Source organism: Ornithorhynchus anatinus, chromosome 15, assembly GCF_004115215.2.
Source record: "Ornithorhynchus anatinus isolate Pmale09 chromosome 15, mOrnAna1.pri.v4, whole genome shotgun sequence".
NCBI classification, from domain to species: Eukaryota; Metazoa; Chordata; class Mammalia; order Monotremata; family Ornithorhynchidae; genus Ornithorhynchus; species Ornithorhynchus anatinus.
The window spans coordinates 22,567,899-22,712,077 of NC_041742.1; positions in this window are offsets into that span (position 1 = coordinate 22,567,899).

A 144,179-nucleotide genomic window follows, 5' to 3' on the forward strand; every position below is an offset into this window, starting at 1 on the left:
ACAACTACTGTATCTTCATGATATACAGTGGCAGTTACCATAGCAACAGAAAAATCTAGGCCTACCTATTGTGGCTATAAAAAATGATACCATGATACATCAGGCTTGCCTTTGAAGCAACCATCTTTTTCAAAGGTTTGAAAATATGCCATGTTGTACACCAGTAGTATGACTGATGTTTGGGTAGTTGCTCAGCACAAGCCTAAACTTTAGACGATACCTTGACATTTAGCAGCTAATTCAGCTCCACTTCCCAAACAATAACTCCCTCACAAATAAAGCAGAAACAGAAAAATGAAGTGCAGAATGAACAAAGGTCTCCTGCTCTTGAGAGACACGCAATCTATCTGAATGAAAAGAATGGGGGGAAAAGTTCAACCAATTAAGATATTTAAAGAGGAGAAATCTCAACTGATTCAGGACTTTCAGAACAGAAGCTTACAGTCTGGAGAAAAGGGCAGAGGCAAATTTTCGATCATTCCAATAAATACAAATCACTTTTCTTCACAAACACAGCTGGTCATGGTGTGGGGTTAAAATAGGAGAGTGAGATGAGGAATCTGCTGGATAAGAATAAACAGAAATCTGCTTGTCCAGATTAACTGGGAGTGAGATTAGTGGAAGTCATCGTGAACTTGGACAATTTGATTACACTATCTCAGACACACACACACCCCTAATTTTTTTCCCCTTTATGCCGATAAAGTGGGAATCTTGATTCAGGTACTCAACCATTCAGAGAACTGAAGTTCAGACCATCACCTTCCTACTTCTCCAATGCTCAGAGAAGTGGACTTTTTCCAAGCTTTGAGTAGCCCCATAATTGGAGGTAGGTGTGAAAGGGGAAGATTTGGGAGACAAGTGGGAGAATGGGAAGATGACATTTCTGTGACATCCAATTCCCTGGTTTAGGGTTCGATGGGGTACATCCTTGCTCTGTTTCACCCAGATTTTGCCTCAGAAGGAGACGTAAAGCTCCAGTGCCAAATACCACCTCCAGTGCCAAATACCACTCTGATTTAGTAGGGGCCCTAAGCCCTTTACAGCTTGGGCACTTCTGCAACCCTGGTGCTACTAGGGACTCGGTTGGCCTTGCAGGGCTCACAATGAGCTGTGGGTGGTCTTGGGATCATATGCTGCCAGGGCTGGTCACCCCCTTTTTGGGAATTCTTTGTGCTTGTGCCGGGAATACCCTTTGCAGCTGCCCGCGACTCTGACTGGCTCGTCGTACTGGGGCAGGTGGAAAGCCCAAGGAATTTATTTCCTCAGGAAATTGAGCTGACAGAGTATCTAGAGGCCCAAGAAAGATTTGAATCTGTTCAAATGGGATGGGATGGGAAATGCTCCAAGAGTAACCAGAGGGAAAGTGAGAGATAATAATAATGATGATGCTATTTGTTAAGCGCTTACAATGTGCCAAGCACTGTTCTAAGCGATGGGGGAGATACAAGGCTATCGGGTGTTCCCAGGTGGGGCTCACAGTCTTAATTCCCATTTTACAGATGAGGTAACCGAGGAAAAGAGAAGTTAAGTGACTCGCCCAAAGTCACAGAGCTGACAAATGGTGGAGCCGGGATTAATAATCATAATAATAATGCTGATATTTGTTAAGCACTTACTATGTGCAGAGCACTGTTCTAAGCGCTGAGGTAGATATAGGGCAATCAAGTTGTCCCACGTGAGGCTCACAGTTAATCCCCATTTTACAGATGAGGGAATTTAGGCCCAGAGAAGTTAAGTGACCCACGACCTCTGACTCCCAAGCCCGGGCTCTTTCCAGAGAGATGTACTCTACAGAGATTTTCATGGAAGGTAGAGAATGGTACAATTTCAATCTTCTCCTAATAATTATAATGGTATTTGCTAAGTGCTTACTATGTGTCAAACACTGTTCTAAATGTTGGGGTATATACAAGCTTATCAGGTTGGCCACAGTCCCTGTCCCAGATGGGGCTCAAAGTCTTAATCCCCATTTTACAGATGAGGTAAGTGTGGCACAGAGAAATTAAGCGATTTACCCAAGGTCACACAGCAGGCAAGCGGCAGAGCCGGGATTAAGAACCCAGGTCCTTCTGACTCCCAGGTCCATGCTCTATCCACTAGGCCACACTGCTTCTACTAAAGGAGTCACAGGTTTGACTCAATATTGGATTTTTTAGGATCATAAAACACAGATAAAATAATCTAACATCTGGGATGATTTATGTAGATTTGTCCTCTCAAGATCCTTCCCAGCCCCCAAGATTGTAGAATAATCGGAACATGTGTTTAGAGTTGCTGTGGGATTCAAGGAGAGATTCAAAACATTACCCAGTGCTTAGAACCTTGGGCAAGTCACCTCACTTCTTATGGGAAGCAGCGTGGCCCAGTGGAAAGAGCCCGGACTTGGGAGTCAGAGTTCATGCGTTCAAATCCCGGCTCTGCCACTTGTCAGCTGTGTGACTGTGGGCAATTCACTTAACTTCTCTGTGCCTCAGTTCCCTCATCTGTAAAATGGGGATCAACTGTGAGTCTTACGTGGGACAACCTGATTACCTTGTATCTACCCCAGCACTTAGAACAGTGCTCTGCACATAGTAAGCGCTTAACAAATACCAACATTATTATTATTACTCTATAATGACAATGGAGAGAAAGTTAGCTCTAATCAAGCTATGAGTCTTGCTAAATACATGACAGTTTCTGATAAAATGGTGTAGGTGAACAATATTTAGCTTTAGAACAGCAGCGAGAGTGTACCTTACTTGCGCTCCAGGAATGATCTTCTTCAGTTATACATCCAACGGTCTAATACAGTGCACTATACCCACTGGGCAGGCATTAAATATCATTACTACTACAACCTCTAAATACTGCAATATAGTAGACATAACAACTGAGTAAACCAAATAACCCTTGGTTCTCCCACCTTTTGGGTAAGCAGGGTAGTTGAGATCACTGAACTTTTTCATATACTGTAGCAAAAATCATTTCAACTACTAGTTTCAACCTTCTCTGTCACCAAACCTAACATCGCCTCCATGAGGTCTTTCCAAAGTAACCCTACTGGAGTCACTCCTGTGTCCCCTTAACAACTACATACTTCTGTTTGTTATTCTTTTCAATGCATTCTTATGTTTCTTTTAGGTACTCGGTGCTTTCTGCCACTTTACTAGAGTACAATTTTTTAGGTTTTTTTCTGATTTACCCCAATTTCTTAACCACCGCCCCTCCAGTCTGGTCATGTTTTAAAAATTAGACTTAAAAACTCTCAAAATAAGAAACCCCCATCTTCTCAAGTTTTTCTTAACACTTTCATTGCCCAAATTAATGTAAGTCAATTTCCAAATCCATCATAATTCTGCATCTATTAATGGAAGTTGCTTTAATGCACTTATGTGCACTAATCCTCCAGTGTCACCAAAAGAATTGAAATGTGCTTTAGAATGTGATAGTTGGACAGATCTGGTAATTAAAATATGACATAATTTTTCACCCCGAGAGATTTCTATTCTTCCCACTTTTTACTATGTACGGGCTGTGCTACTTATCACCATCTTTCCTGGTCCAATGATCACCTCAAAACCAAGGCTCGGATGCTACTCAGTTTGGTTATGACCTTGGAGTCCAAAGCCTTAAGTAAGGAAGTTTGACTCCTCACTGCTGAAAACACTAACGGGTAGTTTTGAAGTCGATCAAAAATCATTATCAAAGCCCAGAAAGGAGGAATAGTTCCACAGAAATGCTTGCCATTAAAATCCTGTATACATGAAAATAGAAACAAAATAAAACACCTAAATGTGGAAATTTCTAAGCTAAGAGAGCCCATATATCGAAAGGAATGAGAACTGTCCTAACCTTTATCTGCTCCTCTTATATAAAATAGGGTTTCAAAACCTGATCTCCCTCCAACTTAGAATCTGAGGCCCATGTGGGACAGGGACAGTGTCCAACTGGATTAATTTATATCTACCTTAGTGTTTGGTGTAGTGTTTGACATGTAGAGAGCACTTAAATATCCACAATTATTCTTATTCTTATTATCGTCACATATGGAGTGGGGGCGACTTACAGACATCCTTTATTCTTATTTTTCAAACTGCTAGTAGTCTTGTATGCATTGCAGAGTCACTGTTTTACTGGTCTAAGGTTTTTCATGTAGCTCCTGGAGCCCTGGCTGCTGCTTACCTTGAAGGGGATGCTAATGAGTACTGACCCAGATGGGCTCAAGGCAAGTGGTTCAAAAGATCTGAAAAGCCCAGAACAAAGGAAAATAGAGACGCCCCATCCTAATCCATTTTAATGATCTGTGTTCATTTGGGCACTAGAGTCCCCAAGATACCACCTACGGCATTTTTAGAGTCCCCAGTGGTGCCTTCTCCTTTTAGACAACTGTGAGAACAGATGTGTCTAGTTTCGGTCCTGTGCTGATACCTACCACAAGTTTATTGAATAATCAGAAAACCTGATGCTATTAAAGATATGTCCCTAGCCTACCCTCTCACTAAGTTATTTTGGTTTTGTAACTCTACAATACAGAACATGATTCAAAGTTGGATGGATTTGCTTCCTTGGGAGAACACTGAGGACTTTCTTATTCTATCTTAAGAGTACGAAACAGAGATTTTTCGCTTACCCGCTCACTGTTGTTTAATCATCAGCATTTCTAAAGCCCTTATCATGAACTAGGTTATGGTGTTTCTGGATATAACACTTCTTGTTCGATTTGCATGTTGCTTCTAAAGGGCATATATCCAGGATAATATGCCTAATTAGATTTTAATCTTTGCCCTCAGCAGCCTTTTTCCAAATAATGGACATGTTTAGTCCGAAACAGTGCAGTTGCTTCTAGGTTAAAAGCACCAAACCTTTTCTTTAAATAGGGATTAAACGCCTGTACTTCCTCCCCTTTAGGTGTAAGCGCCCCTGGAGGGCTAGAGAGTGCCTGGTTGGACCATAAACTATACTTCAGGGAACGTCATAAATCAGATCTGGTCCCATAAATTAGGGTCTGTTAGAATGGACTTGGGGGAAACTTGGGGGCAACAGAGGTGAAATTTGGATTTTGTGAATTTCAACTCAACATCCACAAGTGTAATGAGCACTGACAGAAATTACAAATGAAGTACAAGACGAGGTCCCTGAGTTTGAACCACTTAAACACTTATGGCAGATCTTACTCTTTCACTCCTGGATCAAACGTTTTTGATAGAAAAATTTATTTTTAATTAGGCGGCCTGGGGAGGAAAAAAGCTTTGATCATAGGGTAAATTCAAATCAACGGGCTGAAAACCCACTTTCTGCTGAATTTCTCTAATAATTCCAGTACTTTCAAAGATGGAATCAATTTAAAAGTTTGCCAACTGCCCACCGGGTACGATCACAGGCCAAATTAACATGACCAAAGCAGGGCCGGATATTCGGTTCAGTCCTAGGACGTGTCTTGACTATGTGATTTTACTAGGATATTGGTTGGTAATTAGGAGATACTCATCCAACAATATGAGCCTGTTTGGACACACAATGCCACAGTTTCAGAAGAAGTGGCTTATGCATCTGTGCAACGAACCAGAACAGAAGAGTACCGCAAGGAAACTTTTCCTTAAAATGGGGCTTTACAGGATAATAACCTTGCATATGTACACCACTTATGTACATATCTGTAATTTATTTTTATGTCTATCTCCCCCTCTAGACTGCAAGGTCCTTGTGGGCGAGGAACCTGTCTACCAATTCTGTTGTATTGTAGTCTCCCAAGCATTTAGTACAGTGCTCAACATACAGTAAGTGCTCAATAAATACCACTGATTGTGAATGGGAGGACTGGGTGAGTCGACAAGGTTCAGCATTACTTTCTAACTAAATACCCATTTCAAAGAATGTCTTATTATATTTCATTTTTATCAATTTGATGAATATACATGCATTATCATCAACTGATATTGCGACTGATAGTGGACTGTGAGACGTGTGTGACCCGCCTAACTTGTATCTGCCCCAGTGCTTAGAACAGTGCTTGATACCAAGTGCTATCCTAATAACATAAGTACTATTACAATGAATCCACCTTAATCTCTCATTCACATACACAAGAGAAGCTGATTAGCAATCAAAGGAGAGCTCATTATTTTTCTCTTGAGTAAAGCAGTCTTCAGAGTTTCTAAAAAAAAAAAAGAGAGAGAGAGAGAGAGATTCTCCTTCTCTCCTCTAGCCCCGGCCACGGACATTGCTTGGTATGGATTAGACGGGAGCTGAAAGGTGTCAGTGGGTGTGGACAGTTTCTGATGGTAAGCCTCTTGTGGGTAGAGATTACATCTACCAATTCTGTTGTATTGCACTTTCCCAAGTGTTTAGCACAGTTCTCTGCATACAGTAAGCATTCAGTAGATTCTAGAGTTGATTGATGGCTGGAATTTCCTATCTCTGCCATGTGATGGTTCCATACTTCTACCACCACCACCTGCAACCCTCTTCTGTCTCCTGCTTCAGGAATTCATGCCTCTCTTGATGCATGTGCTCCCTGGATAGCATGTCTGGCATAAATGATGGCGGCACCCATGCACACATTATAATAATAACAATGTTGATATTTGGTAAGCGCTTACTATGTGCAGAGCACTGTTCTAAGCGCTGGGGTAGATACAGGGTCATCAGGTTGTCCCACGTGAGGCTCACAGTTAATCCCCATTTTACAGATGAGGTAACTCAGGCACAGAGAAGTTAACTGACTTGCCCACAGTCACACAGCTGACGAGTGGCAGAGCCGGGAGTCGAACCCATGACCTCTGACTCTGAAGCCCAGGCTCTTTCCACTGCGCCACGCTGTCATTCCTCCTGGAGTCCACTGCCACCAATGTCTCAATCAATAGCATTTATTGTGCATTTACTGTGTGCAGAGCACTATACTAAATGCTTAGCACTATCCTCAGGGTCCCACTGCTTAAGGAGAGCTCCCTTCAAAATCATAATGGTAAGGTCCCCTTATCACCCTCTCCCTGTCCTCAGAGAGACCTGGGCAAATTTCCAAAATGGTTGGGTTTTTCTTTTAATTTTACACTGCTGATTAATAATAATAATGTTGGTATTTGTTAAGCACTTATTATGTGCAGAGCACTGTTCTAAGCGCTGGGGTAGATACAGGGTAATCCGGTTGTCCCATGTGAGGCTCACAGTCTTCATCTCCATTTGACAGATGAGGGAAGTGAGGACCAGAGAAGTGAAGTGACTTGCCCACAGTTACACAGCTGACAGGTGGCGGAGCGGAGATTCGAACCCATGACCTCTGACTCCCATGCCTGGGCTCTTTCCACTGAGCCACACTGCTTCATGCTTTGAATAATGGAATAATGCCAACTATTTATTTAAAACATTCTTAAGGAGAAATATTTCACTTATTTTACTACCTTTAGCCTGGAATGGAAACTTTGGGGTGAAATTTCCATGTAGGAAATTCCTTTGTGGACCTTACGGAAAATCTAAGCAGTAAGTATAACATATGGGAAACCCACTGATCAGACATTGTATAAGAAACTCTGGGAAACTGAATATTGCAATCTGACACCAAATTATAAGGGTAATCTTCCAATGTTCAACGGAGAGGCCCGTGTATATATTAGTATGATGTGTCTGAGACAGGCAAGGCATCAAGCCAAAATATCCGTCAGACCTCAGTCTAGTCTAGTCCCAGAGTATAATAATTATGGTACTTGTGAAGCATTTACTATTGATTGAACTGAGCACTGGAGTAGATACAAAACAATCAGGTCAGACTTGGTCCCTGTCCCATTGAGGCCTCAAGGAATGAAACTACCAGTTTTCGTTACCAGTTTTATTTATTATTAATTTTGAGGAAGGCTCTGCTGTACACGCCCACACACAAATATATCCTTATATGGATGTGTTTCTGCACATGCATTCTTCCCTTTTGCAGTAACAATACTCTAATCTTGGTAAAAAGTAACTGGTTATCAGGCAGATGAGGCTTTAAACATTTAATGCATATTGGATTTACAATATGTTCTTCTATTCCCATTCATAAGCAGGTAATAAAACAATGTACAGAGTTGTCAAGGACTTTTTTCACAAAAGCATCATCCTGGAGAGAAATCCTTAACTACACCTACATTCTAACAACCTTAGGGAAATCCTGAGTAATTATTCTAACCACCTAATTCTCACAGTGCACATAGAGAGTAGTTGGTGTTTTACCTAATCCCAGCTGCAGGTAAATATGCAAAATGTCATTATCTAAAGTGCTACCTCTGTCAACTTGAGTGTCACTCGGGCTTGCAGAGACAACAAAGGGAATGCTCACAATTTTACCTAAACATGCTGGCCCTGTACTTTAGTGCTTGTTTCTGCAGCTAAGAATCACAGGCAGTCGTAGAATAATATTTATTAAACATCTGCTATGTGCAGAGCTCTATACAAAGTGCTGGAAAAGAGTTTAAGGGGGGAAATGGCCAGACTGTGCTTTGAGGGATTCACAGTCTACAAATATAGGTGATTAGGTGAAGAGGGGAGACATAGCTCTGGAGCAATCAAACAAAAATTACAACAGCATAATGGCCAAGGACAAATGCAAACACACACACACATATTCAGGATGTATATTTAACAATTCACCAGTCAATTTACTGAGCACTTACTGTGTGCAGAGCAAGAGACTTGCTTCCTTGGATTTCCCATTCCTACTCGCTACCCTGGTTTCCAGTAGGACCGAGCAAAGGCATTGTTCATGACATACCAGCTTTTCGAACTGGGACTCCAGGCCTCTCATCATCTCAGGTATAAAAGACCTGACTTCTGAGCAAGGCTGAAAAAACTTAGGTTTCCGAGGCGGGCTGAAAAGCACAAGATCAGGTCTAATCTGCAAGTTCTTTGAAGCTGGTCTTTCACTCCCAGACCAACCCCACTCCCATCCCACATTCAAAATGAAAAAATGTTCCCCGTATCCTCAACTTTTCCATGATCAGATTCCTCCCCACTTTCTGGACACAAAGTTTCAGTTTTGTTTCAATTTCATTCTCAAAGAAGACTCCACCATCCCTGGAAAACCAGAGCTTTTTCTTCTAAATAAACCTGGTGTTTTCCTTTTTGATTTAACACTTGCTGCCTTCCTACCACCTTCAGCTCAAGACAGTTCTACTTTCCTCTTCTGGACCCAAAACACTAAATTTTACCTATCAAAGTCCTTGATAAGTCTATAGGAGCAGAGAGGATTTTTTTTTTTTAGCATGTATTTAAGTGCTTACTATGTGCCGGGCACTGTAATGTTGGGGTAGGTCCTGGGGTAGGTGTTGGGGTTGGACACGATCCATAACCCACATGGGGCTCACAGTCTCAATCTCCATTCTTCAGATGAGGTAACTGAGGCACAGACAAATTAAGCGACTTGTTCGAGGTCACACAGCAGACAAATGGCAGAACTGAGACACAGTGAAGATCCTAATAGTAATAGTTCTAGTATTAATTAAGGACTCACTGTGTGCACAGCACTGTTTGAAGAGAGCTTTGTGGATCCTGCAGGATGCCCACTGAATATTCAGATGGTCAGTAGTTTAAATTTGAAAAGACCTTCAGTAAAAGCCAAAGGAAGGACCTTAGAGCCATTAAAGGATTTTTCTGTATCTGAAGGAGGAAGCTGGTGCGTGTTCAATGAGAGAATAGGTTACTGTTTCAGTGAATTATGTTTACCTGAGGAAAAATGTTTGTGTAAAACTGGAGAGAGATAACAGAAAGAATTTATTTGACTCCTAAGATTATAAATAACGCATGGGCCTGAACTTGAATATAGTATAAAGCACCAAAATTTTCATTTATCATGTCCCTTTCCTTCCTTGGCCATTTGAATGGGCCTTTGGAAACTGACTTCTTTCCAGTTAAAGTGGTTTACCTGAAAGTGTACTGAGTAGTTCTGAGGAAAGACATCAAAAATTGGAGACTCTGTGACTCCCTCTTTTTTATTTTTTGTGATCACTTTCAACCCCAGAGGAAGATTAAAAGGCTTACTAAATAGAATTTCATCTCTAAATATCTGAAAATGGAACTGTGTCACCATTTTCTGCATCCACTCAATAGGTGGAACAAATCCACTTCAAAGGAGATTCTGCTACTTGCGTTAAGGAGGAGCAAAGTAGGAGGGAAACCTGGAGCCTGATATCATCATCTGTGGTATTTTATTACGGTGCTTATTATGTGTAGAACACTGAACTAAGTATCTGGGAGAGTACAATTCAAAGCTATGAACGAATTACTGCCTCTCCTTCTCCAGTCCTCTGCCATGGTCTCAGTTACCCCCTCAACTTTCAGCCTCAAAATGGAGACTGACAAGGTCATACCTCTGCCGAGACCAAGGGGCTTCATGGCCCAGTCAGAGCTCAGGTCTGCTTGGAAAGACAATTCCCTACTGACTTACTTTGCGACAAAAGGATTTGTTCTTCAACAAAGGAGTATTCTCAAGACTTTCAAAAGGTACTAAGGTAATGTAGGGTTTTTTTTGATATTTGTCACTAGGTGCCAGGCACCTTTCTAAGTGCTGGGGTAGATACAGGGTGAATAGGTTGGACTCAGTCCCTGTCCTACATGGGGCTCTCAGTCTTAATCCCCTTTCTGTAGATGAGGTAACTGTGACTCGAGAAGTTAAGTGACTTGCCCAAGGTTACACAGCAGAGTAGTGGTGGAGTCGGGATTAGAACCCAAGTCCTTCTGAATATCAGGCCTGTGTTCTATCCCCTAGGCAACGTTGCTGTTTGGGGAGTATAATGCACTAAATGCTAAATACTGGAATCCTTAAACCTTTCTCCGCATTACCCGCATTTCCCCATCAGATCTTGCCCTGTCCTGCTCAAAGTGGATAAACAAGAGTATGCTGTTCTTGGATACACTTTCTTATCTCTCCAGTATTGACCAAATCTATTATAGGTCACAGTTCAATTACTGAAGATTGAACATAAATTAACTAGGCTCTTCTAGGGAGATAGAAACTGAAGGACCATTTATAGCTTAGTTAATTGATCTAGATCTTTAAACTGTAGGACCTCACTATATCATTTTATGAGCCTGAAGGCTCACATTTTTCCTTTTCATAAAGGGATACGGCAATGCTTGGTAACTCTCGGACATTCTGTTCTTCCACATCTCTCAGAAGCACTCTTTATGGTCAACAATATGCTTCAGGACGCATGCAATCTGCTTCATGATTCACTCTCGGCTACTTCACTTCGGCAGTGAATGTTTGTTCTTTGCTAGTTAAAAATAGCTTCTCTTTCTGACAGCATATTGCTAAACAATCCCTCTCTCAATGAACAGCTCAGGTCCCTCTAATATGCCTCTCTCCAGGGTGGCCTTTTCAGAAGCGGCCCGCAGGGGTTCATCGACACTGTAGCAGAAGGTTGAGGCATTGAATAGGGCATCGAATCAGTATGGCCCGGTGCCTGGTAACCTTGCCAACGCGTTCCGGGTAAGGGGCTGCCCAGGTGAAAGAATGCAGTGACAACATTCAACACTAGGTAAGGTCCCTGAGGGCAGGCATCATGCGTCCTACTTCTGATGTATGTCATTCTCTCCTAAAGAGCCTAGTTTGGTGTAAATAATAATAATTATAGTATTTGATAAATGCTTACTATGTACTAAAGCACTGGGGTGGATACAGACAAATTGGGTTGATCTCAGCCCTGTCCCAAGTGGGGCTCACGGTCTTAATCCCCATTTTACAGATGAGGTAACTGAGGCCCAAAGAAGTGAAGTGACTTACCCAAGGTCACCCAGCAGACAAGTGGCTGAATTGGGATTAGAACCCACGACCTTCTGACTCCCAGACCCGTGCTCTATCTGCTAGGCCATGTGCTTGTGTGCCCTCAGCAGGCACACAAGAGATGACACAGAATGAATGAACAACCTGAGTATTATACAGGGTGGCACCAAACCATGGTTGTCTTCAGACTAATTGCCAGTCTATAAAGTTTAGGGATTCTTAGAAGCCATTCAAAATCACCAGCCAGCCTCCCTGGTGCTTGGTTCCAGAGCAGAGTCGTCAATGGTATTTGGGGATAATGTCGACAATACAGCGTTGACGGCATTGACATTACAGACAGAGAGTTAGGACGTATAGATGGAAACAAACTGATTATTTCATAGGAAATAATGGAAGGTGCAAATAATGAAACCAGCCCCAGGTTTGTCCCGGAGTTGAACTCGGATTATTATCAGGCACCAAAGCAGTGAGGCGATGGTGGAGCCCAGTGGCCTGAATGAAGGGTAGAGGCCCAGAATAAGAACAGCTCGCTAGGGTCAGCGAGGTACTGGTCTAGCTTGGCAACAGGTGAAGCAGACAGAGGTTGAGGCGGATGGACAACGAAAGAGGATTCTCAACATGCTGGTGGGGACTAGGAATAGGTAACTAGGATTTAGCAGACGGGTTAGACTTGAGAAAACCTCAATCATCTGCCCTCCAAAGTAATACTTTTATATGGCTCCACGGAGAATTGCCAGAAGGCGGGAAGTCTGCCATATGTTGGGTGTGTTCCATGATGGCTGGGTGCCTTTTGTGTACATATTATACAGAACCACTGCGTAGCCAGCAAGTTAAATTCCCACCCTACTCCCTCTGTTTTTGAAAAGGTGTTGTTAAGTGCTTACTATAAGCCTGACCCTGGACTGAGTGCTGGGGTAGAGACAAGCAAACCGGGTTGGGCAAAGTTTATGACCCACAAGGGGTTCACAGTCTTAATTCCCATTTTACAGATGAGGTAACCGAGGCACTGAGAAGTGAAGTGATTTGCCCAAGGTCACACAGCAAATGAGTGGTGTAGCAGGGATTAGAACCCAAGTCCTTTAGCCCCTCTGCTGGGTACGGGGAAAACTTGGGAGGAGATTCTACTGCCATCCCCTACCCACTCTCACCTCCTCCGAAAACCTCAAGCCTTCTGGGGCCTTGCACAGCCTGTGTTGCAAGGGAGCCACATGGCAGAGAAGAACTAGAACCACCCACGCAGGACAAGATTTGTTCCTTTTCAAAGGCACCTGGGGTAGATTTCGAATTGTGGCAGCAGGAACGGGCACAGGTTCTAAGATTCAGAGCCTGGCACATAGCGGTAGATTTGTTTTTAAGAACAGACATTCAGAGTAGTAAAAGCAGTTGATGGGGCAACTGAGGATGGGACAGGAGGAGGAGAGCACTGATGAGTAAAGAAAAAGCTGGATTCACTGAGTGATAGAATGAACACCACGGGTCTTTTCTATGATAGCAAATAAGATTCACCCATTAGGTGCAGAGACTAGGCGTCATACCCCAGAAAATTATGAGACGTTACTTGTTCCCTTTCATTTTATCCTTTGTCAGGGAACATATTTATCGATATTGCACTCTCTGAAGCACTTACCAGAGGTGCTGTGCACAGAGTAAGTGCTCAATAATAATAATAATGTTGGTATTTGTTAAGCGCTTACTATGTGCAGAGTACTGTTCTAAGCGCTGGGGTAGACACGAGGGTAATCAGGTTGTCCCACGTGAGGCTCACAGTTAATCCCCATTTTACAGATGAGGTAACTGAAGCACAGAGAAGTTAAGTGACTTGCCCACAATCACATAGCTGACAAGTGGCAGAGCCGGGAGTCGAACCCATGACCTCTGACTCCAAAGCCCAGGCTCTTTCCACTGACTGATTGATTAATTTCCCTCATTTCGTTGAAAAATATCTGGTACCTAGCTTCTGATGAAAAATTACTGTGAATTCTTCCCCACAACGATTTTTCAGGTGATTGGTAGGTAAATGCTAAGATAAACAGCTCAGCCTGAATTTGAAATCATTTAGATCTTGAGTATTCTAATTCACTTAGGACAGGATTCCCAATACAATAAAACCAAGACAGAAGAACTCAATGAACAGCAGTGCTATCAGGAAACTCAAAGTGAGATATCTGCTTGTTAATTAATCTTTCTCTAGCAGCTAAAGAAGTGTTCTCAGTGCCTCAAGAACAGTTAAATAACAATGAGAAGTTATACTATTTTTCAAAGACAAATTCCTCCCTAGCAATATCAGAGACATAGTTTTGTTCATATCCTAAAACATCACACCCCTTTTCACTTCTTTTCACAATCAAAGCCCCTTTCACGTATATTAGAATATGTTCCATTTCCAAAGTTACCTAGAAGGACACAGATCACTTTAGATATATTTGCAATCGAGGAGTGAGCGTCAAACTAGAGCCTCTGATTCTTTTCAAAAAGTTAAACATACAAGAAACATTCATTCAATCATATTTATTGAGGGCTTAATGTGTGCACAGCACTGTGCTAAGTGCTTGGAAAATGCAATTCGGCAACAGATAGAGACAATCTCTACCCAACAACGAGCTAGAAACAACTAAATATTGACTTGAGTGTCCTGTTGTGTGCCTACTGATAGTTGGAGGCAATGTGGAGAATTTCAGTGATCACAGAAATCAGTAACAATTGGGGTCCCTTGAAAAAAGGTCTTTTCAGACAGGTAGCAACAAATTAACCAGTGTGTTTTTGGGCCCAGAATAAAAATTAATTGAGAAAAATGCTGTTGCACTTTTATGCTTCATTAACCTAAAAGGGCATGACATAAGGCAAGTCTGACAGGCTACTTAACAAGCCTGTGTGAAATGAACGCAAAAGCCACAAGACAAATAGAAGGTAATTATCTCTCTTAACTAGTTTCCCGTTAACCATTTAAATTCAATTTCCTCTAAGGAAGGTGAGTCATTCTCCAGTGTGGTTTACCAGCACAATACTCTGTAATCACCTTTGTCACAGAACACCCCTTTTACCTGATTGGGCAAAGTTGAAACCAATCGTGGGCTGACATGTGGCACCATAAAGAGCCACCCATGTCATTAACAAACTTAAGAGGCTAAATAAAGGAGTGGAGAAACAGTGCCAGAGAGGCAGGGCATCGAAATAACCACATTTCTTTAGAGGCAGAAATAAAATTCCCACCGTCATCCACTATGAATTTTAAAAGCTCAATAAAGACCATATTGTAGAGAGGAAAGCACTTTTTCGGGGGATTGTTTAGGGACGTGATATTCATGCAGAATCGTACGGAAATAGGACTGGTGCATGCTGTCATAGCACACGATAAGAACATTTGCGCAAACCACAAGCAGCCTTTCATATCACATACTTTTGTCTTCAAAAGGCCTACATAAAATGGCATCACAGGCTTAATAGTCAAACCTCCAATAACGATGCTGTACGAACTTCCCACATACACTGCCTGAGTACACAGACACATGACAATGACAGGCAGTGTGGCCTAATGGATAGAGCGCAGGCCTTAGGTGTCAGGAAGAACCTGGGTTCTAATCTGCTGTTAACCATGGGGAAATCACTTCCCTTCTCTGTGCCTCAGTTACCTTATCTGACAAATGCGGATTAAGACTCTGAGCCCCTACGTGGGAAGGGGACTGCGTTCCAACACCAATTACCTTTGTTTCTAATCCACTGCTTAGTACAGTGCTTGGCACATAGTAAGTGCTTAACAAATACCAAATTATTATTACCAGTTGTTTCTGCTGTGAATATCTAAATGTAAAATGAAGAGGGAAAGTTATTCTGAGTCCCCTCCTCCTTTTTCCTAATTGGGGGTGTGCAATGCTCTCTGACATTTACAAGAGAAATGGTTTTGAGGAATTCAAAAAAGTGATTTCTTTTCCAGAAAATGTTGACATCTGTTTTGGCAGTTAGCCTGAGCTAGGGAGCAGCATCTGCGTATTAGAAAGTTTGCACTGATCTGAAGACTGTAGGATCTTTGCTGCAATGAAGGTGAAGTTCATCTGAATTTTTTATTCTCCTCATTTTCACAGAAAAGAGGGAGGAGTAAAAGAAAAAGTAAACTACATATGAACCCATTCTTCATCTCTCCAGTCAGTTAAAAGCAAATGTCACGAGAGAAATAAAATCTGAAGGGTTGGTAATTATGGTGGAGTCTTTGAAGTCCTAGGGCATTTCTCCAGGGTTCCATATGTTGAAGAATAGTCTGTGCAGATGTCTAAGCATCAAGTATTTGCTCTGCTTTCAGATGACTTGAAGGAATGCATTTGGGGCTTAGTCGGTTTTCATGGTTTTGACAGTGATGGTGACTTCTGCAAAAGTTGGAGGTAAGGCAACTCTTTTTTCAAGATCTTGTTTGTTATTTGGACTCTCATTTCCAATTTTCTAAAATAAATAGAAAATCGAAAACAAAAAGACCACAGACCAATTTGATCTCTTAGGGAATTACTGTTTGACGGTCACACACGATGATTGGGATTTTTAAAGTCCATCACACTGCCTCACTTTTCGTATTTCCAAGGAGCCCGAAGGTTATAGAAACACACAGTAGAACAATAACATCGCCCAACCTTGGATGCTAATTTCCAGGTTTTTAGGCTGATTCTCTAATGGCTGAGAGTAATGACAAAAAAGGCAAACTATGCATTGAAACCTTCTGGAACACTTTTAAAAAATCACACCCAATAGACACTCTGAGCCATGAATAATGAAAATGATGATTTCATCGAATGTATAGCAGAAAACACGATTTGCAAAGTGAATTTTTCCACTGAACGTCATCTCTTTTCAGAGAATGAATGGTTTAAAATATTGCTAATGGGAAATATTCAAACGGGTTCATTCCTATTTTAGACCAGAATGTTAGAAATCCTCACACACTCAATTCTTTCAAAAAACAGCTGATGCATAATTTAAAACGAGCCAAAAAAAAAAATATCAGCAATGGTCGGATGTGTTAAATCAAAAAGCTTGTCAGGGGTTTCTGCCCACCCGCATTTTAATGAACTTAAGTTTAAAGACAGACTTACAACGCTTTTGTAAAGTCAACTACACTATTACTCATGAGCTGCTTAAAGACAACATCATTTCTGAGAACAGGCCTCTTTCCCAACCCCGATATAACATCTTGCAAGAAGTGGAAACTTGGCTGGAAATAATAATAAGAACAATACAATCATAACAATAATATTTGCTAAGTGCCTACCACAGGCCAAGCACTGGTAGATGCAAAATAATCAGGTTGGACACAGTCCCTGTCCCACATAGGGCTCACAGTCTAATGGAGAGAGAAAAAATGTTAAATCCCCATTTTACAGATGAGGGAACTGAGACCCAGAAAATTGGAGTGACTTGCTCATGGTCACATAGCAGGAAAGTGGCAGAGACCGGATAAGGACCCAGGTCCTCTAATTTCCAGGCCCTTATTCTTTCCACTAGTTCCCGCTGCTTCCCATATGGCTTGCTGCATACGTACACTTATATTCAACATCTGCCTGGGCATTTAATTAAAGGCAGTGTGGCTTAGGTGAAAGCGGATGGGGCTAGTTGTCAGGAGACTTTGCTTCTAATCCCAGCTCTGCCAATGACCTTGGACAAGTCAACAGCTCAGGGCTTCGGTTTCACCTTCTACAAGATAAGTCACCTGCTCTCCCTACATCAAATCGGGACAGGGTCTATCTGATCTGACCAATATATCTTCCGCAGAACTTCATGCCTAAGTCGGTTCTCCATAAATACTGTGGCAGTAATAATAATTAAGCATTTTGTCCTTTTGCATCACCCTCCAGAATTTCTCTCTCTGCAAAGGTTGCACCATTCATCTGTCATAGACTAAGCCACTCTCCTTAGACCCTTAGAAACTAAGCCTTTAGTCTTATATGGGAGGAAACGGACTAAATTACGCTCTCCCCATCTTCAAAGCCCTTCTAAATCACGTCTCCTTCAGCAATCCCCACGCTTTACATATCCCATAGCCCGTGAGAACTGCTTCGCCACCTTAGTGTGTCACCTTAGTATTTACAACCTAACGTGGCTCTTACTCTATTATTGCACTCTTCTAAGTGCTTAATACAACACTCCACATACAGTAGACATTCAATAAACACTGCTGAATGATTCTACAGTCTTAAAATGCGCAGAGATAATGAACTCCGATTTATGGCGGTGGAAGATGTTGGCTAGTTATATGGTAGAAGCAGCTTGGTCTATTGGAAAAACACAGGCTAGGACCTGGTTCTAATCGGACTCCACCGCTTGCCTGCCGTGTGAACTTGGGCAACCTATTTAACTTCTCTGTGTCTCAGTTCCTCATCCATCTAATGGGGACTAGATACCTGTTTTTCCTTCCATTAGGCGGTGAGCCCCATGTGGGACTGGGGTCCAACTCGATTTGCTTGTATCCACCCCAGTGCTTAGTATTTGTGAATGGCATAGAGTAAGCACTTAACAAACAACAGTTTTAAAAAATTCAAGTAGCTCAATTGCTAGGAAATCTATGGGGTTTTTTTTTTTGGATTAAAAAAAATTAGAGGAGAAAAGAGGAATGCTTACAAATACAAACACAGAAGTTTATAAAGGAACAGGCAGTTCTTGACTCAAGACATCTTGAGTTAAAGAGGATGGCACTTACGGTATTTATGAATTTAAATCTTGTTTCAGTTTACAACTCACGGTTTCACTTTACAATACCAGCCGCCTCCCATAAGTTGCTCCTACGTCCAGGAGAGCGCCAGTGGGAGGAAGTCTTACAGAAAAATGGGCAAATATTTTCCAAAGCTGTGATTTGGAGGGTAGGAAGAAGGGCATGGAATAGTAGAAGTCAGGGAGATAGAGAGGTGAAGGGATATCTCATCATGAGGGTGGGGCCCTCTAGGGAGGGGTCGAGGGTCTATCTGCTCCGAGGAAGGATGGACGAAGGGGACAGTGTAAATTATTATTTATGTGCATGCTATAATTTTGACTTCAAATCAGGTTAATTTTATATACATAATTGAATTTTCATGTAACCCCACAAAGGACATAATACGACCATATATTGGCAATGTGAGATCAACTAATTCTCGTTCTTTGTTCACCTACTTTCCTTTTCATTTAACTTTATCTACATTTCTACTTTGTTTCAATGAAGGTTCCTGCTGGGTGGTCCAAAGAAAGAACGCTCTCTAGGAATCAAGATGCTAATCCTGGTTTTACCGTCAGCTGATGAATGTGGGCAAAGACCTCACGTGAATCTTGTAATGCTCTGCACTCCTCTTTGTCTACTTGCTTTTTGCACTTCCTGTCTCAGCAGGAACCTGAGGGTCCACATCAGTTACAATTTCCGATTCAGATGGTTAGGAACGGTTAGGGATCTCCTGTTCTCGATACCCACTCTGACAATACAATTATTCAGGAAGGAGTTCTGCAGGTAGCAAATTCCTCTTGCCTGTCCCCTACAGGCAGAGAAGCAGCGTGGCTCAGTGAAAAGAGCACAGGCTTGGGAGTCCGAGGTCATGGGTTCGAATCCCAGCTCTGCCATCTGTCAGCTGTGTGACTGTGGGCCAGTCACTTAACTTCTCGGTGCCTCAGTTACCTCATCTGTAAAATGGGGATTAAGACTGTGTTTTCCACGTGGCATAACCTGATTCCCCTGTGTCTACCTCAGTGCTTAGAACAGTGCTTGGCACATAGTAAGCGCTTAACAAATACCAACATTATTAACATTATTATTATTATTTCACCTCCTGACCTCATTACTCCTACTGCTGCTATCAAGAGTGCAGGCAATGGAAGGAAAAAGAAGCAAAACTCACTGCCAACAATTTCATGTTCGAATTTCTGTTTAATCTGTTAACACTACCACTCTGAATATTTGGACCTACTAGATTATTTAGAATCAACTTAGAATAATAAAAAAAAAACACTGGAATTTGTCTATGTTTCTACTGTACTACAACTAAAGATTTTCTACTGTGGTCTGCAAAAGTTCAAATAATTACTTCAACTGTTGGCAATTACATTTTCTAAATATACAGCTTCTCCAGCACCTGGGGATTTAAATAAAGATTAAAAATGACCTGCAGGCTCATCATCATCATCACATTTGTGCAAAGGAGCATGACTTCTGGTAATTCATGAATTCCTGTTTCTCCTATTCCTTAAAATAATCAGGATTTGACAGCGTGGAATTGCTTAAAAGACAGCCCAAATATATAATGCTTGATATAACTCTGAATTTATCAAGAAAAGGGGGACTATCTGAATAAGGTTAGAGTGAGAAAGTGAGGCCTCTTCATCATCATCTAAAATATTTACAGAATGCTCCTGATGCACAAAACTCTGTCGTAGGCATTTGAGGATTTCTAAGAAAGGTAGTCTCGGCTCAAAATGAGTTCCCAGTTCAAGAGGTAGAGAGGAGAGAGAAGAACAAATAACAATTAAATAAAATGTATCAACACTAAATAAGGGTCTCCAGATGGATTATTCCAAGTGGCACAATGCATTAAGCAGAACGGTGAACAAAGTAATGAGTGGGCCCAGACACTCAAAGAAGTGGGCATGCCCACATACAAACCAGCCTTCCAGCCACCTAGGGCCCTGGTGGGTATTTATCCTAGCACAGTTTCTCAGATGGACAGGAGTCCACCAATTCCAGACACAAATTTCCTCTGCGGATAAATCCTTGGGTGTCTATTGAGAAGCAGCGTGGCTCAGTGGAAAGAGCACGGGCTTTGGAGTCAGAGGTCATGGGTTCAAATCCCGGCTCGGCCATTTGTCAGCTGTGTGACTTTGGGCAAGTCACTTAACTTCTCGGTGCCTCAGTTACCTCATCTGTAAAATGGGGATTAAGACTGTGAGCCCCACGTGGGACAACCTGATTCCCTTGTGTCTACCCCAGCGCTTAGAACAGTGCTCGGCATATAGTAAGTGCTTAACAAATACCAACATTATTTCCCCTACGGCTGGAATTCAACTCTTGTCCTGTGCTCTTCAACAACCTTCCCAGAAAATATGCTGAACGTTTTCAGACCGCACAACCCAACTGAATACTTGAGAATTAAGAAAAAGGGAGAGGTAGAACTAGGAATGGACAGCAGCAGGTTTTATAAGAATTCTCAGTTTCATGAAGAAGGCTAGGACTGAAATTACTGTCAAGCCTCCTCCCCCGATAAGAGAGTTATGTTGTTGAAGAACAAGAGTGGATTACTCAGCGTTGTATTTTGCTGCAAGTGAATAAGAGCCTGCTGCAAGTGAACATTTTTGAACAAGAGCTCATTTTGGGAAGAAAACAAAATCGCTTGTAAGCTCCCTTTAGTCTGGTTTGAGAAAAAGCACATCCCTCCAAGTTATTGTTTCACAACGTGCAGTTCTTTATTATCCTAGACGCCTACACGGGATATTTTTAAACCTTGAAAGTTACATCTAGCACCAGGAAAAAGGGATTCACATTTGCTTTCCCAGGCCTCTTTCAAAGGAGCTTGAGTGCAAAGCAGACCTGCCAGGTAATCCTCTGGAGTCGGGCTATTTCTCCACCCTTAGGGGTGACTTTGCACCAAAGTGGTCGAACTACTGTGGCTTGACAGTTTCGAAGGGTCTGTTCATTTTGTTTCATGTCATAATTTGTTCAGCCCATTTGTCCAGGGACAAACAGCCAGATGGTTAATTCCCTTTTTAAAAAAACTACGCGGAACAAAAAACCCCCTAAAAAACAAAACAAAACAAAAATCCCATAGCCCTGAAAAGGGAGCGGGGGAGACGCCATGGAAGCTGTGCTTCTCACACAGCAGGCTGAGTCGCTGGGCAAGAGTTGGGATTGTTGACCTAGTGAATGTGTCCAAAGATCCCTTTCAGCAACACAAAACTTGCAGTTGCTCCATTAGCATATCAGAGGTGAAACCCTGGTGGGAAATGTTGCCGGCAACAAAGGACGTGAAAGGACGTGACTCGGTGGCATTGTCTGATTGGAGCTCATGGACGCAGAAAAAATGATAATTGGCCAGGAGCTACCCAGTGACAGACAGATGTTGACATTTTTTCTTGGGTGACCAACGTCCTTAATGCCCCCCCGCCCCACTGCTGCCTCCACCCTCAAGTCTGTCCACCCCAGCTCTATAAGAGAGTTCCCTTGAGTATAAAATGACTTTTCAGAGTGAGATTTGAAATTAAGATGTGAAGACTAAAAGCCTCGCTCCTTATACAAATAGTGGTTTCAGATTTCACTTGAAACATGGGTTTAAACATAGAAATTTTGAACCTTAAAACTGAGTTCAGTATTAAGAAATTTGAATATCAGGGTCCTGAATTTTACACATTTGGACTTGTTCAGTGCTTATTTGCAATACAATGAACACTTCCATTATGTCTTCCAGGGAGTCAACGAGTTTTATAAACAAAATAATACTCAATAGTGGAAACTGCTCTGCATTATTTGTGTACTATCTCAGGACATAGTATTTCTGTGGGGCCAATATTTTTGGTATCATAACCTATTGGCAAACAAATTCAAAATCTCCTAATGCATATTCACCCATTCTTAGGGTTAAAGAATCTAGTAAAACATGTGCATTTGAAACACCAAACACAGTTTTGATAGTGGGAAAGAGTAAGAGAGGAATTAGAATTTTCCAACCCGTAGAACCTTTAAAAAAAGGTATTAATCTGGTATCAAAATAGGGATGAAACTTCATAAAATCAGCTTGCTAAACATAGACCCCCAATGATCAATTTCAGCTGAAGTTGAATGTTGTAACTGGATTTCTTTATACCATATAGATTTTTAAAATATACTGTCAATCGACTCCTACATGTAATCAAAATTGCTTAACAGCAAGATAATTTATCTGTATTTTTGTATTTAAAAGAATATAGCTATATGCATGTATTTACCCGAAAAGGCTCCAAAGAATTTAGATTATATGTGATTGTACATTGGACACCAAAAAGTGAGTGATAATGTTTTTCATTTGATGATTCTGCTTCTTTAGAGCCCCAAAAGCAATTTACCTGTTTACCTACCGAAGAAAATGCACCAGCCTCAGATAAATCAGGGCATAGTTGAATTTGGAGGATGAAAAGTTCTCTAGGATAGCGATTTCTGATCCTACAAATCGGAAAAAAAGGTAAAGGCAACTTGCCACTCACTCTGTCCGTTTTGGCGGGGCCCAGGATTAGCAGTATCCAAGCCACTTCAGGGTCTCTGTCACTGTCAATTTCATCTGTCACCAAATTCCAACGTTGTCAGTTCTGCATCCCGGGGGTACAAAGGATGCATGCCATCCACCTAGGTAAACAGAATTCAAAACTGAAAAGGCCAACTAATATCCCTGCCAGGAGTCTAAACGTCCCCAGCCTGTTTGAGTATGGGTCTTACGGATTCAAGGAACAGGTTATGGATGGTGAGACTGTATCCATGTGAGCAGTATGCAGATGTAACCAAAAAGATCTATACCATCAATTCTCCAAAAGCACAGGGGGTTGTATCCTTGAAAAACACTGTGTTGGGCAGCTGGCCCTGTAGTACACAAACTTAGACCAACTCTATATGCACACGCAAAATTGTTTCGTCCAATATCGAAACGCATTCTATTCAGACCAATTGCATGTTGCCGGAAGAACATTCCCTGATTCCCTAACCGTGATGGCTCCAGAGTGCAGAGCGATACCATGTGCTAAGGGAAAACTGGTGGTACCTGATTGACCCACGATGCCCATAAAGATTGTCCTCGACTGCACGACTGCATTTATCACCTGCAGTGCCAGGAGCTCTTTCACGTCTCTGTCTTGCAACTGGGATCTCCCCAAAGTCTCTGCTTTGAAAAAAGCCCCCCTTCCTGATCTTCCTGCTCCTACTGACTCTGAGGAGCCCTCAGTTGTGTCACATAATTGTATGTTCCTTCAGTCCTCCTACCTTATAGGAGCAGCTACTCAGGTAACCTGGGGGTTGTCCATTCTCTTCATGGATGCTGTGAAACCGTGTTGCTGTGAGGGTCAGTTAGATGCTGGCATAGTACTATGATTCGGAGCCTCCAGTAACCGCTCCAAATGAGTCTGCCCAAAGATCCTGAAACACAAAAGAGAGAGTGCTCTAAAAGCATTCAAATCAGGCGCTCCTATTTATAATCAAGTCAAAACTGATGTTTTGTAATTTGGTGTAAATGGGAAATGTGACGCTGATGAAAAGAGGCCTTCCCCCGCCACACACGCCATTGGGATTCCTGTCAGCCCCTGCTTCCCTAGCTAGCCAGGGTGGTGAGGAAGCAGTGGCAGCATGAGACACTGTCCAACTGTCCACTTTCCAAGCGCTTAGGACAGGGTCCTGCACATAGTAAGCGCTCAATAAATACGATATGAACTTTCAGAACGTGGAGAAAGTTGTGGCTGCTGCCGTGACTGTGACCGCAGCTGAGACTGTTGAACTTTCAGCTGTGAAGAGCCCGAAAGTCTGTTCTTCTAGCCCCAGTGCCTTTGCCGTCTTGTATTTATTATTGTCCGTATCCTGCATGGTGTTCCGAGTTTTTATTGTTTCATTCTTCCTTATGTGCCGAGTGCCTGTCACCTCTCCCATCCCTTATTCTCAGACGGGGTGAGCCCTCTGAGGGTCAGGAAGCGTGTCTAATTTTCACTTGTGCATTTTTTCCCCGTGCTTAGTACCGTGCTCTGTATGCAGTAAGGACGTAATAAATATCATTTCTACTACACTGATGAAAATGCTCTGGAAATTGGGGTGATGGCAGTATCCACCTAGATCTCAGAGTTTGAAAGGAGGTAGACACATCAATGGTGCATTGGCCTTTGTTGGGCCTGTAGCCTGGCGATAAACCACCAGTGTTCTGGGTTAGGTCTAACCCACCGGCAGATTTTCCTCTAGCTTTGACATCTTCAAGTTTGGGGTCTCAAATACATGAAGTCAGAACTAAAGAAGTGAATAGAGCACGGGCCTGGGAGTCAGAAGGTCATGGGTTCTAATCCCGGCTCTGCCACTTGTCTGCTGCATGACCATGGGCAAGGCACTTCACTTCTCTGGGCCTCGGTTACCTCACTATAAAATGGGGATTAAGACTTTGAGCCCCACATGGGACAACCTTACAACCTTGTATCTACCCCAGCACTTAGAACAGTGCCTGGCACACAGCATGCGCTTAACAAATATCATAATTATTATTACCAGTATTATTATTAACGAGAGTACTGTGTACTGACAATCTCAAGGTCAACTTGAGAAGGAGAGTGGAATCCCCCAGAAATGAGACTGCCCAAAGATCCTGCAAATATGAGAGAGCTTTAAAAGCATACACATTAGGACTTTCTGGCCAACTATACTTGGTAATCAAGTCATGACCTATGCATAAAGGCATTACTATAGCATCAGAAAAACTGAGCTCAGCCACCTATATTCGTAGAGTTCCACTTGATAGGTAATTGTAGACAGATTCAAATCCTCACACATTAAAATCTGCAGGCGGAACTGCCTAGGACATCACTGAAAGAATTATACAAGTATAATTTAGACAGCAGACATGATTGGCAAAAGAACACTTCTTCAATTTTCAATCACCTAGCCCAAACCAAGATTCTTGGAAAATAAGTTCAGGAGAAAACTAAGGATAGCTTAGCAAGAAGTGGCTTAGATGGTAAATGCCTGTGAACTACCCCTTTGAGAATGTAAATAAGAACCAGAAGCAGGAATTATGCTGTAGGGATTGCAAGGGGCCCCTGGTGGGGTTTAGGTAGCACAAAAACAATTATACAGGTTGACTGCAGAAGTCCTTTGGACAAATTCAGATTTGCCCACTCTTCTATGTAGAAGACTGATGTGTTTACTCATAGACTTGTCAAGCTTCTTCAGGCGAAGTACAGAAGCATAAGGATATGATACATGCTGGTAGTCACGAAGCTAATTCATATCACTGACCTTATAATTCAAAGATGACACAACGAACATCATTACCTCGTGTGCCTGACTAAAGATGCCTGACACGTATGAGCAGAAAAGAAGACTTAGGGAAAGCACGGAGGCAAGAATGATCTGTCTAGACATGCTTCTACTGTGTACATCCGGGGCTATGGGCCCTGGAAAATTTTATTCATAGACTGTAATAAAGTAGATGGAATTATAGGCAGCATGTCCACTAAGAAGTATAGGGCAAAATTATCAAGTGTGCAAACCTTTTCACCTTGAGCTCTCAAGTCCATCCACTCTCTTCAGCAATTGGACTGTACTCTCATCTAGGGTCAGCTAGAGACAACACACCTCGTATCCTTTATCTCAAGGCAACCACTACAACTTTCCTCTGATACTTCCGTAGCTATCTATTTGACATATTTCTCTCTTTTTCCTCCTTGACTTTTCTTTCCTTTCCCCCACTTTCTCGCCTTGCCTTCTTTCTCCCTCACTGACTCTCTTTACCGCTAACCACACTGGGAATGACCACAATATCTATCTTTGACAAGGGCCAGGGCCCCGGCTCCTAGGCAGACAGCATGCCATAGTGGAATGAGCATGGGCCTGGGAGTCAGAAGGTTATGGATTCTGATCCTCGCTCCATCACTTGTCTGCTGTGTGACTTTGGGCAAGTCACTTCATTTCTCTGTGCCTCTATTACCTCATCTGTAAAACGAGGACTGAGACTGTCAGCCCTACGTGAGACAGGGACTGTGTCCAACCTGATTTGCTGGTATCCAACCCAGTACTTAGTACAGTGCCTGGCATCTAGTAAGTGCTTAACAAATGTCACAATTATTATTATTACAACTACACTAGCATTGTTTTACTCAGATGAGGACTCGCTGCTGTTCCACAATGGGTAGAGAGTTTAGGAAATACTGACACCCAGCACTTTTTAGCTACCCTAAGACCTCTGGAAGAATACTTAGAAAATCCCATCTTTCCACTCTACCAACCCAGTACTGCCTTCCAATTACAGAGTGGCAAAGCAACATCTGGAGTTTATGCTTGCAACTCAAGTTAAACTAATGCCATTTATTTAGGAGATGAAAAAGGTAACTTCCTCATTCACACAAAGCAAATGTTCTGTCATTATTCAAAGGATTTGGCATTTGGGTGCTCTTTTCCCAAAGCACTGGAGACCAAACATATTCTTCCACTATAATGAGTTTCCCAGTTTATCCATCTCCTCATCACATCTTTGCCAATCAGTGAATCATTATGGAGCACTGTACTAAAGTAGCAGAATTTAGTGATAGCCATGAAAACCCTAAGTTATGCAGAGGGAAGCTCAGGGGCTGGTTGAGTCAAGCTTCAGTCATCTTCAAATGTATACTGAAACCTACAGGCAGAGAACTTAAAAATTCGGTAGAAAATGTCTTGTGTACGTAACCATAATTCATTTTAATATCTGTCTCCCCCTCTATACTTTAAGCTCCTTTGTGGGCAGGGAATGTGTCTGTCAACCCTACTGAACTGTATGTTTCCAAGACTAACTACACACAATAACACAGTACACACACAGCCCACAGTAAGAGCTCAAATACCACTGATCGACTGATGTCTTCTGTATGCAGTTCCAATGCCATATTTTATGGGACTTTCTGTCTGCCTGACTGAAAGATATGCCGTGGTCCTTGAATCCTACGCCTTCCCCAAGTGATCCGAAAAGCTCTTCTCACTTTAAAAAGGGGGAAGAGGCAAGGTACCTTAGTGTTCATCTCGATGTAGAATATTTTAAGCATGAAACTGGCTTTGGAAAAATACTGTTGAGAAGATTCTAAAAGAAGAGCACCATCTTTTGCGAGCTGAGTGATAAACAGAAAGCTGATTTGACTTAAGATGTGCAGATATGGCTTTTCAAGTCTCTCCTGATATGGTGCAGTGTTCATGTAAAATGCCTTCTAAGCATGATGATAACATTGCTGTTAGGCTTCCAAAATACCCAGTGACTACATTCCCATTCTTCAAAGCATACTCTGCCAGGAAACAAAATTCTAGACAGAGCTCAATTTCTAGGAAAAAGAAAGCAAAGAACAAGTAAAAAATGGTATCTAGACTTCTAGGACTGGGTTACTAGAGTCCCTTGAGAATCAACTGCTAAAAGAAATATTTTCATTCTGCTCCCAATGCCGCCTCTCAAACTTCTGAAAGAATAAACAAAGAGCCGAACTTGTGACCTTAAAACTTTTCAGCATCAGGAAAAGGGGAGAACAGGCACTGCAGCTTTGAAGGAATTGGAAACACTGATTTGAGGGGACCAAGAATATTGAAATGGCTGGGAAAATGCACAGTGGAGAATGACGGAAATGCTGTGAGTAGAGTGTGTTTGAAACAGGCGCTGGCTGAAGGGCCAGAAACCTCTAAAGGAAATGGGGCTGTCCATCTGAATGAGTGGAACAGGTTTGGCCACACAGTTTTCATTGGTGTTTGATCCCTTTCAGCCGCTCTTATGAAGATGTATCCACTGAAATGGACCGTTCATCTGACACTGTATCAGAAAATGGCTTGGAAGATAGGAGGATATGCTTAGAATTTGACGGTGACAGGATGACCGGCTAAGACTTGGCCACCAAATTCAAGATTTGAATAGCTCTTGGGCCAAAAAAATTGTCCTGCAGTAGGCTCCAAAGCCACTCGAGGTTTTTAGTCGGCAAGGATCACAACCACATGAGGAAACAAGCTGACAAACCCAGGAATTAGACTGTACACTTGCTAAAAGCAGGGAAGAGATGTTGGGTTTCTTGATGTCTCTATTGTATTCTCCAAAATGCTTAGTACAGTGTAAAGCACTAAGTTGAATCCCAATAAATACCGTGGTTTTCTTACGGTACTTTTTAAGCACTTGCTATATGTCAAGCACTGTTCTAAATGTCTGGATAGATGTAAGTTAATCACTGACTGATTCACTGACCGAAACAATTATCTTGTTCATTCTCTGAGATCAAAAAGTGGGGTTTGAGGCCCAAATGAGCCTGCTTCATTGTCTCCACATCCCCAATTTACTAATTGCTTAGGCCTTAACTTTACTGTATGAAAATCTGGGTCCTCAAAATTGGAAAAGCAAGAGGGAGAAGGAAACCACTTCAGGGTTAAAGAGGGAAGGAGCCAAGAAGGAAATTCCAGCCGCTGGGAATCCTTGAGCGGAGGGGATGCACAGTGGAAAAACGACGGCAGCGAAGCACACATGTGCTCTAAGTGTCACATTGCTGAGGTCTGGGAAGAAAATTCAAATAAGATTTTTTTCCCCAGAGAAATGATGAAAGATCCTCCAAATGCAAAGCTCTTTGGTTTTTTCCAGATTATGCCTCGCCTCTTCTGAGAACAGATTCAGAAGCTGGGCTGAGCAACAGCTTCTGTATCCTCCCCTAAAGAAAGCAATCTCCCCCGTCCCCCCACCCGCCCCCCCAGCCCCCAACCACCGCCCAGCCCCGTTTGGCTTCTCCTCCCTGGTGAAAAGAGATCTACAGTGTTGCACATGTGCTCGTCATTAGAATCTCTTTGTTCCCTTTGGAAATTCCTCAAGGATTTGAACTGAAACTTTAATAGGCTTTTCCTCATCCCTGGCCCCACTTCTAGAGGAGTCTTCTTGGAAGCCACGAGGCTGTCAAGATATTTTATCATTAGTTTGGGTTTGCTAAGTCGTTGGGAAATTAAAAGAAAACGGTTTGGTCTTTTATCCATCCCAACTCCTCAACCATAAGCATGTGTGGGGGGAGGAACTCCTATTAAAGAACAGAGCCTTTGGTTTACAAGTCTATTACTCCCAGCTTGCATCTGTCTGTGTGGTTACAGAGAATGAGGGGGGCATCCAGCAGACAGAAATGTGCTTGTCTTTCCATAGTACCCAAGTGTGAAATCCTCTGGCATTCCAGCACAACGTAGATCGGTGACTGTACACGGGATAATTCACAGACTTGATCAAATCAGAGTACACCCAATAAAGGCAGTCAGATTATTTTGTCCTCTGGGGATTGAAAAGGGATTTTTCTTTCATTTTTTACTTTCTCTGGTACTAGCTGAAAATCGAGGGCTCCAGAAAACCCCGGAAGACAGGTTGCCAGCGTTATTTATGAAGGTCCATGCCCATTACATGATGCTACTTGGCATCCGCACCCATTAAATTCATAGCTGCATCCACAAGGAAGTTGAACTCAACTGTGAGGGAGAGTAAATTAATGCTGTGCCTCTTTGCTTAATGTGCTACAGTTACTGTTCCTTACTGTTCTAACAGCTGTGGGTTTTTTCTCACCAGATGGTAAAGCTGGTTTTCTTCATTCTTTGTATTTTCTCAGTTGCAGCCACAGCTTCACTGGTCATTGGCTCTTGGGGATCACTTGACTTTAAGCCTTCTCCCCTTTTCTATCTCTTGCTCCCTACAAGCTCTCAACAAAGTTTTGCCAAGGCATGAGGCACAGGAGTAGATTGAATCCCTTCTCGCTTGCTCACTTCCTCAAGAGTTTTGGAAAATGACTTTTGCTGGGTCAAGGATTAAACAACTTTGGGAGCCAAACGTGAGAAAGCTCACGTCTTCATGGAAAGCCACTTAAGATGACTCAGTCTTGTCAGCAAGCAGAAGAATTTTCTCATATACTCCCCAAGAATCAGAGCTCAAACTTGCTAAAATATTATCCTCAAAAGGCTCAGCATCCTTAGCGAGGATGCCAAAGAGAGGGGTGAGAAAGGAAAAGCCCCCTTGATTTTCTATCTCATTCCTTTCTACTCCACCAAACGCAAGCATGGTTTTCTGTGAAGGGAAGGAATTTCACCAGAATCAATAGATGTGGCTTCTACAGGTCATCTGTACCTGTGTGTTCCTTGAGAGTGTTTGCGTTTACCTGCGGAGTACTTTCCCTCTTCTTTCCTAGCCACGGCGGGCCAACCAGAGCCCTACGTCACAGCTGGAAAAGGCTCGGAAGTTCCTGTTTGCACTCAGTTTGCTCTCATTGACTGCCCACATCTACTCTTCCTCTTCTCGTTAGCTCAAAAGCTGTCTTCTTTTCTCTAGAAGACAAGAAAGATTTGGTTAGGCTTAATCTGTATAAAATAATAATAATTATGGTATTTGTTAAGTGCTTACTATGTGCAAAGTACTGTTCTAAGCGCTGGGGCTCATACAAGGTAATCAGGTTGTCCCACGTGGGCCTCACAGTCTTCATCCCCGTTTGACAGATGAGGTAACTGAGGCACAGAGAAGTAAAGTGACTTGTCCTAAGTCACACAGCTGATTAGTGGTGGAGCGGGGATTAGAACTCGTGACCTCTGTTTCCCCAGCCCATGCTCTTTCCACTGAGCCACGCTGCTTCTCGATATATCAAGGAAATGTTTGTGTCCAGGCTTCAGATGGCTTCTGAGGCCTTTTTCCTGAAACATTTAAATTTGATGTATGCATAGATGGATAGAAAGAGAAGGGGAAGAGGAGAAAGAGAGAATGAGAATTCCCACCAAAGATGATGCCACTGGCAGGGAGATTTATCCGTGTGCATGACTGTAGCTGACAAAACCAATGGGTGATTGACAATCACTTCTACAGAGTTTGCTCCTTGCCGCACTGGTGCACTTTTACTCATAATGCTTGAAGCTGTTTTCTTTTCCTCTTCTTGACATCACAATCTTCCTAAAGCCTCAGTTCTAAGGCATCTATCCCATTTCTGATTGCTACGGTTGAACTGTCTTTTATAGATGTCTTTCAACTGATAACTGCTATTTATTTCTTTGGGTCCTCAGAGCATTCTTTTGATGACTGTGTGATGTTGCTTGAATGCTAATGACTTGAATGCTCTAAAAGCTAATTGTAGCTTATCCTTTTTTTTCTTCTGCTGTATTTGTTAAGCGCTTACTGTGTGCCAGGCAAAATACCGAGCGCTGGGGTAGATACAAACTAATCAGGATGGACGCAGTCCAAGTCCCACGTGGGGCTCACGGTCTTAATCCCCTTTTTATAGATGAGGTAACGGAGGCACAGAGAAGTTAAGTGACTTGTTCAACCACACAGATAAGTGGAGGAGCCAGGATTAGAACCCAGGTCCTGTGGCTCCAGGCCTGTGCTATTTCCACTAGGCCACACTATTTCTCATGTTATGGGTTAACGTGAAATAGATTTCTGAAAAAGAAACAAGTGATTTAACCCACGGACCAAAGCTCATCCACAACAAAATGGCTCTAAACTCCGTCCTATAGATCATATTAGAGAAGCAGCGGGGCTCAGTGGAGAGAGCACGGGCTTCGGAGCCCGAGGTCATGGGTTCGGATCCCTGCTCCGCCACTTGTCAGCTGTGTGACTGTGGGCAAGTCACTTAACTTCTCTGTGCCTCAGTTACCCCATCTGTAAAATGGGGATTAACACTGAGCCTCACGTGGGACAACCTGATTACCCTGTACCTAGCCCAGCGCTTAGAACAGTGCTCCGCACATAGTAAGCGCTTAACAAATACCAACGTTATCATATTAATTGCCATTTATGATTTTACTAAAATCTTCTGACCTTGAAAAAAATTAACAGACTTAGGAAAGAACTCCACATACAATAGCTCAATAAATTTGGAGCGAATAAAGTATTAGGTTCCACTTCGAATGCAAAGTATTTAATAATATCCTACAGAAATATTTTCCTTGGCTCACATTTTCCTCCACCCAAAACATGCCAGGGTTTTCGTTCCACCACGGAGTTGATTAATGCCAGCAAGACATACATTTGGCCAAGTCCCACCCTCGGCGTCGGCCAAACAGAGGTTCTCCGTGGCATATAATCACACGGCAGTCATTGACCCGGTCAGAAAATGGGGGGTTGCTCTTCAACTAATTTTAGGGGTAATTTTGCAGCTGTGAGGATGACAAGCCTTTCACAAGAATCTTCAGGTAACCATCTTTAGTCAAGGGGGATCAAAGTCCTGCTGACTTCCCATCTCCCTCACCAAAACGCTAGAAGTGAACTGGCCCTACTTTGTTATCTCCACAGTAGAATAATGGTATTAATAAAAGAGTTCCTTGGATTGGAATAGCGTCATAGTGTTCAAAAGGCACACTCTGGGAGGGTAAAATTATAACACTATAGTGATACTGTCAGGAGATGCAGAACTTAAACGATACACCTACCGAGTCGCCAAAGAGTATTCTACGGTAATATATCTAGAGGGAATTAATGAAACGGTAAACGAGCCCTAAGGAAGAACCAGGTGATCTGCTCTTACCGATACGGCCCACTCATTGGGACAAAATTTAAAACTGAACCGGCAACTGCCTGCATGCCATCGTCACCACCGGTGGTATTTACGAGGCATCAACCGAGGGTAAAGCACTGGACTAAGTAGATGGAAGAAAATGATTGACTAATGGTAGGAGGAGATGGGAGAGCAAGGATACAGAGGGAGGGTGGCGATCCAGGTCACCCGCCTGGCCCACAAACCCTCTGGTTAGGCCTCTGCCATCACTCCATATGCTCACCTCCTCTTACCTTACCTCACTGATTTCCTACTACGACCCAGCCCACGTACTTTGCTCCTCTGACACCGACCTACTCACTGTATTATGATCACGTCTGTCTCACCACTGACCTCTAGACTGTAACCTCACTGTGGGCAGGGAATGTGTCTGTTTATTGCTACACTGCACTCTCCCAGGTGCTTGGTATAGTGCTCTCCACACAGTAAGTGCTCAATAAATAGAGTTGAGTGACTGATGAGCCCTTGGCTCCATCCTCCCTCTGGTCTGGAATTCCCCTCTTCATCTGGCAATCTACCACTCTCCCCATCTTCAAAGCCATCCTAAAAAAATCACATCTTCTCCAAGAGACCTTCATTTATTAACGCTTCAATTCTCCTTCCACTCTGCATCACCTATGTATTTAGCTCTGTACCTCTAGACTATAAACTCATTGGGCAGTACCTGTCTACCAATTCTGTTGTATTGTACTCTCCCAAGTGTTTAGTACAGTGGACAAAGTAAGCACTCGATAAACATCATTCACTGGTTGACTGCCCTTCACGCACCTTGATACGCACCCCAGGCCCAAAGCACTTATATAAATATTTTATACTCTACCATTCCTCTATCTGTCACTTATTTTGATGTCAGTCCCCCTCTAGTCTGTAATCTCTTTGTAGCAGAGATTGTTCCACTAGCTATACTGTCTTGTAACAAATAATAATGATCATTTACGTGCTTACTCTGTACACTGTTCTAAGCACTGGGTAGATACAAGATAATCAAGATGTCTCACGTGGGGTCATAGTCTTAATCCCATTTTACAGATGAGCTAATGAGGCCCAGAGAAGTGAAGTGACTTGCCCAAAGTCACACAGCTGACAAGTGCGGAGTCAGATTAAATCCATGACCTCTGACTCCCAAGCCGGCTCTTTCCACTCTTTATACTCTGCCAAGAACCTAGTACAGTGCTCTCACATAATAAGCGTTCTCGTAAATATCACTGATTGAGTGATCTCTCTAAGGGTCCATATTATGCCATCATTCACCCTACCCTTTCCCCCTTCACTCAGCGCTGAGGAGCGACACTAGAGAAGCAGCTGGATCAATGAAAGAGCCCGGCTTAGGATCAGAATCATGTGTTCGAATCCCGCTCTGCCACTCGTCAGTTGTGTACTGTGGCAATCACTTAACTTCTCTGTACCTCATCTCAAAATGGGGATTAACTGTGAGCCTCACGTGGACACCCTGATGGCCCTGTATCTACCCAGCGCTTGAACAGTCTCTGCACATAGTAAGTGCTTAAACAAATACCAACATTATTATTATTATCACAGAGTTAGTAGACATGTTCCCGCCCACAAGGAGCTTAAAGTCTAAAGGGAAGACAGCATTAATATAAATTACAGATTGCATACAAAATGCCGTGGGACTGAAAGGGGGGAATAAATGTCCAAACAGTGCTCTCAGGTGGTATTGCAGTCCCCGGAAGTAGGACACCTGCATGTGTGAGAGGGACGCAGAGGCCACTACCAACTTGGCCTGTGGCTTACACCTTCTCCTGCCCTTCCTAGTACTGGAAGATCAGAGACCACTGCTCATATCCACCCTAAAGCAATGCTAGATTCTCTCTTTTGCCAAAGATCTCACAGAAACAGCAGGGATCACACCGTTTATATCCTGTGAAGTAGGAAATCCTAACTAGTAAGTCCGTTTTACACCTCAGGTCCAATTGAGGAAAGGCCAGGCTGACCTTGGTCACGGTTGCTTGGCAATGCTTGACCCTCTTCAAGGCTTGCACCTTGGCGGACTCCCACCATTTGTGCTTGGCAGAAGGCCATGCGTGGAGAGAGGGAATGGGAGACATGTGCAGGTCTGGCAGCTGACTCCAGCAGCCCCGCTAGCAGCTGCCAGAGACAGAGAGGAGAGAGATGCTGGGCAGAAGCAACAGAGCCTCCTTCACTTCAACCTTCCTTCCATTCTGCATGGCTCCTAAAGCCTCCACCTTGCAGGAAACATTTCAAGGCCTAAGAGAGGTGTCAGGCTGCAGTTCTCAGCGTCCCCCCCAATATACATTAAGCCCCGGGAACGGCTCGTTCTATAATATATGTTCTGCTCTACACCTTGCTCGCTGAGGGCTAATTGAAAAGTTAGAATAAGCTTAGAGGACCAACTGCTAAAAACTGTGACTTTTCAATTAGGAGATAGATGGTGTGAGAGCTAGAAATGACTGTTTTGTTGGAAAACCTTTCCACAATTTGTAGCTGTCATCTTTTCAGAAAGCAAGTTTACCCAAAATGCAAATGTCAGGTTTGTCTCCCCCAAAACCATTCATTTGCATTTTAAATAGGCCAGTGAGGGATATTTATCCACAGTGTTTGGATCAACATTCTAGACAATATGGGTTTTGAAAACAGTCTTGGGATGTCCAAGGACTTTTGGAACTCTAAGTTCACCCTCAACACTCACCACAGGCAAAAAAACTCTAATAAAAAGTTCTGGGTTCAGTTTGAAATCCAAACTACATATTTTGACCAGGTTCTATGCAAAATTGAAAGCGTTTCAAAGGCAAGTTGGTTTGGTTTTCATATTTTTTGAATATATAAATGGAGGAAACTATTATGTCCTAGCCTGTTGAATTCAACTGGGAATGGCAACTTCTTGGACAGTGGAAATACGCACAGTTGGGTTAGGAGGGCAGTGGCCCAACAAGGAGGCGGCATAAGAAGAAATGATTCCCGAGGACATGGACACCCCATGAGCACCATGGCCACGGGAGAGGGAAGAAGAGGAAGAAGTAACTGAGTGGGAAATCAGCTGGCTACCGACTGGGGGCCGGGAAATGCCCTCCTTTATCCATCCAGGGCAGGCGATTTGAGCCACTCAGAGGAAAATCCCATGTGAGACCCCTGAAGAAGAAGGGTCTCCTTCAAGCTGCTGGTATTAGTAAACCATTCCTTGAGTGCTCAAAGGTGTCTATCATGTAAGGAAGTAGCTCAGCAACCAAGGAAACAGGTTCAAGACATTTCAGTCTAAAATCTGAAGAGTTTTAACAAGTGGTTTTTAAAAATAGGTTTTTTTTAGCATTGAAAATGTCTGGACACCAATGCATTGCTTTTCTATGCCAAGATTTCAATATTAGTCACAAGAAGGTAAGAACCCTGTTTAGATGAACTAACTGTATAAATATGGCGTTGTGACATTTTCCAGGATCTCTCTCTCTCACATATACACTCACACACACACACTCACATGCACAGCCACACTCCTGCTTGCTCCTAGACACAGATTTTCAGTCAGACACCGAAGAAATGGGAAGGGAGAGGAACCTGCACAATATTAACTGCTGGAAAATGTGTGACAGCGAAGTATATCATTAAGGAGAATCTAAGGTCACTTCGACATTGTTTAAAAGCAAATGCTTGTTGCTAAGGGGAGAGGCGATGTCTCTTGGAAGGGTTATGAAAGGCTCTCCCTGAATTCCTGCAGTACTCTCTAGTCATCAGAGAATCGCCAAACTGGTTTTCTGTGCTCGCCTCGGGTAAGGGATGTGATGAACGCTCATGTGAAGGCCTGGTAGGTGGATGAACATTTGAATGGACACAGCTGCACAGAATCAGGATCCCTTCAGACCCGGATTTTTTGAGACAAGTTCATTAGTATTAATTGAGCGCTTACTATGTGCAGAGCACTGTACTGAGCGCTTGGAATGGACAAATCGGTAACAGATAGAGAGACCCCTTCAATAATCACACTATATACCCACATCGATGCAGGACAGCCAAATTCTGGCTCCTTTGCCATTTCTAGCGCTATTTGCACTCTTTGGACCAAAAAGAGGTTTTGAAACAAATGTCTCCACAATTTTGCCGCACGCTGTAACCCTGTCTTTCGTTGCCTCCATTCTGGTCCCAATGCGTCCTTGCTTGTTCTATCCGGTACCCCAGTGGACACTAACCAGGGTGGCCTAGTAGAAAGACAACACAGGTCTGGAGTCAGAGGACTTCGGTTCTAACCAAAACTCTGCCACTTGATGTTGCGGACCCTGAGCAAGTCCCTTAAATTCTCTGTGCCTCAGTTTCCTCATCTGTAAAATGGGATCAAATAATGGCTTGCTGTCCCCCTGAGACTGGGGACTAATAATAGTAATTATGGTATTTGTTAAGCACTTACTATATGCCAAGCACTGTAGTAAACACGGGGTGGTCTAATCAGATTGACAGTCCCTGTCCCAGTTGGGGCTCACAGTCTCAATCCTCATTTACAGATGAGGTAACTGAGGCCCAGAGAAGTGAAGTGACTTGCCCAAGGTCACACAGCAGGCAAGTGTGGGATAGGGGACTAGAACCTAGCCTGTGAGCCATTGTTGGGTAGGGGTTGTCTCTATTTGTTGCCGAATTGACTTTCCAAGCGCATATTCCAGAGCTCTGAACACAGTAAGCGCTCAGAAATACAATTGAATGAATGAATGAATGAACCTATGACCTTCTGACTCCCGGGACTGTGCTCTATCCACTAGGCCATGCTGTTTCTCCTAGCATGGATTGTGTCTGACCTTATTATTTTGTATCTACCCCAGTGCTTGGCACATAGTAAGAGCTTAAATACCACAATTATTATTATCATCATCAGTAGGGATGAAAGCCTATGAGTGACACCGCATAAAAAACTAGACTATAACCAATTCCTTCATGCAGGTTCCCACCCCTTGAAGTCTTTGTGACTGAACCGAGGTTCATTTGTCATTTATGACAGGAGACTCCATCCATCATGGAGCATTTAACAAAGACTTGGGTTATTAGCACATGCTGTATTGAGATGGATGCCTTGGCCTTCAGAACTTAGCACAGTGAATGGAGCCAAGCAGAGGCACATGAATAGGAGCTTTGAAAGGAAATACTGCCACGTTGGCAAAAGGTGGGGAAGGCATTATTTCAAATAAACTATTTCCAGGATTCAAAGGAAAAAGCATCAGGAATTCAAACCGGAACTTTCGCTAGGGCAGCAATGCCAATCTGGTGAGAGAGAAATTCATAAGGAACCTCAGACAGAACTCCGGAGGAGAAATAAAGTTCTTGAGGGCATCCGATACTAGTAATGATGATGGTATTTGTTAAGCGCTTACCTTGAGCCAAGCCCTGTTCTAAGCGCTGGGGGAGATACAAGTTTACCAGGTTGTCCCAGTTGGGGCTCACAGTCTTAATCCCTATTTTACATATGAGGCAACTTAGGCACAGAGAAGTTAAGTGACTTGCCCAAGGTCACACAGCAGACAAGCGGCGGAGCCAGCGCTTAGAACAGTGCTTGGCACATAGTAAGCGCTTAACAAATACCAACATTATTACATTATTAGTACCCACGACCTCTGACTCCCAAGCCAGCGCGCTTTCCACTGAGCCACGCTGATTCTCACTATACCTTGTTGTCTTCAATCTGTAATTGATTTATTATATCTGCTATTTATTTATTTAACGTCTGCTACCCCTTCTAGACTGGCAGATTGCTGTGGGCAATAATAACGTTGGTATTTGTTAAGCGCTTACTATGTGCAGAGCACTGTTCTAAGCACTGGGTAGATACAGGGTAATCAGGGTGTCCCACGTGAGGCTCACAATCTTCATCCCATTTTACAGATGAGGGAACTGAGGCACTGAGAAGTTAAGTGACTGGCCCACAGTCACCCAGCTGACAAGCGGCAGAGCTGGGATTCGAACTCATGACCTCTGACTCCCACCCGGGCTCTTTCCACTGAGCCATGCTGCTTCCCTGTCTTCCAACTCTGCTGTATTCCCAAAGTATTTAGTACAGCGCTCTCATATAGTCAATGCTCAATAAATACTACTCAAGAGGTGAGGTACAGGACAGTTGCTAGGCTACAATTAGCACTGGGGCTAAGATTAGGCTGATGCTTGTGATTTGATTGTGGAAGGTTGATTCTGGTACCTCTTATTGAGGAGAAAGAAAGTGCTAGTGAAATGTATGGTTTAGAATGGGTTCTGTTGAAGGCAAGTACGGCGATGCTCATGTTGAGTAATACAAAGCTTTAGTACAGTGCTATGCACACGGTGAGCACTCAATAAATACAAATGAATGAAAAAGAACGCCAGATACAAATATTCATTTTCATACCGAGTTCATACGGCTTAAAATTATAAAACAAAAAGGATGACCGGTGCCATCTCCCACATCATATTTACACAGAGCTTGGGACATGGCTCAGAGGAACTACAGAAAGATTTTGGGGGCCCCTCAAGACAAGCACAAACCTGGAACAGAGAAGACACAATGCACCTAAGGACAACTGCCGCTTGGTCTGACCTGGTGATTATGAGCTTGGGCCGGGCCTACCCAATGGGGAATCTCCATCCAAGGTGAAGCAGAGATTTGAGGCAGGGGTAAAAACCATGACATTTATTACACAGTTCCATGTGCCACGGGCCGGACTAGCTACAAGATAATCAGATCAGACATGGTCCCTGTCCGTCACGTGGCTCACAGCTGAAGAGAGAGCAGAGCTGGCATCTTGTCCCCATTATAGAGTGTGACATAGGTTCAGAGCGGCTAAGTGCTTGACGAAAGCCTCACAGCAAACAAGATGGGGAGCCAAGACTACAACCTGACTTCCAGACCCATGATCTTTCAGCTATGATTTGCTTTTGCCTGATGCTCCAAAAAGCAGAGGGAAATGTGCAAATTATTCAGGTTTGAAGGATTTGGACGCCTGTCTAAATCTCTTTATTATGTGGCAATTAAGAACTGGCCTGGAAATCAATGGATTGGACACCATTTCTTTGACCATAAACTCGCAGAAGAACAATAAATGGCCCTTTCCTTAAGTCGCTCATGTGAAATATAACAAATATTTTGCTCAGTTACGGCCTCCTGGGAAAGAGCTTCACAATAGGAGGGGGGAAAAGGGGGAAGAGAGGTGCCCCACCCTCAACTCAAGGACATGAAGCTAATGGGGACACAAAGAGGGATGGGAGGCGAAGATCCAGAGACAAAAGAGTAGAGACCAGAATACAATCTGAATGGGAGGGTCCTTCCCTCCCTGTGCATCTCCAAGAGGGATTTCATTCATTCATTCAATCACATTTATTGAGCATCTACTGTGTGCAGAGCACTGTACTAAGAACTTGGCAGAGTACAGTATCACAATAAATAGCACACAGTGAGCTGACAGTCTAGAGGGGGAGACAGACATTAATATAAATAAACCACAGATTGTACATAAGTGCTGTGGGGCTGGGAGAGAGGGATGAAAGAAGGGAGCAAGTCAGGGTGACAGAGAAGGGAGTAGGAGAAGTGGAAAGGAGGGCTTAGTCAGGAAAGACCTCTATGAGGGTAGTGAGGAGAAAATCAGGGTCTGCTAACTGCTTCGAGATCTAGAAATTATATATGAACAACATTGTTACCAAATACTTATTGCTCTTTTAATTTAAATGCATACCGGTCATTTTTTTGGTCACCAACATGGAGACTTCAGTTCTGGATAGACACTGTTAGGTGAACAAGGCTCCCTCCCCATCATTTAGAGAGAAATATACGTTTTTGGAGGCCAAGTCCAGCAATATGCACATGGGGGTACTTTATAAACGCACTTCGAAAATAAAATTCTATCATCTACGAGCTCTACGGCATTCTCTTTAGTTATCATTCCCATATGTTTTTCTTCCCTAACAAGTGTGGTATGTTGGGTTTTCAGTACACTGCCTGAATTTATCTTCTTTAAGAGGGGAAAAAAAATTCATGAGATAAAAGGGTTAAGATGTTTTCTGCAGCCAGTTTAAGTTTCTCGCTCGGACGTAAAACCAAACCTAGTCACCTGTGGAATTATTCATGGATTATCTGATTCTGATTCTACCGTGCCTACTTTTCGAATAAAACACAGCAATAGAACTCCCATATTTATGTACCCATCTGACCTTCCCTTCTCGATTAGGGAAGGTATGGGTGCCCAGAGGGTCTTTCCCGATCCTCAGTGAGGCTTGCTTCACCTGCATTTATGGTAAGTTTTAGCTAGATAATGAGGACCTTAGATGGCAAGGTCTTAAAGAATAGCTCCTAACCGCGAGGCTTCATGTCCAATTTCCAAAGCATCAAGAGAGAACAGAGATCCAGTACTGCATTATCTATGAATGGTTGCCCCAGAGGGAGAAAATTGGAGGGTGAAGCCTCTGGATTTGCATCTGCTACTCCCTCTTGCATCATCTCCTAAATGTTCTCCGGAAAGTTAAGGCCGATCATAATTAAAACTAAATGTAGTCTCACAGATAGAGCAGTCTAGATTTTCCAGCTTTGTAGATCAATGGATAGAATCTCTTACTGTGCGCAGAGCAGTGTACTAAGTTTAATGGACTCTCCCAAGCAATTTGTAGACATGATCCTTGTCCTCAAGGAGCTTGCAAGCTCAAGAGAGTAAAATGTAAGCATCTTGTAAAATTCCTCTGACCCTCAAATTGTCTAATCTTCAGGCTTGTATTAATAATGGGACACAAGTACAAATCTACTAACACTCAGCATTTTTTCACCAGTTTCACATGTTGTGAAAAAGTTGCCAGACAGAAACCAAAGTATTAGCTGTGTCCATGTGGTTAATTCTTTCACAGTCAACTCACAGTGTAAGAGGTGGTCTCCTGCACACATTAAAGAGATCCTGTCCTGTCGCTGGGTTATATGTTATGCTTTCTTGGAAGGGAGAACACCAGGGCTTCTGAATTAAATTATCCCGGCTCCCTTGTAGACCTGAAAATCCACAAGAACCTAAGGTAATTCAAGGTCATTTTTCATCCTTTGAGTTTCTCAGAAAGAATTGCACATCATCATTAAATATTCCTCTTTCTGGATCTGTAATAGTTCTGCCCAGATTTAATTCATGGCCCAGAGTAAAATGCCCCATTCTGCTACCTTAATAGAGTACTATGATCTTCACAGATGCACAGCTGACAGAGATGACGCAGAAGGCAAAGGCAACATTTCAAAAACTAATAGGTATCAGTTGGCAGCCGCACTGCTTCGAAAGAGAGATGATAATCAACGACCATAAGAGCGGCCCAGTCTCCATCAGAGAATTAGGCATATTCAGTCATTACCACGAACGCGCTCTGCTCAGAGCCAAATGGCAGATGAGACCCTTTAGCAGATCCAAGCTGAGGAAGCTCGGATAATGTGAGGTCGGCTCAAGCGTCAAAAGTAGGAGCGCACCCGGCACTCCAATGAAAGGCGTCACTTCAGTGGGTATCAGTGGAGACAGCTGGGAAGCCACCTTGGCTGATGGAACCTACTAGCGTCCAGATGTCAGGGAGAGGGAGAGCCAGGCTCTAGCGAACCACTGTGACTCCATGGAAACCAACTGGCTCGCTCCCATGCACAAACAACCCCTCCAAGTGGAGGTTAGAGCAAAGGGAACCGATCATCTGAACCAGAGGGTCTGAGTTATAACGGACTCCATCTGGGGTTGCCAAAGATTGTGTTTCCACCAGCATCCAACAGTTTCACTCCCATCAGCACTATTCAATTATTTCCCCCAAAGAGGACCCCAGTATATTTCCTAGCTGTCTACCTTAACATGTACTTGTTCAAATTAGTACTTGTTCAAATTAGGTTTTGCACTGGGTGCTATTCACTGAATCAAGTTCAGCACTGCTAGAGTGGAAATAGAGATGACCAAAAGACAATTTTGAATCATCTGAGGGACCAAGAATTCAGTAAAGTCTGTCAAAAAGAGCCATAATAGCATCGTGAAGCTTCTTATCAAACTGAATTTTTTTCTTTTGATTCAAGACAACACACTATCATTTCTTGTACCTTCTTGCTCTGGGGAACACAGACACACATAAAACTCTTCTGAAAGTCACTACAGTCAAACTGTCACTTCCTAGAGGGTGCAGGACCCAAGATTGGCTCACTTTTGGGCTGCCAGTTCTATAATTCCATATCCCAGAAACACTTGGAGACAAAGAAAGGTGGGGAGGGGGGTGAATTTAGACCTCAGTATCAGTATTCATGATGCAGAGGAGGGGTCCTAAACCCTGAATCTGTTTTACAACAGCAGCGGGGGAAAGAGAGCTTAATGGAGACAGCCCAGAACCCGGAGTCAGGAGACCTGCCCTCTAATCCCACCTTGGCCATTTGCCTGGGCTAGTCACTTAACTTCTCTGGTCCTCAGTTTCCTCATCTGTAAAATGGGGATTCAATACCTGCTCTATGCCTTCAGGTTGTGAATCTTGTCTGGGGATGGGGACTGTTTCTGATCTATTTGTACTGTATCTAAGAGCTTAGCATAGTGCTTGGCAATATTGAGCGCTTAATAAATTTTATTATCATCATTATTACCAAGAAGCTGGTAATATCAGCCATACCACAGCAGGGAGACTGAGGATGGTGCGAACAAAACCTCCCAAATAAGTGTAAATTGGGTGCAGTACCAGAATAGTTATTTAACCTCAAATTAAAGAAAGCAAGATAGGGATCTATACCGCCGGTCCAGGTAATTCCAGATCAGGTCTAATCGAATCCCTTTACAAACAAAGACAGGGCTGAAACTAGAGTGAGACGCTCTCTTGTTAGGTCAATGTAGAACACGCTTTAAAGGATGTGACAGGCCAGCGCTTGCCAAATAACTGAAAGGAGAGAGATTCGTTTCTTGGCTCAAGGCCAGCAGTAGTGCTTATTTAAATGGCAGCCAGGAACTCAGTAAATCAGGTATAATGCAGTCCCATCAGTGTTAGGTTCCGTTGAAGAAATTACTGTGCTTAACTACAAGTAAAAAAAAGGCGACATTAAAATGTTATGGAACTGCTCTTTTATGATGAAAATCACTCTCACGAATTTCCAATCAAGGCAGGATTCTTTAATTTTGCTGAATCTAATAGTGAAATGTAATGTTCAACCAGCAATTTCTCCTGAACACAAGGAACTGAAAATACGGATACCAAAAATTTCCTGGTGTAAGCAAAGAGTCTTTAACTTATTTCCCATGAGAATTGGTTTTCTTATCACTTCATTTGGTTATCAACAAGACAACTTTAATCCTCCAAAGAATAAAGGAAAGAACATAAAACAGTGTAACAAATGTGCACTAATCTATTTGGTACTTAAGACATCAAGACGTCATTCGGTTTCAAAACTTTATCAACAAGAAATCGTCATCGATGGAGAAACTTTTACAAGCAGTCAATCTTAGAGAGCTCAAAGGGATCCTGAAAGATCATCTGGTCCAGTGATCTGCCTCCAGGCAAGTGAATTAAATTAGATACTCCAGGGCAGTGGGGTCTATTCAGTCAGAAACTCCACAATCTAAGCTTTTCAGCAGAAGTGGCCCACCTTTCCTGCCAATTCTTCCAATCCATCCTCCTGCCATTTCAAAATGCTCACCTAGATGAGGTTACTTGCGGCCTCGTTCGCTAGGCAGAGAGAACACCCAGCTCTTCAAGGAGAGAGACAATGTTTACTATTTTTACTGTATGTTCCCAAGTGCCGAGGACAGCTCTCTGCACAGAGACTCTCAATAAATATTTCTGGTTAACTTGAGGAATCCAAACAACATGAAAGGGGCCCTATTCAGATATGCCTGGAATTATGTGAGGAGCACTGCATTTCGTGACCCTGAGTACAATGCAGGGGCGAAGAAAATTGGCACATTATTTTCTCTCATTCAAACTCTATTGGCTCTTTTTTTAATGGTATTTGTTAAGCACTTACTATGTGCCAAGCACTGTCCGAAGCTCTAGAATAGATACAAGTTCATCAGGTTGGACACAGTCCGTGTTCCTTATGGGGCTCACAGTCTTAATCGTCATTGTACAGATGAGATAACTGAGGCACAGAGAAGTTAAAGAGACTTTCCCAAGGTCGCTCAGCAGGCACAAGGGGCAGAGCTGGGATTAGAACCCAGGTCCTTCTGACTCCCGGGCCTGTGCTCTATCCACTAGGCCATGCTACTTCTCTTGAGACCTAATTGCAACCTAATTCATGTAAAAAGAAAGACCCCAAAAAGAGACTTTTTAGCCACATACAAACCATGTTTAAATTTGGACAAAACACAAGAGAGTCATTTCATTCGAAATGCAAATAGTTGTCAGGGACCTCTTGAAGATTTACCCCAAACCCAAAGTATCTAAGATGACGATACTATTCAGGCCTCTTTGTGAATAAAAGTCTTGAATCTACCACAATTTCCACAAGGAACCTATAGAGCAGATCCACTAATGCCGTTTCCATGCAATGCTTAATCTCAAGTGGCGAGCACAACGACCAGCAGTGAGTTCTTGAAATACAGTCAGGCCACCGGCAGTAAAGCAATTATCAACATATCCCATCTTTGCTGGGTGGGACATTTAAGGGGAATTGTGACCTAACCAGCTGCTCTATCATGAGCTGAAAGGGAGTAGCCATAACAGAGGATAACCAAAATACACTTTAAAGAAAAAATAAAGCAAGAATACGAAGCTTCTCCCACAGTACAAGTAGATCTGGCATATATCGATCAGAAACCTGAGAACTATCGTGGAACAGCAGATCCAAGGAGATTGTGACCCCCAAGTGAGAAACCAAACCTGAGCCAGGTACTGGAGGTAGCAAATATGCTGGAATCTCTCATCAGGAATGACAAATGAACCTCGCTGTGAGACTTGGGGACAGAGCTCCTCCTTAGAGGAACTGATTTTTATTTATTTTTTATGGTATTCGTTAAGCATTTACTATTGGTCAAACACTGTTCTAAGCGCTGGGGTAGGTACAAGTTAAAAAGCTCAAACACAGTCGCTGTCCCGCATGGGGCTCACAGTCTAAATAAAACGGAAAACAAATATTTAATACACATTTGATAGTTGAGGGAACTGGGGCAGAAGAGCTGGAAGGAGCTTATAGTTTAGATTTTTGGTAAGGTTGTTATCCCACAAATACTGCATAACAATCTAATCATCAGTAGCATCATCAAATCCAGAATGCATCCCGGGTGTCAACTTCAGTTATAAAAGTCTTAGATCATCATGTCCGAGCCGGCCACATCCAGAGAAAAACCGTGCTTGCAGCTCAACCCTGGCAAAGAGTATGAAACACTAAACTACATGGTAGTACATGCAAGATGATGAATACATGGAATCAATCGACATTTTGTCCCCTATTTGGAGGCGTAACTAAATAACTAATTCTCAGGCATAATTAAATCATGGGGTTTTGTTTTTTGTTTTAACGGTATTTGTTAAGTACTTATGTGCCAGGCACTGTAGAAAACCCTGGGGTACATTCACACTAATCAGACTGGACACAATTCCTGTCCCACATGGGGCTCACACTTAATACCCATTTTACCAAGGAGGCAATTGAGGAGCAGATAAGTTAAGTGACTTGTCCAAGGTCACAGAGCAGACAAGTGGGGGGAGCTGGGATTAGAACCCAGGTCAAGACCCACATCCATGCTCTATTCCCTGGACCACAATGTTTCCTCACCTATCTGGGGATTCCATTCTTGTTCGCCCCGTCCTTTAGTCTGTGAGCCCCATACGGGACAGGAATGTTGTCTGACCTGATTTTCTTCTATCTACCTCAGAGCTTAGTATAGTGTTTGGCACATAGTAAGCACTTAAATACAGTTATCATCCTTATCTGGCTTTTCCAGGATAGCACAGGCCTTCCTATAGACTTTCCCTAAACCTTCTTGCAGAATAAAGAGAAGAGTCATGATTTGCATCGACTTCTTGCAGGAATAGAGAGGTTTCCTGCCAGAATGCAAAAGTCAAATGGTTTCAAGACTCCATGAAGTCCTCAGCTGCTGCCTTCAAGAAGAGCTGCAATTTTTCATGCAAGCAAGTGGATGCCTTTCAACACAGAAACATGTTATTCGTTAAAACGCTCTCAGGAAATAAGCAAGAGCTTTTCCCTTTCGGACTTCACTCTACCGATTAATCACCTGAATTGGCTGGCACACCCCACGTTCTCCTTCAGTAAAGAAGCAACAAAGAAAAGCAATTAAACACCCAGTTCCCCAGCTTCATTAAGGGGGCCACTTCTTAACAAGGAGACTCAGTTGAAATATGTGAGCCCTCCCTTCTTCAATCCTTTAATCTGTTACATGCAAATCAGGAGGCAAATGGCCTCTTTGTTTCAAAGAGAAAATCAAGTTTCAATGAATGCATGATCAATTCAGGCTTAAGGAAATGAGGGAAATCTAGGATCTTCTCTCTTCTGTGACCTCTTCCATCAGCAAGAATTGTCTCACCCTCCCCTCCTGGAGCAAAAGCGTAACTACCAAACACTAACTGCCTTAACTACTTTTATAAACTACTCAGAGTTTGGCACCAATATATTTATGTTCCTGTTTTTCCAAAGTTCCTCCATGCTGATGAGTGTGCCCTTCTCTTCAGGAAAATTATTATTCCAGGACAATGGCTAAAATGGGCTCTCTCAAGCAGGGCTATTCTACAGTGACTGCAGTAGCTGGTTCTTTCTGACAGGTGCCAACATCATTATTTCTACAAAATTCCACATCCTGAAAAATGGCATGAGAGTGCAGTGACAGCTATGATGCACCTGGATTGACTTTTCATTGCTCTGGACTGCGTGTCCCAAAGGATATCATTTCTACATTTCAAACTACTCAAATAGATGTTAAGCACAGGAGGGCAATTTTAGGGGAGCAGTAATCTCTGACTTCTGTCCCCTCTGGGATGCCTGAGGAAAGAGGTTAATTAGAAAGTAGGAAAACTGCTGACTGTTTCCTAGAAACTCTTGCTATGCACAACTCTGTAAGAGCAAATGATCACTTCTACAGGAAAATGTATTTGACTGGTGACACTATTAAGAAAGTCTCTTGCCCAGCTTGGACTATATTGCATTATAATCTCCTACATTGTTCGTCTTCCTAACGCGATAAGCCTAGACATTAAATACAGCAGCATGTAGTCCCTTTAGAGTAAGATTCATCATGGCGCTCCACTGTAAGAAATCCACATAACTTTATCCAGAACTGCGCGTTGTGTAATAACACTATCAAGTGGTCTGATCTTTTCTCTTTATATGTGATATGAAAGTTAACAGAGATGGAGCCTGGGGGAGAGTGGAGTGGGGAGGAGAGGGAGAAGGGAGAGAGAAGAGGAATGGCCTGAACCGCTTCCTTATGGATTTCCAAAGCTAACTGCTCTCACCCACACAACTTTTCAGGCTGGACTCCCATTTTTACTCACATCAGGTCTCGAACGAACAAGATTTTTTTCTGCCCACAGCCTTTGAAGAATAACAATAATAATAATAATAACAACAGCAACTGATATTTGTTAAGCACTTACTATGTGCCAGGCACTATACTAAGTGCTGGGGTAGATACAGGACAATCAGATAGGACAAAATCCCATAAGTGTTTCTCAGTCTAAGGGGAAGGGAAAACAGGTATTGATTCCCCATTTTACAAATGAGGAAACTAAGGCAGAGAGAATTAAGTGGCTTGCCCAAGATCACACAGAGAGTGGCAGGGCCAGAATTGGAATCTTGGTCTTCTGACTCTCAGGCCCAAGCTCTTTCCACTAGGTCACACTTTAAAAGCCTCTATGCCACTCACCACCTACCATTTTGGCCTCTCCCCTTATTTTTCTATTAAGAATGCCATAAAGGTTGCAAAAAATAAATTTACACCAACATCGCCATATGGAGAGGAACAAGAGGAAAGTGAATGCCTCATAAAGGCATATATATAAGCAGGGGAAGGGAGATGGAAAGGGAGACATAGTGAAGGTGGGTCCCCGGTTCTGCACATCTGGAGAAAGCCACAAATTATTAATCCAAACAGTGCGTGAGTCAGCAGAGTCTTCTGAACAGCTGCAGAAGAGATGCTATCTTCAGGGGACTTTATTTATTTGGTTGCTACAAAATACTGTAGATTAATTAGGAGAAGAAATGAATGAAACTATTTGGCAAAAAAATAGGTACAAGCCATCAGCATTCCCCTAAGCAGAGAAATGGTCAAATCCCGAAAAAATCATTTCATAAAATAATAGAAATAAAGTATAATGCTATTGGGGATACTGTCTTATTGTTCGGCATTCTGGGGCCAGGAAATTACTAGAAGCAAAGGGTTAGCAGGTGCTAAGATCTTGACATCTAAGTCGGGTGCAAGGTAAAGGAAAGGACTCCTCTCCTTCCTCGCTCACCCTTTCACCTGCCCCGTGGGTCTGCTGGAGCTCAGATGAGACCACCCACAGTTTGAGGAGCAGGGAGGGGACGTGGGAAAAACCCTCAGTGAGGAACTGGGCCCAGACTTCTCATGGATGTAATGGATTTTCTCCTCACTCTGATTACTCTTCAATCATGCCAGAGAAATAAACACTGCAGTTATTATTAAATACTGAAGTTCTGGGTCAAAGTAAAGATTTTTAAAAACAGATACAGAGATACGGAGCTAATTAGAGTACGTTGCTTTTTGGAGATAAAATGAGTCACGAGTGAGGAAAGTAAATCCAGATAGTAACCATTCATTTTATTTCTTTATGTGCTTTTATTTTCAAACACACATTCACGAGGCTCTCGGCCGAGATGCACTATTTTCAGTTTTAAAAAGACTAGCGCCATCACTCCACTGACTCAAAAAGGCTAACACACGTGGAATCTCCCCCAGGCACAGAGTCAGGCATCCCCTCCATCACCGAATTCAGTCAAAAGCTTCAGGGAATAGATGTCAGAACACAATGCACTCTCAAGATCCACAGGCAAAGTGACCACTTCATCCCAGGCCAGCCACATCCCAAAATACAGAGGACTGGGCTAACGCCCTGTCCACCAGCAAGTCGACGACTGAGGTAAACAGATACTGAACTTGGCATCTAAATCTGGAGAGGTGACACAGAGAAGCTGGGCTCCCTCTTCGCATCTGCTTATGACTGTGTGCCTCTGCCCGAATGGCAACCCTAGGCCTAAGCTTCTCACTAGGTCATGTTGCCTTCTACCAAGATCAGTTCATGGAGAAACACCTGCTTCTGTCATTCATTCATTTATTATTGACTTTAAAGCACAACCCCAGTTATTAGCTCCATCAGAAAGACTGAGAGGAAAAGGTTACGACAGTAAACATTGTATTTTGATGTCCAACTTAGAGCTGCTCCAAAAACACTGCACTAAGGGGAACTCCCAGTCTTAAATGCATTATATGTCAAAGGAGAAAGACCGATGTAAATGTAATTTTGCAGAAACAAAACCCGAAAGCAAGCATCTCTACTTCAACTGATTTTGTGCTTTTAAATTATCCTGAAAACCAAGTACAACATGCTGAATTTTAATAGAGCTGATGATGACAGTCTCTTTCTAACTGGTATCCGCCCTGCTGGGGCTGTTGCAAGGATGCATTGTTCTTGCCAAGGGACACATATCCGCCAGCGAAACCCAAACTCAGGACCTGTCAGTAGAGCTATTCTCTCCATGTCCGTTTTCATTTTCTGACGTTAATACTCTGAAATTGCCAACCATTCATAACAGAAGAGAAACGTACGCAGCCACCCCTGACTTTGCTGAAGGTTAATACAAGTAAGCTTCTGAAAACAGGACAATTAGGTTGCTCTGCTGTCACTGTGGTGTTGAGAAAAAGTGTGGCCTAATAGAAAGAGCACAACATTTGGATTCAGGAGACCGGGGTTCTGGTCAAGCTCTGCTACTTGCCTCTTGTGTAACCTTGGGCAAGTCATAACCTCTCTGTGCCTCAGTTTCTCATTAAAATGGGGCTATTCTCCCTTCCTCATAGATTACGAACCCTGGAGAGGCTAGAGGTTATGTCCAGTCTGATTATCCTGTATTTCCTCAATGCTTAACAAAGTACATGATCCATAATAAGTGCTTAATAAATACTGTTATTGTTAATGATGATTTTAACCCACCATTTCAAATACAACAATGTTTTATTATTCCACACCTCACTATCTACTAGGAGATGATCTATTCCTAGATCTTTTATTTACACCAAATCCTATGCAATTTTATTTTAAACGAAGAAATTTCTCTTGGCTCCAGTCAGGCTATTTCTATGGTGGCTAGCTGCTTGGGAGGACTACAGTTTGGAGATGATAATAATAATAATGTTGGTATTTGTTAAGCGCTTACTATGTGCAAAGCACTGTTCTAAGCGCTGGGGTATACAGGCTAATCAGGTTGTCCCAGATGAGGCTCACAGTCTCTCTTCCCTCACACCAGACCTTTCCAGACTTTTAACTCAGCTGAAAGGTGCAGGCAAAATTGATCCCAAAAGGCCTTCCATTTGTTTTTCTGCAAATAGGTCTATTTTGCTTACAGGCCAAATTGTTTAGAGTACATTAGAGCAGAACGAGACTACAAGTTGAGAAGATCTTTTCAGTTATGTAGAAGGGAATTAGTTGAAGAGAGGAGAAGTCTATGAACCCTAAAGAAATGTTTTCCTCCTCCCTCTGTAGAAGGCCTGCTGAGGAATGTCCACCCTCATTATTTCAATTCAATTTCTGCAGTCTCTTTACTCCCAAGCTAGGTGAGAGAGATGGCAGAATGAAGTTGTTTCAGATGAACTGCATATCACCTAAAAATGAAAACTGTAGGAGGATGTGGATTGTTGAGGCAAACACTATGTCCACTGAGGAATGGTGCAGGTCTAGCAGTTTCTTTACATCATCTCTACGATTAGGACAATTATGTTGTCCTCAAACGACTCCCTCACCCCCAAAACAGACCTCCCTTGCATTGGAGTATGTCTTACAATCCTTTTCACCTGATGGAGCTGTCACTGATAACACTGCCAGTAAACTGGGCAAAAATTACACTATGGGCTTTTCCAACTGGTTCACACTTCAGATTGCTATGGGAATCCCAAAATAATTTGACTTTTCAGAGACCTTAATATTTAGGAAAAAACAACATGTCCATTACTTCTAAAAAATTACTCATAAAAAGCGTCTAGATGCTCTCAAGGGAAGTTTTTGAGAGCCTGTCGGGCCTTAAATTCCCTGAGTGGAGGAATTGTATCTTTTTCCTCTGTTGTACTCTCCCAAATGCTTAATGCAGTGTTCTGCACACAGAAGGCATAATAAATACTCCCTCCTTCTGAGACTATGAGTCCTATCTGGGGCAGGGATTGTGTCCAATCTAACTATCTTTTAATCCCAGGGTTTGGCACAGAGTAGGGTTCACTACCATTATTATCTGCACCAGTGCCTAGCACAGTTCTTGGAAAATCTTAATAAATACTATCAACACCATTATTATTGATGGAGGAGAAGAACACACTTTCATATCTGTTCTGCCCCATCCTAATTCAGCTGTCCAGTGGGCCCTAGGTTCTGGTGGTTAATCTTTGCTCCAAAGTGGCAATAACTTTGAATTTTTCAGCAGGAAAGGGTGAGGCTGATTTGCTTCAGTTGTTGCTGTTGTGACTTTCATCTCTGTGGGTCAACCAGAATTCACTTATACCCAACTTCCTCTTTTCTGGAACTTCAAAAGCACCAGTATTTATTGAAGGAAAAAGTGAGGATGGTGGGAGTGGAGAGAGAGTCTGTGGACTTTCCAAGCTGGTGCTGGAGCTCTTAAGTTCAAGCTGCCTCTGCTGTCTCACCCATCACCCGAAACGTTGCTTCTTTCCCTCCAACGATCCAAGAACTTGGGCACATCAGCCTTAGGGACAAACATCTCTCAGCTTAAAAGCTGTTTAGCTCACAGAACCTCAGAAGAGATGGGGACAAGGTACAGTCTCTAAAGTACTGCTGAAATCAAGCAGAATAAATACCAGAGCAACCTCTGGATGAAGCAAAGAACATGTCACTGGCAACCTTGGAAAGTGCAGTTTCAGTGCAGAGGGAGGACAGATGTCTGAGATCTTTTCACCATTATAAAGCCCGAGAGACGGAGTGAAAGAACGAGATGAAAGATAGCGTAAGGCAAGCACAGGGAAGAGAGTGGGGGAAGGGAGAGAGATGTGGTATGGGGAATGATCGGAGAGAGGAGGTTTTGCTTAGAATAGATCTGGGCGTTTTGGAATGAAAGGGGAAAATAACTCTAAAAAGAAAGATTGACGATTAAGATGGAGACATCACAAAAAGAGAAGATAGAAAATGAAAATGCATACAATCCCGAAAGCATGGGGCAGGTTGTGCAGAGAAAGCAAAATGCACAGTTCAGAATGAAGGCAAAGAGAGAACATGAAAGACACCAAGAAGGAAAAAAAAACATTTTTTTCCTGATTTAATAGCCCAGACCCTCACTGTCTTTGTCACTTTACTTCAGGCCTCTGATCAACACTCCACAAGGAAAAGCTATTGTGCAATTTTCTGGAGAGGCTATTGTGGAATTTTCCTTTTTAAATCAATCATGTTGACCTTTATTAGCTTTAACTAACACTTTGATTCTGGTGTCATAAGCGGAGGATTGTGAGAAGGGAGAGAAGATTAAGAAATCCTTTATTAGCAACACATCCAATAAATTACATGAAAGGTTCCTAGGTTGAGAAGTCGTGACCTTGTTCCTTCATGCTAATGTTCAGATTTCTCGATCCTTTTTGGAAAATATAGAAGTTAAAAATTACCTGATTTCCAGATATTTCTATCCAAGCTCCTCTTGAACGGAGGAGCAGCATGGCCTTGTGGAAAAAGAATGGGCCTGGGAGTCAGAGGGCCTGGATTCTAAGCCTTGCTCTGCTAGCTGCCTGCTGTGTGACCTTGGGCAAGTAACTTAACTTCTCTGTGACTCAGTTTCCTCTTAGGTAACATAGGGATTCAATGTCCGTTCTTCCTCCTTCTCAGACTGAGTCCCATGTGGGATCGGGACTGTGTCCGACCTGATTATCTTGCATCTACCCAGAGCTTTAGAATAGTGCTGGACACATAGCAAGCCCTAAAAACAGTTATAATAACAAAATAGTGCTGGACACATAGCAAGCCCTTAAAAACAGTTATAATAATTTCTGAAAGAAAGCTGAGCATTAAAACTATGGGAACCCAACCATAATACCTAAAAATCTTGTTCCCTCTGGAATTGCCAATTAAAAAAAAGAGAAACCATGTGATCTTGATCATTTGCAGCTAAGTTAATTTATGTTGATAAATTTGATTGTTCCTAAGAAGAATTAGAAATGTCTGCCAGTAAATTCATGTGTACACTTCACATTAACTATGAAAATGAAAAACAGGAAAGCTCTGTTTCCTCACGAGGTTGCAAGTGTCTCTAACACATCTGGGACATTTTCTAAGAGGAGAGAGGGGATGGAAGACAATTTTAAGGTCCACAGGATCTCTCTTGGGAGACCGAACTAAAACGTTCCTGTCTTGTGGCAGCAGGCACTGGGCTTCAGCTAGGATGGATACGATCTGGCGGGGGCTCAAAGACCTGGATATCATATTCAGGAATGTAAGTCACCAAACCCAGATGGGATACACCTCTGCCATGACAGTGCAGGAAATGAAAATGGAGATCCTGCTATTTCCAGAGTAGCTCTCTGTGGACCTCTTCTTCCCTTCCTAAATGTCATTTGGCAGGAGCTGGAAGTGGAACAACAGTGCAGCATCGGATTCCATCGTTCAGAAGCCTGGGATAGAATGAAGACAGCTTCTGAAAGTATATCCCCAACTTATATTTTCCCCACCTAGTTCAGTGCTCTTGTTGAATTAATACCCTTCTACAAGTATGGACTGCGGCCAAGAGGAGAAGGCACTGAGTTAGAACAATATTAATGAGTCTGAAAAATGTTTTAAGCCTCTGCCAAATTGGGTGTTGAGGTTTTCCAAATCAGTTACCTACTTTTTGAAATCCTACCTAAAAGCCCATTGTTTTTGCACTGTAGAAGCTGCTCTCCTACACCTGCTGACATAAGGTCATGTCTGTCCTGCCAACATGCAGGCTTCCAAATTGGATAGACAGTGCCAGGCCAATAAACACAACGCTATTGCCTTTAAAAGCATTTTACTTGGTCAATTAAATCAATCAGTGGTATTTATTGAGCACTTATTGGGTGCAGAACACTATACTAAGTTCTGGGACAGTACAAAATAGTGTTGGTAGGACATGATTCTTGCCATTAAAGGACTTTACAATCTAGTGATGGAGACAAATATTTAAATATATTATAAACAGGGGAAATGATACAATATTAAAATAATGATAATGATGGCATTTGTTAAGTGCTTACTACATGCCAAGCGCTGTTCTAAGAGCTGATATAGATACAAGGTTATCAGGTTGTCCCACGTGGGGCTCACAGTCTCAATCCCCATTTTACAGATGAGGAAACTGAGGCCCAGAGAATAAAGGGACTTGCCCAACATCACATAGCAGGCAAGTGGCGGAGGTGGCATTAAAACCCCTAACCTTCTGATTCCCAAGCCCGTGCTCTATCCACTATGCCACGCTGCTTTTCCGAATATGTATGTGCAGTAGGACTCAGATGGGATGGGCTTCAAAATGTGTAGTCTTTTCCATGTACTTTTGAGCAGTATAGACACTCTCAAATGGCTTGGTATTACTGGGACAAGCTAAGAGCTCAGTGAAATTCTTGTGATATTTCATCCTCCAAAAAATGTATTTCTCAACAGCCCACTCATATTTCATAAGTTATTGTGCAACCGTTACAACCCATTTGACCAAAAGTGTATATTTTTCTAAATCCAATTATTTTGCTTGATAAAAAAAAAAATTAATGATTCCCTTTCCCAGAGCTAATATTTTAGTGTCCATTCTATCTAGTTTATTGCACTGCTGAAACTTATTATGCATTACATTATCCATCAGTCAATCATAAGATGGCAAATTAGGCTCTCAACCAAGGTGGGTGGTGGGGAAGAATGATGATCTTAGAGACTCCTGGGCCTGAACTCAAGCTAGATGCTCAAATAAGCTGGCCCCAAGATTCTCTTAAATAAAATCCATCGATGGCATTTCTTGAGCAGAGCACTGTACTAACAGTTTGGGAAAGTACAATATAGTGGAGTTGCCTACCAGGAGCTTACAATCTACAAGGGGGAGCTGGACATTAAAATAATTTTTACCAATGAAGCCTAGAATTGTTACACAAAATAGAATTTACGACTCAGCTGCCAAAATGATTATAATTTTCAGGGAAATTCATCATTTGCTCGGTACTCTATAGATCCCTTGATTCCGTTTCTCCATTATTATAGTCCTTAATGTAGGTAATAGCTAGAGGAGTTACTCCTGCTTAAATATAATCCTCTGTGTCTATGGATTTGAAGTAGAGGGCAATGGAAATGAAACGTTAGATTGAGGGCTCTAGGGTAATAAAAAAATACAGGGAAAAGACAAAAATCACCTCTTTTGTTCAGTCTGAAAAATCACCTCTTTTGTTCAGTCTGAAAAATAGCAAAGGAAGGACAAGAAATATGTGCCCATGATGTCAAATTTACCAATGTCATGAAAAAGCACCTAAGTTATGAATATCATGTTTTATAATGCATTCTCTACATTGCTTGCTTTCTCTCTCTCACTCACACTCTCTCTCACTCTCTCTATCTCTCTCATACACTCACCAGTTTGTCTCCACCAAACCACTCGCACTTACCCTCCTGGAGAACCCATATCCCAGTAACTCGACTTTTTCCCAATCACCCCCGGGGCTCCTCAGGGAGTAGAATTAGGGGAGGGAATAGAAGAGGGAGGAGGGAAGATTTGAGGATTGGAAGATTAGAGCAGGAAGCAGGCAAATGATGTCTTCCTGAGCAACAGTCACAGACCAGAGCAATGACGGTAACCCGGGTCTCCACATAATTTCCCTTCTCTTAAAATGGGCTGCTCTAAACTATGATTTTGTTGACCTATAAAACAATCTGCCACTCACATTCCTGCCTGCAGTTTCACTAATCCCTTCTATCAATGGCATTGCAGCATATTTGAGGAGGTTCAAATGAAGCCATTGCATTATTGAAGGGGCAGCTGCCAGCACGGCTTAAATGAAGTAATGTGAAAAGGTGAAACTTCATCTAGAGTCATCTAGAGCCCACAAATCTTTTGGGTATTCTCCAGTTGCATCAATGTAAGGATGAAAACACCATATGTTCTGTAGATATGAATTACTGGAAGGTTCATAATCCACAGGACAAGGCTTGCAATTTCAATTATGTGGCTTCTGATTGACACCAGGCCACTTGAATCAACCAAGGCAGCTGTTTCAGGATCAACACAGTTGCTAGAAATTACTTTCTAGGGTCAAGGTTTCGTCTGCCATTCTGGCTTCCTTTTTTACCGGAATGCCATTAGTCATGCTTTAGCCCGCAGATGCAAAGAGATTGGCAGAGATTCTTGTACATGTTGAGTCACGATCTTGACACTTCTGTGAGATGCCAATGTTACCTGCATGCTATGAGGATTGAAAAACATTTAAAATTCAGCCACAGAATAGAAAGCCCAAAGACGTCTTCTTCCCTGATAACTGGACTGGAATATACATCAGTTTTATAGTGCATGTCTTCTATTCAAGTAATAAATCCTGACTTCTCCAAGGGTAAGACGCATAAAAGTAGCTTTAAAAAAAACCCAAAAGCCTAAAATTTATTGAAATGGCAAAAACACTAAAAGAAGTCACTCTCATTTGGTGGGGCAAAGGAGGGGGGAAAAAAACAATTTAAATCCAAAAATACTGAATACAGGAAACACTGGTTTTATAAAATCTACAGCTATTTCAAATACAAACAGTACTTGGCTTCCTCCTGTAACAATCAGCACCCAGTTGTTCAACCCTTCAGGGATTATGTCCATCTACGGAAAACAGAAAACCTATAAAGTCTATTTTATGCATTTGAAAGGGTTGGATAGTATCAGGATTTTTTTTTTTAACTCTAGTAAATGAATGAGTGTTGAGGTGTGTTTGAGCAGTTTCACCAAAGTAATTTATGAACTGACATCCAATGACAAGACAAGATCACTAACAGAGGGGTCTTACAACACAGTTCATCATCACTTTAGCCAAGCTCACACAGCAATTGGGTTTGGCTGCCAAACCACGGGAGAAGAATGAATGACAGCAAGACCCCCAAGCAGCTGCTACACAGTGAAATGAAAGGAAGCACGCAAAAGCTGGGACGGCAGACTAAGTGCTTTCTAGACATAGAGGGCTCAGTTTCGGAGAGAAGTGGACTGGTAGGAATCCACTGCAGCAGAAAAAGCAAGTACCTCACTAACAGATTTCTATCAGAATGCCACTGAGCCAGGCACTCTGATTGAGGGACTTCTCAATGATGGCAGAATGCTGAACATCTTTGGGTCCATTCGATGACATTTTATACTGCGGGTGCATCCATTTAATCTTTATCATTTTGCGGGAAGTTCAAGGTAGTGTTGAGGATTATGAGACAATGTTGGGCATATTTACTAATAGTTGCTAATTTGGTGGACAATTTCCTAGAGCAGAAGACATTTTCCATGTTCTGGTATCACTATTCACCCACGCACAAAGCATCTACATGGCAACTTATGTACACATATGTTATTTATTTATATTAATGTTTGCCTCTCCTAGACTATCATGCTTGTTGTTCTTTTGGATGCCTTTGTCACAGCAGCAGTTCCCTGCACAATCCTGGGAATGTGGGCAGGGAATGTGTCTGTTTATTGTTGTGTGCTCAGTACAGTGCTCTGCATACAGTAAGCGCTTAATAAACACAATTGAACGAATTAATCAATTAATGAACTGGTTTTCCCAGTAGTATTACCCCTTTCTGCCATTTGCAGATTGATTGCTTGATTTGCGAATGACACAAATGACACAAATGGCTAAATGAATATAAGAACATATCAGCTGTCTTCTGGCACACAGAGTAATAAGGCGGCAACCTTGATCAATTTAAGATGTTGGACATGAGCATCAAGCCAAAATTTAACATCATCAAAACCTTGGTTTTGGTATGTAAGCTGTATGGTGGAGAAGAAGAATGACGGCATCTGCACGAGAGACAGACAAAAACCAGTCACAGGTGCCAGTTATATAAGGAAACCTCAGACTCTCTCCAGACTCGGGAGGAGGGACCAGAACAAAAATGTTTGTATTTAAACGTGACTAAAACCTTCCAGATATTCAAATTCCAAAATACGTTGATTTGATGGACAAGAGTGAGACCTTGAGATACTGACCATTCATCACACGATTAGGTTACATCAATTTGTCAACCACGGCAGAATTGGGATAACAACAATGGTGATGATTGTTAATAATGGTATTTTGCTCAATGCTTAATGCTCTTTCCACTTAACAACGGATGGATCCACATGATGACTCAAGTCTATTCTGGCCAGTTGGTTCCTAGGGCCATATCATGAGCCATGTCTCCCCAACTAAGTCCAAGAGCCACATATCTCCTGCTAATTCCCATCACAGTTGTCCCTGGGTCCCTGCCGTAACTTCTACCTACTGTCATTTCTAGGCTGGGAGCGTGCGGTGAGGCAGACGGCTGCATCGGCACCACAAATTTCCCTGGAAATGCCACGGGGGCCACTGATGATAAGGAATCTGGTATCGGACCTAAGGGACGTCTCTCAACCCCTGGTTCGAATCCCTCAGCTGAGCCACCCTTCCCATGGCCTTGCCCTCAGCATGTTTTGCAAAGCCACAAATCCCAGGATTGTACTGGGAGCTGCTGCTGTGGCAAAATCATCCGACGCAACAACGAGCACGATAGAAAATTCCCGGTAATTGTTTTCCCACCCATGTTGCTTCTGAATTCTTCAATTGGGTGGGCTATTGTGTTTTTAACTTAAAACATTCATTTAGTGCCATATTTAGACAGAACAAACTGTAATACAAAACACCATCTATTATTCCTCTCTGTGAGCACTTTGAAGGTAAAAGTGCCATAAGCATTAAGCTTAACATTAATTTACCCTCTTTCAAAGACCACCTGAAAACACAATTATGGACTGCCTTTCAAAAGTTGGAAGGATCACACTGAAAAACAAACAAAAAAAAGCGAAAAAAAAAAAGGAATTTCTCTCCAAGAGATCTAACCACCTTCTCGCCTAATTCACATTTGAACGGCATTGCCTATGAGACAGCCTGAATGTCTCTGGGATAAGAAGAATTTTCTGTAGGTAACACTGAACAGGGCATCTTTGTTTAATTATTTACAATTCCTCTCTAGCGTTTTGTTAAAACAGTAAATCTGAGTACTTTGAAAAAGCCTACTTGCTGTTCAGGATCTTTAAAATTTTGAGCTAAATACTATCAAATCAATGAATCCTTTAGCCACAATTCCTCCTGCACTTGGAAAATTCAGTTTAGGGCTGTTGAGAGTGAAATTGGCTTTAGTAATAACGAGCTATAACACGACATTTTAGGATCTCAAACAATGGAATAATTAAAAAAAGCCCACGCGAGTCATTCATTCTTAAAGCTCTAGCCTATGCCATTCCACCTGAAATATATAGACCCCAATCAATCTGGACTAAAATAAAAATTTCACTTGTCTAAGGATTAGGTTTAACATATTCCTTGAAGACTGGCATTCTTTTCCAGTGGTCAGCCATAAGACCAAGAAGTGAAATCCAAACCGTAATAGGACTTGTGGTTAAAGCGAAATTTCAAACAGACCAATGCTAAATCATTCTTTTAGCCAGGAGTCCCCTAGAGGCGTGTATCTGCTGAGATAGATTGATGAAGGAAGGCAAACTCTACCCTATTAGAGCCAGACATTTTACATACAATCGATACTAAAGAATCGTCACTGAAAATTGACATCACAGCTGCCTTAAGCTACATGCATTGATCGCTGAGGTCAGCATTTTAAGCAGCAACATCAGGCCTTCTAATCCATTAGGTCCAAAATATTGAATGTAACCGGGGAAACGAGTGGGACTATGGAATGCTTTTAAACACTGAAGTGGTCTTTGTCTTCCTGTGATGAGACACAACTATCGCTCTCTATTTCTGAAGCACCTAAACATCTTGACGAGAGAGTGTGCATTTTTGCAAAGAAAACAGGCTTCTACCTCTGAAAAAGGCAAAATCGCCCACAAGGTCACTGGTACTCACTGGAAAATATAGGCTGAGAGAAATCCTTGACCAGAGTAGCTCAGGACTGATCCCTCAATCAATGGTATTTATTTAGCACTTTTTCTGCGCAGAGCACTGTGCCGAGCACTTGACAGCATACAACAGTAAGCACACAGGATCCCTGCTCCCTGACTTGCTCTCTTTGTTCTTCCCCCAATCCTAACCTCACAGCACTTATGTACAGATCTGTCATTTATTTATATTGTCTGTCTCCCTCCCCATCCCCACACCCCCAGACTATAAGCTCATTGTCGGCAGGGACTGCATCTGTTTATTGTTGTATTTTACTCTCCCAAGTGCTCAGTACAGTGCTATGCACACAGTAAGTGTTCAATAAATACAAATGATTGAATGAATGCTCTAAAGAAGCTTACAATCTAGCAGGGGAGGATGAGCTCCTTTTCTTTCTGACGAATCCATCTTTGGTGAGTAACAATAAACTCTCCCAGCCGCAAGATCTGGGTGCCAAGAGCTGTTACCACAATAACGACACTTGGGGAATTTGTTAAGCGTTTATGATGTGCCAAACACTGTTCTAAGCACTGGGGTAGGCACAAGTTAATTAGGTTGACAGAGTCTTTCTCCCACATCGGGCTCACTGTCTTAGTAGGAGGTAAAACAGGTGTTTAGCCTCCATTTTATAATCGCGGAAACAGAGAAGTGAAGTGACTTGCTCAGGGTCACACAGAAAGCATTTCGCAGAGCAATCTGCAGAGCCGGGATTAGAACCCAAGTCCTCAAGCATTGGTCACTGACAGAACAAATGGAATGGTTTGATATAAATGTTGTTACTGACCAATGATTTCAAAGTTGGTCAGGATTGGGAAGAGGAGGTGGACTCTCTTTCAGGCTTTTGAGGGTTGTGTGAGGAGGGGTTAAGGGCCAATAAAACAGGTATGGCTTCCTTTGTCTTTTAATACAAAGCCAGAGAGTGTAAACCCATCCATTTTCTTAACATTTGCAGAGCAATTTTCTGAGCCAATTGACTACTGTTGCTTCGGTGAAAAATGAAAGTATTTCTAAGTACAAAATGAAAGTACCTAGGGCAATTTGAAAGTGGATGACACAATAGCGCCAAGAAATTTTGGTTATGAAGATGTCACAGAGCAATGAAGCATCATTATATACCAATATACTTTCTTCATTCTTTTATATAAACATACTTTTGAAAGAAAACCAGTTGGGACAAATATTTATAAATTATAAGATTCATAGTACTCTTTAAAATATTGATGTATTTTCAGGCAACAGATGCTTATGAAAAAAAGCACTAAATAATTAAATGGCCCTTGTTACATTCAAAAACTAGAGTGCAGCGATAGCTAAATTGCTCCAACTAGATCTGGATTACTCTTTTCTAGGTGCATTTGGGAAATGTCCATAAGATTTTGAGTTTGGCAAAATTTCAAGAGAACACCAGATTCCAAAGATCAATGGCTTATTAACTCATTACTGGTACTATTCCAGTAGACCTTTTTTTTTTCTAATTTCTCAGCACATAATCAACTGGGATTAAAGGAAATGAGTGGTTCTACTGTTTGCCACACCTGCCCAGCTTCTGTCCCCATGACATCTACATTAATAAAACTGTGAGAAAGATCCTGAATAATACTACTAATAATAATATTTGTTAAGCACTTACTATGTGCCCAACACTGTACTAGGTGCTGGGTAGATATATGAAAAGCAGGTCCCCCAAGGGGCTCATAGTTTAAGTAGGAAGGAGAACAGGCATTGACTCCCCATTCTGCAGATGAGGAAACTGGACAAAGAGAAGTTAAGTGACTTACCCAAGGTCACACATCTGGCCCTCTAACACCCAAGCCTATGCTCTTTCTACTAGGTAAGGCTGCTCCTCCTAGAAGATGTTCTTTTAGGTATGTTCCCCAAATGCAGGGCTGGCTCCAGATATTTCATTGCCCCAAAGCAGGGGCAAACTCATCTCCCCATTCCGATCCCTAGGATATCAAGCAAAAGTCCATTTACCCAGTTGAACCTGGGTTTCTTTGGAGGGGGAACCCCCTGAGCAACTCCCCCCAGCTGGAAACCCTCTGTACTCCCCTCCCAGGTCCCCTAGTTCACCCAGGGCAGAATACTACTGAAATTTTAGCAGCCACTCTGCTGCAGCTCCCTGCTTGCAGTTCCAACCCCTTCAACCTCCACACTGCCAACGAAGGGCCCTGAGGTGATGGGCTCACTCCATTAGCTTTTGGAGTCAGCCCTACCCAGAGACTTCATTTACTATTCTGCACATAGAAGGGGCTCAGAAAACCCTTTCGATTATGAAGAGCAGGGAGCAACTCATCACATATATTAAAGATTTTAATTGGACACATATCCCCTAAATATAGGTTGCTAACGTTTATGGATCTACAGTTACCAGCTCAGCGGTCACAATATACAGGCTTATTCCCCCTTCGGTAAACCACACGGAATACTGCACAACGAAGCGATAGGTTACACTGAAACTCGGAATATAAAATCGAGAAATTCTGAAATATTTAGAATTGAGGCTGGCAAATAAGTGGTCATTAAAGTATTAATTCGTAAACTCCTTTTTTGGATTTTTCGGTCATGTAAGGATCAATCCATTCAAAATATCAATGAATAGGGGTTGGTATAAAGTTGTTCTTTAAAATCAAATATGAGACTACTAATTATCAGATTACATCTATGTGCATAAGTCTGACCAAAAACTCCCTTGTCCACTGTGGACACGTATCAATCCTTAGTTATAGCAGTTGTAGCATTTATTGAGCTCAATGCTTGATATCATTATTAATAATAATACTAATAATCATATTTATTGTGCACTTAGTGCATGCAGAGCACTGTACTGTTTGAGAGAGTAAAACATAGCATGAACACAATCCCTGCCCACAACAAGCTCAGGACTTGGGAAGTACAGAACAAGCGAATGACACATTCCCTGAGCACCTGTATCTTCTTTTCTGACACAGTTTAGTGGCTATTTGAAGTCTGTATTTGATTCTGCCTCTTATTATCGATATTTTCCCAAAATCTTTTCTCTAAAAAGCCATCCTATTATACCCAATTCTGGCACGTCAGGAGATCTGTCTGCTACTATGCCTAAAAGGCCCAACCAAATCCGAACCGTACCTTTAGACCGAATTTTTGAACCACTGGAACCACCCATTTTCTGAGGCCATGGTGCAGTCCTACACCAAGGCCAACCGTTACCCTGCCGTCCCCCATTTGGAAATTCCGGTACCCCCTGGAGGATGATGTAATGATCCATTAGCTCCTAACCGTCCCCTCCCATCTTCTCCATCATTCTTTGAGTCTCTAGCACCCTCAGAAAGAAGGTGGGTGCTAGATTTTCTTCCCTGAGACAGTGACTAGACCTTACTTAGAGTCCCTCTCTGTAACGGATGGGAGTGAGAGTCAGGGTGAACAGGAGAGGGAGAGCAAAATGAAGAAAAACTTAAGTGATTTTTTTTATTGAGGGAAAATAACTTCCTCTCTGACCAAAAGAGACCTTGAAAGCGCCTTTATGATTTGCTCTTCTTTTTATGAAACTTCATAACCAAGACACAGTTGCTGGGTGCAGTAACAAGAAGCTGGAAAATAGTTTAAGAATAATAGAAAACACAGCACTAGCTACATCTTCAGTTTCTTCTGCTTAAACGTAAGGAAAGATAAAATTGATTTCCCATTTATGCTGGTGAAGGGTTTTGTAAAGGAGAAAAAAATCTTTACTTCCAGATATCTGGAGAATTATTAACTGGAAGTGTCTCCTCTATTAGGAGAAGGCATTGAAATTCTGATTGGAAACTCTTACTGAGTCTAGATCCACTGTGTACAAAGGTATGAAGTAAAAACAGACCAAAAAAAACCTTCAAATGCACTAAAACTCAGTGATCTAGATAGATAATAGCTTTTCTTTCTTTCTTCAAAAAACATAAACTGCTAGCTTTATGGAGCCTGGAGTTAGAACAACTGTTCGGATGAGCCAATGGTCATATGCAATACAGCAAGACCACATCAAATTCCCAAAGTAAGGATCAAATGCATGATGCAGGAAACTTGATTTTAGCTACAACACACAGGACTCGGAACATAACTTTAAAATGACATATGACTTGTTTAAGAAGAATTTGACTTCAGCAAAGAAGTCCTTCCCCTAAAAAGAAATGCATACTTTCTATACCATGCTTTTCTTCTGTCATATTCACACACACACTGTCAGATCGACCACGACTGCTTCACATCCCTCTGATTTCTTGACCACTTTCAGACACATGACAACTCTCATGGGGCTGATCCCTCCGGGGTCAGAGAGCATTTACGAACGACATTATCCAAACAAACTCACCTCAGACAGCCTCTTGGAGCGTGCGTATTTAAAGACTGCTTTTTCTTCATCTTCCTTTGCCAAAATATGTACAGCACTTGGTAGGCAAACTGGATTAGCAGAGAAATTCTTTCTGCAGTAAAATGAATGATTCAATAATTCAAAGTGCTCCTCCTCAAAACATATAAGGATGCCACATGAGGTTGTGTCAAAAATAATTCCATCTCTCCGTGCCTAACTCTTCAAAAAAGGGACCTGGAATGATGCCATTCGGTCTCTTCCTTGCCACGTTTTATTCAATAAAAGACAAGACGATACACCATGTAACATAATAGGAAAGTATTTGCCTCTCACCACATAAATTTTCTTAGCTAAATTTGTAACTTCATACAATGAATGGCTGGGTTCCATTAGGAAGGATAATATCAGAGAAGTGTAAGGTGACATCAAATATAACAACGAGGCTTTATAAATTACTGTCAGATTAAGCTGGCAATGGAAATATCTAAATTTAACTATGGCGGCATTCAAGTGTTTCTTTCAGAAAGCAATTCATACTTCTTTTTTTAATGGGCATTTTTCTGAGAAGCAGCGTGCCCTAGTAGAAAGAGCACGGGCCTGGGAGTCAAAGGACCTGAGTTCTAAAGCTGCTTCTGCCATATGCCTGCTCTTTGACCTTGGGCAAATCACTTAACTTCTCTCTGCCTCGTTACATCATCTGTAAAATGGGGATTACATCCTACTCCCTCCTACTTCAGATCTTTATGGGCAGAGAGCGTGTCCTCTAATTCTGTTGTACTATACTCTCCAAAGCATTTAGTACAGTCCTCCGCACATACAATAGGAGTGTGAGCTCTGTGTGGGACAGGGACTGTGTCCAACCGGATTAACTTATATCTACCCCAGTGCTTAGAACAGCGCATGGCACGTAGTAAGCACTTAAATACCATAATTAGACTGTGAGCTCATTGTGGGCAGGGAATGTCACTGTTTACTGTTGTATGTACTTTCCCCAGCACTTAGTACAGTGCTCTGCAAACAGTAAGGGCTCATTAAGTACAATTGAATGAATATTATTTTTTTCACATTAGTGCATTTCTCCCGCCACTGGTTTTGTGGAACTCTGGCTCTCTTTCTGTGATGTAGCAAAATCAAGCTGGAAATCGGCAAGAGGTGGTCTGTGGTGTGCAAAGAGAGGGCAGTTGAACTGTACAATGGTTTTTCCTAATCAGTCCAATAGTGAAGCTGCATGGCTTAGTAGTTGAAGCCCAGGTCCGAGAGTCAGAGGACCTTGGTTCTAAACTCGGCTCTGATTTTTGTCTGCTGTAAGACCTTGGGCAAATCATTGAACTTACCTTCTCTGGAAAATGGGAATTAACACTGTGAGCCCCATGTGGCACATGAACTGTGTCCAACCTGATTAGCTTGTATCTACTCTGGCGTTTAGTACAGTGACTGGTTTTACAACTACACAAGTAGTAAGTGTAGTTACTTGTATAGTAAGTGCTTTACAAATACCATTAAAAAAAATTACAACTACACAAGTAGTAAGTGTAGTACTTGTGTAGTAAGTGCTTTACAAATACCATTAAAAAAAAATTACCTAAAAAAAAAAGAATCTCTGATAGGGAATAGTATCATGATATCATACTTCATCCTCACCCCTCCTCTCTTTTAATTTTCCCTAGTTAGTGAATGACACAGCATCAGGTTCTATGGCTATTCTCACCTCAGAGATGTGGAATCAGTCTAGTGAGTCTGAGGGATTTTTTTTTCGTTACATTATCTTACTGTTCAAATTCTTACCTTGAAGGCATCTTCAACAGATCTTCGGGTTGGCAAAAAAATGTCACCAGCTATTCCAATACTTGCAGGTGTCCTAATGAGGATGGATCAAATGTAACGCTTACTAGTGACCTAAAGGAATATAAGCAACAATGTCTTAGGGTGCATTGTTAATAAAATGCATTAAAATTCTTATTTGTCCAATATCTTATTTCTCTTATTTCTGGCTCTTTTCTTCAATCCTTTCGTTGATCACTGAATGCAACACACTAAACAATGAAAAGAATGGCAAACCATCTTTAAATTAAATTATTTAATTGATAAATGTATTAATATTAATGTCTGTCTGCCCCTCTAAACTGTAAGCTCACTGACAGTTGGAAATGAGTCGAACAACTGTCTTATCTTATACTCTCCCAAGGGTTAATGTGGAACTCTGCAAAGAGTAAGCCCTCAATAAATACTACTGATTGAAACTATCCTGAAATGCTGCCCATGCCATTAGGCTGTGCAGAGTTCTAGGAGCTACGAGTGTAATTTTTTGTGGCCTGTTTGAGAAATATACCTTTATGTAGATACATTCTACACTTGCTCACAGTTTGGATCGATATTGAAATAGGATCAGGTCCAACCTCGCACAGAGTACAGCGGTACAGTTCAGTGAAGTTATTGGCCCCCACAGAGTTCACGGAGAGAAATTTAGCAGACTATTCGACTAGTGGCTTCCTTGTCCCCGTTTCAATCAGCAAACCAACGAACCAACTTCTTCCAGAGTCTGCCTAGACCACTACTATTATAGAAATAACAGATTCTATAAAGTGCCTTTTGCATGCACAGCACTGTATTAAACACAGGGAATTAAAAACATGGCCAACAATTAAGCGGGTCTTTGTATAGCTATGGGCAAGGAACCTTCCAGGGGAATCATTTAGATTCTTGTGGTGAACACAGTGGCATGATCCTTTCTTTGCAAAGCACTTTCATCAGTGTGGGGGAAAAAAAAAAATCTAGATTTCTTTATTCAAACCACACTCCCTAAAAGTAATGAAGTTTTAGCATAACAGTGAGCTCTCAGGACACTGTAAATGAACTTCCCTGACGAGCAAGTGGCAGGCTGATCTATGTCTAACTTGCAACTATATTTGGTGAGAGTTCTCTCTCAGATTGTGTCTAATTCCCACCCTTGTATTCTCTTCCTGCGCACAGTACAGTACCCTGCACACAGTAGAAACTAAATACTTCTCCCTGCATCCTCCTCTTCTCCTTTCTGAGCTCACCAAAGAGTGTGAAATGTAAATCTGCACTCTGTACATTCTCTTTCTGCCTTTTCCCAATATTCTGGCCTTTTCAAGACAAACCAACATGAAACAGGAAAGGGCAGACATAGTTAAAAGCGAGTGGAGGGGTGACAAATGTACAAGGAGAGGGGAGAAAGAGTAGTGTTGACTTTTTCCATCCCTTTTCTGGCCAACACTGGACTTTGGCAGGGAGGAATTCATTCCTACAACCTTTAACCACACTCCCTCTCTCACAGGAATTCAAGTGGAGGGTCAATTGGAAAACAGGATAATGACAAGATTGTGGAAGACAATTAGGACAATTAATTCCTCTGGAGATGGGATTTAAAATCAACCCCAGGAGGAGCTGTGTTGATTTTATCTGAAGGACTGGGCCATTATTTAGGAAATTTTTCTACTGAAAATTACTGTGGTGGCCCAAGAATATGTTCTGGGTTAGGAGGAGCTTTTGCTTGCAAAGAATCTTATTCATCTTCAATAAACAACAGAGAGTCTGTGTGATTGCAGGGAAGGGAAGACACTTCAAATGCAGCCACAACAGTCGGTTATTATTTAAACACGTGAATACAAATAGTATCCACAGCCTGAATCCTTCCTGAGTTTTCTAGTGAGAAGCTCCCAATTTCCTGTTTCCTTCAAGCCAACTTCTTAAAAAGACAGAGCTGTTTTGGTATGATGGAATTGAAAATCAGCCCACAATTCAAAGAGACAGTACGGTTCATTGTTTGGGGAACATTAAAAGACTTTGAGCCAAAAGAAAATGACCTCTTGGACTTGTTCTGCCTTGTGCCAGAGGTCAGAGGTCATTTGAGTGAAAGATCAGAGACCAAGGGACATAACCTTATATTTCTTAAGGCGCAACACGAGAGTTTGGGGAATCCTATAAATTATAAGAATGAGATGCACACTTCCAGATATAAAAATACCCAGCCTATAAAACGCTTGCTGACCTTTGGGTTCAAAACATCCTTAGCGACAATAAGATTTTTCAGAGTGTGCGTGTGTGGCCGACAATTCCTTCCACGTTGTGTCCTGAGCTAGGTCGACCTGTGCTACCCACAGCCATGGGGTCACTTGCCGTTCGCCCTCTTGGTGTGGCGATTTTCTCCAAGTCTCTGTTCTAAATGTCTTATCTGAGCTCTAATTGCTGCGCCCGAGCTGTCTCCCAACTTCCTGTGGCTTTGTCCCATCATTTGGGATTGTGCTTCAGTGAGTCTGTCCTCCCAGTTTACAATTTCCCCATTCTAAACCCCAGCTACAGCAAGAAGACACAGACCCAGATGGTGAAACCGAGGCTCACCTGTTCCAGGCTGACAAACACCAGCAAAGGAATGATAATCACAATACACAATCCCTGACTTTCAAGAGTCTCTTCCTCCTCTGTATCTCTTACATTAGCTGAAACCTGAAGAAAATGTGCAAAGAACCTCGCGGCCTGGCTTTCGGCTTACTAACTGTGTGCTCTGCTCTCTCTTACAACCTACTTTCAATATTCAATAGTATTTATTGAGCGCTTACTATGTGCAGAGCACTGTACTAAGCGCTTGGGATGAACAAGTCGGCAACAGATAGAGACAGTCCCTGCCGTTTGACGGGCTTACAGTCTAATCGGGGGAGACGGACAGACAAGAACAATGGCACTAAACAGCGTCAAGGGGAAGAACATCTCGTAAAAACAATGGCAACTAAATAGAATCAAGACGATGTACAATTCATTAACAAAATAAATAGGGTAACGAAAATATATACAGTTGAGCGGACGGGTACAGTGCTGTGGGGATGGGAAGGGAGAGGTGGAGGAGCAGAGGGAAAAGGGGAAAATGAGGCTTTAGCTGCGGAGAGGTAAAGGGGGGATGGCAGAGGGAGTAGAGGGGGAAGAGGAGCTCAGTCTGGGAAGGCCTCTTGGAGGAGGTGATTTTCAATACCAGGTAGGGCAGGTGGAAAGGGGCAGGGCACTGTCAGGTTGATGGGAAAGAGGTGACCACTGTAAAAGGGACTGTGTCCAGCTCAATTTGCTTGTATCCACTCCAGTGGTTAGTATAGTGCCTGGCCCATAGTCAGCGCCTAACAAAAACCATTGCTATTATTACTAATAAGATTAGATTGATCTCTCCCTTCTTACATCACCCAATTAGAAGTCCCAATCTCTTGGGGTAGATCAAGACTATATAGAACCAATTCAGCACAAAATGGCCACCCTGAGTGGGCTTCTTTATTTTTGAGGAAGGAAGGAGGGACTTTTAAGAAATACAGTCGGGGTGTGCAGAACCCTGAGTCTCCCCAGCAAGGGAAGCAATGAGCAAATCAGGTTAGCACTAGGTTATACATCTGGGACTTGACCCCCTCCCCTTTTTTTAACGGTATCTGATCGGTTCTTACTCTGTGTCAATCACTATTCTAAGCGCTGGGCAGATACAAGTTAATCAGATCGAACAGAGACCCCGTCCTACATGGGCCTCAGAGTCTAAGTAGGAGGGAAAACCAGTACTGATAATCCCTTGGTGGTTAATCTGCAGCAGATGTTCGAGGTCTCCCAGATACAAATCTGCCTTTCCTCTAGCCCTGTCCCATCTTGCGGCAGTGACAGTCTGCACGCCGTCCGTCCCCCCTCCAGATTCCCCCCACCCTGGAAAGGCTCCTCGACTGCCCCGCAGTAAACTTCAGCTGGGTATACGCTCTCAGGAAAAGAAGAAAGATTTTACAGACAGCTTCAAACAATACGGTATAGCAACGGACAGCTGGAAGACAACAATAGCGACAGCCGGGAGAGAGACTGCTTTCTTTGAGCAGAGGCTTTGGAAAGACAGTGAGAACCAAGGAGCAGATTCAAAAACTGTGACAGGGGCTTCAAGTGATGATAAATGTACTGGCCCAGCAAATGACAATCTTTGCAGGCACAGGGGGTCTGCATCCCTATAAGGATTAGTTACACACAGATCCTTTCCAAACACATGCAAACACACTACCGTTCATTCATTCACTCGGTCGTATTTATTGAACGCTTACGGTGTGCAAAGTCAGTCAGTCATATTTACTGAGTGCAGAGCACTGTATTAAGCGTTTGGGAGAGGACAACAGAGCAATAAACAGACACATTTCCAAGCATGATACTAAGCATTTGGGAGAGGACAATATAATGACAAACAGACACATCCCCTGCCCACAAGGAGTGAACCTCCAAACGTGAAGGACAACACGTGCCTTCTTTCTCTCTCTCTCTCTCTCTCTCTCTCTCCATATATGTGCGTAGATATGCATGTAATTAAACATACGGTATGTGGGTATAAGTGGACACGAACCTTAAAAGCTGGGGCTGCTCTCCCTCCCCACCACCAAATTCAATTTAAACCCCACAATACTCCCCATGCAGAGTGCAAACTCAATGATAATAATAATAAAATTAATAATTTCCTCATTATACTTATTCTTACTTTAGACTTTGAAGGTCATTGGGGTAATTGATGAAAAAATGAGTAATTTAAAATGTTTTGCTCCAACTAAAGATTATAACCCCACGTTGGCAGGAACACACAACTCTAGAGAGACATTTAGTGGGGCTAAAGAAAAGTAATTTTATTCAGGGAGGAAATGCACAACTAGAAGAAGCTGCTTTGAGGGGGAAGAAGTGAGAGTTCTTACTTATTTAGTATGACCTTTCTAAGGCACCCCCAAAAACACATTATAGCACCCTCTCCTATATTTTCTTTCCATGTGCATGAAAACGATACCTGGTCAAAGGCTCTGACTTTCTGCTCATCAAATGTGTAGTTGATATTATATCGGGGGGATGGCTAACACTTTGAAAGATGATAAAGTAAGCAAAGTGACCAAGGCATATTAGAAAAATGGCCCTACAAAAACAGTATGGATGCTAACAGGGCAACGGCCCACTGCGCTCTTAGAATCAAAAAGCTAACACATCCATATCTGCAATCTGAGGAAAGACAATAGACCTGGAGGTCACAACAGTCAAGGCCACGCTGAAAATGTATCAGTAATGCAGTATCACGAACATAAACAATATCAATGCTCAGTCAAGCTAATGGTCATTCCAGTCCAGAGTTTTGCCTCCAGTAGCGGCAACCAAAAGCTTGGAGCGGAGGTGGCTTGCAGAGGGGCGAATGAATGTCCTTCTTGCCATGCATACTAAATATTACTGGTATAATAACATCCCTAACTTCTCCCTCTACATTCCTGATCCTTCCTTTAGTAACCTATGAACTGGCAATCAAGTGGCACAGGTTACCTGTGGGAATTTAGGGTTCTCCATCCTAAGAAAAAAAAGAGATACCTCTCTGTACAAGATGGTCTAGTCATTTATCCCCCACTTGACCTCTTGACCACTTGACCAAATGCAGTCCTCAGGTCCTAACTTTCAGTTTAATGGGGAAGGAAGTCTGGTAGCCCTGAAGACACACCATCTTTTCTAATGAGCTCCTCCTGGGTATATGTATGCACACGTGTGCCTCTGTGTGTGTGTATATGTGTGAGTGCATGAATGCATGCTGGTCCTTCACAGGTGCTGCTCTGGGGCTGGCTGACCATATCAAATGAAAGATAATAAGGGACAAACGGCAGCAAAAAAAAATCGTAATATGAAGTCGACCAAACTCCGTCTATACATAACTTTAAATTGTATATATTTCAATTATATGTCTTTAAATTATATATTATAAATCACATATTCACATTAATGTCAGTCTCACCCTCTAGACTGTAAACTCGTTACGGGCAGGGAACACGTCTACTAATTCTGTTGTATTCTCCAAAGCACTTAGTACAGCACTCTGCACATAGTAAGTGCTCAATAAATACAACCGATGGATAAAATACAGTTTATTCCAGCACCTGACTGCCACAGATCACATAACTGAGCTTTCCCAAACATATAATCATGAGCGGCAGCAGTACAACGGCCGACTTGAATATGTTCCATTTAGGGGTTTCAAACATTGACAGGTTAAAAAAAAAAACTTTACAGAATTTATCCTTTGGAATATGGCTTTCCATTCAGTTTTCCACATGGGTTCTGAATCAGACTAATGATATTTCTAGGTCCATGGCTCAAGTGAGAACTGGAGAATTAGTCTAAATACTACTAGTTGTAAAAGTAGAATAAGCATGCGAGACAGGAGTTTGAAATAGGAGGGTTGAAAGCCAAGCTAAACTAAGAGACTAAACTGCTAAAGAATATTCTAAAAAGCTCTAGATTTATTAAAAATGGAGGTGAGGTGTCCACGGGCAAGGATTATTTTTTTGGAAACCAAATAACTGATTATCATCATCATTCCCCTTCCCGTCCACCAAAGACAAAGGGAGAAAAGTGTCAGATTAGACTAGAGTCGACCGGGGATGTTCAAACTACAAGGCCCACAATGTTGTGCATACACAAAGGACGCTTTGCTGCTGTAGCAATGAATTGAACAACTACGGGTTACAAAGCACTATATACACAATTCAGAAAATATATTAAAAGGGAATGCACACACCCTGACTTAGAGGACTTTAAAATCTAATACGCTCCCGGCTAGATGTTCAAGTCCAAATATGTACAATGAGCAAGAGCAACTGGGCTGATGAGCCTTGACAGTCATTTCTAACTTGGACATTTTGAACATAATAATAATAGCAGGATTTGTTAAGTGCTTACTATGTGCCAAGGACTGTGCTATGTGCTGGAGTAAATACAAGTTAGATAGGACACAGTCCCTCTCCCTACAAGACACTCACAGTCTAAGAGGGAGGAGAAAAGGTATTTAATCCCCATTTTACAGATGAGGAAACAAGCAGAGGGAAGTTAAATGACTTGCCCAAGGTCACACAGTAAGTGACAGAGCAAGGATTTGAACCTAGGTCCTTTGACTCCCAGGCCCATGCTTTTTCCACTAGGTTACACTGCTAAACAGCTCAGCTAAAGTGCCCTAGATGAATGAGAATACACTTTCAGTCTAATTCAAGGGAGTCTGAGGAATTAAAAGATGTCAAGGTATAGCCACTGACCATTCTTTTAAGAACACTTTGGGAACAGTAGAAATCTCCAAGGATTGAAAAAGGGCAAATGTTACACATATTTGCACAAGAATGATCTGGTAATTGCATAAAGGTCAACTTAACTTTGATATCTGACAAAGTCTTGGAACAAATCATCAAAATCAATTTGCCATTCAACTAAGAGAGCATGAAATATTGAGAAACAATCAACAATCACAAGTACATTTTGTATCAAGCCAATTCAATTTCCTTCTCTGAAACAGCAACAAAGTATTTAGATGGGTGGAAAGTAATAAAGAATAATAATAGGGATATCTGTTAAGTGTTTACTATGTCCCAAGCACTATACTTGGGTATATACAAGATATGCAGGTCTCACATGGGGCTCACAATAGGGGGCCCTAAAAAGGAGGGAGAACAGGTATTAAATCCCATTTTACAGACGAGGGAACTGAGGCACAGAGAGGTTAAGCGATTTTCCCAAGGCCACACAGTGGACAGGTTGTGGAGCCAGGATTAGAACAAAGCTTCTCTGACTCCCAGGCTCGTGCTATTTCCACTAAGGGAACACCCTTTCTAATAGAGTAATGAAGGGGGACTTCAATAAGACTTCTGACCACCCAATATGGCATCCTCATTACAAGCTAGAGAAGCTTGGCCTTGGTCTTATAGGTGGGTATTTAGTTAGCTTAAAAGACAAAGCCAAGGGGAATGAGCAGTGGAGTTTCAGTGTGAGAGTTTCTGGAGAAGACACAAGTGTTGGGACTAAGGGGTCCATTCTAGAGGCAGGATTATTTAATCTTTATCCACGAATCACTTAGGAGGAGGACTGGGAAACTGGCTCAGTCAGAGAGCAAACAGCAATTGGGAGTGGTTCCTGGCACCAAGAAATAAAACCTAAAGAGAACTGTACGAATTACAGAAATGATCCACCACAGACAAGGTTTCAGAAGGATAGTTACAAGAGGAATGAATTACTTGGGGAAAAAACTAACACACACAGTTGGTCGGTTCCTCCCTTGTGCAAGTTTTTTTTATTACCGGGTTTTTCAAGAAAACAACTTGCAAGTTCTAGAAGAACTGACAGAAAAATAGGATAGATGTACTTGGATGTGTACACTTGATTCACCTCATCCTTAGCCCCACAGCACTTATGCACATATCTGTAATTTATTATTACTGAATTGTATTTTCCAAGTGCTTAGTACAGTCCTCTGCACACAGTAAGCACTGAATAAATACGATTGAGCGAATGAATTTATATTAATATCTGTCTCCTCATCTAAACTGTAAACTCACTGTGGGCAGGAACTATGTCTATCAACTCCGCTATACTGTGCTCTCCCAAGCAGTTAGTAGAGTGCTCTACACGCAGTAAATGCTCAATAATACAACTGATTGATGGACAATCACCTGGCCTGGGTGGTTTGGGGGTCCATCTCTCGGGAGACAGCACGCTGGGTCACAGGATTTTTCAAGGTCCCAGACAGCACAATGATTCTATTACTCTGTGACAGTGTCCTCCTCCTTCTATACCCTCCTCTTCTCCTGCCTGCTTCTTTCTCCTGTATTGGACTCCTTTCCCTTGCTTCAACCTCTGCCTCCGCTTTCTGGAGCTAAGTTTGATTTACACCTTAGCAAGGATGTAAATGATGGTGATTGATGGGTAGAAATCAGCACTGCTTCTGTTAAATATTTTAAAAATAGGAATAGATTAGAAAGGGGGAAGCAAAGTAATTGAATTAGGAAATTACAAAAAGGGGAACTCAGCACTCAGCAGAGTAGTTTAGAATTTCTTAAAAATAATACAGATACAATTGGAACTAGAATAGGCATTTCTGGTGGTAGCAAAAAAAATATTATTGAGATCAAAAACATCATTATAAGACACTCAATTAGGGTTCATATTTAAAATGTCAAATACACCCAACTATTTCACAAGTGAAATCAAAGCCATATTAAATGAGTTTATTTTTTAGTCTGCTCAGCCCTGGTGAGTATCTTAACAGAATTATTTCACTTTTCCAATTTACATATCTTCAAAATCACACATATAATTAAGGAATATGAGTTTTTGATTGCATTGGCTCTTTCTGAAAGATATTCTCCACCACTATTAGTTTAGATGTTCTTGGAAGGGAGAACCAAACAGATATCTGTAGAAAGCTTCCTAAAATGCATATATGCTATACTGTGCTACTGAAAGTCAGGAGAGCAATTTAAACTACCCCAGGGTTTGCTCCTTCATCCTCTTATGTTACTCCATAACAATAGAAATTAGAAATGGAACAGTCTTATTACAACAGCTAATCTGTTCCCTAGGGGCCCGCTTCAAAAATGTTCTCCCAAAACCCTGCCTTGTCCTTTGTCCGTATGTCGCACTTTCAGAACAAAGAGCCATTTTGACTTTTGCTAGCCAGAGCAATCCCTTATGTGGCAACAACTAAACTCCAGTCTTATTGTGGAAATTTCAATTTCAAGAAAGGACACTGGAAAGAGGTAGTTAAGAAGAACAGCCCAGAAAGAAGCGGGAAAGAATACTCTAGTGCTGAACAAATATTTTTCCTCTTTCTATTTTAGCACAGCAACCTATCACCATGGATGGATTGATGATACTTATCGTGTGAGAGTATTATTGGGTGACATTATGCAATTCTTTTTTCATTTCAAGAACAGTAATAATAATTGTGGTATTTGTCAAGCGCTTATTATGTGCCAGGCACTGTATGAAGTGCTGGGGTGGATACAAATTGGGTTGCAAACAGTCTCTGTCATTCATTCAATCATATTTACTGAATGCTTACTGTGTGTAGAGCAGTATACTAAGCACTTAGGAGAATACGATATAACAATAAACGAACATATTCCCTGCCCATAATGAGTTTACAGTCTAGAGGAAGAGACAGAAATTAATAATAAATAAATTACAAATCTGTATATAAGTGCGGTGGGGCTGTGACAGGGGATGAATAAAGGGAGCATATCAGGATGACACAGAAAGGAGTGGAGAAGAGGAAAGGACGGCTTAGTCACAGAAGGCATATGAGGTAACTGAGGCCCAGAGAAGTGAAGTGACTTGCTCAAGGTTATGGAGCAGAAAAGTGGCCCTTCTGACTCCCAGCCCAGGCTCTATCCACTGGACCACAATCTCCAAGCCAGTTGTCAATTCCCCAGAATTACCTCCAACCCGCAAGAAGCACTTCTGATCCACAGAACAGTCAAAACAGAGCGCTTTTCGGAGTAGCTAGGGAGACCTCCCTCTGGCTGCTTCTGCCAGCCCATCTGATGACCTTCCTGGTCCCCCCTCACTGATGCACGGATTATAAAGCCCCCCTAACAGCATGGCCTAGTGCAAAGAGCACAGGCATGGGAGTCAGAGGATCGGGACTCCAATCCCATCTCTGCTACGGGTTTGGTGTGTGATCATGGGCAAATCATCACTTAATTTCTCTCTCTCTCAGCTCCCTCAATGGTAAACGGGGATTCAGTGCTCGTTCTCCCTCCAACTTAGACTGTGAGACCCATGTAGGACAGGGACTGTGTTCAACCTGATCTTGTATCCAATTGGCATCTACATTAGCACTCAGAACAGTGCCTGGCACATAGTAAGCACTTAACAAGTACCATAATTAATGTTATTAACGTGTCAAGAAATTGGGCATGCACTGGTATTCTCTGCTACAAAGAAGCTCACATCTTACTTGGAAAAGTTAACCATTTCCTACCTTTAGAAAATATGTCTAATGAAAAGATGGCACTCTTGAGCTCCTGATTAAAATAGCATAGATGCTCCTGTCAACATCATCTCCTCAGGACACCCATATAATTCCTCCAAGACCACGTTTCACAACTATAGTGAAATCAATTGCTTTTGGTATGTATTCGAAAATGTAGTGAAATTGCGCTTCTAAGTATTCTAAGTTCAATTAAAATAACTCACATTACTATTAAGGGGATTCCTAATCAGGGCGGGAATGGCAAACTACCTTACAAATAAGTACTGTAACCATACCCGCAAGCAAAAATATTGCTGCTGCCCTTGTTGATAGCATTTGGGTAAACCAATTAGCTAAATTAGGAGCCTCAGCATGGTCCAGTGGAAAGAGCCTGGGTCTGGAAGTCAGACGACCGGGGTTCTAAACCTGGCCCCAACACTTGTCTATTGTGTGAGCTTTGGCAACTCACTCATCTTCTGTGTCTCAGTTTGCTCATCTATAAAATGGGGATGAAATAGCTGTTCTCTTTTTTAGGGTACTTAAGTGTTAGTTATGTTCCGGACACGGTATTAATCACTGGGGTAAAACAGGCTTATCATTCTGGACACAGTCCCCTATCCCTCATGAGGTTGTCTCGTAGTCTCAATCCATATTTTACAGCTGAGGTAACGGAGACATAGAGAAGTGAAGTGACTTACACAACGGACAAGTGATGGAGCCAAAATTAGAACCTTCTGACTCCCAAACCCATGCCTACTTAGACTGTGAAGCTCATGTGGGAGCTCATGTGGGACAGGGACTGTGTCCAACCTGATTATCTTGGATCTACCCCAGTGCTCAGTACAGTGCTTGTCACATAGTAAGCGCTCAATACGTACCGCAATTATATTTTTTTTCCACCTCACCAGGATATAGAAGGAGATACTCAAAGCAAGTGTCTCTTTGCAAAGCTAGAGTAAAAGTGTAGAAACAAAGTCCTCTGGCTTCAGAATGGTGCTAGGAAGCCACCAGCCTTTACGCACAAGGGATGATTTGGGAGGTGCAAGAGCTGCGAACTTGCCTCCCATCACAGGTATACTGACAAAATCTTTGTAAACATCAGAGTCGTTTGCAATAACCTACATCAATAAAGCAATAAAGTTGCTAACCACAGATGGTCTGATTTCTCCTAATGCTCTCTCTTTGGGGATTTGAGAACAGAGCTGAAACAAAGGATGAAGATAGTATACAAGAAGGGAAACCCCTTCATCCCAAGGCTGATGCCTAATTCCCGGACCTGCTGGAGCCTTGAAAACCTGGCCTTCCCTGCTGTGACAAAACAAGCTGCACACATCTCCAATTTCAGAGACAAGGCTAGGGGCAAGAAGGCAAAAAGGCACACAAACAAAATTCCAACCAGTTGCAGTCAAGTTGTGCCTCAGGCACTGGAGTTAAGGGGAGTGTGGCCTGTCATAAATGTGTTTTATTGCTCTGAATTACACTCCCAACCAGAGTTACCCAGAAAACCCAACTGTAGTATCCAGGATGTGGAACTTTCACAACTGCAAGTCCAAGAGATCAACAGTGGTTAGGAGAAAAAGTCTTCAAAGGGTGTTTGTCATTCGGAGTAGATGCTTGAAATTCACTGCAACCAAGCTCAACAGAGTAAAAAAGAAATGACTTTTTAAGTGTTATCTCAGAATCAGTAGGTCCTTAGTTATTTCCAATTATTGTCATGGAAATCACATTTCAACAGGAGACATCATGACATGATCAATTCAAATGCTGAAACCATATAACAGCTTTATTTGCAGTTGAAAAAGGAAACCGGACAAACATATCATTTGTGTTGCATTTAAGAGGAAAACACAATCCGGGAGCAAGAAACTTTTTTGTGTGTTCCATATTCAAAAGGCTTCAACTTCAAGTTGAATTCACATTTACATATAAAAATAACCCTGCTAAATTTGCTGGCTGAAATTTCAGCCCAAAGAGACTTCTTCTTCCCCTTTGGTTTAAACGTTTTAGGACTGAGTGGTGCAAACACATAAATCTGACAACGGGTGGACGTTGAGCAACTTTGGGAAAAACAGTGGCACTGATATGAATGTCCTGTTGAGTGTTGTTCTGGGTTGCTACAGAAACACATACAAAATGCATGACCATTTGGGGAAGCTGAAAAATTTGAGAATGACAATTCTACTACCACAAAAGTAAAGGCCTGAATTCCAGCCAGCCAAGGAGTTTATTTTCAGTTAAAATAGATTCTTTTTTAACCACAAAATATGGAAAAATAACCTCCCTCCAAAAGCAAAACTTGTGAAATGGCAATAATACCGGGGTTGTGCCAAGTGGTTTGGGGACTAAGAGAACAAATGTTAAGAAAGTTGAGGGGAATAGTTAATTTTTCAGTCATTAGGAAGAAATTAACAAATGGTGGCAATTTGTGTATGGATGAATTCAAAAATGTCTTACTAGACTAAAATGCTAAAGACAATAAATTTACTGATAAAGATGCAAATGAATTAGCACTTTTTCTGCTGCACAGAATGAATCGCATTGCTTTTGCCATCTCATCTCTCTAAGACCATGATCTACATGCTAGAAGTAGTAGGGGCATTTTACAAGTGAGTGATTGCAGTGCCCACACTAAACAAGTCACACTTCTTACCTATAAAGAGTTTACAGTCTAACAGAAATTTCATTCAGTCCTGTATACTTCTGCTGAGAAGCAGCGTGGCTCAGTGGAAAAAGCATGGGCTTTGGAGTCAGAGGTCATGGGTTCAAATCCCAGCTCGGCCACTTGTCAGCTGTGTGACTTTGGGCAAGTCACTTAACTTCTCTGTGCCCCAGTTCCCTCATCTGCAAAATGGGGATTAAGACTGTGAGCCCCACGTGGGACAACCTGATTCCCCTGTGTCTACCCCAGCGCTTAGAACAGTGCTCGGCACATAGTAAGCGCTTAACAAATACCAACATTATTATTATTATTATTGCTCACTGGGATCAAAACAAAGCTCTTCTCATTTCCTGCCTGGCCTGTGCTTAAAAGAAAAACTATAATGAACTAAATTTTATATATATATATATAACTAAATATTATATATCATATATAACTACATTATAAACTATAATATATAAGAGAAACTATAATCCCGGCCCCGCCGCTTGCCAGCTGTGTGACTTTGGGCAAGTCTCTTAACTTCTCTGGGCCTCAGTTACCTCATCTGTCAAATGGGGATTAAAAACTGTGAGCCCCACCTGGGACAACCTCATCACCCTGTATCCCCCCAGCACTTAGAATAGTGCTTTGCACATAGTCAGCGCTTAACAAATACCACCATTATTATTATTATTATTATTAATGACAAAAAATTCAGGCTCAAGTAATGTCCCTTATTGTGTCTCGTTCTCATCATCCATTTCTCACTCACACTTTCCATCCTACCTAGAAATCTCTTCACATCAGACAGATCTTTCCTCTCCCCACCTTCCAAGCCATACTAAAATTATATCTTCTCTGGGCAGCCTTCCCTGATTAATCTCCCACTTCCCCATCCATTTTCCTCTCCTACTGTGTGAGCCATATACTAGAATCTCTACCTCCAAGGACTTTGATACTGACTCCACCACCTCCACAGCACTTTTGTTCATACCTTTAAACCCAACTGCTTCCCCCACCTGTAATTTATTTTTGTGCCTGTCAAGTCCCCAATAGATTGTCAGGAACATATCTACTTACTCTATTGTACTCCCAAGCGCTTAGTACAGTGCTCTGCACTACATGCTCAATAAATACCATTAATTGACTACACTCTGCCTATGCCCTCAACTGACACCTCTCAGGTATCTTTGCAAAACTCTGCACAAGTGCACAATCCCCGTAGAATGATTATAGAAAGGAAGTGATTCCAAACGGATAGACATGTGGAAAGCAACAATCAATAAAGCATCTTAGAATGTTTGCTCAAATGGCAAAAAGAATGAATCAGATTGTAAGAGTGTGTGTCTGCTCAAGGAATTCCATAATCAATAATTTTACATCAATGGAGTCCCTTAATTTTAAAGCACAAGGTACTATTTTCCATCAATTTGAGTCAGTCAATTCAGAAAAGAGTGGGTTTTTGCTTGACCTGCCTGGATAACTGTCTCAATTCCCTTTTGGACACCTGCGGCAGTATTCCCCTTTCTCAAATGTGGACAGAATAAGTCCCATCTTCATCTGCCTTTTCTTTATGTTTTCTCCATTCTCTTATTTCTCTGGTAGAGTTCCAAATATTTTCTGTGGAATCAATTTAGGCTGTAAGATCCTTGTAAGCAAGAAATAGATTTTGGGTTTGTTTTGCGTTTTTTTTAATGGTATTTGTTAAGGGCTTACTATGTGCCAGGCATTGTTCTAAGTGCTGGGGTAGATACAAGGTAATCAGATTGGATACTGTCCATCTCCCACATGGTGCTCATAGTCTTAATCCCCATTTTACAGATGAGGTAACTGAGGCACTGAGAAGTTAAGTGACTTGCCCAAGGTCACACAGCAGACAAGTGGCGGAGCCGGGATTAGAACCCAGCTCCTTCTGCCTTCCAGGCCCCTGCTTTATCCACTAGATCATGGTGCTTCTCGTCAGAGTCTGTTTGATATCTGTGGCTCGAGAACAAAACCGAGCCTCATCCTGTGTGCTTAGCCTAGCCCACTGCAATTTGTTATTGTTTTAATGAGATGTTCATCCCCTTGAGTCTATTTATTGCTATTGTTCTTGTCGGTCCATCTCCCCCGATTAGACTGTAAGCCCGTCAAAGGGCAGGGGCTGTCTCTATCTGTTACCGATTTGTACATTCCAAGCGTGTAGTACAGTGCTCTGCACATAATAAGCGCTCAATAAATACTATTGAATGAATGAATGCTCTGGATCCCCACACTGGGTACGGAAGTCCTTGAACTCGGCCAAACCCGACCCTGTCAAAGCTTTGAGAAGAAGCATGGCATAACGGATAGAGCTTGGGCCTGGGAGTCAAAAGGACCTGGGTTCGAGTCCCAGCTCCGCCACCTGTCTGCTCTGTGACCTTGGGCAAATCACTTAATTTCTCTGTGTCTCAGTTACCTCATCTAAAATGGAGATTAAGACTGCGAGTCCCATGTGGGACAGGGACTGGGTCCTATCTGATTACCTTATATCTACCGCGGCACTTGGAACAGTGCTTAGCACATGGCACTTAACAAATACCATAAAAAAAAATTCTCACTTAGGAGCCAGCCAGGACAAAATTGCAGTGGGATTTAATCACAGAGGGAAATAAAAAGACCTAGTACATGCCCAATAAGTATCAAAAATCCACAGTAGGAAAGCATATGGAAGTACAGAAGGGGGGAGGGGATTCAAGAAAAGTTGACCCAGCAGTTCCTGAAATGCCAATAAATTCATCCGTAGTAATGAGTGCCTATCCTAAGAGTTTTGCTAGATAGGCTACCCACTCCTCCTGTTCTCAAGGACTTTAGAAGCTAACAGATCTAGCTCTAATCTTCAAGAGCAACATTAATGAAAAAAATCTTTCCAACCCAAAGCCTAACTTTGACTCAGAAATTAAGAGTTAAGAGACTTTATGGAAGAAGAGACTAGCTCTAGGGATCATGGCACATGGAACCTTGAAAAAGCAAATGCCATGATGATGATGTTGAAGTTTTGGGGGAGACTAGGTTGGGTAGAACAAGAGAAGGCCCAGCAATCTGCCCTGCACCACAGAACCAGAAAAAAAATGAAATGTATTTTTCTGCATCAAAATCCCAATTACTAAGTACAAAATGAACCTGACCTTTACAAATAAAGAAAGCAATTTTTTAACGAGTTGCCTCTCTTCAGAACCTTTTGAAACCTCAGTTGCCATGGGTCACTGAGTGCAGGAGTGATTATCTGAACCTGCTCAACAGATGGAAATGTGGCTGTAGAACTAATAAACTAAAATGGGCTGTGCGTTTCCATGGAGGGTGAGAGCGATATCCAGCATTCCTCCTCTGAGGCTTCAGCAGGGAAGCAACTTTCAGTGAAAAGGAAGGAGCACTCTTGAATAATTTCCCAGAGCTCCCTGTTCTCCACAAAAGCATTCAAGTGCACTTCTTCGGAGGTGCCGCATCACTAGAACATCAGAGGCTTGCCTTGAGTGACGTTCGGTGCTTGCACCTGAGAATCGGACATGGATAATGGTTTCTGTGTCTGTGGGTAGTGTCAGCTCCACAGCCTCTGGCTGCTGTTCTCCACGGTTGACTCTCCATCTGTCCCTGATCCACCCAGAGAAAGAAGAGCAATCCTCCTTATTGATCAGAAGGGCTCTGCGAAGGGGGGTGTGGGGTCATTAGGGAACAAGGGGGGTGGTTTGAGCTTCCCCAATTCTTTGGGGAGGCTTTATGGGGAGCCTTGGGCGATCTGTGATGGCGCTAAAAACGTACATCATTCAGAAGCCTGGGATAAACCAGCCAGTTACAAAATCGGGGTAGAGTTGTGTGTCATGACTCTTCAAGGGGTTCTTAATTGTCCCATAATAGAAAACACCATAATAAAGGGGCAGCTTTCTGTCGGAGTGCCATTCCCCTTCAATTAGGGCAGCTATATGAAGATCAACCCCATAGAGTCAGGAGTTCCCTTCAGCCGAGTGATGCGAAGCCCAGGGGTTGTCTAGGGTGTGCCCCGGCATAGGACTGGTGGTGGATTCTTCCTCTTAATTGCTCTCTCTTGGGCAAAATGGCTTCCGTGGCATGCAACAGCTCTACTGGGCTTTCCTCAGTGCCTACATCAGGCCCCACCAAACCGCAAGCAGATGTCCAAAAGCGACCACCAGGTGAGCTCTGGCCCGTAGAGCCATGAAATGACCCAGTGAAGTACAGTCCGAGTCGGTGCATGGCACTGGCAGCTGTCACACTCCAAAAGCCCAGGGTCCCTGATATTGGTCCCGGATATGGTCCTCAGACTAAAACAAATAGCTGACACTCCCCTGGCCTGGGCCACCTCTCAGACCACTGGACGGAGAGCACTGCAGCTCAGGGAGACCCACAGGCCTTTTCCGGTTGCAAAGGCAGCCTAGGACAGGGGCTTTCAAACTCTTCTCCCCATGGACCAGTGACCAAACGCCTATCGATAACGGGATATTTTAACGCTTATGACTGAATAAACATCGGGCGGGGAAGAAACGGAAATACGGACACTGCAATAATCCACCCAGAAATAGCCTCGACAATCAGTGGCTCCAAGGGGTTGCAGGGCGACAGAACATTTCAGTCAGTTCCTCCTTAAGCTTACCCCTCTGGGTAAGCTCACAGGGTTTTTTTGTTCGTTTTCGAGTGATATTTATTAAGAGCTTACTATGTGCCTAGCACTGTTCTAAGCACTGGGGTAGATACAAGATAATCAGGTCGCGCATATATGGAGTTCTCAGTCTAAGTTTTGAATCCTCATTTTACGGGTGAGGAAACTGAGGCACAGAGCGATTGAATGACGAGACTAAGGTCATAAAGCAGGCAAGTGGCTGAGATTAGAGGGTCCTCTGGCTCTTAGGCCTTTGAGGGCTCCACTAGGCAACACTGCTCCTCCACCGTAGCCTCCCCTGGTAGAATGTGAATTCCTTGAGGGCGGGGATCATTATCTACTGACCCTACTGTACTCTCCCAAGTGCTTGGTACAGTGTTCTGCACTGCTCTGCTCAATTAAAACCTCTGATTGATTCTTTCAGGATATAACCAAATCTGGAAAAAGCAGAAAAATATAAAGAGACGATCAAATTCCGGGACAGTCCCATCTAAACCGGGGCTTTTGGTTTCCTCAGCATATATACACGGCTTCTCCACTCCCTTCTCTGGAAACACTATCTGACCTGAGTTTTTCTGAGCCAATCCAGTGGGAAACACTTTACGGTTTCTGACAAGCTGCAATGGGCCACATACAATCATTCACAGAATAACACCTTAATCAGGCTCCCAAAATTCTTCCTGCACCGACTCCCAGGGCTTTAACCTTCCCTGCTCAAGTCATCTCTGTTTAGTAGAGAACCCAAAGTACTTATGACCAGTCCGTTATCAGTGTACAAATAAGACCGCCAGGGCACAATCTATTAACCAGTTTCAGGGTGACGATGAATCTGAAAGCAGGGAGTACTCAAGGCAGGGGCGGGGTGTTGGTGCTGGGAATTCAGTTTTAACTTTGTATTAAAATTAACGTTTGCTCCCATCCTGATTTTTCTGACCAGGCTCGATTTACCTCAGGCCCTAATCTGCGGGCTCGTATAAGCTATTGGGCCTAAAATGAGCTATCTGCAAAGCCATCTGCTTTTTTGTTCTTGCAGAAATTGTGGATTGATGAAGTTCCATTCCTAGTTTTCTAGTTTTGTACTCATTGCAGAAACACTGGATGGACATGGCTCAGAAAAATCATGTGATTTACTTTTGCCAATTCAATCCCTCATCTTTTACTAATTCAAGAAGCGGGTTGCTTAGACTGCTTGAAAAATAATCTGAAATCCCCTGAAGTAATAGCTTTCACCATTTCTCTTTCCAGCCCATGGAATTTGCCTCAATTATTTATCCCTAGAGTCCTGCCTTCCTCCAAACTTCAAACTGAGCTGTAGCTCCTTTGAGCCTTCGCTCGTACAAAAGGCCTGAGACCTGTTCACACATTTCCTGGGAGAGAAAATAAATTATACCATTTTAGGATTATTACTTGGATTGCTGATATTGGTTAAAATGGTTGTCCCGGCACGTTATAAATCTTGTATCTCTGAGGCTTTTTGCCAGCCTGTGTTTTCACCACTCTAATTCTCCAAATCCCCCATCTGTTCCATGGAACGAGGGGGCCAGGCTGATCGTGCAAGAAGCCATGACCAGCTACAAAACAGACATCCATCACCCATCCTTATAGAGTAAAAGCTGTCGGTTTGAACCGGAGAGCTCGGACTGAGGCCTCCGGTCCCTGAAATTTGAGCCCCGGCCCTTGGGTTCCCACCAGCTGCTGCCATAGGGCAGATGGAGTGTGCAGCAAATGTACGTCGATGACAGAGGTGTTCGTCATGCTGCTCCCTAAACCACAAACCTTATTAAACCATTTCTTGCTTTCGCTTCCGATGCAACAAGCAAATAGTCTGAGGTTTACTGGGGAGACTTGCGTAGTCCTGACAGACTTGAAGACACTCTCAGAAGTGTGTGTCTGTGCTTGCGGATTCATGCATATACAGACACACACACAAACACACACACAACCACATTTGGAGAATGGCTCAGATTCCTGAGGGCATGTAGCTTTCCTCTCTCTGCCAAGTGAGATACAAGGCTTTCCAGACGGGTCCAGAGCTTGGCCATGGGCAAAAAGAGCTGCAGAAAATTCCCCAAGAAACTGGCAGGTTGAGCCACTTTGAATCAGCCCCTGAATGTGCCATAATTAGGTAGGTGACCCGACAGAAGGAATCCCGGCACTCAACGGGCTAGGGGAATGAGAGAGAAATTAAGCTTCCCTGCTAGACCGAGAGAGGCTCTCAGAAAGGAAACTGAAAACTCTCATTATTGACACCAAGTGTGGGGACAGTTGGCTGGCTAGAAACATGCCTTCAAACCAACCAATTCTAAAATTAAAAGTGTAAACATCGCTAGTGGCACTGCCAGGAGGCGAGGGGAGAAAGAAGGGGAAGGGAGAGCAAGGGATAGGGCTGGTCTGGGCCTGCAGGAAGATCCTGGGGCTGAACCTGACAGGATGTGAGCAGCCAACCAGTTGTACGTCTATGAGCTGACGCCGCACGATGAGGCACTTGACCTGCGTTGGGTTTCACTGGCAGATTCTGCAGTTTGGCTACCGAATTCATTCCAATCAGAACATGCCAGCACTATGGAGAAAATATGCGAGGGAGGGATCTAACCAGACTCACCTCTCCTGCCCTGCCACTGGGGCCTTTTCCTGCAAGAGCCCTGGGGAACAGTGGGGGTGGAGGAGGGAGAGGTGAGGAAGATAGAAGGGAGCACGAGTGGGGAGGGGAAGCTTGCTCTGAAGAACATGGGAAGGAGAGGGCTGGTCCCAACTCACGTTATCACATTATTAAACTAGGATCCTCCCCTGTGGGGAGGGGTGAGAGGAGGGGCGAATTCTTTAAATGTTTTCAGTCACAAGCAATGGTGGATTTACATCACTAGGGTTTGGAAACTACATAGACAAGATTCCTGAATTCACCCAGATGTCAGGGATTACACAGTAATACAGAGTTTCCAGAGTGAATGATTTCACTTATCAGTGATCCTTGGCAACTTAGTGATAGAAAAGTAGAACCCAAGATGTGACTTCAGGGAAGTTTAGCATTGAAGGTCTGCTCTTCCCCACCCCAAACCATTTCTGCAAAGCCTTTCTATCCCCTACCTCAAACCTGAAGTCAGGGCTCAGTTGGCCACCGGACCGCCAAATTGAAGACCACATCCTGCTGGAACCCTCATTTTACCAACTCTAGAATATGGCGGTAGGAGAGGGGGGTTGTGGTGTCTGCTCCCAGCCCGCTCCACATGGGCCGGACATAAAAGCTGCTCCCGTACTTACTTGGGCCCCTCCATCACCACTGAGGAAATCACCATGGTAACGGCCACCTTCCCTCCCAACACCGAGGGTCCCTGCTCCCAGCATCCCTTTGCCCGCCAGGCCAGTGATCAAAGCTGCTAACGTGTGCTCTCGGACTCCGCCGTTCCCACTTAGACACTGAGACTGTTTTGTGTGTTTGTGTTGTGTTCTGCTGTTTCGACACTTCTGATGCGCTTGTCTCCAAACCCTTTTCCCCACTTAAACTCCTGGATTGTGAGCCCCCCAAGGGACAGAAGCAATTTCTAATTCCCATCTGTGTATTTTCTCCCAGTGCTTAGTAAAGTGCTCTGCACACAGAAAACTTTTAATAAGTACTGTTATTACTACTGTGGTGGTTGGAAATTAAGGACTTTATCTACAGCCATCAGGGATTTGAGGGCTCTCCCAGTCAATCACTGGTATTTATTGAACATTTTACTGTGTGCGGAGAACTTGTACTAAGCACCTGGGAGAGTCCAATACAACAAAGTTGGCAGACACAATCACTGCCCTAAAGGAGGTTTCCTTATCATCCTTACCTTGGATTACTGATCTTGTTACTACCATTTGCAATCCATTTTTATCATTCTTGGTGTCCACTTAAATTAAGCGCTGCCCCTTGAGGGACAGGTCTGCATCCAATCGGATTATCCTGTATCTACCTCAGTGTTCAGCACCGTGACTGATACATAGCAAGTGCTTAATAAATATGATAACCAACTAAATTCAGAATCCTCAACACAAACCTGTCCATGAATCTGGCACTAATCAATGAATCTGGTATCTACTATTTACTCTGTGCAGAGCACTCAACTAAGCACTTGGGAAAGTACAATACATTTTGTAGAAACAATCTCTGCTCTCAAGGAGTTTACAATCTTGTGAAGGAGACAGATATTAAAGCAAATTACAGGAAAGGGAAGCAATCAAGTATTAGGATATGTACTTCTGGAGGAGTGGGGATGGGAGTGAGGGGGGAGAGTCCTATTAGTTGGGTGTTTTTTTTTCCAATTCCCGAATTTCACAATATGCCACAGACACAGATGCTACAGGGTGCTTGACAATAGGGCAACATCATACCCCCTAATCGTACAGCCAAGAATCTGCATTGTCAAGTGAGGAGAAAGAGAGCTTCCTCCCACCAAGCTACACATTCTCCGGCTTCCACTCAGAGTGCAGAGAAACGGTCCCAATATTCTATAAAATCCCTGAGCAGCGGGCCAGGGAGAGGATTGGCTGTAGATCCTTCAGCTTCCATAGACACACTGACCTGCCTAGAGATTGCTATGAAAATGGCCAGATCAACTGCTAAATCATCACAAAGGGGGCTGACCACCTTTGCCAGACTCCTTTCTGCATTTGGTCGCCATTCCATTTTGAGGTTGCATCCCTGGGAAATTCTGAGGAACACCCCCCACATTTAGGGGGAGGAGAAGAATTTTGAACCTTTGGGTTAATATGCATTGGCCACGTCAGTGCACGCTTTCACAGGCTCCCACTCCCAACTCTTCTCATGGGCAAACTGTGGGGAACATATGCAAACATCTCCCATTAAAACAAGGTCCGATATGTGGAAAGGGAGCAATGTGATACAGCGGAAAAAACATGAGTCTGGAGATTTGAGTTCTAGTCCCGGATTTCCCACCGACCTGCTGTGTGACTTTGGCCAGGTCCCTTGATGATTCTGTGCTTCAGTTTCCTCAGCTGGAAAATATTGATAAAATAAGTGTCCTCCCTCCCTGTCAGTGAATCCCATGTGAGGCAGTGACTGGGCCCAACATGATCACCTTATACCTACTCTAGCCATTAATGTCACAATTAATATGGATCTGGAAAACATGTCATGAGCATACCATTTTGAGCATTCTTTTCAGTTGCTCAGTAAGATTGTTTCCCCTTCTCTTCCCCTGTGAAGGTGTTGCAACTTAACATAGTTGGGCTAACCTTTAAGCTGACCTTTGTGAGCAATCAAAATATTCCCACCAAGCAGAAGGGCTTGATGAAACTACAGGTGGAATTCACAGAGTGTTTGCTGAAAATTAGAGTCCATTAAAACGATCAGGAAATCTAATTCTAACTCATACATATTTCCACAATATCCCTTCTTTAAAAAGAGTTATCAAGCCAACTTCTGTGAATTATTTTTACCTTGAGAAGCCTGTTTGGCCTAAATGATTGAGACAAGCCAATAAACCATCTCACTGCCCATCTGTTATGTTACAGGACATAGTTGAACTCAGAATGTCCATCAGATTTTTATGGGGTTCAGGGGGCAGCTTGAACTAGTAGATAGAGCACGGGACTGGAAGTCAGAAGGAGCTGGGTTCTAATTCCGGGCTCAGTCACGGGTCTACTGTGTGACCCTGGGCAAGTCATTTAATTTCTCTGTGCCTCAGATACTCATCTATAAAATGGGGACTAAGATTGTGAGTCCCATGTGCAGCATGGACTGTGTCCAACCTGACTAGCTTGTATCTACCCCATGGTCTAGTATAGTGCCTGGGAAATAGTAAATGCTACCCTCTAGACTATAAGCTCTTTATGCGAAGGGAATGTGTCCACTAATTCTATTATACTGTAGTCTCCCAAGGGCTTAGTACAGTACTCTGCACATAGTAAGCACTCAGTGAATACCAGTGACTGATTAACAAATACTATTAAAAAAAAACAAAACTGAAAGGATTGAGCAAGAGAGACAAAGTTAGAAAGTGAAGAGGAGAGATGGTGAAAATGGCAATGATAGCATTAAACTTTCCAGGTAATCCGATTATCCTGTACCCATCTCAGGGCTCCCACATTGTTTGTGCTTAATAAACACCATTATTATTATTACCCTCAGGGTAGAAAAGTATGGACACGAGCAATAGTTTCCATGGGCTTAATTTTCTTAAATGGATGTTAAATTTAATAATACAAATGGGAAGAATCAACAAGTTTCTATACTAGTGTTTAGATTCTTGGACTAAATCTGTCTGTTTTTGTGACTGTCTACAGATTCCAGCTGAACAAGCCCTGCCTGTTGGATTTGAAAAGCTATAAAAAATTACATTCTAAATGAAGAAAGAACATACAGAATTCCTTTCCTAAAAGGAGAATAGGGAATTGAAAGATGCATGGGGTCGGTTAGGCAGTAGCAAAGCCAAAGAGGAGGTTAACTAAAGAAAACATTCCACAAAGTCGCCCAAAATTGCAGCCAGAATAAATCTGAAGCTTTACGATGGCATTGGTTCTACCAACTGGTTTAAGGAAAAAGGAACAGGAACTATTTAGAACATCAGGATTCAGGATTTATTTTGCAAGCAAAAATTGGTTTAATCCCAGGCAATCATAACCGCAGGACCCTCATTATAACATAGGGATTTCAACAATCCTTAAATGTAATCACTATCTCCAACACCATCTTTCCAGGGCTTGCAGTCTGAATTTCACCCTCCTCACACTACTCAAAGTATGTTCTGCAAAATGGGCTACTGCTTCTTCCTGGCCAACAGGCTCCACTCTGCCCAAATCCTCCTCAAACTCTGTTACCATTGACACTGCTGACAATTCTTCTGCCTACAATCTCTCTCCAGTCTAGTTTTACTGATACAATATTCTAAGAGTTCTCTCCTTACTTCTGTGGCCCTGATTCATTTTCCTCAGATGACCACTCTGTCAACCTACTCACTAACACGAACCCACTCACTGTACCTCAAACTCATCTAACTCTCCACCGACCTCTCGCCCGCATCCTGCCTCAGGCCTGGAACACCCTCCCTCTTCACATCCAACAGACAATCACTCTCCCCACCTTCAAAGCCTTAATGAAGACACATCTCCTCCAAGAAGCCTCTCCAACTAGGTCTTCATTTCCTCTTCTCCCACTCCCTTCTTCATTGCCTTTGAATTTGCATCCTTTATTCATCTCTCCTTCAGTTCCACAGCACTTAATTATTTATATTAATATCGGTCTCCCACCCGCAGGACCATAAGCTCAGTGTGGTCGGGAAATGCGCTTACCAACTCTCTGCACATAGTAAGTACATAGTGCTCTGCACATAGTAAGCGCTTAACAAATACCAACATTAAATATCAACATTAACTCCTTTCAAGTGCTCAGTACACAATGAGAGCTCAATAAATTCGAGTGATAGATTTTGTCACTTGAAATGACCAGGTGAAAAAGTTGTATATGGTTAGAGAGTTAGTTTGGGTTCTGACCCACACTAAAAGACATCATAAACAACTCTCTTTGACTCTCAACTCTCTCTCGGTGGTGGTGGCGTCCATACAGAGTATTAGTAGAGCTGCCAACTGAACATTATGAGCAAGGGGATGAAACTCTAACAAGGTATACCCATCCTCAACCATTTTTGCATATATGTTTTTTCAATTCTATAAAAGAAGTGACAATGTTTACTATCACCATAACTATCTCTATGGCCATCTCTCCCATCAGAATGTAAGCCCTCTGTGCAAAAGGAACAGATTACTTCTTTATTTTGTATTCCCCAAATGCTCAGAACAGTGCATATCACCAAGTGGTGGTTCAGTAAGTACTATTTCTACTACTACCGGGCGTCTCCTACCTTCGCATACAAAAATCTGTCTCAGGACATTCCCAAAGAAAAGAACCCTGGCTCTCCGTGCCTGCTGGGATTTTACTCTGCTTTTAAATAGCCATTTGAGACCCTCTTCATTAGCTGCCCGCTCAGCATATTTTAATCCAGTTGGGAAAATCCCTGTTGCTTCCATGTGTTGGACTCAGTTGGAGACCACAACTAAAAATGACTTGATTAAGGATTCCACTGTTGGATCAATTTTCTTCTTTTTAATCAAGAGTGTCTGTGGGGGCAATGAATTTTGAAGGTCAACAGCAGCTCCAAAAAGACAGGCAACTCTGGGATGCCAACTGTAAAAACTGAAGTGTATATACTGCCTGATATTTGGCTGCAATGTCATCTCATACACTCAAGCCTAAGGAGAAAGATGGAAAAAATCACCAGGAGAGACGCGCGCACACACACATTTCCTGCTGAGGAACTTCTTCATAATTTGGAGCACGTTTCTCTGAAAAAGTGGCTGACACACGCAGCTTGAAGTGAGTATCTCTGATTTTAGGCCAGGCCACTGCAGGAAGCCATTGCATCTGCAAGACAACCCTGCAAATGAATGAATGTTTAGAGCCCCAGTGATCCAAAAGAGACAAGCTGTGTAATTTACAAGTAGGACGTGGCTTAGGTTTTGGGTGGCCTGAGTCTGAGTGAGAGGCCCAGGCAGAATTTACCAACTAATTGATGTTGTATTGTACTCTCCCAAGGGCTCAGTACAGTGCTCTGCACACACTAAGTGCTCAATAAATACAATGGAACAAATTGATCAATTCTTCTGAGTTTTTGGCCTCTTCCCATCAGCTGGAGACAATAATAATTCTGACTTAATCGAGGCCTAAATTAAATCTTACATTGTCTGCCACTCTTCTCTCTTCTCTTTTTGGTGGAATCTAGATTTGCAGAGCAACAAAGTGCAATTTCTTGGGGCTAGACTTTGCATACTCTTAACCTATTGATGGTGAGCTGTGGAGTAGAAATCTGTGATAATAAAGTTTGAGGAAGAGGATGGGAAGAGTGGGTGCAGCCGTGGGAAAGGCCTATGAGGGTTTTAAAGACAAAATCAAATTCTTATGACTAATGATTTTGCCCAGCTATTTGCAAGGTCATGCTAAATACCTTTTGGTGATTAATCTTGGCCCTCAGACTTGTGAAAGAATCAGTCCTCAAAACAGAGACCACCAACAGGGACATGAGGAATGTTTAGTCAGATGAAATACATTTTGAAAGACAATTTTAACAAGCTGGTTTCCATTTAAAGTCTCTGGGCCCACAATACGAGGTTTATTTCATTGAATGGGAACCGATCTCTGAGAAACACAGTTCTTGGCACCGCTTAAAGCCAAGGGAGAGTCTCAGATGGTTTCAGATATACTCTCTCTAATCTTGCTTTCCTGCGACACAAACTATTTGGTAGGTGGAGGGAGTGGCAATACCTAGGATGAGCTCTATTTACAGGTGGAAATGAAACCCACTCACCTATTTTCAGTAACTCATAAGAATTTAGCACTCGGAGAGGAGTTTACAATATAATTATCAAGATATTTATTAAGAGCTCATTAGGTGCTGAGAATGGTGCTAAATACTGGGAAAGGCACAAAATCATAGATCAGAAATAGTCCCTGTCCCACTGAGGGCTTGCAAACTAAAGGGTAGCAAGAACAAGTACTTTATCCCCGTTTTACAGAGGGGGAAACTTAGGCCCAAAGAGGTTAAGTGACTCGCTTAAGGCCACATACTAGGCCAGTGGCAAGGCTGAGATCCGAACCTGAGTCTCTCAATTCCCGGACTGCTGCGCTTCCCACTAGACCATACCACCTCCCAACATTTCGGCACGTTTCCAGCCCAGTGAAGGTGAGGGTAGCCAGACACTCACAATGCTCATCTATGGAAAACTGAAACGAGATAACCAGAAACAGATGCAAACTGGCAAAATCCTCAATATAGTAGTCAGTCAGTGGATAATTTAGAGGAATCAACAGAAGACAGGTCAGTCTGGCATCTAACAGTCAAATCTAGGGTGAGAGGCTGCAGGAAGAATGGGCACTTAGGTGAAGAAATAAAAACATATACCACCATTATTTCTATTTCCTTCTCAACTTTCTACCCCAACATCATTCCTAGCTTCTTGCCCTCTGTCACCCTGCCCCGCAACAATCTTTCAGCATCGTGGCTTAGTGGAAAGAGTCCGGGCTTCGAAGTCAAAGGTCAACATGGGTTCTAATCCCAGCTCCGCCACTTGTCAGCTGTGTGACTTTGGGGAAGTCGCTTCACTTCTCTGTGCCTCAGTTGCCTCATCTGTAAAATGGGGATTAAGACTGTGAGCCCCACGTGGGACAACCTGATTACCTAGTACCTGAGTGCTTAGAAAAGTGCTTAGCACATAGTAAGCGCTTAACAAATACCATCATCATTATTATTATTGTCATTATTATTATTATCCTGACACCCCCAGGGAGAGACTGAGGGAAGCAGCATGGCATAGCGAATACAGCACAGGCCTGGGAAACAGAAGGTCATGGATTCTAATCCCTGCTTTGCCACATGTCTGCTATGTGGTCTTGGGCCAGTCACTGCACTTCTCTGTGCCTCAGTTCTCTCATCTGTAAAATGGAGATTAAGATTGTGAGCCCTGGGCCAGTCACTGCATTTCTCTGTGACTCAGTTCTCTCATCTGTAAAATGGAGATTAAGATTGTGAGCCCTGGGCCAGTCACTGCACTTCTCTGTGACTCAGTTCTCTCATCTGTAAAATGGAGATTAAGATTGTGAGCCCTGTGCGGGGCAAGGACTGTGTAAAAACCAGTACAGTGCTTGCCATAGAGTAACTGCTTAACAAACTTTCCAAAACACTTAGTACAGTGCTCTGTGCACAGTAAACAATCAGTAAATATGATTGAATGAATGAGACGCCAACCCCATCCTTATGATCCCTCCTGGACTACCAGTGAGGTGGCAACCCCACACCAACCAACCTCTAGGCTCAGCCCTGAACTGAATACCTTGATTTGTTGGGGTTTGGGGGATTTGTTAAGCACTGTACTCAACCCAAGACATTCAGGTTGGACACCATTCATGTCCCACATGGAGCTCACAGTTTTAATCACTAGTGAATAAGTCTCTTTTAAAGGTCCCCCAAAATAGGATGAATTGAAGTCTCCTCAGCCCTCCAGAGAAACAGTCACTGTTTCACACCGGAGGCACCTATAGTGACTGAATTCATTGGTGATTGCATATTCTCCCTCCCTCTCTCCAGACTGGAAGTCCTTAGTAAATTTAGCCAGGACCTCTATTTTGAAAAGGTCTTATTCCAGATCACTCGACATTTGCCCAATTTCTAAAAATAGACCTCTTGCAGACTTTCCTTTTGTGGTTTTTGGTTTCTGTTTAGGAGCTGCAGCTTGGTAGCCGCCGCCGCCGCTGAATACAGGGAAATCTGTACACTTCAAGATGGGCAAGTCCTTCCCTTGCCTCTGCTCTTTCGAAATGAGTGTTCTTAAGACACTAACCATTTTCTCCGGCATCTGGGAACGTATCACAGCACCGAGTATTGCATCAGATCCACTTGCCACATCTGTTACACTACTTGTGTTTCTGAATAATCGACCGGCCCCACCTCTCAGCCTACGGGTCTTGCCTCGCCAGCTGCCGTTTACATACAGGATGCATTTCCTGACCAACGCCTCGGTCCGCCTCTCAAATGCCATATGCCTTTCATATTATAAAGCACAGAGGAATTACTTGTGTACTTCACTGCATGCCTTACTATTTTTGTTGAAATTCAGCATCGAACTCTCCCTCTGTTGCAAGTGGAGGATGGTGAGAGAAGTCAGGGGATGGGCCCAAAATGATTTGTTAAAAATTTTTTTCCTTTGATTACCTAAGAAATGTCCACTGTTTCCAGCATACACTTCAGTTCCAGCAGCTTAGCGCACAGCAAAGAGACATTCTGGATGGAAAATCTGACTTTAATATGACAAAAAAAACCCAAAACTGTAGTTTTAGTGCTTACTAGGTGCCAAACACTCTACTAAGCACTGGGAGCGCTACGTGATAATCTGGTTGGACACCATTTCAGTTCCACTTGGGGCTCACAGTCCACGATCATGCTGCCTTGATCAAGAGGTTTGAATAAAACATATAAGGGAACCAGTTGGGATGTTAAGCCCTGGACTACCACCCCCAGCAGCAGCTAGGCAAGGGGTAGGGAGGCTTGTGGAAGATGGTGTCAGATGGTGGACCTGAAAACTCTCAAAAATGAAAATGGCAGACAATAAACCCGCTCTAGGAAGATGCAGCAGAGATATAGACAGAAACTGGAACTCTGCCTTACACACACACCACCAGTGACTAAGGTTAGGACTATCCAGCCAAAACAGTCCAGAAGGTTGTGCAATTATCAATCTTCCAGCCCGAGAGAACCGTTTTTACCCTCTCACCATAGGGGTTGGCGCTGCCCGGATTATCCAAGAAATCCCCATAATTCCCCGATCCAAACTGACAGTAATGTTGAGTCAGAAGTCCAACGTGAGTGCACTAAGGAAGAAAGCAACCTTTGAACGCTCTACAACGCTCGTCATGATCCAAGCATTCAACACCTCATGACCAAGCATTGGGCACGGCTGGATGAAGTATCTTGCTCTGTTCTCCTGCCTGCAGAACTCTCCGTACACAGGGCCATAGAGCCTATCCCTACATGGTTTCTTGAGAACATCAAATGTCTCATAGTGAAGCACAGGTCCCAACAAATACTTGCATTCCATCAGAACTGGATGGCAGGTTTCTGAGGTTGGTTTTGTAAAATGAACACTTTTGGGGAATCTTTCCTGCAGAATCATTGCCCTGAGGAACAGTCCATTCACTATGACTAAGAAACAACTTTAAACTGACACTCCAAAAATTCCATCACATGGAGAGCCTCATATCCCCTCTCTTCTCCTCTTCGAGCTTCCTCCTCTCCTCCCTACCCAGCTCCTTGCTCAGAATTTGCTCCAACCCACGGTCAAAGGAGTGCAGGTAATCTTCTACACGGGCAGGTAGTGGTCAGTGATTCAGTGATGACTGGAACTGGAATACTGTCTTTAAGTTTCTGATTCCAAAACATTCTGACTGGCACTTTTCATAACAAAAGTGACCATCCCTCTGGTTTTAGACCAATTGGCCGGGTTTTGAGCTGGAGTGTCCCCTGCCAAGGATAGATCTGGTCCTGGATGCCATTATGTCTGATATTTTTATCCTCAGCACCCAGTCTTCCCTCCTCTGCTCACGTTCTGGCTCACGAGTAGTGCCTGGGTTCGCAGGGCTCCCGAGCAAGGTGCAGAGGATCGGGGGTCTTCCAAGAAAAGCTCCCAATTCAGGCAAATCAATCAATCAATGGTATTCACTGAGAACTTACTGGATGCAGAACCCTGAACTAAGCGCTTGGGAGAGTGCGCTACAGCAGAGTTGGGAGAAATGCCCTGCTCACAACAAGTCTACTGTCTAGAGGACAATGGGCCAGAAAACACTCTGGAAAGACACTTACTTCAACAGTTAACCCGCTTTAGAAGATGCGGCAGAGATTTAGACACAAGCTTGAGATTTGCCCTAAATAGTGAGTGACTGTCAAGCAACTCTACCCCTGGTGACCAATATATTTTCCCGAAATCCTTCTTATTACATTATATATGAGTTGTCCTTGGCATTTGAAGAAGACAACACTGACAAAGGTAATCTATGAAAGCACGTGGCTGTAAAGGCTAATTGTGGAACCCACAGACACAAAGAGGCTGTCCCTTGGACTTAATGTTTGTAGCGCCTTGCTGTTTTGTCTTTAGCCTCCTTGTCTCTCCTACTACACAGAGCTTTTTTTTCCCCACAAAGAGGGCCACTCTCTTCTTGGTGGCAGTGTGCCGCGCAGATCTATTCTCGGAATTAACTCCCCGCTTGCAGCTGAGATGCAGCATCGTCTGAAGCTTTGTTTTTGGTTCCCTAATTTCAGCTATTCATATACTCTACCAATCAATAGTACTTGAGCATTTATTCTGTGCAGAGCACTGTATTAAGTGCTCATCACGATATCCGGCACTCCTGGGCGAGAAAACCAAGAGGGAACCCTCCCACCCTCAGTTCCTGACAGCTGAATTTCTTCCAAATCTTTTGGGGTCCTACAATATTAAGTCCAACCTCCAACTTACAGCCCTCTGTCATTCCAGTTTATTCATCAATGGTATTTATTGAGTGCTTACTGTGTACTTAAGGCTTGAGGCTATATCATAGATGTGATCCCTGCCCTCGAGGAGTTTACAGTCTATGAGCAGTGCGGCCTACTGGACAGAGAATGAACCTGGGAGTCAGGAGGACCTGGGTTCTAATCCCAGCTCCACCACTTGTCTGCTGTGTGGCCTTGGGCAAGTCACCTCACTTCTCTGTGCCTCACTTACCTCATCTGTAAAATGGGGATTAAGACTGTGAGCACTGTGTGGGACATGGACTGTGTCCAACCTGATGACCTTGTATCTACCTCAGGGCTTAAAACAGTGCCTGGCACATAATAAACACTTAACAAATACAAAAAAAAAATTGCTGCCTTTGAATATCAAAAATCTAGTACTGTGCTCTGCACGCAGTAAGAGCTCAATAAATACGGTTGAATGAAAGACGGACATTAAAAGAGATTAAGGATGGGGGGGAGCCTTTCGACAGCAGAAACTGCCCATCAAGTTGATGTTGCCCAAGTCAGTAGTTTTTTCTGAAAAGTATCCAAACAGGAAAAACTTGGAGGAGTTTCAGAAAGGAAATCAGAAGGGAAGGGAAAAAATTGCCACTGCAATCATATTCTCCCGACACATTCTGTCATTCCATGCCACTACAGTTTTCCAGCTGTGACAATGACGGTCATTAATATTCATTCATTCAGTCGTATTTCTTGAGCGCTTACTATGTGCAGAGTACTGTACTAAGCGCATGGAATGTCCAATTCAGCAACGGAAGGAGACAATCCCTGCCCAATAACGGGCTCACAGTCTAAACGGGGGAGACAGACAGCAAAGCAAAACAGAACAAAACAAAACAAGTAGTCTCCATGAACTACCACCAGCATGCCACATCATGAAGGCCACAGCACTTCCATGCGCTCTCCAAGCCCCTTGATCGTTAGATGGTTGACAATAGCCCACAACTGCCTCACTGAAGTAGTCAAGGACTATAGTATGAATGCCTAATTAGGTGGCTTTAATGAGTGGATTATTTGTACAATGGGCAGTAAAAATACAAGTGCTCATAATTAGGAACTAATAAACTAGTGATTTCAGAAAGAGCACTACAGCATAGATTTTGAAAACGCTCATGAAACAAGCTATTGTATATCATCAATGGCTGTAGTGGCCATTTTGTCCTCGATAATACCTAAGAGTAAGCCAAGAAAAGAATGTTAGAGAGCAAAGTACAAAGTGACAGGTTTTTTTTACAAAATAGATATTCATATGTTTATTATGATTCCTGGAAATATTGTCTAACTTGAATTTTTCTGGCCCAGGCTTATCCTGGATCTCATCCTACCTACAGATCTTTTTTTAAAAAATGATATTTAAGTGATTTTACTAAACTCTAAGAAAATCATATAACCTCATCGATCCCCACCCTGTATCCCCAACTAGCACTTCAGCACCTTCACATCACCTGAGCACTTGGCTATTTACGGTCCCCAGAGCACTTACATGTACCAATCTTTAAACTCCAGAGTCTCCTCCTACCTATAATTTATTTTAATATCTGACTCCCCTCCTAGATTATTAGCTCCTTGAGGATAGGAATCATGACTAATTTTACTTGTTGATCCCAGACACTTATTATAGTACTCTGTATACAGTAGAAGCTCAATAAATATATTTATCGACTATGGTTCCCCATTTATTTCTCATTTTGCCCTTCAAAAAAATCTGAGTATGCAAATATTTTGGCTTTATACACTGGAAACATTAAACTTTATTTTTTTAATCCAGTTTGATTTCAAGTTAACCCTACACCAATATCTGTGAGTATCTTTTTTGCATCCCAAACAAAATATTATTGCTGCCCAAGAGGGCGTCTCTTAATATGAATTACAGTACATCTCTTCAGTGGAAAGGTTAATAGATCTTTGAGTCTGCATAAATGGGCACCAGGAAAGTGACCTTTATATAATCGTAAATCACAACCGCTTTACATCCTCCTAGTTAACAGACCAACTTTTCCACATTTCAATCACTAAAACTTATTTTAGAGCTAGATCCACTTAAGTCACCCATCTTCTACATATCAACCAGAGTTTGTATTCTAAATGGACTCAATCTTCTCCGTTGAATAACATAGGCCGACTCCTTGTTCATCGGGAAATGAAATTACCAGAAGAGAAAGGCAAAATGTGGGGTTGAAAAAGTAGACAGCGCAGCTAACAGTATTACTGCTATTTTGGTACCACTTAGTCTGAGGATAAGAGTGGTCCTCTACACAGTTGTTGTGAGGGCCTGGGAGTCAGAAGGTTCTGGGTTCTAATCCTGGCTCTGCCACTTGTCTGCTGTGTGGCCTTGTCCAGTTGCTTAACTTCTTTGTGCCTCAGTTCCCTCATCTGCAAAATGGGGATTAAGACTGTGAGCCCCATGTGGGACAGGGACTGTGTCCAACCTGATTTGTTTGTATCCATCCCAGCGCTTAGTACAGTTTCTGGCACATAGTAAGTGCTTAGCAAATACCACAATTATTACAACTATAAATCCTTTCACTCACAAAATGACTGATGTCAAAAATGCCTTACACTGTCTTCTTTGAAACTATAAAGCAGAATGAAGCAAATTTGCTAATATCTCCTTTAACCAGATACATTTCAGACAGAGGACCAGAGCACCTCATTGGAACCCCAGAAAGGAAAGTTGGAGTAACCAGGAGGGAAAAAGCAAATAAGGACTGGGTCCATCACACTCGATTTTAGGGAGATCAGCCTCCCTAAAACTGCAAAGAAATAATGGGAACAATCAAATAGGCAAGACTTGTTGGTTCAAGGAGTGGGTCAGTTGATAAGGCCCCTTTCAACTCTACAATAGTTCCAATTGGCAGAGACCTCAAAGGTGGCTTTATCAGTCAAATTTGTCACGGACAACTGTTCAAATCATCCCAATCACCGGGTTTTTCTCTTAACTGGCAGTCTTGGAAAGATCAAAGATAAAACAGGTTTGCAGAGCAAAGGATTCTTGTCGCCTTATTTGGTAGTCAGAGCCAATTCGGGTTAAGCTCACCGACCGGACCTGCAAGGTTTTGTGTTTTCTTGTCTGCCTTGACCAAGCAGTGGAAAATGAATCCTGAGCTTCTGGGATATTCCACCCATGCTAAAACAGCTTTGAACAAGCTAGAAACCGTGCTAGAAAAGAAATGAAATTTTTATTAAGTACAAGGGTGGTAACTCAATAACCTGAGCCATGGCCCAGAATTCTCATCCTGGTTCTGCAAACTTCATCTTCCTAAACTCCGAATCTTATCAACCCTTTGGCCTCTCTCTGCACTTACTCATTTAGGTAGATCCATCCTTAGCACTTCTGTGTAGAAGTGTATATTTGAGTGACCAGTTTAATTTCTTCTGTTTCTACTGCTTGTGAATACTTCTGTGTGACTCCCTCAGATTTCAAGCTCCTTGGGCTGCCATTCTCCTTCCCAAACACTTAGTAGAGTGCACTACATTCAGTAGAAACTATTATTGGTAAGACAGCTACTAGACTGCAACCTCTTTATGGGCAGGGACGTGTCTACCAACTCTCTTATCTGAACTGTCCCAAGAGTTTAGTGCAGTGTTCTGCACACAGTAATATGATTGATTAATAGCACTAATTAATAGTACTGTGCATCTAATAATAATAATAATTGTGGTATTTAAGTGCTTACTATTTGCCAGGCACTGTTCTAAGCCCAGGTGGATATGAGTAAATCGGATTGGACACAGTCCTTGTCCTGCACGGGGCTCACGGTCTTAATCCCTATTTTACAGATGAGGTAATTAAGGCACAGAGAAGTGAAGTGACTTGCCCAAGGAGACAAGTGGTGGAGCCAAGATTAGAACCCATGACCTCCTGATTCCCAGACCTGTGCTCTATCCACTACACCATGCTACTGCTTCTAGTATCAGTGACTGGGACTGCTCTACTGGACAAATAAATGAGCCTTCCACCAGGGAGACAGTATACACCATCACTATTTGCCTTGTGCACACTCAAATCTCCCTAACGGAGTTTTCAGGAGAGAGGCAAAAACATAGCCAAGTCATTAGATTGAGCTCACTGAGGAACGTGAATCGGATCTAATTCCCACCTGTGCATTTTCTCCCACTGTTTAGCACAGTGCTCCACCCACAGAAAACGCTGAAGACATATTACTACTTCTACTATTTCCACTCGGTGTTTCGGGGTCGGAGTTGGCCCACTTGGGTACCAGCAAAATCCGAGTGGGCGGTTCCGTGGCAGGCCTATCTAGAAGCTTCTGTGGCCTTTGAGGAGGAGAGGGGAAGATGGAGCTAGTGGCTCCTTAGAGACTTCAGAGGGCTCCTACTCTCACGTCTTCAAGCTGAGGATTCCCCCGGAAGTATTTCCTGGCCAGACCAGCCCTGTTTGACTATTTGCGATGCTGAACGAAGGCTGCCTGGCAAAGAGATAAAGGGCTTTACCTCTTCAACAAGCAGCCTGCCAATTCATTGTGCAGTTTCCTCCACCATCGGCTGTATTTTCTATCCAAAAAAACACTCACGGGCATGACTAATATAGTCATTTGCACAGGTTTGAATAAAGGAACAGATCTTCTAGGCAGAATTTGGTGGGGTCAGTGGTTCCTGCAATCGCTCTGCAATCCACTCACTTACCAGCCCTGAAAAAGCAAGACGGTGGAATCCCAGAAAGTTCCTGGGCCGCCAATATCAGGGGTCTGTCACAGCTACCCTAAACTGGATATAGTCTAAACTAAACTGGATATAACTTTCTTGATATAACTGGATATAACTTTCTTGATTTACATTTACTCCCTCTTGCACAGTTTTTCTCTTTACCGCTTTACTCTCCATCTTATAGTTCCCTACACCTTCAATCTGTTTCTTTAGGTCCACCTAAGTTTTTCTGCATACTCTTGACCTCTTGCTAGCGCCATTTAGCCCAGATGAATAAATCATTCTAGCAGCTCAATTACACCCTTCCTCTTATGGAGGAAGCAGCCTACAAACACAATACTGATGGAAAATCGCTACCAGCCAGCACAGGCATAACTCATCCTAACCAGCACCCAAACAAACTTGAATACCAGCCAGGGTTAAAAAAAACAAAGCAACTCTGTGGCAGAGTATCAGGACAATTAGCCTGTCCGCATCAAACAGAAACTCCTTACCATCGACTTTAAGGCACTCATTCAGCTCTCTCCCACCTACCTATCCTCGCCCCTCTCCTCACTACAAACCAGCCTGCACGCTTTGCTCCTCTATCACTAATCTACTTACTGTGCCTCGATTTTGCGTCTCACTGTCGACCCCATGCTGATGCCCTCTCTTCTCTGCGGAACTCCCTTCCCTTCGTATATGAAGACCACCACTCTTCCCATCTTCAAGGCCCTATTAAAATCGTATCTCCTCTAGGGAGCCTTCCTCGACTAACTTCTCATCTCCTATCCTACTTTCCCTCCCTTCTGCATTACCTACACACTCAAACACATATGCCCATAGTCCTCCCACACCTTATAGACATATTCTACTGTGTTACCTTCCCTACTGGCAATTTATTTTCAGGTCTGTCTTCCCCACTACATTCCAAGTTTCTTGAGGGCAGGAATCTACCAACTCTATTATAGTCTCCTCAGTGCCCTGCACATGGTAAGTTCTCAATAATCATTGATCGAATGATTACTGGCCTTGTTTTTAAGCTAAGGACAAGGGACTTGGAAACCTCAGTCTATCAGCGAATTGAGAGTAACTCAGTAAGGCTTAGCTTGGGCTTGTGCACTCTAGGCAGGAAGTCCCTGAGACTCCTCTGAATTCTCCCAGTCCACGAGGGACAGCACGTAGTGGGAGGAAGACCCCAAATATTCCCTAAAAATGAGGTAAAGAGACTAGTGGAATGAACCTCACTAATGAGAGTTTTCTCTCAGTAGTTTAATCACCCCTTAAGTTGGGTAGATGTTTCACAGAGGATAGCGTTACATCCTGAATCTGCAAGGGAGGATGGGAGGAAGACTCAGACAGACACGCCCAGAGTACCCCCACTCCCACTACACGGAAGCGGTGGCCCTAGGTAGCTGCATTTGATTCTGAAACCTCCCTTGGAGGTGGAGCCTCAACTTCCTGTTCTGCTAAACTGTGAGCAAGTTTATTAGTTTTTCAATCACCCTCCCATCGTCCACACTTACACCAAATGTCCTGAATCACTGCACTGTCTCTGCCTACTTCCCAGTCAGCCCCAGGTATCATTAGGGCCAAGTACTGAGACAAGAGAAGCTTATGAAATGCTATCAAAATATCAGTAGTGTCTTCAGCCAAAAGGAGATGAGAGAAAACAAGGGCCCAGAGAGGAAAGCGTACGAGCCCAGAAGCCTGAGGACCTGGGTTCTAATGCCCGTTCTGTCGCTTGCTGTGTAACAACGGCAAAATGGAGATTAAATACCTGTTTTCCTTCCTATAGATTGCAAACTCAATAAGGAGCAGGAGTGGGTCCAACTTGATTAGCTTCCATTTATCCCAAAGCATCGTACTGGGCTAGGGAAGCAACGTTGCTTAGTGGAGAGAGCACATGCCTGGGGAGTCAGAGGACCTGGGTTCTAATCCCAGCTCTGCCCCTTGTCTGCTTTGTGACCTTAGGGAAGTCACGACTTCCCTGTGCCTCAGCTACCTCATCTGTAAAATGATGATTAAGACAGTGAGCTCCACGTGGAACATGGACTATGTCCAACCTGATTAGCTTGTATCTACCCCAGTACTTAGTAAAGTGCTTGACACACAACATGTGCTTAACAAATGCCGAAAAAAAACGAACCAGGAGTTAATATACTGATGTTACTCTACTGAGCAAGGTTAAATATGGTAGGCAGGAGAGAGTTTGGAGAGAATGGTGTGAAAGGATTGAGGAAAGACATGAGGAGAGCTTAATAGGCCAGGGATTAGAACAGAAATAATTATTTAAGTGTTTGCCCAGCTCTTTGTAGTTGCAAAGTGGTCTCCCTCCCCCATCATTCAGCTAGAAGTGAAAGTGAAGGACGGACAAAGCACAGAAGGGAAAGTGGAAGCTTTTATCTTTAAAGGCTTCCCCATGACCCTCCCTCTCTAAGAGGGCCCAATTTTGTTGGCTTGTGAAGCCTGTCTATACCAGAGTGAGAGGTAAAAGTCGAGCAAGAATACAAGGGGTGAACAGTACCATCAGAGCACAGAGTTAAGCCTGAGGGATGGCAAGAGTCAACATTTGTGAATATTTTTCAACATCTGATTTGAAAATTTCCCCGCGATGCACTGAGCCCTCAGTAAGCACATATGAAGTCCACACTGGATGCATAACACTCAGTTCACAGACTGGAGACAGCTACAGGTCTTCCTTGTTCTCCTCACAGCCCCCAACTTGCCTTGATACTGTTCATCAAAGGCTATTCAGGTCGACTTCCTTCATTCAAAAAATAAAAATATGAGTTCATCTATAGATAAGCGCATGCTCTAACCCCTGCGGAGGTCTGCGGGACATAAGATGTGCTGAAACAGTTGAGGGAAAAGATAATAGGCAGGTTCATCTGCTTCCCTTTGTGGGTAAATTCTCTGGCCTTAAGTAATGGAAGAGTAGGAGTTCTGCATATACAGCAATCTGCCAAAAAAGCCCCTTGCATTTTTTTTCTAATAAAAGGAAAAATAGAATTTGAAGGGGCAGTACACAAACTTTGTTTTTCAGTTCTTTTAACTGAAAGGTCTACTGATGATAATAGTAATAATAATAATTGTAATATTTGTTAAGCGCTTACTATGTTGCAGGCACTGTACTAAATGCTAGGGTGGATAAAAGCACATTGGGTTGGACACAGTCCCTGTCCCACGTGGGGCTCACACACAGTCTCAATCCCCATTTTACAAATGAAATAACTGAGGCACAGAGAAGTGAAGTGACTTGCCCAAGGTCATGCAGCAGACAAGGGGTAGAGCTGGATTAGAACCCATGACCTTCTGACTCCTAGAACAATGCTCAATCCACTACGCCCAAGATTCTCTTCTCCTCTCTAGCCCTGTTCCTACTGAGTCACGAGAGCAGTCTGCACATTTCTCCAGGCAGAAAAGCAAGAATCTTTGGGAAAAAAATAACCCTGTGGTTTTTCTGTTTTCTTGGCTCACTGACACATAATCTAGCCATGACCACATATGATGACAGGCAGGAACCAGTGCCTTATTTGGACAGCGTATAGTGTTCAACTCTTCAGGGGTAGGGAGTCTGTGGGCCAATTGCTGTGCCAGGGACAATGGACTGTGAAAACCCACAGTATCCGATCGCGTCAAATGGGTGGACCTTTTATCTTGAACAAATATAGAAAGTGAATGCTGCCAGGGACAAATATCACCACTATATTTTTAGAGCATGTTGATCAGGAAGAGATTAAAAATGGTTCCATCCAGTGGGGAAGATTTCTCCCTTTTTCCCCTCCTTTTAACCAGAAACACTTGCGCTCTGGGAGTGTGTGTATGTATCTACCGGCAGGACCAACATAAAGCTCACTCTTCAAACAGGACTTATTTATTCCACTCACCAGCACTCTCTGGATATGCTGCTCCCACATTATGACTCTATAGTGTATTGTGAGGCATTATTTAATCGCAAACATCCGGGAGAGAAATCGCGTTCACCATGGAGATGGACTTGAGGGAACACCCGGTGGAAGCTCAAGAATCCCATCCCGCTATTTTTACAGCCTACGAGATTTCTTTTTTTTTCCCTCTTGAGGTCGCGCCCCACCCACTTTGTCCAAGCTCTGTTCTGGTGCACTGAAAGCTTAAAGTGGTGCGGCCTTTCTGCGATATATCTGCTGTTTTAGGAGTCAGAACCAGCTCATTTTTTTTAAAAAAAAAAAGGTCCCTTCGACAATGAGGTCACCCTGCCCTGGGAAAATAAAGAGCAGGAACATTAAACAGTAGTAAGGCTCACACTGGAATGCCGTGCTGTCACCTGTGAGTAAACGGGGAAGAAAGAGAAATCCTGCCTTTGTGAGCCAAAGCCTTCTGCACTGCAGGAAAAAGCACAGAGTGCCCTCTTCTGCTGAAATTGTGCATTTTTAATATTTAAAAATTTTGCAAATTACATTGCCATCATAAATAAAGCACCTACATCTAAAGGTGGTTTTTATTGAATGGTTTTAAAAAAAAAATTATGACTTCTAAGTAAGTTTTTGCAGACATACGGGTGGGTAGATGTTAGACTACGAATGCTGTGATATGTAACACCCCCAACTTTCCCCACCCCATCTCAGCAGTTTACCTCTGATAAAAAAACATGGCTTCCAACAGGGTTTGAAAGCTTTACACATGAAGGTCTGTTTACAAAGAAATACTGTACAATATTCTAGGCGTTAAAGGGATGGTAGGTGTGGTTGGGTAGCTATAGGCTATTCATACCGTTCCTCTCAGTTTCCTTCCGCAATCCACAGAGAACCCGTTTGGGTTGAAGCATGGACAAAATAATAATAATTTAAAAAACAGTGATGCTGTTGCCAAAAGGCCTCTGATGTTAAACCCTGAATATTACGCATAAAGCTCAGAAAGATCCGCTTCTCCTAAAAATATAGAAGTAAGAAAAAAATCTACGGACCTCACTGGGCAGGAGCGGGGACAGATGGATTAGCTGGGATACAGTGAGAATTGACCCAAACACTCACCTCAGATTCAGTTAGAATGAAAGCAGTGAGGAGCTTCTTAATCATCAGTTTAATTATGTGTTGCAAAGGGAAATGACTGCAAATTGGAGAACACCAACAGGGACCTCTTTGATTTCTTCATCATTAAAAGAAAAATAGAAGAGACGTAAAACTGCAGTTTTCACCTGCCCAGCTGCATTCTTTGGCTAAATGTCTCTTTTAAAAGACCTCCTTCCAGCTTTTCCATCTGGCCTTGGAAAGCCGTCTGAAATACATGCAGCGCGGCTTAGCGGATAGAGCGTGGCCTTGGGAGACAGAAGGACCAAGCCGAATGGCTTAGTGGAAAGAGCACAGGCTTGGGAGTCAGAGGTTGTGGGTTCTAAACCCGGCTCTGCCACCTGCCTGCTGTGTGACCTTGGGTGAGTCACAACTTTTCTGGGCCTCAGTTACCTCATCTGTAAAATGGGGTTTAAGGATGCGAGTTCCATCTGGGACAGGGGCTGTGTACAACCTGATTAACTTGTATCTACCCCAGAGCTTAGAACAGTGTTAGGCACATAGTAAGCAGTATCCCTACTGGAAGGAATAGTGACTTTCTTTTAGTCACTGTTCACTCCCAAGCCTGTAATATCTCCATAAACAATAGGTGCATGATAAGTATGATTGACATTAAATAAAAGAAGAAATCCAACTGGACAGTTATGTTTGCTATAATATATAATAATATATAATGTGTTGTATTATAAAATGTGATTATAATTAATATATAATATTGCTATATAATATAATAACTTCACTATTCCTGAAGTTACTACCCTAAAAGGGCTTTTCTGCCCTCTGAATAAAAACAACAATGACCACGAACCCATTCTCCCCCTCATCGGGTGATTCTCTCTTCAGAGCCTCTCAGAGGATTCTCTGTGAACTGGGGGTGCAAGTTAATGCCCCCTATACAGGTCATGTTCACCCACCCATGATCCTAACTATGCAGGCTCAAAGAGGGTGATATTGGAGGTTGCAGGGCATAGAGCCAGTCTTAAAGGGAGAGGAGGTGAACCTTCAATTCACCTAGAAAGTGACCATTTATCCCACTCTAGTGGAACCGTCACATATTCTCTCCCTGATCCCTCTACTCAGCAGAAGATCAGCAGCTTGGGCAAATAGGCCCTTATTGATTATGGTGGAATCTTGGAACTGCCCCAGTTCCCGGTTAGACTGTGAGCCCGTCAAAGGGCAAGGACTGTCTCTATCTGTTCCCGATTTGTACATTCCAAGCGCTTAGTACAGCGCTCTGCACATTGTAAGCACTCAATAAATACTACTGAATGAATGAATGAATGAATGGGTAGGGTACCCAAATTAGTAGTCAACCCAACATGACCTGGATCATCTAGGGGTTCTTATGGTTCAGAATGGGAATTCCAAAATCACCACCAAACTAAAAGCAGTTAGAGAGTTTGGGGACTGAAATTGGCACAGTCACTGCCAACAGCTTTCGGGGAACTTCACTGCCAAGCACAATCCTGAACTTGATGGATCAAATCAAGAATGCATCATGTTGACAGTTCTTCCTTTCATGAACATTAGGAAAAAAGAATTCCTTCCCCTCACCCACTCTCCTCTTTAACCCCCACCTCCACACAAATCTGTTTCTTTGTTACTGCTGTGAAAGAATTCAGTCCATACTTTTGATAACTAAATGATTTAGATGGGTTTTCTAAATTTCCAATAAATGACTAGCCAGAACCTGGGTTTCCTTTCAAAGTTCTGCTTGGACCCTGAACAGAGACTACCCATTCAAAGTGGTATTTTAACCAATTCTGAGTTTAACTCTCTCATCACTGCCTTGAGAGAACAATAGGATTATTGTAACTCTGTGACCCTGCTCATGTGCATAGAACCATTCACTTGGCATGAATTGATCCTGATGGCAGAACCTGCTTAATATTCAATGAGTATTGAAAGCAAACATAACTGTCCAGTTGGATTTCTTCTTTTATTTAATGTCAATCATACTTATGCACCTTTTGTTTATGGAGATGACATTACAGGCTTGGGAGTGAACAATGCCTAAAAGAAAGTCACTATTCCTTTTGAACAGTGCTTTGCACAGAACAAGCACTTCAATAAATACTACTGATGGAGAAACAGCGTGGCCTAGAGGAAAGAACATACGCCTGGGAGTCAGGGGGCCTGGGTTTTAATTCCAGTTCTGCCATGTCAACCAATCAGTCAATTGTATTTATTGAGAGTTTACTGTGTGCAGAACACTGTCCTAAGGGCTTGAGAGAGTACAATATAAAGGAGTTGCTAGACACATGAGCTTACAGTCTAGTGGGAAGGACAGACATTAATATAAATACAGATATGTACACAAGTGCTGTGGGGCTGAGGGAGGGGTGAATAAAAGGTGCAAATTAAGTTCAAGAAAAAGGGAAATAGGAAGCAAAATAAGAAATAGGAATAGTGCAAGGAAAATATGTGGGAAAAGAGAAAAAGAGGATTTAGTACCAGAAAACCCTTTGGAGGATATGTGTTTTTAATAAAGTTTTGAAGGTGGGAAGAGGGATCATGTGTTGGATATGAACAGGGAGGGCATTCCAAGCCAGAGGCAGGGCGAGGGCCAGAGATCAGAAGTGAGGTAGATGAGATCGAGGTAGAGTGGGAAGGTTGCATTAGAGGAGCCAAGTCTATGGGTAGGGTTGTAAGAGGAAGTCAGGGAGGTAAGGTAGGAGGGGGCAAGATGACTGAGAGCTTTAAAGCTGATGGTAAAGTGATTTTGTTTGATGTGGAGATGGATGGGTAGCCATTTGAGGTACTTGGGGATTAGGGAAACATGGACTGAATGGTAGAAAGATGATCCGGGCAGCAGAGTGAAGTACAGATTAAAGTGGGGAGAGACAGAGGCAGAGTGGTCACCAAAGAGGCTGATGCAGTATTTAAGGTGGGATAGGATAAATGCTTGGATTAACGTAGTAGCAATTTGGATGGAGAGGAAAGAGCAGATTTTAGGGATGTTGAACTGACAGGATTTAGTGAGACTGAATATGTGGGTTGAATGAGAGAGATGAGTCAAGGAAAAGGCCAAAGTTATGGGCTTGAGAGACAGGGAGGGTGGTGTTGTCTACAGTGATAGGAAAGTCACAGGGAAGACAGGGTTTACTTGGGAAAATGAGTTCTACTGTGGACATTGCCTATGGTGTGACCTTGACATTTGTAAACATTTGTAAAATGGGGATAAAATACCTGTTCTCCCTCCCCCTTAGACTGTGAACCCCATGGAAAGAGTGGTTATGTCTAATCTGCTTATACTGAATCTATGCAGTGCTTAGCACAACTGCTTAATAACACAATGGTGATTATTACTGATAATTGGGTTGCAAAACATTTGGGAGAAGGGCACAGATTGTCCAAATGAGGACGGGGAAAGATTTTGGGAGGGGACGATTTTAATCTCATCCCCAAGGCTCTTTGGACAGTTCTCTGTGAGAACCACTGTCCCAAACCTGCCAAAGAAAAGATTTTAATTTGAGGTTGGCCATGATTTTACAGCAAACCTACCTGGCCCAGGCTTTATAAATTAGGTGCCAATTGAGGCAGTCATTTGTAAAGATGATCTGCCTGTGAACATGCAGCCACAGGAGGGGGTGGCAACTTTGTCCCTGTTCCTTGCCCAGAGTTACCACTTTGAAATGGCTTTGTTCTACAAATATAGTGTCACTGCTTCCTCAGAAGCAGCGTGGCCTAGAGGAAAGAGCACGGGCCTGTGAGTGACCAGACCTGGATTCTAATCCTGACTCTGACACTTGCCTGCTGTGTGTTCTTGGGCAAGTCACTTAACATCTCTATGCCTCAATCTACTCCTCTGTAAAATGGGGATTTAATATCTGTTTTCCCTCCCCTCAGATTCTGAGCCCCATGTGGGCCAGTGTCCAACCTCATCACCTTGTATCCGCCCCAGTGCTTGGCACAGAGCAATTGTTTAACAAATATCTCAGTTATTTGATATTTGCACAGTTGCCGCATTCCTAAAGAATGGAGGCTCCTATTTCAAGGCTGGCCTCAGGAAGTCAACGCCAAGAACCAAGGGAGGGCAGCTCTAAATGAGCTGTGGATTGGGCTTGCGCCGGATTAGGTCACTCTATGGACTCAATATCTGTGTTTGGGTTTGAACAGCTGTGGGCAACGGTTTGTTTAGAAAGCAAAGAATCCAAAGGATGACTCTGCTTTCAGCTGCTGCTGAAAGGTTACAGGAGAAAGAAATTTAAAAAAAAAATTATCCTCTGGTCTCCTCCAAGAATATGCTACACAACTGCTCTCCCTGGGATGGGAAGTACGCAGAGGAGGACAGAAGAGGCAGAGGTTCACATGCCTCTTTGCCTCTGTTTCAGCAGGTCTGACCCAAGTAGTTCTTTTGTTTCCTCAACCTCCTAAGGATGCTAGCATTTAAATGCATATTCATTTACTCATTTCTCAGACTCTTGTCCTTAATAGTAAAAAATAACCATTATGTATTTGTTAGTCACTTGATATGAACCAAGCACTGGGCTATGCCCTGGGGTAGATACAAGACAATCTGTTGAACACAGTCCCTGTCCCAAATGGAGCTCACATCCTAATCCCCCAAAATTGCTTTCTCAACCATGGATTCAAAGATAATCAAAGGGTTCGGAAGAAGATAGATTGAAATGAATAGAAACAACACCCAAAGAGACTTCTTCCTCTCAAATTTGTCTAAGTCAGTCTGCAATGTACTCTGTATAGGAAACACTGAACCAGTTCACTAGTGTTTTTCAGGGAATTAATTTGTAATTGCTTCAAGTTCACTGTTTCCAGTAATCATATGGCAACACTGAACTTTAAAGACATATAATTAGTGGTCTATACAATTCTAATAGATTGCTATGGCACTTCTAATTTAAAAAAAAATACAGTTTGTTATGAAGGCATTTTTTGGTAGAGCCACATGGCTGTATTACAGGACTTCGTTCAATTATTCTTCCATTGCAGTCGATTCTATCACAGACGAAAACATTACATGCTGGGAGGGATGACCCGACAATTTATGTGAACAAGTCTCTTCAGGGCAAAAACCGTGTCTGACTTTTATTGTACATTCCCAAGTGATTAGTACAATTCTCAGGCACCCAATAGGTTCTCCTTAACCTACTGAATTAAACAAAAGAAAAAGATTTTGGCTGCTCCTCCCCTAAACTATCTAGCACTTCCAGCTAGGAGTACAGCAGGGTTTACTGAAGAAGGAGCAGTGTGTCCTAGTAGAAAGAGCACGAGACTGGGGGACAGAGGACCTGGGTTCTGAACCCGGCTTCATGTCCTCCTCACCTAAGGGAGGGAGACTTCCCCTGTTAACTTCTTTCACCCAAATAAAAAAAAAGTGCAGGCCTAGAAATGTACACAGAAGGAACACTGAGAAAAGAGTTGGGCCTGAAGTTTTGCCCAGCATCTAATTTAAGGACACAACTTAAAAAACACCAAGTTTTGTACGCGTTCATTTAATTAAACAAACCACAGCTACTACTTTGTTTCTCTCACTATACTCTAAGTTCCTTGGAGGCAGGGGCTGTACAACTGATTGGGGGAGTAAAACTGGCTGTAATAATAATAATGGCATTTGTTAAGCGCTTACTATGTGCCAAGCACTGTTGTACTCTCCCACACACTTAGTACAGGGCTCTGCACACAATAAATACCTCTGATTGATTACTCTCCATCTGTTTTAATTTAAAAAAAAATTATTTACCCTTTATAGGATACTGATCTTAATGAGTAGGGGATATATTTATTCAAGGAGTGGTGCCTTTAATTTAAGAAGGGAAGAAAATGGCAAATTACGTTTCCTAGGACAAGACAGGAACAATGTTCAAAGTAAATATCACCAGAAGGTGCAAAACACACATGCAATCACTATCCATACCTACTGAAGAAACTGCCAAATAAACGTATGGAAGTTAAGCTAAATATAGCAAGCAGAGACTGTTCATTTGCTAACAAATCAGACTGCCTCCTCTCCTTCTCCTGGTTATTTACCTTAACTCTTCCAGAGGTGGCCTATGGCATTTTCCTCACCCTCTGAGATGGGGATAAGATCCCAGTTCTCCCACCAGCTTCTTAGACTGGGAGCACCACAGGGGCCAGGAACTGTGTCCGGCCTGATTATTAATCAATTAATAATATTTATTGAGTGCTTACTTGGTGCAGAGCATGGTAGTAAGCACCTGGGAAAGTACAATAGGGTGAGAAGATCCCTGCCTTCAAGGACCTTACAATCTAGCTGAGGAGACAGAGAGGAGGAAGAAAAAGAAAGTAAACTAGTGCTATGGTAGGGAGTGAGGGAAATAGAAGGGAAATATCAAAGTCCTTAGGTGACCTAGAAGTGTTCAAGTGGCAGTTGGGAGGGAAAATAGAGTGGAGAGATGAGAGACTAATAGGGGAAGATTATTATTATTGTGTGTACTTACTATGTGCCAAAGCACCATCCTAAACATTGGGTTGGATGCAAGTTAATCAGGTTGGACTCAGTCCCTGCCCCACATGTGGTTCACCGTCTACGTAGGCGGGAGGATGCAATCATCACTTTACAGTTGAGAAAACTGAGGTATGGAGAAGTTGAGTGACTTGCCCCAGGTCACAGAGCAAGCAACTGGCAGGGCTAGGATTAGAACTCGGGTCCTCTGACCCCCCGGCCTGTGCTCTTTCCAGTAGGCCACACTGCTTCTCCTGGAGATTTAATTCCAGAAGGGTTATGAAGGTGAGAACAGTGCTCTTTAGGGTGTGAAGGGAGAGAGAATTCCAGGAGGAATTCTAACAACTGTGATGTCACAGTTTTTGTTTCCCAGAGAGCTCACAATCTAAGAGACAGTACTGTCCTGCAGCTAATAAGAACTCAAGTACTACTGATGGATTCAGTGGATTTAATACCCCATTTTAAAACTGAAAAAATTGGCACAGAGAGGTTGTGACCTTCCTGAGGTCACACAGCAGGCTAGTGCAGAACCAGGTCTAGATGCTTGGTCTCCTACTCCCAGGCCCATGTAATCACCGTAACCCAGATCTGAAAAAGGAACTGAATTTAAGCGTGGCCTAATGGAAAGAGCATAGGTTGGGAGTCATAGGACCTGGGTTCTAATCTCTCCTCCACCACTTCCCTGTTGCATGACTGTGGTCACGTCACTTCACTTCTCTGAGCTTCAGTTTCCTCATCTATAAAATGGGGATTAAATACCTCTTCTCCCACCTCTATAGACCACAAACCCCATGTGGGTCAGGAACTGTGTCCAATATGATTGTACTGCATCTTCCCCAGTGCTTAAAACAGTGCTAATCGTATAAGCGCTTATTAAACATCACAGTTGTTAGTATTCCCAGCCAGTCCCAGGAGCACATTGGTCGTGACATATAAAACAACCAGAAGGGGGTGAAGAGTGAATGAATGGCCACTGCTTGGAGTGCTCAAAGATCCTAATAACGGCTCTGGGAGTTGGGCACTGTTTTGGAAGTGTCTTTTCCTCTGAATCCCATTCTGGCAACTCTGACCTTTAGGCAGATGTGACCCCTGGAGGGTCTGTGGCTAGGTCATGCTGCCCCAGTTCATTCTCTGGCCCATGAAATAACACAGTATGTATGCTCTTTTTATTCCCAAATATTAATGCTAATGTTTTAGATGTGGGTTTTTTGACTTGAAATGTACTGTTGTACTTAAATTTACTGTTTTACCTTCAGGCAGATCAAGGAAATTATTGTGCATGGTCAGCACAATGTGGCGACCTGACCTGCAATGCCTTCCCTCCTCAAATTCAACAGTTACTCTCCTCGCCTTCGAAACCCTACCGAAGGCACATTTCCTCCAAGAGGCCTTCCTAGACTAAGCCCCCCTTTCTTCTTCTCTCACTCTCTTCTTCATCACCCGGACTTGAGACCTCTGTTCTTCCTCTTTCCCAGCCCACAGCACTTTATGTACCTATCTGTAATTCCCTTTTTCCCTTTTATACCTAATCCAAACTGACAGCTTCCCTCCTAAATCTACTCCTAAATAACTTTCTTACCTCAGTAATAAATCACACCACCGTCTACCCTATCTCACAACTGTGACATCATCCTTTAGTATTTGCTTTTCTTCAACTTTCACCCTCAATCTCCTGTGAGTGGGTGGCAGGAGGGATGGAGGGAGGGCAGGAAAGAGGAAGGGAGAGAATAAAGGGAGAGAGCATTTTAAGCTGGTCACACTATATTAGAAAGGCATCTCTAGCTGCTTGTTCTCAAGTGAGAACACTGTCCCCACACACGCTTACTCTGATTTGTCATACTGTTCACCAAGCCCCAGCCCCAAGTTTACCAAAGCAGTGTTGGTTGAATTCCATTCACACTCGGGTCATTTTCAGGAACAATCAACATTCAGTGTTCTTTATAAATTGATGCCCTATCAGGATTGACTAAAAGAGCTGCTCTGCCAAATCCTTTGCCTTTGCTTTGCCCTTTGCCTTGTTCCCAGCCTCATGATCTCACAACTATACCTTCAAATAATAGTAATAATAATAATTTTGGTATTTGTTAAGCGCTTACTATGTGCCAGGCACTGTACTGAGAAGCAGCGTGGCTCAGTGGTGAGAGCAAGGGCTTTGGAGTCAGAGGTCATGGGTTCAAATCCCGGCTCGGCCACTTGTCAGCTGTGTGACTTTGGGCAAGTCACTTAACTTCTCGGTGCCTCAGTTACCTCATCTGTAAAATGGGGGTGAAGACTGTGAGCCCCACGTGGGACAACCTGATTCCCCCGTGTCTTCCCCAGCGCTTAGAACAGTGCTCGGCACATAGTAAGCGCTTAACAAATACCAACATTATTATTATTATTATTACTAAGAGCTGGGGTAGATACAAGCAAATTTGGTTTGACACAGTCCCTGCCCCACGTGGGCCTCAAAGTCTCATCCCCATTTTACAGATGAGGTAACTGAGCCACAGAGAAGTTAAGTGACTTGCCCAAGGTCACACAGCAAACAAACAGGGAAGCAGCGTGGCTCACTGGAAAAGAGCACGGGCTTTGGAGTCAGAGGTCATGGGTTCGAACCCCGGCTCTACCACTTGTCAGCTGTGTGACTTTGGGCAAGTCACTTAACTTCTCGGTGCCTCAGTTACCTCATCTGTAAAATGGGGACTAAGACTGTGAGCCCCACGTGGGACAACCTGATTCCCGTGTCTACCCCAGCGCTTAGAACAGTGCTCGGCACATAGTAAGCGCTTAACAAATACCAACATTATTATTAAGTGGCAGAATCGGGATTAGAACCCGTGACCTTCTGACTCCCAGACCCACGCTCTATCCACTATGCCATGCTGCTTCAAACAGGGAGACATCCAAATGTTTGTCCCTAGGAGGCTGCATAGATACTCAAAGCTTCATTTTTAAAGATCCAGAGTAATTAATTCTCACGGTCCCAGCTTCACCAAAGCATCAGTGCTCCCTCACGCTGGGATTTAGATGTTTAGGACTGGAATCACCTTGTTATATTGCAACTTTCCCAAGTGCTCACTACTGTGCTCTGAGCACAGTAAGTGTTCAATAAATCAATCCCATTTATTGAGCGTTTTGTGCGGACCACTCTACAAAGCATTTGGGATCCCGCAACACGTCAATTAGAAGACACATTCCCTGCCCACAATGAGTTTTCGACTGACTGATTGGCTGCTCATGGACAGGACAGCTTTCTTCCCCTTCCATTGGGTTCTACCACCCAGTTCCATGTACCTGAATAATAAAGAATAAAGATGATATTTGTTAAGCACTTACTATGTGCCAAGCACTGTTCTAAGTGCTGGGGTACATACAAGGCAATCAGGTTGTCCCACGTGCGGCTCCCGGAATAAATCCCCATTTTCCAGATAAGGTAACGGAGGCACAGTAAGTTACTTGCCCAAAGTCATCCAGCTGACACGTGGCGGAGCAGGGATTAGAACCCACAACCTCTGACTCCCCACCCTGTGCTCTTTCCACTAAGCCACGCTAAAGACACTAGAGCAGCGATCTCTGGTACCAAAGGCTAGAGAAAGTGACCAGTAGCAGGAATGCTACCCATGGCTCTAGGGACTAATCAGTTAATGGTATTTATTGAGCGCTTACTCAGCACAGACCACTGTACTGAGTGTTCGGGAAAGTACGATAAATTCGGTAGACACAGTCTCTGCTGCTAGTTTTGTCAATTCTATCAGCTATGGGCAAGGCTCTGCATTAAGCACAGGGTAGATACAAGATAATCAAGTGGGACACAGTCCAATATATTGTACTCTAAGTGCTTAGCATAGTGCTCTGCACAGAGTAAACACTCAAATACAACTGATTGTTGTCCTCATCTTCCATCTACAGTTACTTTGAAAAAAGCAAAGCTGCTGGTTACCAATGCTCTCTGCTACCACCCAGTGCGTATTTTGCATCCCGTACCACTCGCTTGCTCACACTTCTATAAAAATTGCTTTTCCCAGAAACAATTACACTGATAAATGATAAATTATGACAAATGGAAGGAACCCCCAGAGGTCATCTGATTCATCCCCCAGTCCCCCAGCAGGACGACACCTAATCTGCCCCCAAATGTCCTCAAGATGCCTGGACTTGCCTCCTTTTCCTGAGGCTTCACGAGGACGAGCATTAAATGTTTCATTGTTATAGACAATACAGAAGCAGCATGGCTCAGTGGAAAGAGCACGGGCTTTGGAGTCAGAGGTCATGGGTTTGAATCCCGGATCGGCCACTTGTCAGATGTGTGAATTTGGGCAAGTCACTTAACTTCTCGGTGCCTCAGTTACCTCATCTGTAAAATGGGGATGAAGATTGTGAGCCCCAAGTGGGACAACCTGATTCCTCTGTGTCTACCCCAGCTCTTAGAACAGTGCTCGGCACATAGGAAGCACTTAACAAATACCAACATTTATTTCATTTATTTATTTATAGACAGGGCCCTTTTTCCTTTACAGGAATACAAGTGGGGAATGGGAAACCCCCTTGGTCGGGGCTTAGCAAATAGTAACAGCAACGGCGAGAGGCTCCGGGCTGAAATTGCCAGCATCCTTCCTGTGGTGTGGTGTGGTGGGACTGGAGGCAGGATGGAGGGAAAGGTCAAAGAAAGAGAAGTACCGAGGAACAGGAGGAGCTGGAAAAACCATTCTCTACTGGAACTGCTTCCCAATCCTGACTTCAAGAGGTTCAAGGACTATGGCAAGAGAAACAACGTGGCCTATTGGAAAGAGCATAGGCCCGGGAATCAGAGGACCTGAGTTCTAATCCCAGCTCTACCACTTGTCTGTTGGGTGATGTTGGGCAAATCGCTTCACTTCTCTGTACCTCAGTTACCTCATCTATAAAATGGAGATTAAAACTGTGAGCCCCAAGTGGGATATGGACTGCGTCCAACCTGATTATTTTGTATCTTCCCCAGTGCTGTCACAAAGTAGGTGCTTAACAAATACTATTAAAAAAAAAGTGCTGGATCAAACCCCTCAAAACCGCTGGGATAACTGCAGTCCTACCCAGAATGAGAGCAAATGTTTGGGTTAGGCATATGTAAGAGGTGGGGGGGAGGGGTTGTGTGTTTTTTTTTAATCTTAACAGTACTCCCCTGCTTCTACTACCAAACAGTTGTCTGGAGTCTTCTGAGAACAATATTATTGTTCCTTTATTATTCCTTTATTATTTATTATTATTATTCCTTTATTTGGATCGGGCTGTGAAACTGGAGTTCAACTGTCCCAAGACCTACTTGGGAAGAAAAAAATACCTGCTCAGATCTTTAAGTCTTTTCTTCTTTCCTCAGACTGTAAGTTTCTTGAGGGCAGAGTAATAACAGTAATATTTATTCATGTCTCTTACTCAACTGCATTCTCCAAATTATGTAGTAATAATGTTGGTATTTGTTAAGCGCTTACTACGTGCAGAGCACTGTTCTAAGCACTGGGGTAGATACAGGATCATCAGGTTGTCCCACGTGAGGCTCACAGTTAATCCCCATTTTACAGATGAGGTAACTGAGGCACAGAGAAGTGAGGTGACTTGCCCACAGTCACACAGCTGACAAGTGGCAGAGCCGGGAGTCGAACCCATCACCTCTGACTCCAAAGCTCAGGCTCTTTCCACTGAGCCACGCTGCTTCCCCTACAGGGTCCTTCGTATGGCAGGTTCTCAAATACCATTGATATTCCTGGGGTTAAAAGCACAGAAAAGAGAACTTGGTGAAGGAAGCTTAGAGGCACTTAGCTGAGGCTGATTACCACACACACAAGATTGTGTAAACATTCCTAATTCAACAGCACTAAAAGAGTAACTAGGTTGGGATATTATTGGCTACGTTAGTCCTGGGAGTTACACAAACAGTTGCTTCAGAAGACAGGAGGCCTTTGGATTTGATCTGTCTTTATGCCCAACTGGTAGAGCACAGGCCTGGGAGTCAGAAGGTCATGGGTTCCCACACTTGTCTTCTGTGTGACCTTGGGAAAGTCACTTCTCTTCTCTGTGCCTCAGTTACCTCACCTGTAAAATGGGGATTGAGACTGTGAGCTCCACAAGGGACAGGGACTGCATCCCAATCTGCTTGTTCCAACCCCAATGCTTAGTACAGTGCCTGGCACTTAGTAAGTGATTAACAAATACCACAATTATTATTATGTCCAGGGAATGTTGTCCAGGACCAAAAAAGTGTCCTGATTCCAGTCAAAATGCTCTCACGCTCCACGGCAGCACAGCCCGAATAGCCTTGCTCACAGGATTTAGGATGAGTCGTTGGCATTCTGCACCTAACAGGCAAAGCAATGGCATTCACATGGTCCCCAAGCAGAGCTAAAATGACAAGGGGGGAGCCCAGCAATCATGCCTTCTACAGCACACCCCATGGCGATCCTCAGTAGGTCGGTGCTTTGAATTGACTGTATTTCTGAAAAGTTCCTGGACCTCCACAGCTTTCCTCATTCATTACCAAGCCATGATTGGGGGCCTCCTGGGCTTCCTCAAAAGAAATAAAATAAATCCCTCAACAAGGAAAGTTCCCACAAGTCCTCCCTGCAGTTTTGAATGTCCCTGACTGGTTAATAGTGTAGCATTTCCATAATAACATATCACAAATGCCTACCGAACAAGAATAGGCCAACGGTCTTCTCTGCATTTTAATCTGCGGCAGGCAAAGGAGGAGGTTGTGGCCAGAGAGCGTTCTGATGAACCCAACTGTGAAAAGGCTTTGACTCCATCCACTGGGAAGCCTCTGAGTCATTTTGGTCTACAATAACTGGAAACAAAATAATAACAGGTCTACATTCCTTTAACATTCTAGCATGAAAAAATAAAATAACAGCTTCATCTGTTTCCATGGCACCCAGCACTCTGGTAACTAGGTATTCAGGATCCTGAAAGACATTCAGACTTGTGAAGAGGAGGAAGAACTTTTACCCTGCTCCCACTCCTCTGCTACTGCTAAAACGAGCTGATGAGCAAGAGTTTGGAGAATCACGGGGCTTGAAGGAACTTCCAAAGGATCATCTAAACCATCTCCCTCCTCTTGGAAGGATCACAATTAGCAAGTCAAGCAAAGCACTTTGTCTTTCTCCTTAAGAAAAGTACCTGATCCTTCCTTCAGTCTAAACTCAATCCTTCATGCTACAACATGAAGCTATTTCCAATAATTATAATAATGGCACTTGTACAGGCCTATGTGCAAACACTGGGATGGATACAATATAATCACGCTGCACAGTCCCTGTCCCACATGAGGGTTGCAGGCAGAGGGAGAATACGTTTTTAATCTCCAATTTAAAGATGAGGAGTCTGAGGCGCGGAAGTATTTCTTTATATTAACATGTGCCTCCCTCACCGGACTATAATCTCATTGTGGGCAGGGAATGTGATTACTAACTCTGTTGTATTGTTGTACAACTCTGCTGGAAGCACTTAGTACGGTAAGCACTCAATAAATACCATCGATTGAAGTAAAGTGACCGGCCCAAGATCATACAGCAGGCAAGTGGCAGAGCTGGAATTAGAACCCAGGTTCTCTACTTGTTTTCTCGGGGCTAGACATCACTGCCTAGTTTATCGTAGTTACCCACGCTCTGAAAGATCGTTATTCATTCTCTCACCCTGCTATAAACAGTCATCCCTCATTTTCATAGTTGCTGTAACTACTGAGCAAAGTGGACATTTGTCAAAGGTCCACCATCCTCAAGAGTCATCATGGGGGGAATAAACATCACTGACTCTAGCACATTAATCCCCCTGTCCCTCTGGTCCCTTCCTAGTCCTCCCCACTCCTGAACACTCTTCTGCCTCAAACAAATCCAACAATCCTGAGGAGGAAAGGGCCCGCTCAGGGCTGAAAGTGCACCCCAACGCATCTCAGAAAGGGTGGTGAGGAAGCAAACTTGGATTTTTGGGTTCTCTGAAGACTTCAGGCTTAAATGAAAGAGCTTAGGGCCAGAAGACAGGAGGTCCCGGATTCTATTATTGAGTGCTTACTGTGTGCAGAGCACTGTACTGACCACCACTTGCTTGCTCTGTGACTTTGGGCAAATCACTTAATTTCTCTGTCCCTTAGTTTCCTCATTCATAAAAAGAGGATTAAATATCTGTTCAGTCTTCCACTTAGTTTGTGAGCCCCATATGGGACTGAGGGTACTGTGTGTGATCTGATTGTATTTTATTTATCACAGTAATAAGCGTGATAGTACTTGGCACAACATAAGCCCTGAGCAAATACCACAATTATTCTCCGGTTTCCAGTTCCTGCAGCCAACCTTAGCCTTTCACTGGTCCTGTACTTCCACTGTTCCCATCCTAAAACACAGACTATTGCATCAGAAACAGCAGACTAACAAAGGTATGTCATATGCTAAGCAAGGTTGTAAAAATGATTTGGGATTCTTGCACACTAAACCCCTTTTAAAGGTATAATAAGGTTTGAGGTGGGGGGTTTTTCCCCAAAAATCTCATTTCTATTCCACATTTTTACAGTCCTCCAAGATTCTATGTTTTTTAATCTTAAAGGGTCATATTTGTTCCTTCCCCATATTTTGTGTGTGACCCACAAAGTCCCCCAGTTCATGGTTCTCCAAGCAGAGGAGATAATCCCTACTCCTAAACAAAACTGAGTAAAGAGGTTCCACGGTTAACAGTCTTGTCAACTTTTCTCTATATATTCCCTGGGGAGTTACAAGAGGAGAAAAGCTCAGCATCTACTATTTGGCCAAGACTGCTACAATACCATCCAAGCAATAGGTGATCTACTGTATATTATTATTATTATTATAGTATTTGGTATTTATATGGTATATATGAGTGAAGAGGAAGTTTTGTGGAGAAGTGCATAGAGGATAGCTATGAAGCTTATTCAAGGGCTTCAAATGTACTGATTGAGAAGCCTACGAAATAAGTGCTAAACCAAATGGATGCAAACTTAATGGTCCGCACTCTCTCATATGGAACCTATCATATAAACGAGTATGGCTAAGTGGAAAAATCATGGGCCTGGAAGTGCGAGGACCTGGGTTCTAATCCAGGATCTGCCATTGCCTGTTGTGTGACCTTGGGCTAGTCATTCAACTTCTCTGTGCCTCCATTTCCTCAACTATAAAATGTAGATTCAATACCTCTTCTCCCCCCTACTTACGACTCTGCTCCCCATGTGGGAGAGGAACTATGCCCAACGTGATTAGCTTGTATCTTCCCCAGCGCTAAGAACAGTGCTTGCTGCATAGTATGCACTTAACAAATACCATTAAAAAATATTTTAAAATCCATGTATGATTTGTGTGGGACCCAGATAAGATAGCACAGCAGAACTCGGGCTGGAAAGGGAGACCTTCATGGGCCTGATGAACCAAACAGAGAAAAACATATTTCCAAATACGAGCCAACTTGAATCCACATGCCTTAAGTCGGGTATGACTGGCAACCGGGCCAATGGTAACGGGGACCAAAAACCATTCCAGAACTTCAGGTAACTATGGAAATAATTTGTTACATACCCTAAACCCAAAGAGTTAAATGGAAACATGGCCATTACCTAGGTTATTTGCCCCATGAAGATTGCCTATTCCAATAACTCAGGCACCAAAGTGGATTTTTTTTGGCTTGAATAACCTGGCTGGGCTCTTTTCTTGGATCAAAACTACTGAACAGTTATCATATATCCACTCTATGCTGTGTCCAAAGATTGGACCTAAGGCATCATTTGTTTCAAAGAAACAGTGAGACTAAATTATTCTCCTTCCCCCACCCCAACTTCAGGAAACTTTCCACATTACCTCACTCCAACCTAAAAGCAAATCTGTAACTAGCCATCAGATGTCACTCTTGCTACACGGAGTATAAATGAAATATCACACCCCGAGTCATTAGAAAAGTCCAAGCACTCAGATCGATCAGCATCTTAGCTGTGGTACATCTGTCCTCTCTCCTGCATTTATTCGGTGAGGGAAAAGGAAGGAAACACACACTTAAACCATGTGGAAATATGGGAATTTTAAAGGTCTGTTTTCTCAAAGATACCAGTTGGCACAAAAGTGCAGCACTGGGCTGTCTTCTGTTCTCACTCTGTAGTATTTCACAGCAAGAAAGGCATCGGTCATTATTTGATCTCGCTGAAAAATGAGGCTATCAGTCCTCTAAGAAGTAATAAAAAGTTATCCTTGAAAGGTTGCCCCACATAAATCTGGGCCTCAGTGAAGGAGGAGAGGCAGACTGAACATGATTGACTTCATAAAAGAGTCATGTCCCTAACTGTGGGGGAAGAACCAATTAAGAGCCCCTCCTGGCCACTTTCCCCTCAGGTATCGTAAACCATAAAAAAGGGAAATTGCCAAAAGCATATCACTGAGATCAGTATCTATTTCTTGTACTCCCACTCAATAACATTTTTTGAGCATTTACTGTGTATGGAGCACTGTTCTAAGCACTAGGGGAAGTACAATGCAGACACTAGACACAATCCCTGCCTGAGGAGCTTTCAGTCTTCCCCTTAAAAATCTGTCTCTCCTCTGTGAAAACATCACCAATACTGGGTTTTGATTAAAAACTTCCCCTACTGGGAATTTAGGAATTATAAGAATTGGGGTAACTGGCTCCCTAGATTTATTTCATATGTATGCAGTGGGTACTCTCTTTTGGCCATTTGCACTGTCACTCTGACTTGGTACAAGTTGCTTGGCCCTTTGTATGATGAAAATTATTCATGATTAGAGAAATATATAGACCCTGATAGCTGACTAGGAGAAGACTCTCGGGCTCATTCATTCGCTGTTCCTAAGCGATTATTAATGCAGAACACTGAACTGAGCACTTGGGAGAGTACATTACAGTGGAGTTGGTAGACACCATCCCTGTTGTGTAAACTCATCTCTTCCTGGTTTCAGCCTATGTCAACTAACCAATAACGTTTACTGAGTGCCTACTGTAAACAGAGCACTGTCCTAAGAGCCTGGGGGAGAAGACTAGAGATAGAAAAGATGATCCCTCTCCTCAAGAAGGTTACAGCGTAACAAGGGAGAGATTTTTTTCACAAAGATAGAAAAATGCTTTTTATGGATTGGGAAACTTCAGGAAAAAAACAAAAACAAAACACTCCACAAGCTCTGCCACTCGCCATTAAACCATTAGCCATTTGAGATGCTTCGTGTGTTTCTGAGTTCACATACTTTTTTCCCCTCAGTGTCGGTCTCCAGTTTGTCTGAATGAAGATGAAATCCCTCTGTTAGTGCAAGGATAGTAACTTCTACCTCTATTGTGTGCTCTCAAGCATTTAGGACAGTGCTCTACGCACAGTAGATGCTCAATAAATACTTCTGAAGTCCAACAAACCAATGGAAAATACAATACATTCAAACAAGTGGGTTTCCACTGATTTCAGTAAACCCTCCCTCTGGGCTCATTTCTTAGGAAAGATGTACTTTCCACAATTTATGACGGTGTTCAGGTTCAGATTACTCACCACTCTTTCCGCAGGTCACTCTCTTCCTTCTCCAGGACTTCCAGGTGTTTACACTTCAGGATCCATGCTCTGCGTGTCCCTGAAACTCTGTGGATAAGGTTTGAAAGGCTTTGAATCAGGCAGCTCTAAAATCCCTGCATTGCAGATTTACTGGGGAAACATCCTAGTCTAATCTGGGCACTTTCTCACAGGGAACTCCACAGGAATAGATTTAAGGCATCATACAAGTTGACAGGAGTTACAAAACAAATATTAAAGTCACATATATACTGCTGAGCAGATCTGCCTAACTGGCTTGTTAAATTTCACAAAATATGCCCAGATGCCAGGGACCAGAAAAAAAAAAAAAGACTTCAGAAGGGCTCCAGGCATGGGTGTGAAAGCTCCACTGTGGAAACATGGTGCACAGATGCAGATTACTTTACTGATGGGTTAAGATGCTGAAATTCCTCACAACCCATGGAAGATGCCACATGGATTTCAAAAATCAACATACACAAAAGCCCTGATCTAAGCTATACATAAAGGGTTCCTTCTGCTTCATTCACATGGTATTATACTCTCCCAAGAGTTGAGTCCAGGGTAAATCAGGAGAGCAAGCACAAGCACAAGAAGAATTCCACTAGAGGGGTAGGGGGAGCAAGGGAGGATGCGGAATAAGGGAATCATCTCTGGTTGGGTGGGTTGGGAATGTTACAGTGACCTTATTTGTAAAATGAGGATTAAGCATTTAACAAATACCATTAAAAAAAGATGAAAACAAGGGAGGAAACCTAAGCCTCAGACACTCCCACAAACCACAGGGCCGCCAGCCGCATTCTCTCTCCTGACCCCTAGTAAGAGGGAGGACAGAGCTACAGAGTGGGGAGCGAAGACCTAACTACACCCCTGACCTAGTGTTACCCAATCACTATGACCCGTTTCTTCCCTGCTGCACCAGGGAACAGCATAAATCCAGTTGCCTGGAGATCTGGGAAGAGTCAGGTATGATGGCCATACTCCATCAAAATATCCTTTCCCTCTAACCCAGAAGCTCCTGACCATTCCTGATCTCATCATCACCCCCACTCCCTACACTGGGGACTGACAAAACCAGGTCAGCCAAGTCATGAATACTATAGTGCAGGGGGCGGTTTTGTTGGGTTTTTTTTTTTTTAACTGTTAAGTCCTCCAATAATGTAACCCCATGTACTTCCATCCTGATTCAATCCAGACAAGTCAAACAGCATGTGGATTTTTTCTAAAACCACCCATTTTTTAGTATGATAATGATAATAGTAATAGTAAGTAATTAAATATTATTATGTGCCAAACACTGGGCTGTGTTATGTGCTGACATAGATACGAGATAAAATCATATCAGCCACGGTCCCTGCCCCATAAGGGGGAGGAAGGGCAGAATTTAATCCCATTTTACAGAGAGGGAAACTGAGGAACAAAGAAGCTAAGCAACTTGTCACACAAGAGCCAACTGGCATTGCTAGGATTAGAATCCTGGTCCTCTGACACCCAAGTCCATGCGTTTTCCACTAGGTCATGCTGCTTCACCATTTTTCTCTCCCCAAATTCCCACTTAGATGCAGATTTAACCTCATCCGGTCTTTTTCCTTTGGGGTTCAATGTGCACTCAAGGTTCATAAGACATGAATACTGCAATCCTCTGGGTACATTTCTTAAATGAGATCCTAGCTCGCCATTAATGGAAAAACCAGCCTGGAATTTTTTGACCATGACCCAGACTGTTATAGTAATCCTGAGTTATGAAATACATCAAGAAGAAAAGACCTTCCATGCTTCTTTTGCACTACTTCAACTCAAAAGGTATGTTATAGCTGTATTACTGCCAGAAGATCTCTGAAGAATTTCCTTAGTTTAGATGAAAGTCTACTATTAAAATAAAGTTGATTTGATTATAATCAATCCTCTCCCAAACAGAATTTACAGCTCAGCTAGGATCAGGAGAAAAGACTGCTTAAATGAAAATCCACTTACTCTTCAATCCCAACTCTTCCTTAAACTACTCAGTTTTGAAGAGGGTAGGATGGAAGGCCAGAGTCTGAGAAACTTTAAAGTAATCGTCATTATGTAAGCCCGTCAAACGGCATGGACTGTCTCTATCTGTTGCCGACTTGATCATCCCAAGCGCTTAGTACAGTGCTCTGCACATAGTAAGCGCTCAATAAATACTATTGAATGAATGAATGTATAAACTACATTCTGGAATATTTGGCAAAATCCCCCAGGAAATTAGTGTAATTCAGAAAGAAGGGAGAGCTTCTAAAATTGGTGGCCAAAGGAAAATAGGTTAAGGAAAGGTCTTAACTCATGTTTAGAAAAAACAGATAAAATATGAAAGTCCCTTTATGCCATTCCCTTTTCCCCCCAAAAGCTTAGGTCATTAAACACTGGTTTCAGTCATACCTACCATACTCTTCCAGGGACAGTGCTCTGCACACAGCAAGTCCTCAATAAATTCCACTGAAATACTGATTGTTTGATTACCACTCAGCAAACCTACAAGAGCTCAATATCACTCAACAAAATAGAAATACTCTCTTCGGATTCTCTGCCTGCTCTAAGTTGTCTTACCAGATTTTTCACCTCCAGGTAAAGTTTATCTCCAGGTATGTCAAAATGATCCTGGATTAGGAACCTGAGGGGATAAACACATATCATTAATAAATTATGAACCCGAGGATACGGCTTTGATTCTAGCTCTAGAAGCTCAAGCAAACTGCCTGAGTTTAAGGCTTGGAAAAGCTTACAGCAAAGTCAGTCTGGACAACCTCAAGGTACATTATCATCATTACCAGTGGTATTTACTGAGCACTTAATGTGTGCAGAGCACTGTACTAAGCACTTAGAACACTTACAGAGTTGGTACACACATTAGGCATACATGCCAATATTTATTGCCTGCCATAGTCAAAAATGTGATGGACTGAAGCACAGCATAATGAAAGGTCAGCTGTGACTTTCAAGTCAGACTTGAGGTCAAGAAGGACAGCTTGAAAAGTAGTGTGGCCTAGTGAAAAGAGCATTGGCCGTGGGAGTCAGAGGATCTGGGTTCTAATTCCAGTTCTGCCACTTGCCTGCTGTGTGACCTGGGGCAAGACACTTAACTTCTCTGTGCCTCAGTTTCCTCATCTATCAAATGGGAATTATAAACTTGTTCTCTCCCTAATTTGGACTGTGAGCCCCATGTTTCTGATCTCCTTATCCTGCCTCTTCCTCAGTACTTAATACAATGCTTGACACAGAGTATGCACGTAACAAATCTGACAATTACTATTCTTATTACTGTTATCATGAACACAGATCCCGATGCTCCAAACACAACAGCACCGAGAGACCTTACACAGAACGGGGCTTGGTTCTTCTGCCAGAATCATATGGCTGGGAAAAGGTCATTGTCAATAGTACAGCCTTTGAAGAGAAAAGGCCAAAAGCCCTGTTTTACCATTTCCAGGCCAAAGTGGCCTTGGGCTCGGTCTATATCGTTGGTGATTTTCCTGGCCTGGGGCTTTCAAGTGGCTTTTCCCTTTTCCTATCTCTTGAGCCCGTTCTTGGGATTGCACCTGGAGAGTTCCTGGTACTCTACCGGCCTCGACTATGGGAGGTAGAGTCAAGCAGAGGCATACCCATTCCATGGGAGTCAGAGGACATGGGTTCTAATCCCCGCTTCGCCACTTGTCTGCTGTGTGATCTTGGACAATCCACTTAACTTCTCTGTGCCTCGGTTCCCTCATCTGTAAAATGGGGATTAAGACTGTGAGCCTGATTACCTTGTATCTACCACAGTGCTGAGAACAGTGCTTGGCACATAGTAAGCACTTAACAAATACCATAATAATAATTATTATTATTATGGGCAGTAGAAAGAGAGTGGAAGGCAATCTGCTACATGTCAAAACTCACCTGTGCTGGGCAGCAGCGGCATAGGAAAGAGATGAGGGTGGAGACTCGAGTTTACTGTGCAGAATGACACAACAGTAAACCACTTGTGTATTTTTACCAAGAACACTCTCTGGATACATCTACCAGTACGATTACAGATGGAGGTGGGGCATTTCGTGAGAGATGCATCCGTGGAGTCGCTATGGGTCGGAGACGACTCAATGGCATAAGACAAGACAATCTCCAGAGCAGCACCTATAGAGGAAGACGCAAGAGTGAACCAAGTGTAGATCTAATTTTATTGTGTCTACCCTTGCACAAGTAAGCATTTCATATCAGAATTAATTTGATGATATGAGGTTGAATCCTGCAGTAAGAGGGTCCCTTTCCCCTCTAATGCACTTGGATCTGTGACCTTGGGGTATTTTATATTTGCCCACCTTCAACCTCACAGCACTTACATACACAATTTTAAATTATATATTATAAATTTATATTAATGACTGTCTTCCCCTCTAGAGTGTAAACTCACTGTGGGCAGGGAACGTGTCTACCAGCTCTGTTGTACTGTTCTTTCCCATGCACTTAGTACAGTGTTCTGCAAATAGTAATGGCTCCATAAATATCCTTGATTATTAAAAGAGGAAACAGAATGATGGATCTAAGGTGCATAAGGCACATAAAAAGCTTTGGCACCCAATCTGATACATTAAACGAAGAAAAATGCAATTACTTTAATATCTTGCTAGAGGAACTTTTGGGGGATTGGTTTTATAATGAAGAGTATCAGAATGTTCCTGTGTTCAGTGATGGACTTCATAACTCAGGAGAATTACCGAGAAATGTAAATACAAATCTATTCATGTGAAAAGCTCCTTTCATTTCATCAATAGCTTTGCAATTAAGCAGCATTCCAGTTACACTGTCATCATCCTCCCATTGCAGATGGAAGAGAAAGGGACAATATGAAACTGGAAAACGTTGCACACACTGCTCTAAGATTTCAATTACTGTTTGGTTTGAAATATCATTAATCTTAGAGGTGACCTAAGCAAACCCTTTGATCATACAACTATAATTATTTCATTTCATACACTTTTCAAAGCAACTGCACCAACACTACATCTGAGTCATATTACTTCTGGATACTTGCACAGCTCCAAAAGTATTCACAATATGCTTTTCTGGGCTACTATGTATTTATGGTGGTCGGCTATTAAAGCATTATCCTGGCTTTCAATCTCATGCAGAAATTCTCTACAATCTCTTACAGAGACTGTGGATTGTGTCCAAGAATTCCAAGTAACCTAAAGGCTCCTAGGTAAAGGTGAATGTAAACATACTGTATGAACAACGATAATACAGAGTCACCCTTTGGCCTCACAATAAGGACCAAGGTCGGCTCTGACTCAAAGTGCTACAGTTCTCATACTTCAATACCAAACTATCACATCTACTATCAGGGGGTTCCATATGCTTCACTCTACTGTCAAAAAATACTAAGCTCAGAACAAAACTCTAAGTCCGAAGACTGCACCGTGCTCTCGCAAAGCCCATCCAAACCTCCACACAAGACAACCACTGTTCGGCTGAAAATAATATATTTCCAATAACAGCCTCCCCTGGATCTCAAATGTAGCACTGTAATTTCAAAACTGCATTTACCAACCCTATGATAGTTGTACTCTCCCAAGTGCTTAGCTCAGTGCTCTGCAAACAAGGGCTCAATAAATACCACCGATTGATGGGCAGAGTTGTGCCAGAGCTGTAACCTCTACTATCTATGGGGTTTTCTCCCATCACTGGATTCATTTTTGGGCTGTTGCTCATCTGGAAGTGATGAAAGGAGAATGGGATAAGTCAAGGAATACAACTGCCTTATAAATCAATCCTCTTCCTCCCATCACCATTGGCCAAATGTAGCTGGGACTCGGTCCTGAATCACCAGGACTGAAAATCTGATTTGTGAGAAGGCACATGTACTCTTTAATCACTTCCTGTTCAGTCCCCACCAGGGTACATGAGGCAGGGGCCTAGAGGAATGGGAAGCACATTGTTTCATTCCGGATCCATTTAGAATCCAAGTGACAACGCCATACTGTAGCACCACAGTCCAGCAGGAAACTGACTTGTTAGCCCTTGTGGTCGCCATCCACATTCTCAGTGTCCTAGAATTTCTGCTGGCCTGGCCCATCTCATGAAATGCCCTCATTAGTTCTTCTCTCAGCAATATTCATCTTGGATAGTGCAAGCTGGGGCTAGAAGACAGTATGCCAAGTGGAAAGGTGCAGGCCTGGGAGTCAGAGAAACTGGATTCTAACTCCAGCTCTGCCATTTGCCTGCTCCATGCCTCTACTTCCTCATTTGTAAAATGGGGTATAAAAACCTGTTCTCCCTCCTTTCTAGAACATGAGCCTCAAGTGGGACAGGGACTGTGTTTAACCTGATTATCTTGTATTGAGTCCAGTGCTTGGTACATATTAAGTGTATAAAAAATACAGTACTTACTATTCCCTCTTTAGCCTGTAAACATCTCGTGGACAGGGAACAAGTCTACCAACTCTGTTGTATTATACCTTCCCAAGCACTAAGGATGGTGCTCCGTACATAGTAAGCACTCAAATACCATTGATAATGAGGGGGACAGAATGGGGTCCTTGAATTTTTTTAAATCTTTTTTTTTTATATATTCAACTCAAAAATACTATTATTTCAACTGTTTATGGCAAGTCAAATGTATTGTTTTTTGTGTCTGCCTTTAAATTCTTTTTCTATTGGCTTTCATGGAAATCAGGGGCTTGTGGGAGTGAGGAGTGTGGCTGTTGCAGGCAGAAACGTGGCTCCCATCATGTGATCAATTAATGGAATTTGAGCACTTACTACATGCAGAACGCTGTACTGAACGCTTGGGAGAATACAGAATTGGTAGATACATTCCCTGTCCACAAAGAGCTATAGTCTAATGGGAGTAGAGTGGGGGTGGAAAGTGTGGTCAGAAAAGGAAGAAGCAAGAGGGACTTTGTGAAAACATGAGCTGGATCCACCCCGACTTTGGAGACGCCACAGAATTTATGTAGATCTGGGAATACTGCAAAATCATTTCAAGGCTGAGATTCTTTTTCTTCCCCCCCAATGTGAAGTACTGTTTAGATCATTTATTAGCTGGTATATCCAACACTAACAAGAATTGCACTTCATCTTGAGTACTTTATCCCCTCTGAGTCTCAAAGCACATGGACTACCAATAAACTCCATGCCAATAGCTAACATTTTTTCTAGAAGGAGAACAGGAAATACAGATTGATGATATCCTTACGTCAGGACCATATTATGCCCCTTCAGGTTAATTATAATGTAAAACAGAACTCTCATCTCTTACATGAGCTTCACTTGGAAAAAAATGCTGCTATACATAAATTTATTTTCTCTTCAGTGATGAGTATTTTCCTTGCTTCAAGTTCCTTCCCCTTTGTTTATCCTTTTAGGATTTTATGGAGTACTTCTAACATCATAATAGCCTTTATCACCCCAAGCTGTGAAAAGGTTAGGACTGTATTTAGACTTTAGAGCTTCAGATCCTTGAGGGCAAAGTGTGCTATTTACTTATTATTCGTAACTAGTCCAGAACTCTGCATTCGGCAGATCCAAATTTCATTGAAGGTAACCCATTCAGTTGAAAGCAGTTCTAATATTTATTATATGCTCTCCAGTCCCTAAAACAGTGCTCTGCATGTAGCAGATACTCAAATACTGATCACAACCTATGAAATTGGTGTAAAATTGCTAAGAGTGTTGCTTGCTTCACAAAGAGTCTTTATTAGATGGCAAAACCAAATCCAGGATCCAATTTTGTATTTCCAGTGAAAATCTTGGTTGTGTATAAGTAGTCCTTGGTGTGGACACGTACAGTCTTTTTTAGGAGACAGACCACAGCAATCTTCTGACTTAGGCAGTTGATAATTATATTCGCATCTTGTTTATATGCCTCTTTATTTACCCTTCCAAATTACCAAGATTTTGGAGGGAGTACTGACTCTCTTGGAAGACAGCATAATCTCCCGCCTGGAACAAGCCATCTCCACCCCTCAATATAAAACATTTCAGTTCCCCCACAAGTAAGCAGTTTACTCTGAGGGGTTTAGTGGTTGAGTGATCTAATAGTTTGGAAAGAGCTCCCTTTAAGCTTAGCCACTTGAAAGAAGAGGGGTTTCCCTCAATTCAGGCAACCATGATGAAGTCACGAGAGCATTTTCATACAGGTAGGGTCAACCATCTGGAATTTGCCAGGAGTTACTGAAGGCTAGGAGCGGGCATTTCCTTTTACAGCAAATCCCAGTTGCTTTAATGGTCTTCTTTTAGTTATTCTTTGGTGAGAGAGTATTGAATTTTAATAACATGCCACTTTATCTTGATTTAAGCACTTCCCTTAGCCACCCTTTGAAGTATTTTGACTGAATAGAAAGATAAAAATGAACTTCGATTTAGCTTAGGTCAGTAGAATTAAGCCCCTGCGCGCAGAGCACTGTACTAAGCATTTGGGAATGCACAATAGAATTAGTAGGACCTGATCTTTGCCCCCAAAGGAGTTTACAATCTTTGGGTGGGAAAAGACAGACTTTAAATTACTTAAAGGAAGGACAGAAAAGGATGCTTAGATGAATAAGTGCTTAAGTACTGGGATGTGTAAGATATGTACTTCAGTGCAAAAGGAAGTAATGGCTGATTTATTTTAGCATAGATATTGCCATCTTTAGTGTGTTATATGTTTTAGCTGACTAGCATGTGACAACCCTGGAAAGTACTTTATTTCTGTATGTATATAGAAAATAAAATTTAATTATTTTTCTTTATGGGGACATTTTCATTGCCATTGGATCATGTTCCTTATTACTCTTTAAAATATACGTACCTAGTGTTCCCCAAAATAAAAAAGGAAACCTCAAGACATTAATGCACTGTACAACATATTCTAAATTACACGCCATCTTTTGCTTAACACTAGTTTCATGGAACTAATGAAATGCAGCAACAGGACAGAGTGCCTGTTTTTAAAGAAGAAAACACCCTCTTTAAGATAGTCTTTGCACCCAGAATTCAGTAACTTTTCTCCATGAAAAGTGTGTGGGTGGGATAAGGTGACACTGAGCAGGTAGTAGAGCTTTTACTAAGAGATCCCATCACTCTGGGTGGTCTTTTAATATTAGACTTCTGGCTTATCAAAACTGCCATAAGATACCAATTCAGATGACTTCTAGATGGAGAAGCATCTAATTTAAACAGACAAAAAAAACAACAACTCAAGTTAGTCTTTTACAAGTAGAAATCAACTGAAATTATCCAGCATATGGGAACACACCATCCTTTTGGGAAGCAGGGGGGAGGAGTATGGAATTTAATTGAGAATCAAATTATCTAGGTTGGATGATAGACAATTAACACCTGGAGAGAACTGATGAGTTATTTTAGAAGTACAACCTCGACTGACTTTTAAGCATCACTTAGTTCAGGCAATACTGCATTTTTTGCAATGCAGAGCAGTACATCTGCCAGCCACATGCCATTTTAAACTCTGAGCAGAATGATTTTTTCATTAACAAGCTTAGAAGCCAGTAGTTCAAAGAAAGGGGTAACTCTTGATGAGATTCTTCACTGCCTCCTATGAGATCTGTCATTAGTAATACCTGATTAGAGTGTTCAAGACATTAGGGACCCTTTCAATTAACCTCCAGACAGATTCCATTGGAAAAATCCAGCCTATACATTTCTCTAGTGTGTCAAAATAAAATCCCAGGTGCTAAGGAACCTTAGTTTTATTAGCTTATGCAACCCAGACATATCAGCTTTTCATCTGGGAGAGAGGGAGTTTAATTCTGAGGTAGCTTGGTTATTTCCTACAATCCGCTGCCTCTTCCCCCACAACCCAGCAACCATGTTGGCTGAAAACGTGGTCCCTGGAGTTCTTCAGTGACCATGAAAGAAAGATATCAGGTCTAAGATCTTCTAACATCTTGCTGAGCTCTAGCTCTGGGCCAGGGGTGGGTGGGGAATATTTAAATTTGACCCGGCTATTCCAGACTCTCACCACCCCCCAAGCATCAATGTCCCTTTTCCATCGATTTGTAACCCTCCCCCTGGGTACAAGGCAAAGGAGCTAAATGTCAAGATTCCTCTGACAGAGCCCTTCTATAGGATTGTTGAGAGACACAGCATCGCCTAGTGTAAGAGCACGGGCCTAGGAGTTAGAGGACCTGGATTCTAATCCCAGCTCTTCCACTTGTCTGCCCTGTGACACTGGGAATGTCACTTTACTTCTCTATTTCTGCTACCTCGTCTATAAAACGGAGATGAAATCCTCCTCCCTCCAACAACCTGTGAGCCCGAGGTGGGACAGGGACCATGCCCAACCTGATTACCTCGTGCCTTCCCCAGCATTTATTAAAAGATGCAGACTTACGCTTCAGCATGAGTAGCCAAATCATCATCCGTTTGCAACTTCCAGGACCACCCCAACACACACATTTGAGCACTGCACACTTCAGCCATGCGCAGACAGAACAATTCCATTAAGCATCTTCCAATTCTCGTGCAAGAATTTGGATGGAGAGGAAGAGTCTGTCCTTCTGCACATTCAGGTCATCTGTATAAATAACCCATTTACCCCGCTCCTTATTTACTCAATGCCTACTTGGTGCAGGGCACTGCACTAGGCACTGGGGACGAATATAAAAAAGGATAAGAATCAGTTCCCGGCCCAATGGGAGCCGTGGGTGTAAATTTAAAGTGGGGCTACAAGGAGGTTGACCATGGGCACGTGAGTTTAGACTACAGAAAAATTAAAGGACATTCTGGCCTAAACGACATAGTAAAAGTCCCAGAACATTGCAATTGAAGTCAATGTCAGAGTACTCACCTCTCAGGCAGGATTCTCTCGATTCCAGCAGTTACAAGAGCCACAGCCTTCTTCGTGTCCTACAATCTGAGGTAGCTACCCCTGCTGTCTCCTCTGACCCTGCGGCAGCAAGCAGTTTGGAACCCCCGGGGACAAGGCATGTCCTAGGCACTATGACGTGGTGGTCCCACGGCAAGGAAGGACTGAAGCCCTATACTGCATCTCCTCTTGAGTCCTCTCCCCTGTTCCTTATAGCCTCAAGGGTGGTGGGCGGGGATTGGAGGGAAAAGTCTCAAAGAGCAGGTACAGGGTGTCAAAAAGAGTTCATGTTTCTTCCATGCCAAACTGGCAAAATAGGAGTATAATAGATAACAGCTGTTGGCCACAGAATTCCCCTTCTAGACTATATGCTCCCTGTGGGCAGGGAACATGTCTGCTAATTCTGTTTTTATCATACTCCCCCAGTCATTTAATACAGTGCCTTCCACAAAGTGCTCAATAAATACCATTGATTTGATTTTCCTGAAGGAATATTTAGGCCTGTTTGTTTCTAGTTTTTGAGCAAAGTGAACTTCTTGCTTACACAGGCACTTTATAAAGGACTTCATTTCCCAGACTGTCCTGACTACATTTCTCAAAATCTTTCGGCATTGCAGGGCCTTCTGTGCTTGGACCAAAAGAAAGTCTTGGCAACTCAGAACTATAAGAATCCAAATAAAGCAACCCTCTCCCCCCTTCCTGCTGGACCTGTCTTTGTCTCCTCTCCATATGTCTGTACACAGCTAAATTCAAGTGCACATGGTGGGGCCCAGCAGATTCTGAATTTAACTTTTATTGCTTCTGAGGCACTGGCTTTACTGCTTTTTTAGGTCCTTCCATTATCTACCATCAGCCAGAAGTGATCCTAGTTAGCGGCGACTCTCTGGCTTGGTCTTGAGTGGTTTGGGAAAATCTGGGTAGCTGATGTCCTTTAGGAGGTTCTTTAAAGTTCGTTTATGGGGATGGGAAGGGATGCAGCCTTTAATCTCACTGCCTTACTTTTCCAGGTTGCTATGGTTCTCATCCTTTGAGGATAGCCACTGGCGACCGACAAAAATTCCAGACGCTGGGACTCTCGCGATATCGCATGCCTTACCCCGGATTCAACCCAGAGAGATGAAATAACTTGCCCAAGGTTCCCCAGCACACCAGAGGAACAGCTGGGACTAGTGCCATGTTCTGACCACTAGGCACATTACCTCCCCATTCAGAAAGATGTAGTCACTTGCTGACTCCCCTCAGCATGCCAGCTGCCTGACCAGCCCGTCCCCTGCCATTCTACCTCCACATTAGCTCCTGAAACCTGTTCTTTTCAGCAGTGTCATCTGTGAAAATGGAGTTGTCTGAGGAGTCTTTCCCTTAATGATAGCTGCAGTGCTGGCTTTTCCCCATCCTGCCACCCTAATCCTCTAAACATCTTAAATAATAATTATAATAATGTGTAAAGTGCTTACTATGTGCCAATAACTGTATTAAGTACTAGGGTAGGTAAGATATTAAGCAGATCTGACAGTCTTTTCCAAACGAGGCTCACAGTCAAAGGGGGAGGAAGAACAGATGTATCCAGTTTTCAGTTGACAAAACTTGGGCCCAGAAAGTGGCTTGCCTAAAGTCACTGCAGGCAGATTGAAGACAGGTCTCTACTCCCAGGCCTGTATTATTTTATTAAGTCTTATTATTGGACCTGTGCTCTTTCTACTGGGCCACACTCCTTTGTAAAACAGGTGAGACACACATCTAGAGTGAGAGAGGGTTTTAGTCAGGTAAATCACAAAAGTTTATGTACTTAAAATGACTGTTAATATAATCTCCCATTTGATCTGTATTTTCAAGTTCCATCAACTTCTCAAGGTATGTAATAAGAGAAATTTATAAAATCCAACCTCATTAAAAAATCAGTTGTCCTACTGTCGATACAGTGTTGTATAGATTGAGGGCTCCTCAAAAAAAATAAGATCATGAGGAACTCTTAAAAAAAAAAAGATTACTGATGGCCTAGGGCCAGTGATTTTTCTTTTCTTGTGGTTTCATCATGGGATTAGGGTAATCTACTTAACAGATGAGTAGGTGGTCACAAGGCTAATGCCCCCATTTGGGCAGGTCTGGTGTACTGAAGAGGGTAACAGGCAGCCACATGGAAATCAGAAACAGGCCTGATTGCCATGCTTAACCTGAACAAGCTGCTGGCTGACATTACTGCTTCAAAGGACAGCAGAAGAGAAGGGCCTTCTTAGGAAATCAATTCATGCAGGAAGAGATACAGAAAGGCTGATAACTAGCTAGGAACAAGCCTGCTTCTCACAGGAGTATAAGATAGCACTGTTAATGTTACAGGACTTTCTACTGAATGAAAGTTTCCTCTGCTTCCCTTCAGTAATGCTCCACAGGGTATGTTTTTCTGTCATCTCTCTCCCAAACAAAGTTTGAGTGAAGGGTAGCGCCTCTAGGACAATTGGCTGGCACCTTCCTTCCAGGGGGAGAAAGAACAGGTATGCCCCCTTGCTGAACTGTACTTTCCAAGCGTTCAGTACAGCACTCTGCATACACGGCTACTTTTCCTCACAGAAAGCCACTCCCTGCTCCTGGCGTCAGTACATCAATGGTATTTGAGTGCTTACTGTGTGCAGAGCACTGTACTAAGAAATCGGGAGAGTACAATTACAGAGTTTATAGACCCATTCCCTTACCTAAAGCTAACAGTACAGAGGGGTAAAAAATATAATTAACAGATACGCACTTAAGTGCTGCGGGGCTAATAAAGTGTGCGAATCCAACCGCAGGGGTGACAGAAGAAAGTGGGAAATTAATTAAGAGCTTAGTTAGGGAAAGCCACCTGAAAACACTGGCTTTACTGGCTCCAGAGAAAGGTGTCTTCCATGATTTCAACCCAACTGCAGGGTTGAGAGAGGGGGCCAAGCATTCTGGCAGGCCAGTTCAGCTCTGCAACAAGCCACTACCCTTACTTCAAACTCCTTCCCCAGGGCTCAGTAGTCTGCTCCAACAGTTAAGTAAAAAGGAAATGAATTGGGTTTCCTTCTGGACAGAAGACTGTGTCATAATAATAATATTGGTATTTGTTAAGCGCTTACTATGTGCAGAGCACTGTTCTAAGCACTAGGGTAGATACAGGGTAATCGGGTTGTCCCACGTGAGGCTCGCAGTTAATCCCCATTTTACAGATGAGGTAACTGAGGCACAGAGAAGTGAAGTGATTTGCCCAAAGTCACACAGCTGACAAGTGGCTGAGCGGGGATTCGAACTCTTGACCTCTGACTCCCAAGCCTGGGCTCCTTCTGCTGAGCCATGCTATCATGCCCCTGTTATCCCAACAATTCACAACCTCGACCACATTCAGATACCCAGCCACCCTGAGAAGGAAACAATTCCCTCCCCTCACCCATTCCAAATAAAGGTATTACAAGACATTTGGAGGAGACCTGTTGGAAAAGCATTTCTCCCCTAAGGCAGTGCCCCATCTCTCTAACCTCCAAGGTGGCCATCTTGGAGAGGAGTGGGATTCACAGGGACAACCCCACCACCTTGCTCTGAGTGTGAATGCTGAGGCAGCAGGCAGCTCACTCACACTCTGTAGCTGGTTCTGTCACATCCCATGGGACTTTTCTTGCACTCTGGTGAAGAGCTCCAAGAGTTGATGATGGTTTGGGCTTCCTCTGGGTGCATCTTCAGGCTGTTCCCTCTCTGGCAGTTCTAGCTCCCCTGGCTCCGGGGTCAGCTTTCTCAAGTCCAACTTCCACTCAGCTGCAGGTGGTCAGCAGGGTTGGGTCATCCTCCAGATACTGTATCTCCCAAGCGCCTAGTACAGTGCTCTGCATAAAATAAATTCTCAATAAATACTATTGAATGAAGAGTCCCCACCTGTCCTAGCCTTTTTCAGTAATCCTCCTAGGTGGGAGGAGCGAGTCTTAAAGGGGATTCATCTCCCTGAGTGGCAATAAATTTACCCAAATTTACTTAAGATTAATTACAATTGCGGCATTTAAGTGTTATATGCCAAACATTGGACTGAGCACTGGGGCGGGTACAAATTAATCGGATTAGTCCATCCCTGTTCCAGTGTCTAAGCGGGAGGGAGAAGAGATATTTAAATCTCAATTTTACAGCTGAGGAATTTAGGCACAAAGAAATCTAGTAACTTGCCCCAGACCTACAGTCTGCAATCGGCAGGGCAGGAATAAGAATCCAGGGCCGTGCTCTTTCCCTAAGGCCATGCAGCTTCCTTAATAAGGCTTGGTTAGCATTTTGGTCAGAAGACTGGGGAATGGCTCACCTGGCTAACTGAAAACTCATTCAAAGTGGCACTAGACCACCAACTCAGAAAATCACATGGACAGCATATTTAGGGGGAAAAGAAATGCCCACCCTTCTGCCAGGAAACAGAAGCAAAGGAGAAGTGGATTTTGCCCTCTCCCGCAAAATACCTGGCACTGAAAAGACAGATCCGAAGAGTGAAGAAGGAGAGTGGGAGGCTCAACAGTTCAGGACACTCAAACCACCTCCCTAGGCCAGCGTCCTTCCCGTTGGCTTTAGAGATGATCCGCTGGGAAGGAAGGGCGGGGATGACTGCCGGCCAGAAGGGCCACTAGCCACAGCCGTCTCCTAAATCAACCACAGAAAACTCCAGGGCGAGCGAGGGAGCTCACCTGGGCGTGTTCAAGCCAGCAAGGGAGCAGCCACCTGGACAGGGCCCCTGGCAACTGACAATCACCTTCTGTTCCGCCCCTCTGCATCCTTAAGGGGCTATCCACCTCCCCGAAAAGAAGGAAAAAAAAAAGTTTACCATTAGAAAACTGGTTATCTCCCCAGGCAAAAAAAGAATAATCATTAGAAACGCATACAAAAGACGTTGAGAGGCGGGGGTGGGAGAGACTCAATTATCTCTTCTTTGCTGCTTTCTGACTCGTTTAACCTTCCTAAAACCTGGGGTGAAGGTGGTTTGCACGGGATTTTTTTTCCCAAGAAGCAGTGTGGCCAATTAGAAAGGCTACAGGATTGGGAAGCCGAAAACTTGGTTCTAATCCTGATACTGCCACTTTTTAAAAAATCGTATTTGTAAAGCATCACTATGTGCCAGGCACTGTACCAAGACCCAATCCATGGGCCACATAGGGCTCACAGTCTTAATCCCTATGTTACAGATGAGCTAATAGGCACAGAGAAGTGAGGTGACTTACCCAAAGGCACTCAGCAGACCAGTGGTGATGTGAGGATTAGAAAACAGGACTTTCTGACTCCTAGGCCCAAGTTCTAGCCACTAGGCCACGCTGGTTCCCTTGCCTGCAGTGTGAGTTGGACAAGGCACTTAACTGCTCAGTGCCTCGGTTTCCTCATATGTAAAATGGTATTTAAATGCCCATTCATTTTCCCCTTTGGACCCAAGGATTGGATCTAATCTCACTGGATCGTATCCACCCCAGAGCTCTGCACGTAGTAAACGTTTAACTAAAATATTACTATTACTGATCATTTGTTCATGTTCCCCCATCTTTGAATGGTTTAAACTCACCGTGGTTACCCTATTTATTTTGTTAATGAGATGTACATCACCTTGATTCTACTTATTTGCTATTGTTTTAATGAGATGTTCTTCCCCTTGATTCTATTTATTGCTATTGTTCTTGTCTGTCTTTCTCCCCCGATTAGACTGTAAGCCCATCAAAGGGCAGGGACTGTATCTGTTACCGATTTGTACATTCCAAGTGCTTAGTACAGTGCTCTGCACATAGTAAGCGCTCAATAAATACTATTGAATGAATGAATGAATGAGAGGGATGCTGAAATCAAATCAATCTGCCAGCACACTGTAAGAAAGGAGCTGAGATCACTTCTGTGAAACAGCGTAGGGGACAGAAAATCACCTTCTTTGTCCTCAAAGACCTAACAATCTAATAATAATAATGTTGGTATTTGTTGAGCACTTACTATGTGCCAAGCACTGTTCTAAGTGCTGGGGTAGACACAAGGGAATCAGGTTGTCCCACGAGAGGCTCACAGTCTTAATCCCCATTTTACAGATGAGGTAACTGAGGCACCGAGAAGTTAAGTGACTTGCCCCAAGTCACACAGATGACAAATGGCCGAGCAGGGATTTGAACCCATGACCTCTGACTCCAAAGCCCGTGCTCTTTCCACTGAGCCACGCTGCTTCTCTAGCAAGGGAAACAC